This window comes from Staurois parvus, unplaced genomic scaffold (assembly GCF_062004578.1).
Source record: "Staurois parvus isolate SC_StPar_1 unplaced genomic scaffold, SC_StPar_1.0 ptg000340l, whole genome shotgun sequence".
NCBI lineage: Eukaryota > Metazoa > Chordata > Amphibia > Anura > Ranidae > Staurois > Staurois parvus.
In genome coordinates, this window is record NW_028318136.1 from 1 (window position 1) to 117,333 (window position 117,333).

The following is a 117,333-nucleotide window of genomic DNA, read 5'->3' on the forward strand; positions in this document are numbered from 1 at the left end:
TTAAAGCAAGCCGACGATCCCCACAGGATGGATCGGATCTGTGGATTGGGGAGCATAAATGATTGCACTCCGATCCATTATGCTTAATCCGCAGATCCGTGGAGCATGTCTGGTGTCACCCCGTGCAATAAGTTTCACCCGGTGCGGCGCACCCCCCCCCCCCCACCTGCCTAGGGACTCCCCTGGTTGCAACCATAAAGATATACCCTGAGGCACACTGTTCTGCCCCACATTCATGTATTTTTTAGGTCTTACATTCAACTGCGTGAGGTTATCATTTTTATTTTAGTAAGCTGACATCTGGTGGGGGATTTGGGCCACTGCAACTTGCTTACTAATGTGATTTTGATATCTTCTTCTGTTCTCTCCTCCTGTTTAGTGCTAGTTGGGTTAGTCCCCCCCCCCAGCCCCCCACACACATACACTTCTTCCATGTTGCCTCAGTCACCGTTAGTTATTCACACAGACAGGGTTTAGGAAAGTCGATATTGTCCTTTTACACGTCAAAAGACTGGAAAAACATCTTCTATACAGCATTTAGCTGAAGTAAAATTGTGTTGGCTTCAACCTCTTATTGAAGAGTTAGGCTGCCTGTGGAAAGTGGCAAGTCAGCAGGTGACCATGCTGTCTAGACAGACTGGGTCTAAGGAGATATGTAATGCATAATGCAGCATTTGAAACAGAACACACATTCCTAGTGGCGTATTTAGGTTTTGTGCTGCCCTAGGCAACACAAAAATCCTTCCCCCCCTTGCCCACAGAGAAAACCTGACACTGACCAACAACACCCTTGACCCCCCCCCCCCCCCCCCAAGAGAGGCTTCCACTACCACCTCCCCCATACACCAGCAAACCACCCCACGCTGGTGCTAGAGAGAAAGGCATTCACCTTCACAGCTCCTGACATCCCTGGGTATGAGAGTCAGGCTTTGCATACACCTGCTCCTCATGCTGCGTGTGTCCCTTCTTCTGTCCCTTCTTCTAGGTGGCAGTGCTGCCCCCCTGAAAAATGCAGCCCTAGGCAAATGCCTTGTTTGCCTTGTGGTAAATACACCCCAGCACATTCTCCCAATACAGACTACAAGGGGCTGTGTCCATACGCATTGCGCAGGCACGGTCCATTGTTTTTGCCATCAGAATGCCTGAGAAATGACGTGCTGGAGTATATGTAGACAGGAAGTGGCTGTTAAGAGGCTGCAGGACATCAGTAATACTGAAATGCAACAAAGGATGAAAACGTAGTTGAAAACAGGATTTTATAAAAGAACAATAACACAGTGTCCCTATCACATGATCATGATCACAGGAGTGGTGGAGACGTATGGAATGCATTTACTGTCACAGTGAAAAATAAGTGTTTTCCAAATTTTCCAGGAAGCACAAGTCCTTCCGAGTGTAAGAGATCTGCCTTGACATTCAAAACGTCCGCACTTCCCATAGGAAGGAAACATGACTTCCTGTACGACGTGGAGTCTTTCTTGAATTCTCGCCTTAAAATGCTCAGTCCACAAACCAATATCCCACCCCTGAAGATGTTATTTGTTTTTACATAACTGGGCATTCAAAAATATATAACATAAAACTTAGATACAATAAATACAAATAAATCATGAAAATAAATAATGTGAAATAAAAGTCCTTAACCGCTTCCCGCTGCCCTATAGCAGATACACTGCTACAATGCAGCGGGGGGTGAGCAAAATCACGTACAGATACAGGATTTTGCATTTCCGGATAGGGGGCGCGTGCGAGCACTACCCGCGCCACTGTTCGCGGCCACGGCTGTCAATCACCGGGTCCTGGTCGGTGATTATCCATGGCACCCGGTGATTACCGAGGATCTCCAATGGGGAGAAGGGCTGCTTTGTTTACTAACAGTTCTCCTCCCTGTCGGCTCGGGCACACTGCTCTGGATGGCTGAGCACAGCACAGCCATTCAGAGCAGTGTGCTTACAGTGAAGCACCAACATACTGCCCCCCAGTAAAACACTCCCTGCACACAGTTAACCCATGATTACTGCCAGGCGGAAGTGCTAACCATTTAGCCACTGTGCTGCCCAATAATATCAGTGTGTCTGCTTTTAAACCAATAAACGGAACCCCCCCCAAAAAAAAAATAAAAACTTTGCATAACCACTAAATAAAGAGCAGATTTTTTTTGATCTCCAGGAAATCCTCCTTTGGCTGCATCTGCACTGCTTGGGTTACCTGCACTTTTATGTTTAGGGGACCTGGCACAGCTTTTACATTTACCCAGTCCTCTGCTCATGCAGGTCCTCTGACATCATAAAGACCAGTGCAGGGACCATAGCCCCTCTTGGACATGAGGACACAGAAAGTCCACTGCCGGAGGATCAGGTAAATAAATTACTTTTCCTGTCCCTAGACCAGAACAAGCAATTAACCCTTGCACCTTTATACCCGCAAATGTGTTACCAGCCCCAACAAGACATGCATGGCCAGTCTGCTTTGGCTATTAAGAAATTCGTCCCTGTCAGTACTCCCAACAACCAAACACATCGTTCATAGGCGCCTCACTGTACATATATACTAATGCATTTCCAGGAAAGCCTTGATATACTCTCCATTTTGATGCAGAGAAGAGCTGTGAACAGGCTTTTATTGCCTCGGCCTGGCTCATTTCCAAGAGCCCCACATCAGACTAATAGTCAATACAGGAAACAGGAAGATCAATGATTATCCAGGAAGAAAGACGCAACCTCTGACCCTTCCAAAGCCGGTACTTTTTTGGTGCTTCCCAGAATCGTATGTCATCATACAAGAGACAGAGGCTATTTTTATTCCTCCACATCCTGCTCATGAGGTTTGACAGGTGCAATGCGCAACTCAGTGTAAAGTAAGAAACTTTAATGCAGTAGTATGTCTCCTCTGCATTAAAAAGCCTGCCATGCTTTATTTTTTCTAAAGTTCCACTTTAATGTATATCAAAACCCAAGAACAAAACAAATATGTAACATATTGCACCTTACAAGTCCTTAGACTGGGATAGCTGCATTAGTTTTCTGTTTTCGTGTTAGGTATGTTAACTGGCGGTACAGAAAACTTTCAGTTGATCCACCTGGACCAAAAGAACCAATGACACTTTGTGGTTCAGCCGCCAGCATCCTAGCTACCAGCTTAGAACTGCTCCCCTGGATAGACAGAGCAACACTACTGAGCTGCAGAGAGGATAAAGAGCCCCACCACCACCTCCTGAGTCAGTTGCCTCTTTAGCATGATTCTGCTCATTAGATTATGTTTTTTTTTTAAACAAAATTAACAAAACAGACAGCAAAAAAGTAGGATAAAACATTCAAAGTATCAGTACACAAATAATGATCCAATATAAAAAAGTAAAAAAACAAAAACAAATATAAAAAGCATAAAGTAAACCAAATACCCATAAACATATCCCCCTGTTTAAAAAACACCCCCTCAAAAAAAAAAGATTTCTTTTGCAATCCAATTTCATCACAGCAGTGCAGTAAGTGGAATTAAAGTTGGACTCCAAGAAACTAAAAAATCCACCCTTGTAGTGGTGCTTCCCCCCATGCTGCAAGGGTTAAATTTATTCCATCCTCCCTTGCACCCCCAGCAGCCGGAACCCGCTTCTATGCTCCAGTGCTAAAGGCTGGCCCTGTGTGTCCTCACTTACAATGCATTGTACGTGATGATTGCCAGGAAGAGTGCCATAGAGAAGAGGCTTCAGGGTACTGGTCTCATGGATGGAAGAAGAAGTCATTTTCACTGGTAGCATTGACAAACATTGACCACTTAAAGTGGCAGTAAACCCTTCTGGAACACTCGTACCTACAGGTAAGCTTTTAATAAAGCTTACCTGTTTACAAGGACTTTCTCCTAAATGTGTACTGTTTAGGATATAGTCATTGTTTCTGCAGCCAATGATGTCACCAGTGCATGTGCTTTGAAGGGATGGTATGGGTATGAGCTCTGTACCGTAGGTGTGACTCCTGTGCGAATGCACAGGAGTGACGTCATCACGGCTTGGCTATTCAAATGGCCAGAGCCAGTGAACCTGGAAGGAAGACTGGGTGAAGATGGAAGCCCAGTCAGCGATGACAGCAATCCACTAGAGGGCTTCATTTTAAGGTAATTATTTCAAAATGTGCTAGTATGAGATGCATACTAACATATTATGCCATTACCTTGCAGGGGGATTTATTGTTTAATAAAACTTTAATACAGTTTATCAATTGAAGTGTTGGGGAAGACCCACTGCAAAGTTTGTTCAGTTCCCAGGAGTTCAGCTAAGAGTTTTGGTGATTTCTTCGCAAAATCAACTTTTCTGGAATCACTCCATTCATTCTCTTGATGCCCATCAATGACAACTTACTTGCAGCTTTGTGTGATGTTGCAGTCAAAGCCGTCATATAAGCAGTACTTGTTGTTGCACTTTTTGTCACAAACTCCATCTCGGAACTTTCTCTGGCATTCTGCTTCAGGGCATTGCTTCCAGGGCCCCTGTGGAGGAGAAGAAGTGGATCCCACAGACTGCTGACACTGGGGGCCGGTGTAATCACGATGGCAAACACAGCGAGGAAGCCCTTCCATTCCTTGTATACACTTCCCACCATTATGACAGGTGTAGGTTTTGCAAGACAATATGACCTCACTACACGTGGGACCTGAAAAATCCTAAACCATGAAAGAGAGATATTGAATAACAATCCCAAATAAAAAGAAAAAAAATCAACAGTTTAATTTTTGAGGCTTGGAATTATTATCTGCACAGGAAGTACTTGGTGTTATTCATGCCTAAGGGCTTAGAGAGCAACCATTGTTAGCCAGGGTTTTGTGGAGCCCTAGGGTTCCTCCAGTAGTTACTAGAAGTTCCTTGAGCTGTAGCTGTCTGACCTCCTTTCTAATGGTGCCTACATAGTTTGGGGGCCAACGCCACAGCTGCCAAACACCAATAATATTTTTAGTTGTCTGTAAGGATGGCATTCTGACCACCACTTTAGGGGGAGCATTCTTCTCAGTGGCCACCAAAGCAAGGGACATTTTTCCCGCTGACCCTGATGAATAAAATTTAGCAGGCATTCCCCAAGACTTGAACATTATCTCAAAGGTTCTTCTAGGATAAAAAGGTTCAGAAAAACTGCTGTAAAAGATACTCTGATAAAGACTGGAACTTCAGATTTCTGTTGGAGCAATAATTTCTCTAGAGCAGTGGTGGTCAACTTACTTTATGTAAGGGGCATCGAATGCGGACCCTGAGGAGCCACCAGGAAAGGAGCCATCCCAGTGTGAGTCCTGAAGGCAGCCACTAACCCACCAAGCTTACAGGAGAGGACTGAGTGAGTAATCCTACACCCCCTGGGCCAGATAAGGGGAGAGGGCAGTCAGGTGGAAAACCCAACTAGCTCCTCATCTGGGGCTGCTTTGCTAAATTGCAGTTTCTGGGTTCTCTTGCCCAGGGATTCCCTCAGGCAGCTGGGTGAAGAGGAGGCTTCATCTGGAGTCTGAGGTGGTACATCAGAAGGGCTGGAAAGCTCTTCAAAAGGAGATACTTTCATTCTTTGTCCACATCTGTACACAGTTGCTAAGGAGTTTGTCCTCAAGTTTCTACAGTTCCTTGGGCATCCCATACATCCCTCAACCCCAACCAAGTTCAGTATCTCTTAATAAAACTACAAAAAACAAACTCAAGGATTGTTTAACGTCTCCAGAGTGCAAGTGTGAAAGAAAATGCGTGTTGCCTGGGTGTGCAGGACTACAGGAGGACCCAAAAATGCAGCAACTCCTAAGGAGGTAGTGTACAGGGCTTACAACCACTTTAATAACCCACTGGATTTTCAAGTTATTTGGACACTATTAAAACATGTATATACAATATTGGAGCACAATTTTGGAGATCTATTTAACTGCTTTTACTTTGGGCGGGTGGCAGCTACATGCAAAGCGATGTACAGGTACGTTGCCCTGGCTGTACTAATAAGGGGGGGGGGGGGCGCTGTGCTCCCCACCTGTGACTACTGTGTCCACCAAACACAGCGGAATGAAGATCTCAGTGAATGGGACCCAGTAATCATGTTATCGCTATGCACTGTTAGCAAAGCTGATTCATAACAGTTCTGCTTCTCTTCCTGGTGAGCTGTGATTGGCCCAGAGCTGTTACATGATACATGGGGCCAATCACAGCACCCTGTGCCATGTGGCCAGCTTCAGCCAATCACAGATCACTATTATTCTGAACCGTCATAAACTTAACTCATTCATGACAGTTCAAAGCAAGCTTTGCATTGCAGGAGCAATCATTTTTATTGCTCCTGCAAAGCAAAGTGTATAAAAAACAAAAAAAAATCCCTTATCACCTACCCCCCCCCCCCAGAGTAGTACAATGTTACTATGGTAAATAATAAAAACTGTAAAACAAAAAATAAAATACAAAATACCATTTTGAAGATTAAAAAAAAAAGTTTTTAGGGATTTTTTTAACGACTTGCTGACCGCCTGCCCTCATTGTGCGGGCGAGCAGCAGCTTTGGGCAAAGCAACGTAACCTTATGCCGCTTTATATTTCAGGGTGTGAGCGGATCTGCCCACCCTGCTGCCCCCCGTGTTGGTCCAGGGAGAGAAGAATGAACACTGCATTGTGAGTAAAAGCACTATATTTTATACGCACATGTTAGATTAGCACAGTTAATCCTTTGACTGTCCCTATTAACCCTTTGATCACCTCATCACCCAGCCAGTGCCATTAGTACAGTGTCAGTATATAAAAGTTTTTACTGATCATTGTATTACTGTCACTAGTGACATCAGATAGTGTCAGGGTCTGTAAGTGCCCCGCCCAGCCAGGGTCAGTTAGCATAAGATTGCCTGCACACTATCGCACTATAGGTCGCTGATCACCCCCATTACTAGTAGAGTGTTTGTACAGATTAATATATTGATCACAAACAGAACTATACTAGTGCCTCCTTTGTATAGTGTCCCCAAAAACGCAGTGTTAGAAGGATCAGCCCCGTTCACTGCCAGCTGCCAGCACTAGTTTTTAGCCCCTCCGCTATTTTTCATGGAAGATTTATATCAATTGATTGTGGGCCAAAACAATTTATACGCACAACAAAACATCGCCGCTCACCAAAATTCAGCTCTTGCCAGACAATTCGCATCACGGTTTCTGAATTTAAAACTTTTTTGGGCCTAACCCTCAACATGGGTATTACAAAAAAAAATTAATTGCAGTCCCAATTCATCATATGCCCGTGTTCTCTGCTGTTACTTACAGTATATGCCCAACAAGGACTAGCAACATACTGGTATGCAGTGAAGTGGTTATAGTGGGATGATGTCTGCAGCTACAGGCATCCTGGAGGTCAGCTTTCATGTAAAAGTAATCCTAGCGGCTAATTAGCCATTGGATCATTTTTACAAGAGTGGAAGGGGACTCCCCCCACCATCTTCCACGTTTTTTTTTGGGTTCTTCCATCCCACAGAGGAATCTGAGAAGGCAGCCGGCAGTTCCGCTGGCTGACAATAGAGCTGATAAAAAAACAGAATGGCTCCAATCATCTCTATGGTCTAAGAAACCAGAAGCTACGAGTATTTTATCATTTCCATTTTGCCAGATAATAACAGCACCATTTTTAAATTGGGAAAACATCTGATATATATATATATATATATATATATATATATTTATATATATATATATATATATATATATATATATATATACAGTTGCAAGAAAAAGTATGTGAACCCCTTGGGATTACGTGGAGTTTTGCATGAATTGGGTATAAAATGTGCTCTGAACGTCATCTAAGTCACAACAATAGAAGAACACAGTCTGCTGAACATAATACTACACAAACATTAGATGTTGCCATGGTTTAACTGCACATAACATGTAAACATTCACAGTGCAGGGAGGAAAAAGTATGTGAGGCCCTAGCCTAATGACTTCTCCCAGAGCTAATTGGAGCCAGGAGTGAGCCAACCTTGACTCCAATCAGTGGGATGATATTGGATGTGTTGCTGACAGCTGTCCTGCCCTTAAAAAACACACACCTGTTTTGGGTTTACTGGTTTCAAGAAGCACTGTCTGATGTGAACCATGCCTCGCAGAAAAGAGCTCTCAGAAGACCTACGATCAAGAATTGTTGACTTGCATGAAGCTGGAAAGGGTTACAAAAGTATCTCCAAAAGCCTTGATGTTCATGTGTCCACGGTAAGACAGACCGTCTACAAATGGAGAAAGTTTAGGACAGTTGCTACTCTCCCTAGGCGTGGTCGTCCTGTAAAAATGACTGCAAGAGCCAGCTCAGAATGCTGCATGAGGTAAAGAAGAATCCCAGAGTGTCAGCTAAAGACCTACAGAAATCTCTGGCACATGCTAACATTTTTGTTGACACATCTACAATAAGGAAAACATTAAACAAGAATGGAGTACATGGGAGGACACCACGGAGGAAGCCATTGCTGTCCAAAAAGAATATTGCAGCACGTTTGAAGTTTGCAAAAGAGCACCTGGATGTTCCACAGCACTACTGGCAAAATATACTGTGGACAGATGAAACCAAGATTGAGTTGTTTGGGAAGAACACACAACACTATGTGTGGAGAAAAAAAGGCACAGCACACCAACATCAAAACTTCATCCCCACTGTAAAACATGGCGGAGGGAGCATCATGGTTTGGGGCTGCTTTGCTGCCTCAGGGCCTGGACGGATTGTTGTCATTGATGGGAAAATTAATTCCAGAGTATATCAAGACATTTTGCAGGAAAACGTACGACCATCTGTCCGCCAACTGAAGCTCCGCAGAGGATGGGTGATGCAACAGGACAATGACCCAAAGCATACAAGTCATTCAACAAAACAATGGCTGCAACAGCACAGAATACACCTTCTGGAGGGGCCCAGTCAGAGTCCTGACCTCAACCCAATTGAAATGCTGTGGCATGACCTTAAGAGAACGATTCACACCAGACATCCCAAGAATATTGCTACACTGAAACAGTTTTGTGAAGAGGAGTGGTCCAAAATGGCTCCAGATCGTTGTGCAGGTCTGATCTGCAACTACAGGAAACGTTTGGTTAAGGTTATTGCTGCAAAAGGAGGCTCAACCAGTTATTAAGTCCAAAGGTTCACATACTTTTTCCTCCCTGCACTGTGAATGTTTACATGTTATGTGCAATTAAACCATGGCAACATCTAATATTTGTGTAGTATTATGTTCAGCAGACTGTGTTCTTCTATTGTTGTGACTTAGATGACGTTCAGAGCACATTTTATGCCCAATTCATGCAAAACTCCACGTAATCCCAAGGGGTTCACATACTTTTTCTTGCAACTGTATATATATAATGTTTAGGGTTCAAAGTAATTTTCTAGCAAAAAAAATGTTTTTTTCATGTAAACAAAAAGTGTTAGAAAAGGCTTGTTCTTCAAGTGGTTAGAAAAGTGGGTGATGTGTGGCAGAAGCTTCTTATGTTGGCCCTATAATACCAGGATAGTAGAAGCACCCCCCCCCCAAATGACCCCTTTTTGGAAAATAGACACTCCAAGGTATTTGCTAAGATTGAGTATTTTGCAGATCTCATTTGTTGCCACAAGTTTTTGGAAAATGAAGAAAGAAAATAAAAATGTATTTTTTATTTTTCAAAAATTAAATCAGAAAAATACTCAGCATGCCTCTTATCAAATTCATTGGGGTGTCTACTTTCCAAAAAGTGGTCAATTTGGGGGGTGTTTGTACTATCCTGGCATTATTGGGCCTCTGAAACTGTGATAGGTAGTAAGGAAGTGATATGAAGAAATATGCCCTTTTAAAGCTTGAAAGTGGTCATTGGATTTTGGGGGCCTGTATGTGGATAGGCTGCCAAAAAGTCTCTCACATGGTATCCCTATACTCAGAAGTAGCAGAATTTTGGGGTGTAATTTCATACATATAAATGGCATACTTGAGCAATATATCATTTAATGACAACTTTGTGTAAAAAAAAAATTTTTTTAAAAATTGTCATTTTCAAAAATTTTGTTCCAAAAAATAAAATTTTCCAAGGACTCAACATGCCACTCAGCTAATTCCTTGGGGTGTGTACTTTCCAAAAAAGGGTAATTGGGGGAGGGGGGGTTGTACTGCCCTGGCAGTCTTTTGGCCTACATTCTGGCCTAAATTTACGGCTAACTTTGAGCTTACTGGATATTTTTTATAACCAAAAGTAAAAAATATATATTTTTTTGGGTTCAGCATTGCATGACCGTGCAGTTACCAATTGAAATAGCGTAGCGCTGAATAGCAAAAAATGACCTGGTCAGGGAGGGGGGTAAATCTTCCGGAGGGCAAGTGGTCCATCATGTTGCTGACACTGTTTATTTTGGAAGAACCTACACTAGGGGTGTTTGATATATTAATTTATTACTTCCCATTATGTTTATATATTTATTATGTAATAATTTGCCCTTGATTTGATCGACAATTTTTGAGAGCATTTCACTTTTTAATTTGATTGTGGTTTGGATGATTTATTTATTTGTGATGTTATTTATTTATGGTTTATTTGATTAGGAATAATTAAAAGCTGAGAAAGGTATTCTATTGGTCCTAAAAAGCTTAGTCTGTTAAACAGATGTGAGCTGGTGTTCCCTGTACACCCTGGTCTGAGATCCCACATCAGCACCGATCAGAGAAAACAGATTGCACATAAAACAAAAATAACTCACCAATTTCCTATGATTACCGGAGGATGAACTTCAATAATAACAAGTAATGACAAGTGATTATTCAGACTTATTATGACTAATTGGAGATAATTACCTGTGGGCAGCCGCAGGTGAATCCCAGTGTGGTGTTAACAGCCAGAGCACAGGTTCCGCCATTAGCGCAAGGGCTATTATCACAGTAATTGATGATGTGCTCACATCTATGACCTGAGGAGAAGGCAGGGAACATTTATTGTATAAAGAGGTATTACTGGCAAATAGAGGAGATTAAATAGCAGAAGAATTATGGGTAAGCAAAATATTTAGATAAGAGGTGAGGAAAAATAGAAAAGCATTTTATTATAAACTTGCTGGCTGGAGGAGAGGAGAGAAAAGAGGAGAGGAGAGAGGATATGACGGGGAGGGGAGAGGAGATGAGAGGAGGGGAGGGGAGGAGAGGAGAGGAGAGAAAAGAGAAGAGGAGAGGGGATATGATGAGAGGAAGGGGGGGGGGGGGAGGAGAGAAGAGGAGAGGAAAGGAGAGGAGAGAAAAGAGAAGAGGAGAGGGGATATGATGAGGAGGGGAGAGGAGAGGAGATATGAGAGGGAAGGGAGGGGAGGAGAGGAGAGAAAAGAGGAGGAGAGAAAATAGAAGAGGAGAGGGGATATGATGGGGAGGGGAGAGGAGAGGAGGGGATGGGGGAAGAGATGAGTGAGGAGCATAGAGAGAGTGGATGAGAGAAGGAGAGGGGAGGAAAGAAGAGAGGGGATTGGTTGAAGAGGGAAGGGAGGGGATTCAAGAAGAGGGGGTAGGGGGAGAGAGGAGCGAAGAGTGAAGGAAGAGAAGGGAAGAGGAGAGGAGGAAAGAAGGGAGGAGAGGAGATGAAAGAAAAGAGGATAGAGGAGGGAAGGGCAGGGGGGAATATTACAGGAAAGGGTATAGGAGGAGAGGAAAGGGAAGAGAAGGATAGGGAAAGAGAGAAGAGCAGAGGGAAGAAAAATAGAGGAGAGGAAAGGAGGACAGGGCAAGAGGGGAGGAGAGGAGTGGGGAGAAGAGGGTAGAAAGGGGGTGAAGAAGGAGAGCAGAGGAGAGTAGAGTGGAGAGGACAGACAGGAGAGGAGAGAACAAAATAAAGAAGATGAGAGAATAGAAGTAGACAGAAGAAAAGGGAAATGTAGGAGATGGAAGGAGGGAGGAATGGGGAAGTGTGTAGAGAGGGGTGGAGGAATGGAAGAGGAGAGTACAAGGTTGGAGTGGATATCAGAGAGGCCCATGCTTTCAACCTGTGTAATGTGGATGGCACTGGCACTGAAAGCTGTTGCTGAGCTGCACGCAGGTATGTGTCCCTCGTGGGTCACAGGGGTTGAACAGACATTCGTTGACATCCCCTTCACAGCGCTCTCCCACATACCCTAGGGGGCAGAGGCAAGAGAAACCCCCAACTTCATCCATGCATGTGCCCCCATGGAAGCACCGAACTTTGGCTGTAGCGCAGTCATCTATATTAATTTCGCAGCGGGCTCCTAATACAGTAAAAAGAAAAATGTTAGAAACTGTTATAAACATTTTTTTTTCTGCTCCCTAAAGCTAAATAGTGTTATTCTACGTGTCCATGCACACTTCTTTAGGCTATTAGTGTTTTTTGAACTTCACCATCTAGGAGCAGCAAACAGATTGTTTTTTGGAGAATTTTGCAGCAGAAAAGGAACTAAATGCTCCTAAACACTACTAAAAAGCTCCTAACAGCTTTTTTTCTAGCTTTTTACTACATGTACTATAAAAACGCTAATAAAATGCTCTTAAGTTCAACTAAACCGATACTAAAAATACTAAAAAACGCCATTACCAGTATGGAGATACCAAAATGCTGGGAAAAATGCTGGATAAAAAAAAGCTGGTAATGACGTTTTTTTAGTAGCGTTATAATAGAGCTTAGGAGCGTTAGCATTTTATTAGCATTTTTAATGCATTTAAAGCTGTTAGGAGCCTTTTAGTAGCGTTTAGGAGCGTTTATCATTTTTTTGTGCTGGAAAATGCTCAAGAAAACTCTACAAAAACAATTTATTTGTTGCTCCTAGATGCTGAAGCTCAAAAAACACTAATAGCCTAAATGTGCATGGAGCCTACATCTTTTGTCATTGAAATGAGATAGTTAACATAACACAAGACTTTTCTATTCAGCAACATTTATTTCAGGACATTTTTATAGAAACACTACAATTACACAGTGGTAAGAACTCAAGATCTGCGTACTTATTCCAGCTTAGTGACTCAGAAACTAATGAAGATTTTGGATCACCATAACAGCCAGACAACCAGCATTTTCATAAAGGGGGGTCGGCTATGGCAGTTTGCATATTTCTTTCATTACAAGAAGAATAGGGCTGATGGGTACTGTAAATACAAAAGGGATAAAAGGCGCATGGTGTGGCAGTCCATGTATGTGTGATGAGTTCCAAATGGGCAGGGGTGAAGGTAGTCCAGCAGGCACTAAGGGCAAGCTGCGTAGGAGCGAAGCATAACTCTGCAGAAGGGAAACAAAGAAACACAGCGCCTCTAAGTGTGTACTGTGAAGGTATTTAATAGAAAGATAAGTAGTAACTCATATCTTAGAATTTAAAAACAGGCTCTTGGGTAAGAGGGTGATGAAAGAGCGTGCCTGGACTCATGTCGTCTGCACATGCTCAGAAACGCGTTGCATTTTTATGACGTCAGACGCCACATGTGCTGATCCCGGACATCTTGGAGACTCTGCCAGGCTCCACCATCCATGCTGCATATGCACAGCACCATCTGCTGGCAGACATCTTGGAGATTCCACCAGGCTTACCATCCATGTTGCACATGCACAGCACCACCTGCTGACGAACTCTCTGGATCAGACACACTACAGATGGTGCTGTGCATATGCAGCATGGATGGTGGAGCCTGGCAGAGTCTCCAAGATGTCTGGGATCAGCACATGTGGCGTCTGACGTCATAAAAATGCGACGCGTTTCTGAGCATGTGCAGACGAGATGAGTCCAGGCACGCTCTTTCATCAGCCTCTTACCCATGAGCCTGTTTTTAAATTCTAAGATGTGAGTTACTACTTATCTTTCTATTAAATACCTTCACAGTACACACTTAGAGGTGCTGTGTTTCTTTGTTTCCCTGATGGGTTACTGTTACTTCTTTTAACTATCCTAGATGTTGTGTGCCAAAAAAATGGCACCTAGACAGTATACAAATACTAATCAAGTGCAAAACATAAACTTAAGTATTTATAACTACATTCTTTACTATCCTTTTATACCTTTGCATACACAGAACACTAAATTAAATAAAACAAACTACCCTAAATAATAAAAAAAAAGAAACCCTTAATAATAGCAGGATGTACAGGCCCCCAAAAATCACTGGCCATTGAGGTCTCTGAAAGATGACGTTCTCCAAACTCTATCAATGATTAAACTTTGCTTCTTGGTGTACTGACCCTTTAACCGGCTAATGTGATACTTCTGAATGTCCTTACCTTGAGTTCCCGATGGGCACACACAATGATAGTTGCTCCCTTTGGGCACACACACCCCATTGTGGTAACAAGGCTGGGACAGACAAGGATCTTTCTCTTCACAGGTTGCCCCATAGTGGCCATGTAGGCACTGTACAAAAATGTTTTTGATATTGTGAGTACAGCAGATGAAATATATCAGAACTAAATGTTGTATTAATCAATTGCCCATAAAATCAAGAATAGTCTCCCACCTGGCAAGAGGGTGACCCAGAAATGTCCCGGCAGCGGCCACCATTCTTACAAGGGTTTGAGTGGCATGGGTCAAATTTCTCCTGGCAATGAGTGCCAGAGTAACCCGGGAAACATCGACATACATAAGATGTCCCTAAATCCACGCAGTTTCCATGTTTGTTACAGAGTGTGTCAGGATCCACTCCTACAAAGGTTCGGTAAAAAGAAACATAGAAATTGTAGAACTTAAGACAAGCAAAAGTGAATTAACTTGATAGATTGTAATCACAAACTCTTATGAAAAGATAACTGTACTGTTACCCACAGAAGCTTTAATCTACTAAACTGGCCTTTGGGAATAATGTAACAGTACTACTGGTCATTTTTATGCAAAATTATCTTTCTCATTTACACTCTATCTTTAGGACATTAATGTATCCTGTGAAAGAGATTTTGACCCATAATTCACTTTATGACCAAGAAGTTTGGAGGTGCCCCTCCAAACTATTGAGTCCAGGTGTTTCCATTGAAGGATACTTGTAATACTATAGCATACAAAGACATTTTAAACAATTGTGTGCTTCCAGCTTTGTGATAACAGTTTAGGAAAAGCTGTTTTCTTTCCAGCTCCATAAAGACATGGTTTTATGAGTTTGGTGTGGAGGAACTCAAGAGACCTGCACCAAGCCCTGTCCTCAACCCTACTGAACACCTATAGGATGAACTGAATTGCTACTGCAACCAGGTCTTCTCGTCAAACATCAGTACTGATTGACTTCACAAATGTTCTTTAGGCTGAATGGGCAAAACGCCTTACAAACAAACATCTTGTGGAAAGTCTTCCTAGAAGTGTGGAGGTTGTTATAGTTGCCAAAGGGGACCATCTCCATATTTGGAATGTGATATCCAACAAACTCATAAAGGTGCAATAGCCAAGAGTCCAAAAACTCTCATAAAAGGTACAGCAATGGTATTTTTTTATTAAAAAGTAAAATTCTGTGCTTAGTGCAAAATTTAATTAAAAACAAAATAATACAAAATTTAATTAATCACAAAATAATACATTCTCACAGCAGCGCTCAATCACTCCAAAGTAAAGATGCTTAAATCTTATTTGACAATATTGTTGTGATGTGCCTTTAAATCCACAGACAAAGTGAAAGCAAAAACATGAATATCACATAAATAATACAAATTAAGTGAGAATAATTTGAAATAAAATTTTGTCAACACGTTCTGTGAAATTTGTATCATAAATTTAAGTCCCATAAAGTCCATCCTAGTAAGATGTTCCACAGTGAGTTTCACCACCATCACCAAACAAAGCCTCTTACCAATCAGAAAACCCTAAATTATACTGTAGGTGGTCTTAAGAGTTCTTAAATACGTGGTATCTGCTGTAGCCAATACATTCAGGAAGAAAGGGACCACAGGGCACACCAATAAGGAGTATCAGTTGAATCACCTCTTTCGCTCCACAGTGGTTAGCCCAACAAGAGAAACAGATGAGAACTTCCCATAGTGCAAAACCACTTGCTTTATTATTATATATACTACATATCTACTCACAATCTGTTTGCATGTAAAAATACATCAAAAACTGTACAGCCCTACAAGTTATGGCTCCAGTATGCGTAATGATGTCAGCACAGGCTTCGCCCTGGTACATTTCATCCCAATGGACACTCTTCTCACTTAATTTTGTATTATTTATTTGATATTTATGTGTTTGCATTCACTTTATTTGTGGATTTAAAGGCACAGCGAAACAATATTTCAAAATGGTCTTTTTTGATTGGAAGCAAAACTGGAGCAATAGGCAGACAGATTTATCCTATTTTAAATTCTATCTTACACAACAAAAATGAAACTTGGAATCAATCTAGTTAGTATAAGAAGTACAAACAATTTTATTGTGTGCATAGAAAACAAAGAAAGTATCATAGTTGGTACCTCTTGAGGCTGTGGCCTTGCAGGTCAGAAGAGGGGTTTCACAGTGACTTCCAACCCATCCGAAGGCACACTGACACCGATATCTTGTCCCCGTTTGAGAACATATTCCTTTATTTTGACATGGTCTGCGAGCACAGAAATCTATGATGTCCTATAGGGACGTTAAATAGAGAGGTAAAGCCATGAAGCCTAGTGATCTTGCCATAGCATAGTTTTTTGCTTCAGTATTCTAACTAGAACAAAAATCTAATTTGTTGCAACATACAAAACTGAAGGTTGCCAATGATAATGTATCTTAGTTTGCATTGTGCAGCCCTTTTGCTGTTTCTATATATGTCACAGGACTCTGTTGCTAACTAAACATCTAACTTTACAAATCACAAGCTTAAAATCACTCATGTTCACATCCGTTTACCCACATATCCAGTAACCTACCAGACATATTTTGAGAACATAAAATCTAAACAGATACGTTTTCAAGAAACCCAGCACTTCAAAGCTAGAGTGCTTACCACTCAACCACCATGCTACATAAGAGAATGAAAAAAGGGGGAAAAAAACTGTGCTACAACCCAGACAATACAATATGTGAATAAATGTGTGAAAAAAATATATTCTGAAACAATAGTGAAACAATTAGTGAACTGCTGCTACTCTTTCCCTGAACACCAGAAAATACAAAATATATTTAAAAATGAGTGCGCTGTACACTAGATAATCATAAACAATAATCAATCAAATAAATACTGCTACATAAAAATGTGCATAAATTAATTGAAATTATATAAGTTCACATTCATATATTAACTAATTAAAACTCCCAAATCCAATAACACAGTGCTGTGTGCTAAAGAAATCCTCCAACAGAAAGTGCATAGGTGTCCACAAAAGAAAAAATCAGTCTCTTACCAGACACTTTGATCCCCGATCAAGAGATCAAATGAGCAGATGGTGTTCAGATCCCACACACTGACACCCTAGTTAGCTGTATCAGGGAAATAAATAGGAGATGAATTACAAATGCAGGTTCACTTGAACTAATCCATCAGACAGCTCTCCACATCATGCAAGGAAAGGTTTAAAACAGAAGAAGAAAACTTCGTAGTGCGACCTGATAAACCAGCAAAGAATTTATTACAGTATTGCACTTACATAGATAAGGTTCATAAAGGCAGTGTTAAACATTTAAAATTCCCGCGGTGTCAGACCACCAACCAGAACGACGTGACATCGCAGAAAGCGGAGCATTCTTCTTCTGTTTTAAACCTTTCCTTGCATGATGTGGAGAGCTGTCTGATGTGATGGATTCGTTCAAGTGAACCTGCAGTTGTCCATTCATCTCCTATTCATCTCCCTGATACCGCTAACTAGGGAGTCAGTGTGGGATCTGAACACCATCTGCTCGTTTGATCTCTTGATTGGAGATCAAAGTGTCTGGTAAAAGGCTGATTTTTTCTTTTGTGTCAAGCATTTGTGCACACCTATGCACTTTCCATTTGAGGATTTCTTTAGCACACAGCACTGTTATTGGATTTGGGACTTTTAATTATTTGATATATGAATGTGGACTTTTTTCATTTCAATTAATCTATACACATTTTTTATGTAGCAGTATTTATTTGCTTGTTTATTGTTTATGATTATTTAGTGTACAGCGCAGTCATTTTTTATATACATAAAGAGAATATCCCAAGACATTAATGTGATAATATAATTTGCCCTCACCTCACAGGCGCCCCCTGTGTACAATTCAGGACAGGAGCAGATGTATCCACCAGGAACTTCATGGCAAGTACCCCCATTCTTGCACGAATCTGTTGTACAGTAAGTCATCTGGTCTTGGCATTGCCTTCCTGTGAATGTGTCTGGGCAGACACAGGAGTAAGAGGCAATGCCATCCACACAGGTGCCACCGTTTAGACAGGAGCTATAAAAGAAACAGAGTTAATGAATTGCTTATTGTTCATGTTTTTACTTTTTTATTTCGCTCATTTAAGTTGCTTATTCAAAATTGTATTGTATTCAGGGTCATGTAATTAATTGCATTCATTCTTTGTATTTTTTGCCTATTTGATTACTGTGTACTGTTGCTTTATTTTTTTCACTTTTTTTTACTGTTTTTCTGTTTTTGATGAGACTAGTAAATGGTAATTTTTTGGCATAAGAATTGGTCCAGGATAGTTAGAAGTACAGTTGTGTCCAAAATTATTCAACCCCCACTGAAATTGAGTGTTTTGGCCAGTTTGACATTGCTTTTGATCATTCAGTCATCTTGCTTACATTTACATTAAAGAGGCACTTGTAGGTCAGACAAATATAACATAACAGTTATAATGAAATAACCACAAATGTCTTTTCTGTGCTCACAGCATTATCAGTTTTATTCAACCCCCAAGTGACATTCAATCTTAGTACTTAGTACAGCATCCTTTTACAGTTATAACAGCTTTTAAACGTGAAGCATAGCTTGACACAAGTGTCTTGCAGCGATCTACGGGTATCTTCGCCCATTCTTCATGGGCAAAGGCCTCCAGTTCAGTCACATTCTTAGGCTTGCGCACTGCAACTGCTTTCTTTAAGTCCCACCAGAGGTTCTCAATCGGATTTAAGTCTGGTGACTGCGATGGCCACTCCAAAATGTTCCAGCCTTTCCTCTGCAACCATGCTCTAGTGGACTTGGAGGTATGCTTGGGATCATTGTCCTGTTGAAAGGTCCAACGTCTCCCAAGCCTCAGGTGTGTGACGGACTGCATCACGTTTCCATCCAATATCTCCTGGTACTGAAGAGAATTCATGGTACCTTGCACACGCTGAAGCTTCCCTGTACCTGCAGAAGCAAAACAGCCCCAAAGCATGATTGACCCTCCACCATGCTTCACAGTAGGCAAGGTGTTCTTTTCATCATAGGCCTTGTTCTTCCTCCTCCAAACATAGCGTTGATCCATGGGCCCAAACAGTTCTAATTTTGTTTCATCAGTCCACAGAACACTATCCCACAACTTTTGTGGTTTGTCCACATGGCTTTTGGCATACTGCAGTCGACTCTTCTTATTCTTTGGAGACAGCAAGGGGGTACGCCTGGGAGTTCTGGCACGGAGGCCTTCATTACGCAGTGTGCGTCTTATTGTCTGGGCTGAAACTTCTGTACCCACATCTGACAAATCTTTTCTCAGTTCCTCAGCAGTCACACGGGGACTTCTCTCCACTCTACGCTTCAGGTAGCGCACAGCAGTCGAAGTCAGCATCTTCTTTCTGCCACGACCAGGTAGCGTTTCAACAGTGCCCTTTGCCTTGAATTTGCGAATGATGCTTCCTAAGGTGTCTCTTGGTATGTTTAACATCTTTGCAATCTTCTTATAGCCATTGCCCTTCCTGTGAAGAGAAATCACCTCTTCTCTTGTCTTCCTGGACCATTCTCTTGCCTTCACCATGTTTGTAACCACACCAGTAAATGTCTAGAAGGAGCTGAGTATCACAGTCATTTTAAAGCTGCCTAATTGGTGCTTATTATGCTTGATTGCTGCTCGGTGACATCCACAGGTGTTTTCAATACCTGATGGAAAGCACCTGTATGAACCTCTGTTCTTCAGAGTGGTAGTCTTTAAGGGGTTGAATAATTGTGGCAATGAAGAAACCACATAAGAACCATTTACTACTGTATTACATAAACAATTGATGTCATTTTAGTTGCATTTGGGTAGTTACAACGTCCTTGTAGGATTTGATTCTGAATACAATTCCAAATGTACACTATAGTCCCTAAACCCCTTTACAGCATTGGGGGTTGAATAATTTTGGACACAACTGTATCTATAATTTCAGTCATTGCAATCTTAATTATCCTCCAAAACCTAATTTATGAAAGTGGTAAAGGCTGAAGGTTTTTTACCTTCATTTATTCTAAAAAACCTTCAGTATGCAGTGCCTCCTCAGTCCCCCCTAATACTTACTTGAGCCTGATCTCGATCCAGCATCGTGCACAAGAGCAGTGGCTCTCCTGGCTCTCGCCGTCCTCATTGGCACAGAGACAGCTGTCAGTCATAGTCAGTGAGGAGGATGTGGGAGGCGGGGCTGAGCCCCACTCTGCGAGTCTTACGGACACACAGAGCAGCTTAGGAGCAAGCCCACAAAAGTGTCCCCATAGCAAGCAGCTTCCTATGGGGGCACTCCACAGGAGGGAGGAGCCAGAAGCGCTGTCGGGGGACCCAAGAAGAGGAGGATCAGGGCTGCTCTGTGCAAAACCATTGCACAGAGCAGGTAAGTAGAACATGTTTGTTATCGAAAAAAAAAATTGCACCTTTAATATCACTTTAAGCTTTCTCTTTTGGATTCAATGCATTTCACCAAAATGGTGAAATTTTATCATGGAAAACTCCTGATTTTTTACAGAAATTATGAGGAAAGGAAAACTCTCAATTTTGCTTAGCCCATACACACAGTATTAGTGTGAAAATCAAAATTTTTTTCTACTCTGATTTAAATATTATGTATTATTTATATTCTTTTTCTTGTTATAGTCCTGCGCCCTTCATGGCAGTTTGTCTTAATGGTGTTAAAATATAAAAATTCTCTTTAAATAAAATAAAAAAAAAAAGGAAAATCTACCTTGTGAGACCTAAGACATATGAGACAATTTTAATCTCTACTGCAAAAAAAAGTTACAAGCAAAAGGCTAAAGTCATGTATAACATTCTTTCTTGAGGCATACACATTTCAGTTGGGCTTTTCTGACAGCCTTGTGTTTCCAACTCTTCTGACAATTAAGATTAAGGGTTGTATTTATAAAAAAAAAATGCAGAGCTATTCGCCCTGTGAAACTGCATTACATTTGTTCTGTGTCATCTGGTAAAAATTATTATTATTAGGCTATATCCCCCCAGCTCAAATGTATTGTAATATATGTTTTTATATGTAGAATAGAATCAGTAAATAAGTATTTTATTGTTTTTGTTTTAGAAATTTTAGTTTGTGATGTGCATTGCCCTTCCATGAGCATCTTACTGCAAAGGCTATATATTACAAATTGGGGTGGTTGCCATCTTTTTGTATAGCTTGATCACATATTTTCATGTGGGGACACATTTGATACCTCCAGCTGCTATTGTGCTCTTGCTGGGTGTCCAATGTGTCCCTGTGCCTTTCTGAGAACCGCCAAACATATATTTTTTGAAAGATGCCCTAGAGCAGTGGTCGGCAAGCCACGGCTCGCGAGCCACATGCGGCTCTTTACACGTTTTAATGCGGCTCTTGTGTGCCGGGCGCCCGCTCCCCTCCTTCCTCTTGGGCGGCAGGGACTCTGCAGCGTGATCCAAAAAAAAAAACAGCCAGGGCAGCGCGCTCAAATGCAATGATTGGCCAGTCTCGCTGCCACTCACATCCTGATAGCCAGTGATTGGCTGTCAGGATGTGTGTAGGCGGGGCAGCGTGACAAACGTGAGAGGAGCTAGGCTCCTCTCACAGTCCGCCCTGAAGACTGGAACGGCGAGGGAACACGGCGAGAGGAACGCGCGAAGCAAAGGTAAGTGAATTGACACAGGAGGGACTTGGCTTACTACTTGCTACTTACTTACTACTACTATATGAGGGATGAATTAATATGGGGGATGAATTACTATGGGGAATGAATTACTATATGGGGGATGAATTACTATAGGAGGGATGAATTAATATGGGGGATGAATTACTATAGGGGTAATGAATTACTATGGGGGATGAATTACTATATGGGGGATGAATTACTATAGGGGGGATGAATTACTATAGGGGGGATGAATTACTATAGGGGGGATGAATTACTATATGGGGGATGAATTACTATGGGGGATGAATTACTATGGGGGATGAATTACTATATGGGGGATGAATTACTATGGGGGGATGAATTACTATATGGGGGATGAATTACTATGGGGGATGAATTACTATATGGGGGATGAATTACTATATGGGGGATGAATTACTATAGGGGGGATGAATTACTATGGGGGATGAATTACTATATGGGGGATGAATTACTATAGGGGGGATGAATTACTATGGGGGGGATGAATTACTATGGGGGGGATGAATTACTATATGGGGGATGAATTACTATATGGGGGATGAATTACTATGGGGCATGAATTACTATATGGGGGATGAATTACTATGGGGGATGAATTACTATATGGGGGATGAATTACTATATGGGGGATGAATTACTGTATGGGGGATGAATTACTGTATGGGGGATGAATTACTATGGGGGATGAATTACTATAGGGGGGATGAATTACTATGGGGGATGAATTACTATATGGGGGGTGAATTACTATATGGGGGATGAATTACTATGGGGGATGAATTACTATATGGGGGATGAATTGCTATATGGGGGATGAATTACTATAAAAACTTATTGAAACTAAAAACAGTGTACCATCCTATGTATTTTCAGTTTTAAAAATGTGGCTCTCAAAATAAATTTCAATCGTGGTTTTGGCGAGTTTTGGCTCAGTTGAAAAAAAAGGTTGCCCACCACTGCCCTAGAGAATACATTGGTGGTTTTTGCATGTTTTTATGGTACATGGTATTTCCACAGCGGTTTTTCAAATGCAATTTTTGGGAAAAAATACATTTTTTTGAATTTTATTGCAAAAAAACACAATACATAACCACATTTTTTGTAAAATATAAAAAATGCAGTGCACATAGATACCAAACATGTCATGCTTTAACCCCTTCACGCCTAAGGGTAAAACAAATCTTAATGCCTAAGCACAATTTTGAAACGTTTACATGTGTTATTAAAACCGTACATATCATCACAACTACTTTGTACATCCAGGTGAATTATACCTTGTTTTTTTTCAGGACAAATTGGGCTTTCAGTTGGTGGTAAATGGTAATGGATATCTCCTGATTTGTTTTATTATCAAAAGAAAACTGGCCCAAAATAATTTTAAAAAAATCATTTTTTTATTTAGCTGTGTGTTTCTTGTTACTACCATAACCTTCCACCAAAGAACAATCCAAAATAAATTCTCCAGCTCTTGACGATCGCAGCGATACCATATATGTGTATGTTATTTGTTGTTTGTACCCGTAGTACAGCCCAGAAATAATAGTGCGCATTTTGTTTTTGTCTTTTTTTACCTAAAACACACTAACACCAATTTTTTTTTTAAATCCTGACCTTTGACCCTGACCTTTTGACCCTGACCCAAACACTAACCCTAGCACTGAACTAGATCAAACCTTGATCTAGGTATTTTTTCTTTATTTTTTAATATTTCTTTATTTATCTTTCTTTTTTTTTTTTTTGGCAAACAATTTTATTCTCTCTATGCCAGGAGTTAGAGAGATACAATGTATCTCTCTCCTCCATTCATAGAGAGAGAAAAAAAAAAATATGGGGGCCAGGCTGTACAGTGACTGATCACTGTGATAGCCAATCAGAGGCTATCACAGGTATCATGTGACCCGGAATCAGTAGTCCCGGGTCCCGATCATTAGAACGGGACCTGGTGCTCTCAGTGACATCGCGGAGTGCTCCCAGCACAATGACAGGTACGCAAATATGCGGCCCCACAGAAAAAAGCCCAGTTCTGTGAGGCCGCATATTTGTGTTACGTCGGCGTCAAGGGGTTAAAGGTGTGCTCACCCATGTTTGGTGACAAACAGCGTCAACTTTACTATTCATAGGCGACGTATTAAAAGTCTTTACAGGTTACCAATTTAGATTTACAGAGGAGGGCTAGTGCTAGAATTACTGTCCATGATCTGACAATCACGGCAATACCTCACCTGTGTGGGATGGTCATTATTTGCCTGTGTGACCGACACGTGCACTTGCCTTTGCATGTCAGCACAGGGGGTGTAGGCACTATAATTTTTTTTAATTATTCATTTTTTTTAGTTTTCATTTTTGCACTGTTACTTACATTTTTTTAAATCACTTTTATTCCTGTCAGAAGGAATGTAAACATCCCCCGTGACATCAATAGATACGTGACAGGTATTTTTATGGAGGAATCTGGGATCTATGAGACCCCAAATTCCTCCTCTGCACTTGAAAGCATTCAAAACATCAAGATCATTGTTTTTGAATGCTTTCAGATTTTTAAAAATGGCGCCAAAAGTTTCCAAGTATACCAGAAGTGATGTCAGGTCATTGCTTCCGGCTTACAATAAAGGAGAGCTGATCAAAGCCGATTCCGAATTTGTTCCACTGTCCGGCCAGCTGGCAGACGCCAGTGGGATGGGAGATCCAGAGAAAGCGGCAGGTGGCGCAGTGGGGGGGGGTGGGGGGGGGTGGGACAAGTTTCAGGCCAGTAGCATAACTGGAAACTTCAGGAGCCCGGTGCAAGAAACCATAAAGGGCCCCCCTGACCGCTGGCCAGGGCCTCCCCACAGTGACGGAACACCAGGGACCAGCCACATGTGTGACCCTGCCACTGGTGTCAGTAGTTTTTTATTTCAATGTTATCATTTTTATCCATTTCATTTATTTATTTATTTTACTATTTTCTTTTTTACATTTTAAGAGCCCTGTTTGGGGGCATTGGCGATATATCAGGGGTCTAAAGAGACCTCTAAGCAGCAGGGAGCAAAGGGGACAGTGTGAGTACAGCAGCACACTTTGGGATCTACAAGGGGAAAGCCACAATGTAGCGAGCTTTCTAAAGACAACACAGAGCTAAATCCTATGTCCTGGATTCGGGAAATCTTCTGAGAAGCCAGGAAGACTGGTGGTGCAGCCAATATACTGTAATGCAATAGGGCGTGCACACCTATGCATATATTTTGAAGCCACCAGAGAACAGTACTTCTGGCTGCTTGAGTCCCCTTACCTGTTAGTACAGTCTTGGATGTTAACCTCACACTCTGTTCCTTCATACCCTTTGGCACAGTCACAGGTATAGGAGTCGCCAAGGTTCTTGCATAATCCGCCATTTTGGCAAGGTGAACTTGCACAGCTGTCTACATGCCTCTCACACAGCATTCCTGTGTATCCAGAGGGACAGATGCAGGTGAACAAGTCAGGCAGACTGAGGCACGTACCTCCATTCTGGCAACTATCTAAGGAGAAAATGAGAAAATGAAACATAAAGTGTTAGGAAAAACATCAGGTCTATGGTAAAAAAAAAAATAAAATAAATATTTTGTATTGCTTCTGTATGGCCCATGGCAACCAATCAGATCAACTGTCATATTTCAGCAAAGCCGAGAAAGTGGAAGGCAGCATTTGACTGGTTGCTAGAGACCAGTGCCGCACAAGGACTTCTGGGCAAACCACCTGGCAGGCAGTGATCTAATGCAGATCCACAGTGAGGTCCGGTGTACCCCAAGGCACAGACACAGCTGTATGCTCCAGGAATGTTAACACAACTTGCCCCGTTCTTGCAGGGGTCATCGGAACATTCATCGACATCTTCTTCACAGTGTGGACCTGCAGGAAACAAGAGTACAAATAACGGGTCTAAAAAGGAGAAATATGAATAAAGGGAAACTAGAAGCATAGAAACATAGAAGAGTGATGGCAGAAAAAAGACTAAGTCATCCATTGAGTCTGCCCTATTTTTTTAAATTTATACATGTTTTTGTTTGTTTGCTATTTTAAACTTTTGGGTTTTGAGTCAGGTTTATTGTTTTATTATTATATTATTATGCAGGATTTATATAGCACCAACAATGCGAACAGCGCTTTACAGTGTGAGGGCAAACAATACAGTTACAATACAATTCAATACAGGAGGAGCCCGAGGGCCCTGCTCATTAAAGCTTACAATCTAAAAGGGGAGGGTCAAATGATACAAAAGGTAATAACTTTGGGGGATGAGCCAATGGAGAAAATACATGTACAGTTGTTAGGTGGAGTCAGAATAGACTTCTCTGAAAAGAAATGTTTTCAAGGATCGCCTAAAAGTGGACAGAATAGGAGATAGTCGAACAGATTGGGGTAGGAAATTCCATAGGATGGGAGAAGCTTGGGAACTAGAGAGGAGGAGGTCTTGGTAAGAACGAAGAGAGCGATTTGGTTGGTACTTTGAGACTAGGTTAGTGATGTAGCCGGGAGGCCGAATTGTGGATGGCTTTGTAAGTTGTTAGTATTTTGACTTTAATTTGGTGGGTAAGTGGCAGCCAATGCAGGGATTGGCAGGGATTGGCAGAGAAGGGTGGTAGACACTGAAAGGTTGGTAAGGTGGATGAGCTTGACAGCAGCATTCATGATGGACTGGAGGGTGGATAGCTTATGTAAAGGTAGTTCAAGGGGGGAGTTGCAATAGTCGAGGCGAGAGATAGTCTGGGAGTGAATTAGGAGCTTTGCAGTATCATTGGTTAGGAAGGGGCGTATTTTGGAGATGTTGTGGAGGATGAGACAGCAAGCTTTGGAAAGTGATTGGATGTGGGGTCGAAAGGAGAGTTCAGAGTCCAGGATTACACCATTAAGTTTGGTTGTAATATAGTTCTCAGCAGTTGTTTTACATTTTTTTTCATATAAAACATATGGAGAGAGGAAAGGGAGGAGAAGGATTTACAACTTTGACTCATTATTCTGTGTGAGGAAAATTTAAAGCCCAAGCTTAGTGCAAAAAAAGCTTCTATGAATGGAACTCGATCTGTAATTAGAGGATGGAGGGATGATTGTGAAATTTGCCTCCTCCATTCATAGATTATGCTTCATTTATTGAAGAGATAGTACAGCCTCTATAAATTGAGGAGGGGGCAGAAAGGGCAGGCATAGTTGGGCACTCATGCCTGGCTCTATTAACCTGTTGCCTCACAGAACGATTGGAAAGGGGAGGGGATCAGAGGAGGAAGATTTCTACTAAACTAGGAGACAGCAGAACAAAGGACACAACATACTGATAGTAAGCAATGATCTTTTTTCTAATTCTTTTTTTTACTAAACTTAGGCTTTAACCTTGAGCTACTGAGATCTGTAAACAACCAGCTCTTTTCATCAACGGGGCTAAGAAGAAACTAGAAACACGTGAAAAAGGAGCCAAAAGCTTTAACTGCTTGCTGAAAAATAAGAATACATAAGGACCCTGCTAAAAAATTTTTGTGCTAATATGGAGCGGTTAAAACCAGTGTTTTTCAACCTTTTTTCAGTCATGGAACCCTTTAAAATTATGGACAGTCTGAAGGCACCCTTTAAACTTCTGCATAATCTCGAGGCACCACATTCTAAAATGTAAAAAACTATTCTAGTAGTTTTATATAATGCAGCAACATCCACACATGTAGGACACCCAACATTGGAGGTGATTTATTCTTCCAAAGCAAATTTACCTTTGCACACTGGTACTGACTAGTCATCCAGTGTTTCTCCCTGAGTTTTTCTCCCTAATGTGACTCCAGTGCTGATAGAGTGGAGCAGTGGAGGAGCAAACAAGAATGGTCTGCAGACACCACACACCCTCCTTATCAACTGGCTGCTAGGACATTGGCAGCTAGAAGGTCATAAAAGTGCCCAATGAAAACCTGTGGCTTTGTGTATTAAAAGGCAGGCTTGATCCACCTGCTGGCTTGTATACAATTTTTGGTCAATTTTTAGGCATTTTGCCGAGGCACCCCCAAAAAAGCCTGAAGACACCTTGGTTGAAAAATGTCGGGTTAAACTATAACTAAACAAAGTATCCCTTTATTTCTAGAAGTGTCTAATTGTGTTCATAGTGCTGATTGCTTTGTACCATTGTGGTGGAGCTCCAGTAGTCTGTTTCATAGAGGTTGGCATTAGATATGAATGAAATTGAGGGTTTTAATTTTTTGAGGAATATCAGTTTTATTGAAACTCTTGGTGAAGTACTTTGGAATCTATCAGAGTCAATGGGTTTTGCGACGAAATGAAAGTAGAACTAAAGTCTTCTGGGTGAGGGTGGGCTCCTGTCATAATGTTATTATTATTATACAGCATTTATATAGCGCCAATAGTTTGCTCAGCGCTTTATAATATAACAGGAGACAATACAGCAACAATACAGTTCAATATAAGAGGGATAGGAGGCCCTGCTCCTTGGAGCTTACAATCTAAGAGGGAGGGGCTAGTGGTACAAAAGGTAATAACTTCGGGGGATGGACTGGTAGGAGGAATAGAAGATTCCAATATTATCTGACGGCAGGATAGGCTGCCCTGAAGAGATAGGTTTCAGAGATGGCCTAAAAGTGAGCAGAGTAGGCGATAGTCTGATAAATTGGGGTAGAGAGTTCCAGAGGATGGGGGAAGCTCTGGAGAAGTCCTGGAGACTAGCATGGGAGGAGACAAGGGAGCTAGAGAGCAGGAGGTCATGCGAGGAGCGGAGAGTACGGTTTGGGTGATATTTGGAGACAAGATTGGTGATGTAATTTTGGGCAGAGTTATAAATGGCTTTATATGTCCTGAGCTACTAGCCAGGCCTTAAGAGTTACTCGCCACCAACAAACACACACAAACAGAGACACCTGTACACACACACACAGACATGTACATACACATACACACAGAAACATGTACACATACGCACAGAGACATGTACACACACACATACAGACACATGTATATACACACAGGCACATACAAACACTTATACACACAGATACATGTACATACACAGAAATACACACGCACAGACACATGTACATACATACACAGACAAATGTAAATACAGACACGTACACACATACACAGACACATGTACACACAGACACATGTACGTACATACACACAAACACACACACGTACATACACACAGGCACATGTACACACACACACACACACACATGTACACACACCTGCATGTACAGTACATGCATACACAGACACACACATGTACACGTACACCCCCCCCCCATAAAAAGTTGCAGTACTTCGTTGTTCACTCACAGAGCCGGGTACTGCACTCTAGGGGGAGGCAGAGAGCACAGCACACACTCCTTCCTTTGCTTTCACTGCGCTCAGCTATTGAGCAGTCTGACAGCTCCCAGTGCCAATGACAGATACGGCCTGAGCTCCGAGCCTGCTCAGCAAGACGGCCCTGGGGGACACACTCGCCCCCACCATAATTTCCACTCGCCATTGTCGAGCAGGCGAGTGGAAATTTCAAGCCCTGTTATGTGTGATTGTTAATGTTTTGAATTTTATTCGTTGGGCAATGGGAAGCCAGTGGAGGGATTGGCAGTAAGGGATGGCAGATATGGATCGGTTGGTAAGGTGGAAGAGTCTGGCAGCAGCATTCATGATAGACTGAAGAGGGGATAGCCTGCGATGAGGTAGGCCAATGAGGAGGGAGTTACAATAGTCAAGGTGAGAGATAACAAGGGAGTGAATAAGTTGCTTAGTGGTTTCAGAGGTTAAGAACGGGCGTATCTTGGAGATATTACGGAGGTGAAGTCTACAAGATAATGTGCAGAGTATGTACAGAATAGGCAAATATTTGAATGCGCTTAATCGGGGGAACAGGTTCACTTTAAAAAGGTTGTCTAATGTTTAGTCCTTTCCATAAAAAAAAGGAAATCCATACAAATTCACTATACATTTCTTTACAAAATAAGGCAGAATATGACTTACCCTGCCATTCTGGGAGACAGAGGCATGATGGATCAGTGATGTTCGGATTCTCATGACAGGTGCCTCCATTAAAACAGGTCTCAGGAGAACACAACTGAATGGCAAATTCACAATTTAACCCTACAGCCAAATAAAAGTAACATTTTTGTACACACATTAATAAAACAGTAAAGCAGAAAAAAGGACTGCACACTGATGACATCACTGAGATTAAAACCAATATTACTCCAGTTATATGTATATGCTCTTAGGCAGGGCTTTTTTCTCAGAGAGAAGGTGCAGGAACTCCCCCCTTCTGAGTCAACCTTTCCTCCACCTCCTCCCCACCTCCCAGTACTGTCCCTTTTGGAGAATACACATAATGATACCAAGTGGTGCAAAATAATTTGTATGGAATTTGTTAATAACAAGAAAATCAGTATAGTATATCCCTTGCAGCCAGAAACCCCCTAGCAATAATAGATCCCCACAGCAACATTAGATCCCCCAGCAACAATGGATTCCCCACACACCAATAGACCCCCCAGCAACAATGGACCCCACCCCAGCAACAATAGATCCCCCCCGCCAACAATACACCCTATCCCAGCAATAATAGACTCCCCCAGCAACAATAGACCCCCCAGCAGCAATAGATTTCCCAAAGAACTCTAGACCCCCCACCCAACAACAATAGACACCCCCCCAGCAACAAAAGACCCCCCACACAAGAATAGACCCCATACACAGCAACAATGGACCCCCCCCAACAAAAATGCCACCTCAGCAACAAAACATCCATCCCAGCAACATTAGACCCCACAGGAGCAACAAACTGGGAATCTGTACTGCGAAATATATGGAGGCTGCCATCGCTGATCTCCTTCCAAAAAATACAGGTTGCCTGGCTACAATACTTTCTGAGTCACTTTCTTACTGATAACACATAGCTCCTGAACCATATGCCTGTAGTGGGTTTGTCCCTACAGATGTACTGAGCCAACTGGATAAAAGTCCAGGAAACTAGAATTTTAAGAGAAGTGCAAGAATGGAAAATAACAAACATTTACATTTGATGCTGCAGCTGTCCCCTGTCGGCCCTACACCGAGAACTGAGCAATCAAAGACTGCTGATTGCTCAGTTCTCTGGTCCACTCTGAGCAGAGAGTGGTGACTGTCAGTCACTGCTCTGTGCTCTGCTCCTCCCGCACCCACTAAAGAACGGGGCTGTGGATGAAGTAAGAATGGCATGCTCAGGGCTTTTCTTCAGCGGGAAAGTGAGGGAACGCAGTTCCGGCACCTCCAGCACTGAATGTATATAATGGTAAGGGATACTGGGGTGTGCAGGAGGGTCTATTGATGCTGGCTCCTAAGGGATCTATGGTTGCTGGAGGAGATAAATTGTTGCATGGGGGTAGGGCAGCACAGTGGCTAAATGGTTTGCCCTCCTGCCTGGCAGTTTGCATGTTTTCCCTGTCTTTGCCTGGGTTTCCTCCGGGTACTCTGGTTTCCTCCCACACTCCAAAGACATTCTGATAGGTTAATTGGATCTTATTCTAGTATGTATATGTAAGAATGTGAGTTAGGAACCTCAGATTGCACAACCCTTGAGCGTTAGGGACGTGATGTGAATGTACAATATATATGTAAAGTGCTGCGTAAATTGACGGCACTATACAAGTACCTGAAATAATATTGTTGCTGGGGGCTCTGTTGTTGCTGGTGGGGAATCTATGGTTGCTGGGAGAGATCTACTGTTTGAGGGAGGGTCTGTTGTTTCTGGCTGCTGGAGGGTTTATTGGTGCTGGCTTCTGGAAGATCTGTTGTTGCTCCCAGGGGTTTTGTTGTTGAGGTGGATCTATTGTTGCTAGAGAGATCTATTGTTGCCAGGTGGGTCTATTTTTGGCTACAAGGGATCTATGTCAGTGCTTTTCTTGTTATTAACAAATTCCATACAAATTACTTAGCACCATAAAATTATACTTAGTTTTGTTTTCTCTAAAAGGGGGGCAGTGCTGGAAGGTGGGTAGGGGGTGGAGACAAAGGGTGACTCAAAAGTCAGGAGTTCCTGCACCTATTCTCTGAGAAGAAAAGCCCTGGGCATGCTCAGTCTCTCAGCAGCACAATGAAAGTCTGAGCCAGCTGCTAGTCAGGCATCTGGGTGGATCCTGACATTATTGTCGTGATCCCTGCTTAGCCTGTACAGGCTCTGTGACATCAGCTGACAGCTGGCTTTAGCCCGCTGTCAGCTCTGGGTCACAGGACTGCAGAAATAAGTGCACTTGTGTGACCCATAGAAGAAGTATGGCCAAAAGAGCTTTGGCCTTATCTCTCTTTTAAAAAGTAGAAGTCAGCAATGGACAGCTTTCTTTAAACCATCCAAAGGTAGGATAACTTCTGTCTCTTATGAAGCATCTATGATGACCTTGATAGTATGGTTCATCATTCAAAGAACATATGCATCAGTAGACCTGCTTTTCTCTAACGTTTGAACTGTTGGGACATTTGGTGAATAGGTTGTGGAAAGTCTTCTAAACTAGAAGACAGCAAAACAAAGGACACATAATACTGATAGTAAGCAATTTTAATTGTGCTGATTTTTTTTTTTTACTAAACGTAGGCTTTAACCTTGAGCTATTGGGATCTGTAAACAACCAGCTTTTTTTCTCATCAATAGGGCTAACAATTTATAAAAGATGCAAAGTCACAAAATAATTAATAACTCAATATAAATGAAACATCATTTTTAGCATCACTTTCTGTATACAACAAAAAAATTAATAGAAGACAGTGACCCCAAATGACCCCTTACATTGGTATTCTGTTGGAAAATTCTCACTTTTTGTATTGGTGATCAGTATATGTGGGAAATCAAATCATCACTGCCCACTGCTCAAAGAACTGTTAACAGCCTCAGGAGGAAGGTTTGAGAAAGCTGACTATCATTAGCTCATCAGTCTGTTGGGCTACCCACAAACAATTAATATTTGGGTACCTGTAAATCCTGCTTGGCACGAGCAGTTATATCCACCCAGGTGAGGATGGCATATTCCCCCGTTCTCACAATGAACAGTGGCGCACTCATTAATGGGGGTATCACAAGATGACCCCACCCATCCTACATCACAGACACATTGAGAACTGCAAGAGAAGAGAACCAAAACAATGGCATTGAGGATGGATCATAGCTCATCATAACACAGGAATTTAAAGTGTTACTAAACCCATGACCCTGCATTCACTATATCTGGTCTCTCACAGTACAATAATATTTTTAACAAAATGCAATTCTTTGAGTAAATATAAACTGCTAAATACCTTTTCTCATTAGCAGGTATAGCAGTCTTTTGACTTCTTTCAGTGTCCAGCTGAGCACTGGTTAAATATGTAGGAGGAGTTTTCATTCTCTCCTGATTGTCTTATGAGGCTGCATAACCCCTGACCCTCTATCTGGACAGTGCTGATTGGCCCTGTGCTGATCACATACACCCTCCCAAAGAAAAAAAAAACTCTCTAGCAATACACACAAAACTGAGCATGTGCAGAGTGAATCCTAGGGCTCTGTGCTATACCCAGATGGATTGAGGACAGTAGAAGGGGGGGATTAGAGAGGACAGGTTCAAACAGCATTTTTACATTATGCGGAGGGTTAACCTCTTAGGTTCCACAGTGAGTATAACAAGCATGCATTACTGCATATACAGACTGATTTTACTGTTGTGGGTTTAGTAACACTTTGTTTGAAAACAGTCAAACCCCAAAATTAATAATTGTTCATCTGATGTGCATGATTTGGTTCATTCCAGGCAATCTTGTTATTATTGCCTTTGAAGTAATACCCTGGTGTACCGTGAATGTCAGACTGGAATATTGTTGGTCAATAAATCAACTATATTGTACAGTAGGTTAAAAAATAATATGCGGTATGTTGACAATTTACACAATAATACACAAAATCTATAAATTGATTGTATCAGATTCATGATATCGATGTTAGAATAAAATAAAAAATATTTTTAAATGTTTTACATGTATTGGGGGCCCACTTAGAGTCAAGGTCTACCAATAGTGGATCACTTGTAGGTTTAATGGGCGATGCAATAGTGTTGGTCTCATTTCTGTATCAAACAGAAACATGGCCACCACATGTCCTTCACTAATTACCTAAGCCAAGGACTCTTACCCACTACTGCATGGTATTTTACTATGGCATATAACATAAAGGGGTTGATATACAGTGTAAAACAATGGGGTGGCTTTTCTGCAGTCATACTAGTGAATAAAAAATCCCACCCCCTTAGACCCCTTTCACACAGGTGTCCTGTATGTCTGTTTTTCATTTGTCCCTTTACAGATGAAAAACGGACACCCATGTATTTCTATGGACTAGCAAATGTAAATAGATGATCATCTGTTTACATCCGTTAACATCCTATTTTCTTAACAGAAGAAAACCCTATTTTTCTTCCGTTAAAAAAAAAAAAGGAACGGATGACAAATGGATGTAAACAGACAAAAATGGATGTAAACAGATGAAAAACGGATGTGAACGGACAACAACACGGATGTAAACAGACAAAAATGGATGTAAACAGATGACAAACGGATGTAAATGGATGAAAAACAGATTTAAATGAACAAGAACAGATGTAAACAGATGAAAAACATGAAAAACAGACAGAAAATGGACGTAAACTGATGAAAAACGGATGTAAACTGATGGAAAACAGATTTAAATGGACAAGAACAGATGTAAACAGATGAAAAACGTGAAAAACAGAAAAAATGGATGTAAACTGATGAAAAAACGGATGTAAACTGATGAAAAATGGATATAAACTGATCCGTTTTTCTTGGAAAAAACATGACTGACCTGATGAAAAAAACAGAACGTGGAAGGGGCCTTACTGATCTACACACCTGGATCAGTGGGGTAAACCTTACAGTGTCCAACTGAGATCAATGATCTTTACCTGCTTTCTGTTATAAATGGGCCCCATATAGTTTTTGCTGTTTATAAATAAATGCAAGAATGGGAAAAATTCTAAAATGTTAATTGTAATTACATGACTGTTTAAAACGGATTTAAATACATATGGTAAATAAATCATTTATCAGTTCGATTTCTATTTTAGGATATAATATTCACAAGAATAAAAGAACTTCCCTCTTTGTTGGACCTGGAGCTGAAAATAAAAATCTTTGTCAATATGGAACAATCCTTCATTGAATTCCACTTTTGATCCTGTAACACTCCGGCCTCACCTGTTGTCCTGGATCTGACTGCTGCCATGAAGGCACGTTGTATTGATGAAGGTGGTATTCTCCAAGGTACAGAGGGGAAGGACTGTTCCTGGTGGGCAGTAACACTGAAACCCATCATCCAAGTCTTGGCAGGTGCCTCCATTCTGGCATGGTCTGGACCTGCACTGGTTAATGTCTATTTCACAATGGGTGCCTGAAAAGAAAATGTAATTCACTGAGAAGAGAATTAAGACATCAGTCGCTAAGGGGTTTATTTACTAAAGCTGGAGAGTCCAAAATCAGACTCCCTTCTGCATAGAAACCAATCAGCTTCCAGGTTTCATTGCCAAAGCTTCATTGAACAAGCTGAGGTTAGAAGCTGATTGGTTTCTATGCAGAAGGGAGTCTGATTTTGGACTCTCCAGCTTTAGTAAATAAACCCCTAAATGTCAGGGGCGGACTGACAACTCATGGGGCCCCCGGGCAATAGGGAATCATGAGGCCCCTGTGTCCTTGCCCAAACTCAAAAAAGCCTATGAAAAAGGTACCAGGGGCATCTCATGGGGCCCCCTTCTGACCCTGGGCCCTCAGGCATTGCCCAAGTTTCCAAATGGTCAGTCCGCCCCTGTGTTCAACTATGGTAAGGGTAATGATTAAAGGCTACAAAAAAGAAGCTGCAAGCATAAAATAGGATCCTTGAAGATGGAGAGTGGGGGGGAAGGGTCCTGTAAATATGTCACATTTACCAGCCCCTTTCTTTTCTAAATAAATACAATGAATGATTGGTACTGATCATTCACTGTGTTCATTAATAAATGAAGCATAGTAAACTGTTCTCTTTTTTGGGGGGGGGGGGCTGTCAGGTTAGCTGCATGGGGCCCCCTGGTTTTTAACAGCATCCCTGATTGTATGTAAACCCTAACAATGAACTTCACTTATTTGTAACTTTCTGGTTTGTTAAATACGATTTGTTATGTCTGTTTGATATGTATTACCAAAAACCTGTTGATCTTGCCAGAAAGTTTGTTATCCCACAAATCTCAGAAAATCATGAGTTATCCCAAAGTTCTCCTAGTTCTCATCTTGGACTACAGAATAATGCACCTTTATGCTGTGGAGATCTGAGAGTGGGAGTGGTTTAGTAGTGAAGAATAGTTTACAAAAGGCAACTGGGCAGAGCTGACACCACTTTGTGTGTTGTCAACCCACAACTGGATATAACAGCTGAGCGTATTTCTGGCAGATCATCAAGTAATATGTTGTACTTGCTGGGTGTTCAAAAGGGCAAAAGCACAGGGAAAAGTGCATGTACTGCAGACAGGTACTGCATATGTTTTTTTTTTTATTTTGCATTGGCTTTACATTGGATCCAAAAATGTATTCTTAACCATTGCACTTATACTTAAATTACTGATCTTCTTATCGCAAGACACCCTTACAACACATGGACTGTCCGGTTGATAGAGAACAACAAACTCATTGCAGTTTCCAACTATATGAACAATGGTCCTGTTAGAATAAGACTTTGGGATCTATTCCTAGGCTTCAAGCCTCATACATGAGCTCAGGAGCTGTTTTTTTCTTCTTCATGGAAACAAAGGTATACTATCTTCATCACAATAATATTAGAATTTAGAAAAGCTGACGTGCTCCACTGGTGTGAGTGTTAATTTTAAGTTCACTTTTCCATGATCCTTACACAATCTGGCCAATTTGTGCCTGGATTGAGTGACAACTATATCTTCTTAGGAACTATACTGCCTGTACCAACATCCCCAATTGACCAGTATGGGAGGAAATACCAATTTTCCAGGTAGGGTTTTCCAGTTATCTACTCAATGTATAAACATATATACATAGTTGAAAGGAACAAGTGTATTTACGTACTGATTCTTCTCAACAGAAATAATTAGGCAGCTGGATGTTCCAACAATCATGAAAAGCAAAAGCCAATAAAAAGGACAAGTAGAATAGAAGCCTCTATTGATATGAAATCCAGTCAATATACAACATATACCTTACATTAATATTTGCTTGTGTTACCTGAATACCCAGGGTCACAAAAACACTGGAATGAGTTCACCAGGTCAATGCAATGTCCATTAATGCATGGGTCGCTGCTGCACTCATTAATATTCATGTCACACGTGGCACCTGTGGAAGCAACGGAATGTAATATTGTTACAATTTATGTGTTTAATAAAATTAAAGAAATATGATAAATAATTTTATACTATTTAACATTACTAGTAAAAAAGAGAACCTATGGGAACAAAATCTTTCCATATATTGTGCTTTTTGTTTTTTGCGCTGTCAGTTTTTTCTTTTTGTGAAAAAAAAACCATAAAAAACAATAAGGCTAACAAGGGACTTTTTGTTGGCATACACTCATCGGCCACTTTATTAGGTCCACCTGTTCAATTGCTTGGTAACACAAATTTCTAATCAGCCAATAACATGGCAGTAACTCAATGCATTTAGGCATATGGATGTGAAGACAACTTTCTGAAGTTCAAACTGAGCATCAGAATGGGGAAGAAAAGGGATTTAAGCAACTTTGAACATGGCATGGTTGTTGATGCCAGACGGGCTGGTCTAAGAATTTCAAAAACTGCTGATCTACTGGGATTTTCATGCATTAACCATCTCTAGGGTTTACAGAGAATGGTCAGAAAAAGAAAAAATATCCAGTGAGTGGAAGTTGTGTGGACAAAAATGCCTTTTTGATTTCAGAGGTCAGAGGAGAATGGGCAGACTGGTTTCGAGATGATAGAAAGGCAACAGTAACTCATGTCAATATGGACCAAAATCTCTGAGGAATGTTTCCGACACCTTGTTGAATCTATGCCACAAAGAATTAAGGCAGTTCTGAAGGCAAAAGAGGGTCCAACCAGTACTGGCAAGGTGTACCTAATAAAGTGGCCGGTGAGCATACAAACAGGTCCAGGATAGTATAAAAGAGCCATATAAAACCAATTGCACCTGTGGCAGTGCGGTACCCTGCCAGGGTCTAAATGAGAATTATAACCCAGGATTCTCATCCAGGCAGGTTGAGGGGCTCCAGGGGGTTTGCCTAATGCAGAGGAAACTGGATTTTCAGTTCCTCATGGTTTTCTAAAATCTGCAGCCCTGGGTCCAGGGTTTGTGAACAGCCAGCACACTGATTACACAGGTGTGTGCAGGCCTTTTTGTTGAGGCCTTACCATGGTTCTGGGCTCCATTCCGGCAGACAGGAGGTCATTGCCCAGGACTCAGGAGAGCTCCATCAAGGAGAGGTGGGAGCCAGGCAGCAAGGGGCTGCTAGCTATGTGCCTGAAAGAACCGTTTAGAAAAGAGTCTTCAGGAGACAGACATGAGCCTATAGTGGAAGGCCAGAGCAGCAGGATTGTATGTATAAGGCAGGAGGCTAAAATCTGTGTTTGGAAGAGTGAAATGCTGAATACTCCTGTGAGGGAAATCTATGGTTTGGATTTACGGAACTTTCTTCTAAATAAAAATGGGCAAGAATGGCCCTTAAAAAACAAGAAAGTGAGTGGCAGTGTACTTTAAAGCTCTACCCTTGATGCTAGTTCTAACACACCTTTAAAACCATGAAAAACCACCTTTTCACTGAAAATGTAGGGAAAGGAAAAGTCTTAATTTTGCTCATCCTGAGTTTTAAAGCAGACATTTACACTTTGGTCATCATTGCACTCTTCCTCTCCTCTGCAATGTAAAATGTAGACATTTTTGTTCAGTTCTTCTCAACCCCTGGATGCCATTTTCATCTGGGCAAGTGAGTAGAATTTATGGAAAGGAGCTAGGTATTCATTCCTTCCAATTACTGGCTCTTGTGACTCGGCTGTATTTCTGCTGGGAACCTAAAAAGCTTTGCAATGCGCAAACTGTGGGAGTCCTGGGGACTTGCTGTGAATCGATTATTGTTGGTAAACCCAAACTTCATTCCTACTCAAGAATAATATTTCAGCTGTGGGATGTTTCAACATCCATACATTCATGGGCATTTTATGACATGAAAAATCTACAGGCTTGGTAATAACCATGGTCAACCAACAAAGCAAATGACAATATAGGAGCAGCAGAATATTGTCCTCCAGTAAGTTCATTCCCACTGGTAAGAAATCCAGTAAAGATACAACATATACATTTTTTCATGTTACCTGAATATCCAGGATCGCAAAAACATTGGAATGAGTTCACCAGGTCAATGCAATGTCCATAAACACAGGGGTCACTGCTACATCCATTAATGTTGGTGTCACACGTGGTACCTGTGGCAACAACAGAATATAATATTGTTGCAATTTACTTGATGAATAAAATAGAAGAAACCAAGGTATAATTTTATACAATCTAAAATTACTGGTCAATAGGAAAACCAAACAAAGCTGTTTAGACAGCTTACAGGTTGCATTGACAATGGCAAAGACAAGTTCTTCCAGACCTCATGAATAGCAATATGCATTTAAATTAAACTTTATATTTGCAATTGAACAGAGTCTAACATTTAGGATACAACACAATTGATGCAAAACTATGGGATCTTCAGCATCCAGGAAGTTTAATAGTTCATATTAGATTGTAATCTGTTATGAGCAGATTCATTAGAATGGACTCCGTGCCCTGGGACACGCAGGGAAGAAGTCCCTGCACTTCTTTGGAAACCGCAGCCCGCACGGGAACCTCGGTTCCCAGTGCAGTTGCAATTTCCAGTGCGGGTGGCGTGCCATTAGAATTAATGGCACCCACCCGTGGCTCCACATTCTTCTGTGTGGGTGGTGCGGTTGCACAGATTTTTGTGTGGATCTGCAGCGGCACCATCCGCACATATGTGAACCTAGCCTTACAGTTACTGTATTGTAACTGCACTGTCTCCTTTTATATCGTAAAGCGCTGAATAAACTTTTGGCACTATATAAATCCTGTAAAATCATATAGCGGTCATTTCAAAGGTGCCTTGATATGTTCTGCATATCTGTGCATACTTAGAAGGCTATTAATATTCCCCTGTCACCAGAAAAAGTTCTTCCTGCCCACAATCTGTATATTAACATTTCTCAGCACAATGCCTCTTGCCAAGGACACATAAAATAATTCTCCGCTATGGCAGCTAGCAGCCAATACTTTGAGCAGCTGCCGGCTCTCAATCCTGACTGTCAATGACAGTCACACTAATGACCAGGAACCAACCAGGATAGGTTCCTGATCATAGTGTCTACATGCAGGCTGGTGGCTCTACTGACAAAAATGACAAAATGTATGTATACTAATTATTTAGATGTGCAACTTATTTGCTGAATTATTTTAAAGTTAACTGACGCATGATGAGGCTGGAAACTTTGGCCTCAGCATCTAGGCATCATGGAACTCTGATCACAAATTGGGTAAAAAGCAGAACACCATCAACCAAAGCCAATGATCAAATATAGTGTCAGGTGTTTCAAATCCCTAAAAATAGCAGACATTTCTAATAACATTCATACCATCCTAAAAATATATGATTGATACACTAATAAGTTATACTGTATATCAGTTACAATGTTATATATCTGTTACCTATGTAATAACATATATAATAAATAGCCGTATGTAATGCCCACTAGGTGGGGCTAGTGTAAGGTAAATTTATTTTTGGCTCATGGTAGTGAGTGAGCGTGAAATTTTGTGGGTTCAGTTTGAGGGCATGCTGGTTGACTCAGCAGGTTGGGACATTATCACCTCCACCTGGATCTGGAGGTCCATGGAAGCTTTTAAAAGCCAGTAGGCGGCAGGTTGGAGACCTAAATTTGCATATTCATGGAGTCTGACCAATCCCAGGCTAAGAGGCCCTGGTAGTGTAAGGCCTATAAATATGACAGATCCATGCTACCAGGGGATTTGGGTGGAAGATGGATTGCTGAGAGGTGTTGCAGTGTAGCCTGGGAGGGAGCCCCAGAGGAGGCGAGCTCTGCTTCCAGGCTGGAGGCTGGAAGCTGAGGAAAAGCTGAAAGAGGGAGCGTCACAGCCCTGCTGTCTACTGGGGAAGGACAGCCTGCAAAGCTTGGAGAGGAACCAGCCCAGCTACAAACACTTGAAAGCAGTTCTATCCACAGCTGCAGGACAAGGACAGTGTGCGTACCTCTACACCCCCAGGGCCTAGAAGGGAGAGGTCTGCTGGATGCAAGTTATGGAAAGTCTTCAGGGGAGAGTTCATAGCTTACCCAATCCCCTGTCCTGGGATCAGATACCGTAGCGAGGTGGGCTGGTATTCTGTGCACCAAGGGGGCCAAGAGCTCCTACACATTGTCACGCTACTAGAAACCCACTCAGGGAACACCAAGCTGCCAGAAGGGGATTACTTTACTAAGGACTATAATGGTAACAGCGGGAACGCACTCAAGTGTCTGTCATTTTTTTACTAAGTGTGCTAGAGCAGGAAACATCCTCATTCTGCTTCTTCAAATTGGGCGTCCCAAACCCCTTTACCCTATCCAAGTTTAACCCCTGAATAAAAACAACAAAAAAACAGCTCAAGGACTGTTTACTGACTCTGAGGGCACAAGTGTGGAAAATACATGTTGCCTGGCTGTGCAGAGCATAGGGGGGCCCAAACCAAATCCAGCAGCCCTTACGAGGGTAGTGCTACATGTCTATGTATACATTTATATGGATAAACATACCTGAATAGCCAGGATCACAAAGACACTGGAATGAATTCACAAGGTCAATGCAATGTCCATTAATACATGGGTCACTGCTGCACTCATTAATATTTGTGTCACATGTGGCACCTGTAGAAACAACGGAACATAATATTGTTACAATTTACATAACTGATAAAAAGAAGAAACAGAATGTATAATCTTAGATCTTCTAATAACCCCGAGTAAGACCAGGTTTACACTGTCGCACAGGAATCACAACACATTCCTGTGCAAGTCACCTGTGATTCTGTGCTCTGTGATTTGAGCCATTCCTTTTGTATGGTTAAAATCATACCACATTCGCACCAAAATGGTTCCGGACCCTTGTTTTTGGCCGCAGCTGAATCGGATTGCATGGGTGTTCACACCCGTGTGATCCAATTTCAGGCAATTGCACTGTGTTTTGTGAGCTGCTTCAGGGTGTTGCTAACTTAACATTGATCCCTGCAACAGATCACATGAACACTGCTCGATTTCAATGTGGTGCTGGAAAAGCACAGGATTTGCTGCATTTCCTTCATCACATACAGTTGCAAGAAAAAAGTATGTGAACCCCTTGGGATTACGTGGACTTTTGCATGAATTGGGCATAAAATGTGCTCTGAACATCATCTAAGTCACAACAATAGAAGAACACAGTCTGCTGAACATAATACTACACAAACATTAGATGTTGCCATGGTTTAATTGCACATAACATGTAAACATTCACAGTGCAGGGAGGAAAAAGTATGTGAGGCCCTAGCTTAATGACTTCTCCCAGAGCTAATTGGAGCCAGGAGTGAGCCAACCTTGACTCCAATCAGTGTGATGATATTGGATGTGTTGCTGACAGCTGTCCTGCCCTTAAAAAACACACACCTGTTTTGGGTTTACTGGTTTCCAGAAGCACTGTCTGATGTGAACCATGCCTTGCAGAAAAGAGCTCTCAGAAGACCTACAATCAAGAATTGTTGACTTGCATGAAGCTGGAAAGGGTTGCAAAAGTATCTCCAAAAGCCTTGATGTTCATGTGTCCATGGTAAGACAGACTGTCTACAAATGGAGAGAGTTTAGCACTGTTGCTACTCTCCCTCGGCGTGGTTGTCCTGTAAAAATGACTGCAAGAGCACAGCGCAGAATGCTGCATGAGGTAAAGAAGAATCCCAGAGTGTCAGCTAAAGACCTACAGAAATCTCTGGCACATGCTAACATTTTTGTTGACACATCTACAATAAGGAAAACATTAAACAAGAATGGAGTACATGGGAGGACACCACGGAGGAAGCCATTGCTGTCCAAAAAGAATATTGCAGCACATTTGAAGTTTGCAAAAGAGCACCTGGATGTTCCACAGCACTACTGGCAAAATATACTGTGGACAGATGAAACCAAGATTGAGTTGTTTGGGAAGAGCACACAACACTATGTGTGGAGAAAAAAAGGCACAGCACACCAACATCAAAACCTCATCCCCACTGTAAAACATGGCGGAGAGAGCATCATGGTTTGGGGCTGCTTTGCTGCCTCAGGGCCTGGATGGATTGTTGTCATTGATGGGAAAATGAATTCCAGATTTTATCAAGACATTTTGCAGGAAAACGTACGACCATCTGTCCGCCAACTGAAGCTCCGCAGAGGATGGGTGATGCAACAGGACAATGACCCAAAGCATACAAGTAATTCAACAAAACAATGGCTGCAACAGCACAGAATACGCCTTCTGGAGTGGCCCAGTCAGAGTCCTGACCTCAACCCGATTGAAATGCTGTGGCATGACCTTAAGAGAGCGATTCACACCAGACATCCCAAGAATATTGCTACACTGAAACAGTTTTGTGAAGAGGAGTGGCCCAAAATTACTCCAGATCGTTGTGCAGGTCTGATCTGCAACTACAGGAAACGTTTGGTTGAGGTTATTGCTGCCAAAGGAGGGTCAACAAGTTATTAAGTCCAAAGGTTCACATACTTTTTCCTCCCTGCACTGTGAATGTTTACATGTTATGTGCAATTAAACCATGGCAACATCTAATGTTTGTGTAGTATTATGTTCAGCAGACTGTGTTCTTCTATTGTTGTGACTTAGATGATGTTCAGAGCACATTTTATGCCCAATTCATGCAAAACTCTACGTAATACCAAGGGGTTCACATACTTTTTCTTGCAACTGTACATGTGACCGTAGACTAAAGGAGAGAAGGTATAGAGGGATGTGACAGAGAACGATCATAGAGAGGTAGAGTTGATAGAAAAGAATGATAGTGACCAGAGAGGGAAATGGCGGTAGACAGAAGGGAAGGAGAATGATTCAGAGAGGAGCATGGCAGGGGGGAGAATGTTCAGGATGCAGAGCATGCATTGATAGAACAGAAAGGTCTATATACACTCACCGGCCTCTTTATTAGGTATACCTGTTCAGTTGCTTGGTAACACAAATCTCTAATTAGCCTATCACATGGGAGCAACTCAATGCATTTATACATCTAGACTTGGTGAAGACAACTTGCTGAACTTCAAACCAAGCATCAGAATGGGGAAGTAAGGGGATTTAAATGACTTTGAGCATGGCATGGTCGGTGGTGCCAGACAGGCTGGTCTGAGTATTTCAAAAACTTCTGATCTATTGGGATTTTCACACACAAGCATCTTTTGGGTTTACATAGAATGGTCCGAAAAAGAGAAAATATCCAGTGAGCAGCAGTTGTGTGAACGAAAATGCCTTGTTGATGTCAGCTGAACAACTGAGCAGACCTAACGAGTAGAACACAGCAGCACTGAATACAGTGCGCAGGTTTTGTTTTTACCCAACAACAATCACAACCACACTGACTACAGTGTGACAACTAAATTTACCTATCAAAACACAAACTAAATCTGTCTGTCTGTCTGTCTGTCTGTCTGTCTGTCTGTCTGTCTGTCTGTCTGTCTGTCTGTCTGTCTATCTATCTATCTATCTATCATTATTATACAGGATTTATATAGTGCCAACAGTTTGCGCAGCGCTTTACAATATAAGGGAGACAGTACAATTACAATACATTTCAGTACAAAAGGAATAGGAGGGCCCTGCTCGTGGAGCTTACAATCTAAACCTAGCACCTATCTAGGAGGGTGCTACACAGGTATGCCATTAAAAGAAGATTCTTATTCAAAACCCTAACAGTGTTTTTTATTGTACTAGGGATGCTGGAAAGCCTTGGCAATTGTATCATAAAGGTAAACTAACCCACATGGAAGAAAAATATATTTGAAATATATTTTAAAAATATTCTTCCCAAATATATTGACATATATTTGAAATGCTATAATTTTGGCCATATTCTATATATATATATATATATATATATATATATATATATATATACTGCATGTTGAAATGCGTTTTTATCATAAAATATATGAAACATATTTTTAAAAATACATTTCAAAGATACTGTTTGTCTTTAAAAACGCAAATCTACATTTTTGGAATGCATTTACAAATATATGTAAAAATATATGTTAAAATGACTTTATATGTGTTAAAAAAAATCTGAAGAATTGTGCTGCCACGCAGCTTTACTGTTTAGCAGTTGTTATTTACATGTTATGTTATAATGTTATTTGGTATCATCCACACACCCCTGCTGTTTCTGACTAGTTGGTTGCTTCCACCTTCATTTCCTGTTGTAACACCATTTTAGTTTAGTGGTTATCAAGATGCTGTAGAGCAGCGGTTCTCAACCTGGGGGTCGCGACCCCTTTGGGGGTCGAACGACCATTTCCCAGGGGTCGCCTAAGACCATCGGAAAACATATTTCCGATGGTCTTAGGAACCGAGACACCGCTCCTGTCTCCGGCGATGTGTGGGCGGGATGATATGCTGCCCCTGTCACCGCCTCCTCGCCGCTGATTGGCCACCGGAACTGTAGCTCAGGAGAGGCACACAGGCGGCCAATCACCGGCGAGGAGGTGGAGCTTGGAGAGGAGGAGCCGAGCGGCAGCGCGCGGAGATCGAAGAAGATCGAGGGAGCTGCAGGAACGAGTGAAGAGAGAGGCCAGAGAAGGAAGACAGCTGACAGGTAAGTGCAAATTTTGCTGCTGCAGCCAGGTATGCAGGTTGTAGATGGGAGAGGGAGAGAGAGAGCGAGCCCAGGCTGGAGCAGGAGTCAGCAAGGTAAGTATCATTGGTGTCAGTGGAAGGGATAGTGCCCCATCATTTGTGTCACTAATACCAACGATGGGGCACTATTCCTCCCCCCACTGACACCAACGATGGGGCACTATTCCTCCCCCCACTGACACCAACGATGGGGCACTATTCCTCCCCCCACTGACACCAACGATGAGACGCTATTCCTCCCCCCACTGACACCAACGATGGGGCACTATTCCTTCCCCCACTGACACCAACGATGGGGCACTATTCCTCCCCTCACTGACACCAACGATGGGGCACTATTCCTCCCCCTACTGACACCAACGATGGGGCACTATTCCTCCCCCCACTGACACCAACGATGGGGCACTATTCCTCCCCCCACTGACACCAACGATGGGGCACTATTCCTCCCCTCACTGACACCAACGATGGGGCACTATTCCTCCCCCCACTGACACCAACGATGGGGCACTATTCCTCCCCTCACTGACACCAACGATGGGGCACTATTCCTCCCCCCACTGACACCAACGATGGGGCACTATTCCTCCCCCCACTGACACCAACGATGGGGCACTATTCCTCCCCCCACTGACACCAACGATGGGGCACTATTCCTCCCACTGACACCCACAATGGGGCACTATTCCTCCCACTGACGCCAATGATGGAGCGCTATTCCTCCCACTGATACCAATGATGGGGCACTATTCCTCCCACTGATACTAATGATGGGGCACTATTCCTCCCACTGACACCAACGATGGGGCACTATTCCTCCCACTGACACCCACAATGGGGCACTATTCCTCCCACTGACACCAATGATGGAGCGCTATTCCTCCCACTGATACCAATGATGGGGCACTATTCCTCCCACTGATACTAATGATGGGGCACTATTCCTCCCACTGACACCAATGATGGGGCACTATTCCTCCCACTGATACCAATGATGGGGCACTATTCCTCCCACTGACACCAATGATGGGGCACTATTCCTCCCACTGACACCAATGATGGGGCACTATTCCTCCCACTGACACCAATGATGGGGCACTATTCCTCCCACTGACACCAATGAGGGGGCACTATTCCTCCCACTGATACCAATGATGGGGCACTATTCCTCCCACTGATACCAATGATGGGGCACTATTCCCCCCACTGATACCAATGATGGGGCACTATTCCCCCCACTGACACCAATGATGGGACACTATTCCTCCCACTGACACCAATGATGGGACACTATTCCTCCCACTGACACCAATGATGGGGCACTATTCCTCCCACTGATACCAATGATGGGGCACTATTCCCCCCACTGATACCAATGATGGGGCACTATTCCCCCCACTGACACCAATGATGGGACACTATTCCTCCCACTGACACCAATGATGGGGCACTATTCCCCCCACTGACACCAATGATGGGGCACTATTCCTCCCACTGACACTAATGATGGGGCACTATTCCTCCCACTGACACTAATGATGGGGCACTATTCCTCCCACTGACACCAATGATGGGGCACTGTTCCTCCCACTGACACCAATGATGGGGCACTATTCCTCCCACTGACACCAATGATGGGGCACTATTCCTCCCACGGATACCAATGATGGGACACTATTCCTCCCACTGACACCAATGATGGGGCACTATTCCCCCCACTGACACCAATGATGGGGCACTATTCCTCCCACTGACACTAATGATGGGGTACTATTCCTCCCACTGATACCAATGATGGGGCACTGTTCCTCCCACTGACACCAATGATGGGGCACTATTCCTCCCACTGACACCAATGATGGGGCACTATTCCTCCCACTGACACCAATGATGGGACACTATTCCTCCCACTGACACCAATGATGGGACACTATTCCTCCCACTGACTTCAATGATGGGACACTATTCCTCCCACTGACACCAATGATGGGACACTATTCATCCCACTGACATCAGTGATGGGGCACTATTCATCCCACTGACATCAGTGATGGGGCGCTAGTCCTCCCACTGCAAAATTACAGTTATGAAGTAGCAACGAAAATAATTTTATGGTTGGGGGTCACCACAACATGAGGAACTGTATTAAGGGGTCGCGGCATTAGAAAGGTTGAGAACCACTGCTGTAGAGTGAGGAGGCTATGTGACAGCACTGGAAATTTACCTATGAAAACACCTTTATGTTCATACCTTTGTTACCTTGAAGCATAAAGAAGCATTGGAAAATACCTCTGAAGTTGTTATTCATTGAGTAAACTATCTGTTAAGGCGATCATTCAACTTGCTGCACACATTCTGACAGACTGGGTCTAAACGAATCTCGCCACAAGTACAACCGATGCCAAGACAGAACAGTAAATTTCCAAGTAAATCTCCATGAGAATTCATCACACAGCCATCTCTGCAGCTTCAGAACTGTAACCATTCTCCTGTATGAAGAACAGTAATCTTGTCTGTGCACTAAGTGAAGCATCCAGTGTGAGCCAGGCTGCTGCTCTAGCTGCCTCATTGATACAAATATTCAGCTCCCTAGCTCAGCCTGCTTGCAAATAAAAGCAACTACCTACAGAACTGAGCTTCTGCAGATTTCCAACAAGACATTAAAACTACAGCACTTGTCATTATGTCTGTCAGAGATCCCACTGATGAGTCACCTGCATGTAATCAAGATAAAACCGACACCATGCTGCATTCTGCCCGTCCTGTTAGAGCCCCTCATCCATCTTTGAAGGCAAGGGAGGCTTATGATGCAAGTAAGGAAGAGACATACAGTAACCTGACTGCATTATGGGAGAAAACTTTAAGTTGTATAACAGCCAGTAATGAAACTAGCAACAATTCTGAGCAATTGAACACTGCCCTCTCAAGGGTTAAGAAGGCATTTGAGAATTATAAAAGACTTTCTGAAAAGTACTCTTCCCTTTTGTCACATTCCAATGTAGAGGAAGCTTCATTAGAATTAAAGAACTTTATTGCTACTGACAAGCAGAGACATATCACTTATATTGAAGCAAAGACACAGATAGAGGGTAGATTAGCACAACTACATGAAACTACATCCTGTATATCTGCTTCTTCCAGACACTCAGGAAAATCAAATAGATCTGCCCGCTCATATCATAAATCATCTTCTAAGTCATTGCGGTCCTGCTCTGTAAGGTCAACATTGAGCGACCAAATACTCAAAGCTCGCCAAAAGGTTGCAGTAGCCCAGGTTCAAGCCACCTGTTCTGAAAGAGAAGCAGCCTTCAAGGCAGAAGCTAAATGCAAGGAAGCAGAAGCTAAATGCAAGGAAGCAGCCTTCGAAGCAGAAGCTAAATGCAAGGTAGCAGCCTTCGAAGCAGAAGCTAAAAGCAAGGAAGCAGCCTTCAAGGCAGAAGCTAAACGAATACAAGCAGAATCAGAGGCCCAGCTAGAAATCCTTCAGAAGATAGAGAAAAGGAAGTAGCCTTAGCAGAATTATCCGTCTTGGAACAAGCCCTTTTAGAAGAAGAAGGAGCATATTGTCCCAGCTTGGCTGCTTGTCAAGACCCTGTTGAAAGGACCCTACAGTTTGTCTTAACCCAGAACCACGATGATACAGTTCCACCTACAGTTGGAGATTCTTCCCATAATCATCCAGCAAGTCAATCAGAAGGCAACATGTCATCAAAGCAAGCTGACCAACCAGACGCACCTTCCAACAGAGACACTCCACAACTACCGTGTGCCACAAAATTAAGTGTACCAACCTATCCAGCTCATGTGCCACCACAACCATATGTGAACAGAGATTACAAGGGCACAACAGAAGACTACAGAGTGAACTCTATACCTCCTGTAATACAGTTAACTTCAACCTCAAACGCACAGAGATCTTCAGACACCAGACCCTTACCTGGATTGAACCCATCTGCAATACCTTTCTCTCCACCTATCAGCCATCATCAGATACCAACCATGATTCAAGATGGTGCACCATCAGTATCACCTGTGGATGTAAAAACTGAAAGGGTTGATATTGCAGAGTTCAGCAAGTACATGATTCGGCGAGAGTTAATTACTACTGGACTGTCTAGATTCGACGATCACCCAGAGAACTATAGGAGTTGGAGATCTACATTTAAGGCGGTAACCAAGAACTTGGACATTGAACCTCAAGCAGAACTTGACTTACTAATAAGGTGGTTGGGGCGTCAATCTTCAGAACAAGTAAAGAGACTTAAATCCGTCTACATTTATAACTTTGAAGCAGGCCTCAACGCTGCCTGGGAACGTCTGGAACAAGACTATGGGAGCCCTGAAGTCATTGAATCTGCCTTATTCCAGAGACTAAAAGACTTTCCTAAGATTTCTGTTAAGGACAATCATAGGCTTAGAGAGTTAGGTGACCTCCTTCATGAACTTGAAATTGCTAAGTCAGATCCTAGTTTGCCAGGTCTCAGCTATTTAGACACTGCTCAGGGCGTAAATCCTATTGTAGCAAAGTTGCCTAGTCATCTCCAGGGAAAGTGGACTAGCGTAGGATCAAGGTATAAATATGAACACCATGTTTCTTTTCCCCCCTTTTCCTATTTTGCAGAGTTCGTCAGGAAGATCGCAAGAACCAAGAATGACCCAAGCTTCCTATATCCAGATACAACCATCTTTCCTTCAACTACTTCAAAGGGTATTGCCACCAACAGTAAATTCAGGGACTTAAGGCATCCTATTGCCGTGAGGAAGACCGCTATCACATCCAACGTCTTGTCTACAGGCACTAAATTACAAGATACCAAGGCAAGCAATCTTGATCAACAGTGTCCCATTCATAATGCGCCACATTCTCTCTCCAAATGTCGTGCATTTAAGGACAAGCCTATTGAAGAACGCAAGACATTTCTCAAAGAACATAATATCTGTTTCAAGTGTTATGCATCTTCTGATCATTTCGCTAGAGACTGTAAGATCGCCATCAGATGTTCCCTGTGCAACAGTGCGAGGCATGTGGACGCACTCCATGCAGACCTGTTCAAAAGGAAACCTTCACCCGGCAGCAACCCCAAGACCACCTCAGATGATGGCGGGGAGAGAACTGAGCAACATGCCAACCCCGTAACCACAAGATGTACAGAGGTGTGTGGAGAAGGGCTTCATAGCAAGTCTTGCAGCAAGATATGTCTTGTAAGGGTTTTTCCTGAAGGATGTCCACAAAATGCCATAAAAATGTATGCCATACTCGACGATCAGAGCAATCGCTCGTTGGCAAGTACAGAATTCTTCGACTTATTCAACATTCGTGGAGAGGCCTGGTCCTATACCCTGCAGACATGCGCAGGAAGGGTCAATACTTCTGGAAGAAGAGCCCATGGCTTCATAGTAGCATCAGAATATGAGAACATAGAGTTTCCTCTTCCTACTCTAATTGAATGTGATCAATTACCGAACAACAGAGAAGAGATCCCCACACCTGAGGTTGCACGTCATCACCCTCATTTGAGCCACATTGCTAAATGCATTCCTACACTTAGCAAGGATGCGAAGATCTTGATTCTTCTAGGGAGAGACATTCCTAGAGTTCATAAAATAAGAGAGTTATGTAACGGTCCAGATGATGCTCCTTATGCCCAGAAACTTGATCTTGGATGGGTGATAATAGGAGAAGTTTGTTTAGATCGATCTCACAAGCTCTTGGATGTAGCTTCTTACAAAACTAATGTGGAGGGATCCTACACCTATCGATCGATGAAATGTCCATTGCACTATTATGTGAAAGAAAGACTTGATTTCAATCCTGAAGTTCCATATCAAGCACTCCAAGGCATTACTTGCAAGCTCACTTCTCACAAGGATCTTGGTGATGCAGTGTACCAGACTACTTGTGATGACAACAAGATTGCTCCTTCGGTCGAAGACAAGGAGTTCATCAAGATTATGAATGAAGAGTTCTTCAAGGACAACTCCAACAGTTGGGTAGCTCCATTACCCTTTCGTGTACCAAGGCTTACTCTCCCTAACAATCGAGAACAAGCTTTAGCCAGATTTGCTGCACTTAAGAGAACTCTACGCAACAAACCTGAGATGCAAGATCACTTTCTAGCATTCATGCAGAAGATTCTAGATAACCATCATGCCGAGCCAGCACCAGACCTTGTAGAAGGCGAAGAATGCTGGTACCTTCCATCCTTTGGAGTCTACCATCCTCGTAAACCGGAGCAAATCAGAATCGTCTTCGACTCAAGCGCTCAGTTCAAGGGAACTTCTTTAAACAACGTTCTTCTAACAGGTCCAAATCTAACAAACAACCTTGTAGGAGTGTTGATACGGTTCAGGAAGGAACCCATTGCCGTGACAGCTGACATCCAACAGATGTTCCACTGTTTCGTAGTCAAAGAAGACCACAGAAATTATCTCAGATTCTTGTGGCACCGCAACAATGACATTAATGATCAGGTGATAGATTATCGCATGAGAGTCCATGTCTTTGGCAATAGTCCATCTCCTGCCGTGGCAATTTATGGACTGAGAAGAACAGCACAGGAAGGTGAAAAGGAATTTGGATTTGCCACCAGGCAATTCATTGAGAGAGATTTCTATGTAGATGATGGTCTGAAATCCTTCCCAACACCTGAAGAAGCCATCAATCTGATAAAAGGAACTCAACAGCTCCTGTTGACTGCTAACTTAAGGCTTCATAAGATCGCATCTAATAGCAGTGAAGTAATGAAGGCTTTTAATCCAGAAGATCATGCTAAAGATTTGAAGGATTTGGATTTGGGAGTAGATGCCCTACCCACGCAAAGGAGTCTTGGTCTTCTCTGGAATGTAACTTCAGATGCATTCACCTTTCAGGTCTCTGACACCAAGAAGCCATTCACCAGACGAGGAATCCTGTCAACTGTCAATAGCCTTTACGATCCCCTAGGCTTCGTGACTCCAGTTACCGTCCAAGGGAGATCCATACTTCGTCAGCTTACTGAGAGTGTGACAGATTGGGATGCCCCTCTGCCAGCAGACCTACTACCTAAATGGGAAAAATGGAGAGACTCCTTGAAAGTACTGGAAGAACTTAATATCCAACGCTGCTATTCACCTACTTCAACTTCAAGAAGTCAGAGGAAAGAGATTCATATCTTTTGTGATGCGTCCACTGAGGCTATAGCGGCTGTGGCTTATCTCAAGATCATAGATCCCTCCGGGAGATCCCATGTCGGGTTTCTTCTAGGAAGAGCCAAGTTAGCTCCAAAACCGGCTCACACTATTCCAAGATTAGAATTGTGTGGAGCAACCCTAGCTGTTGAAGTTGCAGAATTCCTGCAAAACGAAATGGACACTGAAATTGATCAGGTTAAGTACTACACTGACAGCAAGGTCGTACTTGGCTACATATGCAACAGTGTAAGAAGGTTCTATGTATATGTGGCTAACAGGGTAGAACGAATAAGGAAAATCAGTAGACCTGAACAATGGAACTATGTCCCGACTGGTTTGAATCCTGCTGACATTGCCACGAGGTCAGTGCCAGCAGTCGTCCTCACGCAAACCATTTGGTTTACAGGACCCAAGTTTTTAACAGACCAGTCTTCTACAAACTCAGAAGAAGATATCGATTTCTACCTGGTGGATCCAGACACTGATCAAGAAATCCGCCCTGAAGTTATAACATTGAGTTCTAACATCTGCTCAAGAAGAAACTTGGAGGTAAGACGTTTTGAACGTTTCTCTTCTTGGAAAAGATTGGTGAAGACTATAGCAAGACTGAGTCATATTGCACAGATTTTCTGCAAGTCCAACCAGACATCATCTTGTCATGAATGGCACACCTGCAAGGAGTCACCCAATCCGTTAGAGTATGAGAAGGCAGAGTTATTCATCATACGTCGTGTGCAAGAAGAAGTCTTTGCAGAAGAGATTAAGTGTTTGAGAGGCAATAGACCAGTCTCAAAGGGTAGCCCACTATTCAAACTGAACCCAATAATCGACAATGAAGGTATGCTTAGAGTTGGGGGACGACTGAATAAGTCAAGCCTGCTAAGAAGGGAACAGAACCCTTTGATAGTACCAAGAAACCACCATTTGGCAACCTTGATTATCCGGCATTACCATGAGAGAGTCAGACATCAAGGAAGACACTATACCGAAGGTGCCATCAGAGTTGCAGGGTTCTGGATAATTGGAGTGAAAAGACAAATAGCCACGATTATTCATAACTGTGTCAAATGTCAGAAGTTAAGAGGTAGACAGCAGTGTCAACAGATGGCTGACCTACCTGCAGACAGACTGAGTGAAGATGCACCCTTTGCATATGTTGGGATTGATGTGTTTGGACCATGGATAGTAACGGCTAGAAGAACTCGTGGTGGTGAAGTCAACAGCAAAAGATGGGCTGTAATGTTCACTTGCTTAAGTGTAAGAGCTGTACATATCGAAGTGATTGAGTCAATGGACACTTCAAGTTTTATCAACGCTCTAAGGAGATTTATTGCTCTAAGAGGTCCTGTGAAGTTGTTGAGATCAGATTGTGGAACTAATTTCATTGGTGCTTGCAGAGAGTTACAGATAGACCAACAACAAGTTGGAAATTATTTGAGTGATCAAGGCTGCGTATGGAAATTCAACCCACCACACTCTTCGCACATGGGCGGAGCATGGGAACGCATGATTGGGATGGCAAGGCGCATACTGGACTCAATGTTGCTTGACGTGAGTTCTTCACGCCTTACTCATGAGGTGCTCACCACATTCCTTGCTGAGGTTGCAGTAGTAATCAACTCAAGACCATTGACTGCCGTATCTACAGACCCAGAATTTCCGACTATCTTAACTCCAGCTACATTATTGAGCCAGAAGATTGGACAGATTCCAGCGCCAAAAGGTATTTTCGATGAAAAGGACATATATAAACGTCAGTGGAGATACGCACAATACCTTGCAGATCGTTTCTGGGACAGATGGAGGAAGGAATACCTCACTCTTCTCCAAGGACATAAAAAGTGGCAAACCCAGAAGCCCAACTTAAAGGAAGGGGACCTGGTCCTGCTAAAAGACCAGCAAACTAATCGGATCCAGTGGCCAGTTGGACTTATTACAAAAGCAATTGCCAGTGATGATGGAAGAGTCCGAAGTGTGGAAGTCAGGATCGTTAAGGACGGAGACTCAAAAACCTTCCTCAGACCAGTCACTGAGATTGTCCTAATTATGCCTGCTTCTAGTAATTCTGATTCAGTGTTATGTGAGGGAGTCACTTAAGACCTCTAATATAGCTAACTTGCAGATTTGAGAAGGTTAGATAGTATTTTACTGTATGCAATGTTAATAGTATTTTATAAGGAAGAAAATAATTGTGTAGTGGTATCTCTCGATACCAGACGGGGAGTGTGCTGCCACGCAGCTTTACTGTTTAGCAGTTGTTATTTACATGTTATGTTATAATGTTATTTGGTATCATCCACACACCCCTGCTGTTTCTGACTAGTTGGTTGCTTCCACCTTCATTTCCTGTTGTAACACCATTTTAGTTTAGTGGTTATCAAGATGCTGTAGAGTGAGGAGGCTATGTGACAGCACTGGAAATTTACCTATGAAAACACCTTTATGTTCATACCTTTGTTACCTTGAAGCATAAAGAAGCATTGGAAAATACCTCTGAAGTTGTTATTCATTGAGTAAACTATCTGTTAAGGCGATCATTCAACTTGCTGCACACATTCTGACAGACTGGGTCTAAACGAATCTCGCCACAAGTACAACCGATGCCAAGACAGAACAAGAATATTTTTAAAAAATATATATTTTTAAAAATATATTCTTCAGATTTTTTTAACATATAAAAAAGCCATTTTAACATATATTTTTACATATATTTGTAAATGTATTCCAAAAATGTAGATTTGTATTTTTAAAGACATATATATATTTATTTATTGAAATACATATTGAAATATATTGCATATGGTCAAAATTGTAGCATTTGAAATATATGTCAATATATTTGGGAAGAATAGGGAAGAATATTTTTAAATTATATTTCAAATATATTTTTTCTCCACATGGGAACCTTTTAAAGTGTATTTCTAGTGGGAAGGATTAGGACCTATGTCAGATTTGTATTCAGATCGGTGTCCCTGTTGGACTTACCCTTTCTATTGGTGCTGGTAACCATTATCACTGGTGCAAAAAGTGATAGGAAATTCAAAATTTGATAGCAGTCACTAAAATAGGAAGTGAGGGGGAATCTTCCAATGAGGCTTCCTGTTTCTGTGATAACTGTCAAAGTCAGGCATCCCTTTAACTCTGTAGAGATTTCCCCTCATTTCCTGTTGTGCCTCCTAGAAGGAAGTTAAAGGAAATATCCCCAATGGAACACAGACAGCAAGAAAATAAACGGACAATATTTTAAACCCCACCTCACTCTGAAAAGAATACACTTTATAGAAGTAGTAATCAGCAGGCCAGTTCAGCCACTGTCAGTATTCGTTGACACTGAGGTCTTCCTTAGGACTTTAAAAACAAGTTTCAGTTCTCCATTGATCCAAGCTGGGAGTGACTGAAAAACTGAGGTCCATGAAAATGCAAAACATCACTACATCACACCAGTGGGCAACATTTTTTAATTTAGTGATTAAGGAACTGGGTTTGTAGCTCCTCATGGGGAGAGGGCCATGGACTGGCCATGGCTTCCTGTTTTGTCAAGTAGATGGAAGGTGTGGAGATTTCCCCACACAGCAAATAATATAGTAAAGCATTGCCAGAAGTATGGGTATAGTAGACCTACAGAGATGAGGGATCAGTTACCTGTGATACCAGGCTCACACAAACACTGAAAGCCATTGAGTTGGTCTAGGCAGGTAGCACCATTATGGCATGGTTGACTAACGCACTCATCAATGTCTTCCTCACACAGCCGGCCTGTGAATCCACTTAAGCATTCACAGGTAAAAAAACCCAGGTGGTCTACACAGACGCCAGAATGGTGACAGGGCGAGCTGGAACATTCGTCCACATCGATTTCACATCTTCGGCCCTGAAAACCTGAGAAGGAGAAAAATTATAGATGGTATTAGCAAGAAGGTGTACAGATGTACGTCATGCACTGATTATAATGTATGGGCAAATATGAAGCTGATATCTACAGCTACCAATTACCAACTTTGCTGTTTTTGTTGAAGCAGTGGTCTCTCTAGTGACTCCATGCATGCCTGAGCAATCTGGGGTGAGTTTCCCAAAGCACTCAACATCAAGATTCCCATCAGTGGTGACCATTCACACCTGAGTGACGTATGGCATGAGGCTTGTAGCCCCAAAAAGTACATAAGCTTCATTGGGGCAGAGTCATGTGTTCTTAATAACTAGCTTTCCATTGGCTAAAACATAAAAATGCTCAAGCCTGAAAACGCCTGAAAAGCGCATGTACAAAAACACAAAAAAGCTCCAAGGTCACCTGAAAATGCTCACACTTGCCAGGAAATGCAGATACATATGTGCAAGTGCAGAACCATTATGGCCCTTGCTCGTACCCAGTTAAACTGGACTATTGGTGACACTGTATTTCACAGCACCAGGTGACACCAACCCTAGTGACAACACTGACAAAATACTCACCTGGGGGACAGGAACAGTGAAAATCATTTAACAGATCAGTGCAGTTTCCTCCGTTTACACAGGGAGAGCTTAAGCACTTGCTTACTTCCCGTTCACAAAAAACTCCTTCAAATCCTGCAGAAGAGAAACAATGAAAATTTTATCTATTATATATCTAAAGAAGTCATTTATTTAATAACCTAAAACATGCTCCCTGATTTATATTCCATGTACAGCTATTTCAGTAAAGTAAGGAAGGAAGTCCTGATTTCTTTATATGGGTCTATTATTATCACTAGATGGATCCCCAGCCAAAAGAAGGAGGTCCTGATTCCTTCACATAGATCTTTAATTATTACTAGAGGGATCACATCATTCCTCTATATAGATCTTTATATCACTAAAGGGATCGCCAGCAGGAGAATGGAGGTCCTCATTCCTCTATATAGATCTTTATATCACTAGAGAGATCACCAGCAGGAGGAAGATGGTCCTCATTCCTCTATATAGATCTTTAGTTATCACTAGAGAGATCACCAGCAGGAGGAAGGAGGTCCTCTTTCCTATATATAGATCTTTATATCACTAGAGAGATCACCAGCAGGAAGAAGGAGGTCCTGATTCTTTCACAAAGATCTTTATTTATCACTAGAGGGATCATCGGCAGAAGGAAGGAGGTCCTGATTTCTCTATATAGATCTTTAATTATCACTAGAGGGATCACTGGCAGGAGGAAGAAGGTCATCATTCCTCTATATACACACTCACCGGCCACTTTATTAGGTACACATTGCTAGGGTTGGAACCCATTTTGCCTGCAGAAAAAATTCAACAAGGTGTTGGAAACATTTCTCTGAGATTTTGGTCCATATTGACATGAGTTACTGTTGCCCTTCTATCATCTTGAACCAGTCTGGCCATTCTCCTCTGACCTCTGACATCAGCAAGGCGTTTTTGTCCACACAGCTGCCATTCACTGGATATTTTCTCTTTTTTGGACCATTCTCTGTAAACCCTAGAGATAGTTGTGCGTGAAATCCCAGTAGATCATCAGTTTTTGAAATACTCAGACCAGCCCGTCTGGCCCCAACAACCATGTCACGTTCATAGTCACTTAAATCCTTTTTCTTCCCCATTCTGATGCTCGGTTTGAACTTCAGCAAGTCATCTTCACCAGGTCTAGATACCTAAATGCATTGAGTTTCTACCATGTGATTGGCTGATTAGCAATTTGTGTTAACAAGCATTGGAACAGGTATAAAGTGGCCGGAGAGTGTAGATCTTTGTTATCACTGGAGGGATCACCAACAGGAAGAAGGTGGTTCTGATTTCTCTATATAGATTTTATGATCACTGGAGAGATAACAATCAGGAAAAAGAAGCTCCTGATTTATCTATATAGATCTTTATTATCACTGGAGGAATCACCAGCAGGAAGAAGAAGGTCCTGATTTCTCTACATAGATCTTTATTATCACTAGAGGGATCACCAGCAGGAAGAAGGAGATCATGATTTCTCTACATAGATCTTTATTATCACTGGAGGGATAACAATCAGGAAGAAGGAGATCCTGATTGCTCTATATAGATCTTTATTATCACTGGAGGGATATTATTGGTTTATTGGTGTCAGTGGGAGGAATAGTGCCCCATTGTTGGTGTCAGTGGCAAGAATTATGCTCCATTGTTGGTGTCAGTGGCAGGAATTTTGCCCCACTGTTAATGTCATTGGAAGAAATAGTGCCCCAAGGACCAGATAAAGGCAAGCAAAGGGCCACAGTTTGGAAACCGCTGCACTGGAAGGATCACCAGCAGAAAGAAGGAGATCCTGATTTCTCTATATAAATCTTTAGTTATCAGTAGAGGGATCTCCAGCAGGAGGAAGGAGGTCCTGATTTCTCTATATAAATCTTTAGTTATCAGTAGAGGGATCACCAGCAGAAGGAAGGAGGTCCTGATTTCTCTATATAAATCTTTAGTTATCACTAGAGGGATCTCCAGCAGGAGGAAGAAGGTCCTGTTTCTCTATATAGATCTTTAGTTATCACTAGAGGGATCCCCAGCAGGAGGAAAGAGGTCCTGATTTCTCTATATAAATCTTTAGTTATCAGTAGAGGGATCTCCAGCAGGAGGAAAGAGGTCCTGATTTCTCTATATAAATCTTTAGTTATCAGTAGAGGGATCTCCAGCAGGAGGAAGGAGGTCCTGATTTCTCTATATATATCTTTAGTTATCACTAGAGGGATCTCCAGCAGGAGGAAGGAGGTCCTGATTTCTCTATATTAATCTTTAGTTATCACTAGAGGGATCAGCAGCAGAAGGAAGGAGGTCCTGATTTCTCTATATATATCTTTAGTTATCACTAGAGGGATCACCAGCAGGAGGAATGAGGTCCTGATTTCTCTATATAAATATTTAGTTATCACTAGAGGGATCTCCAGCAGGAAGAAGGAGATCCTGATTTCTCTAGAACTGATGATCTGGGATTAATCTCTTAGAAAAGATATGGGACATTTTGTTCAACTTACATAAATGCTTCTGACATTCGTGCAACAAATGTTTTATAAATAGACCCCTACATGAATATAAACATGGGTAAATGCCAGGTCTATCCTCAGACAAAAAATGTTTAAAAAAAAAAGGCAGACTTTTTCTGCCGTCAGTCTTCTATGTTTTTATCACAAAGGTACTCTTATCCTTTAAGATCACTGTTTATGTAATCTTCTTTACCTGCCAATACCACAAATTACTTCCTGACGTCCTTACCGCTGGCAGAGATACAATATTACCGTTGCCAGAGACATTAGACCGGGAGACGGTTTATGAACTGTTCTTTGGTGTCTCAAACAAGCCAGACAATATCCTCTTCTAAAGAGCACCTAGCATCAGATATTAGTGTTCATGCTTCCATCTTCCTTTCTTCCAAGCAAGCCGGTTCCATTTTTGTGAGTTCCAGAAAAACAGCCCAGAGTTCTGTGAGTGCAACTGCTCAGTCAGTTTGTGTCTTTCTACTCTACTGTGCAGATCAGTACAATGCAGCACATAAAATCAATGAAACACGCCACTTGTGAGAATGAAAAAACAAGTAGAAGTTGCATATTGTTTCGGGAATCCTCCTTACCAGGCGCGCACTCACACTCGAAGCGACCCAACAAGTCGAGGCATGAGGCTCCATTGAGGCAGGGATTGGAGTGGCACTCATTCTGGTCCGTCTCACAGCGGGTGCCAGTATATCCGAGGGGGCAGCGGCACAGGAAGGACCCCACAGTGTTTACGCACTCTCCGTGGTGTTCACAAGGGGAGGGACCTGGCAAAAAAAGGACAAATTAGCAAAATTTGCAATTTGCTTTCATTGATATTACACTAAAGTGTCATTTAGCTTCTTCCTGCCAAGCCCTGTCCTCCCTTAAACTGGGCTATGAAACCAGGTCAGTAGGAAGGTCTCCGCAATCACATGACCATTGTGATTGACTGTCACAGTAATCACATGATCTGGAGCTGGTCGCACTGGCTCCCAATCATTACCCGATGTCAAATCCCAGTCTTTGACAAAGCAATCATTGTGCTGAGAGTGCCCAGTGAGCATGTTCCCAGCACAGAAATCTCAGCCGCCCATTGATGCACATGTGCAGCATATGGACATTGGCCCCACACATATACATTATGTGGGTGGCAAAAGGTTAAAGTGTTAGTAAAGGCCAACTATAATTGTTCTTAAAATGTTCCCTAACCCCGCATCACCTACCTATCCTGCATACTCTGTATAAAAAGGATCTGTGTACTTACCTTTTCATAATCCAGCCCTGATTGTAGCTGATTGTGATCCAATATAAATGAGCCCCTCCTAAGCATGCTCTAATTCATGTACCAGGTAAAGAAACTTCTTCCTGATCCTCTAAGGCAGGGGCCCCCAAACTACAGCCCATAGGCTAAATCTGTTTTTTATGATTTTATCTGTCCCGCAGGTTCTCATGTGTGGGGTAGCTATGATGAGAATTCTCCTGTAAGGGGCATTCTAATGTAAAGGGAACTCTGTTGTAAGGAAGACTCTGATGGGGAGTCTGATGTAAGAGGCTCTCTGATGGGGGCGCTGATATAAAGGAGAATTGTTATGAAGCCTCTGATGTAAGGGGGATTCGGTGTGAGAAAACAGTGGATAGACAGCTGAAATTACACACTGCAGAGCTCATTGAGAGCTGATTGGAGAGGACCCCCCCCTTCACACAGCACACAGGAACAGAGCTGAGGCTGTCAATCACAGGTTGTGTGCTGGAGCTCCCTCCCCGTCACCATTTTCCTCTTGGTGTCAGGAAAACTGGTCAGAAGTGACTCATGATGATAGCAGAGGAATAAAGCAGAAAACAGAAATTATACTTATTGTTCTAGATTGAGACAAGTACACACTAAAGAGAGATATGCTTTGTTCATATTTCAAGTCTGAGGTTTACAACCACTTTAGGGAAGAATAAATTCAGTTCATTAAATCTTTCCTCATAGCAGAGGTCCTCCATGACTTTTATTTTAGTTGCTCTTCTCTAGACTCTCTCTAGTTTTGCAATATCTTTGATGTGACTTCAGACAGCTGCTGAGCGCTCACCTAAATTGCATTCATTCAGGTCTTCGTAACAAGTGGTTCCGGTATAGCCTGGCTGGCAACGGCAAAAGATCCTGTGGGAAGAGGGATCCGTATCACATGTGGCCTCTGGGTGACACTGATTTTTCAGACATCCATCCTCCATGTGACACAGAAGACCTGGACATAGAGGGAATAGGAACTGTTAAAAAGTCTGCACTGTGGGTTACTCTACTTTATCCATAGTTTAATTTTTTCAAACTTTCGTTCACTTCTATCAGATGCTTGTTTCCTTTTGAGATGCCACCTACAATTCAAAAAGTTCAACTCAACTGTAAACAAGTTATAATCAGAATTTAAGATCAAAATATCAGTTTTCGTTTAATGTGGTAATTTAATTAATATTTCTTGGTAGGCACTAAAAAGACTAAAAAAAGTGTAAAAAAATCAAACACACAACTGTAGTAGGTAAACAGGTAAATGTCACTGATACAAACTTTAGTGCTCCGTCTGATCTGGGTACTGTACAGATGCAGACTCAGGAGTCTGTCTATGCTTCATATGTCTCCAATAAAAATCTAATTCAAACAAGCAAAGCACGAACATACCTGCAGACCGCCCATGCTGCTGCATTTCTCCCTTATAGGCTGAGTTGACTAAGAATGTAAGGGAAAAACACGTCAGTGGTGGGCAGTCCACAGGTGGGGATGGCAGCCTGTTCATGTTTTTTTGTTTGAATAAAGTTTTTATCGGCCAGGTGAGGCCACCGGTGTGTGGCAATTTGCTTGATTGGATGGATACTACAAACTTACATAGTTAATCTGGTTGAAAAAAGACACAAGTCTATCCAGTTCAACCAACATAAAAAAGCACACACATAGAAAACCTCTATATACACTATCCTATACCCACAGTTGATCCAGAGGAAGGCAAAAAAACCCAAAACAATAAAGCATGATCCAATTGCCTCCAGTGGGAGAAAAAAATCCTTCCTAATCCCCCAAGAGGTAATTGGATATTCCCTGGATCAACTTTACCTATAAATGTTAGTATCCAGTTATATTCTGTGTATGTAGGAAAAAATCCAGGACTTTTTTAAAACAATCTACTGAACTGGCCAGTACCAGTTCTGGAGGGAGCCTATTCCACATTTTCACAGCTCTTACTGTGATGAAGCCTTCCCATATTTGGAGATTAAATCTCTTTTCCTCCAAACATTAAGAATGCCCCCTTGTCCTCTGTGATGAGGTGAATATTTCTACACCGAGTTCACTATATGAACCACTGATGTATTTATACATGGAGATCATATCCCCCCTTATGTATTATACATGGAGATCATATCCCCCCTTATGTATTATACATGGAGATCATATCCCTCTTATGTATTATACATGGAGATCATATCCCCCCTTATGTATTATACATGTTGATCATATCCCCCCTTATGTATTATACATGGTGATCATATCCCCCCTTATGTATTATACATGGTGATCATATCCCCCCTTATGTATTTTTACATGGAGATCATATCCCCCCTTATGTATTATACATGGAGATCATATCCCCCCTTATGTATTATACATGGAGATCATATCCCCCTTATGTATTATACATGGAGATCATATCCCCCCTTATGTATTATACATGGTGATCATATCCCCCCTTATGTATTATACATGGTGATCATATCCCTCCTTATGTATTATACATGGAGATCATATCCCCCCTTATGTATTATACATGGAGATCATATCCCCCCCTTATGTATTATACATGGTGATCATATCCCCCTTATGTATTATACATGGTGATCATATCCCCCCTTATGTATTATACATGGTGATCATATCCCCCCTTATGTATTATACATGGAGATCATATCCCCCCTTATGTATTATACATGGAGATCATATCCCACTTATGTATTATACATAGAGATCATATCCCCCCTTATGTATTATACATGGTGATTATGTCCCCCCTTAATCTCCTCTTCTCAAGAGAGAATACATTCAGTTCTTCTAATCTTTCCTCATAGCTGAGCTCCTCCATGCCTTTTATCAGTTTGGTTGCCCTTCTCTGTACTTTCTCCAGTTCCCCAATATCCTTATGTGAATTGGTGCCCAAAACTGAACTGCATATTCCAGATGAGGGATTACTAATGATTTGTACCGGGGTAATATGATATCTCTCTCTCTGGAGTCTATAGCTTGTTTAATACAAGAGAGGATTTTGCTTGCTTTGGCTTATAGCTACAACTATATTGAAAATTAACAAAACTTTTCCAACACATCAAATTAATGCAACCTAAAAATGTTGCAGTCATGATCAAGATATTAATGTGACTGGAATAAAAAGAGTAAAATTGTTCTCTTTCTATTCCCTCAGCAGACTGAATATTATTCAGTCATACAAAATAGAGTGGTTTGGTAAAATTCTGCTTTATGGCCACTAGGGCTGGAGCTGATGATCATACGAAATACATATGCATAGCCATCCAGATAAGTTTCAAGCATTTACCAATCCTTCCTGGGGGGCACTGGCAGATATATGCCCCCACCTGGTCGATGCAGGTAGACCCCTCTGCACAGGTGGCTGTTGCACAGTCGTCAATGTTGTGTTCACAGTTGTCACCATCCCATCCATTAACGCACACACATTTGTATCCTCCGTACGAGTTCTGACAAGTCCCGCCATTTCTACATATGCCTGGAGTCTGGCATTCATCAATGTCCTTGGAACAAAGTCCTCCTAGCAGAGAAGAAGAGACAAGGAGAGTGGTTGAAGTAGGTATGTTGTAACATGTGGACCTAAGCATTCTTTTTTGCTGACCTCTAAGCCCATACCTCCTTAACCCAACTTTTATCCTGAACAAAACCCCTAAACTAAGTGTACACCTCCAGCCCAATTTTTTTTTTTTTTTAACATTTTTGTATAGAGCATGGACTGGTTTGGAGTTGTATTTCTGTCTTTGCCCCATTGGGTAAATTATATCACTGGGGCAGAAAGTGATAGGACATACAGCATTTACAGTTGCAAAGAAAGTAAATCATCCAGGCGGGACACCTGTGCTTGTAACTGTCTACAAGGAGATTTTCTAATTGGAAAACCTCTCCAACAGGACACAGACAGTGATAAAAACCTGCAAATCACACCATACAAACCTCTCCTTAACCAGTGGTCTCCAAACTTTCTAAACAAAGGACCAATTTACTGTCCTTCAGGCTTTTTGGGGCCAGACTGTAATCAATGGCAGTAGAAAATGCTCCAGGATCAGTGGCAGTAGACAATGTCCCATCATTGGTTTTAGTGGGAGTAAAAGTGCCCCATTGATGGTGTCGGTAGGAGAAATAGTGTCCTATCATTAGTACCAGTGGAAGGAAAGGTTCCCCATCGATGTTGTTATTGGGTGGAATAGTGCAATAGTTTGGGGATCACTGTTCTAGACCAATTTGCAGGGGTGGGTGCATAGCTAGACAGTGACATTGTGTAAATTCAGAATGCAGAAAAGAAGCAGCACACCAGCTTAAATTTCAATGTGACTGTTTATTGGAGTGCCATATCAACACAAAAACACAGTTTCAGGGGTATGTAGAGCTTCACTATCAAGGTAACAATTAGACAAAAGTCTACTTGAATTTTATTTGAGTAATAAAAACTAACCCTTCTCTTCTGTATACAAATTAAAAAAAAAAGGTTTTGGCTAGCAATACAAGTCTCACTTTACCCCCTAATCCTAAACCTTGAGGCTGGTCATAATCCCATTGGATACATTTCTCTTGGTGATAATTGTACTATTGTTTACATAAATGTTATCAAGGAGATAATAGCTCTGACAACATTTCCATGACAAAAGAGTCATTCTTCAAAACAAAACTATGCTGTACCATATCTACAAAAAACATTTTGGCACTTAAAGTATATGGCCAAAAGTAAATGGTGCCCCTCCAAATTATTGAGTAATAGGTGTTCCCAGTGAAAGGTCAAAGATTGCTTAGACAATTAAGCTTCCAGCTTTGAGATAACAGTTTAGGGAAGGCCCTTTTCTGTTCCAGCATGAGTGATTACAAAGCCACCTCCATAAAGACATTGTTTGATGAGTTTGTTGAGGAGGAAGTCAAGTGGCTTAGAGCCCTGACTTCAGCCCTAATTAACTCTCTTAAATGGAACTCTAAGACTGATTGCAAGCCAGGTCTTCTCATAGAACATTGGTTTCTGACTTCACAAATCTCTTTTTGTGCTTAATGGACACAAATTACCACAGTGACACACCAAAATTGTGGAAAGCCTTCCCAAAACAATGAAGGTTCTTGGGTTTGGAATGGGATGTCCAACAAGCTTGCACACTTTTGGCTATATAGTGTAGCGACAATGAACCAAGCTAGCAGTAATTAGTTACATTCAACTGGACTTCTGCTTTCAACATTTGAGCCAGTTGAATGTGATTAACTACTACTAGCTATGTCATAACCTGCATTTAGAAGAACATTCACAAATATACAATGCACCATGTTATTGGGGCTATAGAACCTGCCTCAAGTTCATGCTAAAAGAAGATTATTCAAGTTAAAGATGTATGCAAAAGACAAACTGACAATGCATATTACATGTAGGCAGACCCATTTTACCCACTATTCAGACGAGGAAACAGAAAGGTGCACAAAAGATTTAAGGTAGGATGTACATAAAGGGAAATAGGAGTGACTGAGTTTCTGGGCTCACCTTCCCATCCTGGGAGACATTTACATGCGTATTTTTCAAGTCCGTCTATGCAGGTTCCTCCATTTTGACATTTGTGGTTAATACAGTCATCAATGTTCTCCTCACACTCAGATCCAGTGTAACCTAAAGTACAACAAATACCATTATCAAAATGACACTATACCCTCTTAGTGGCTTCCAAACCTTTACTAAAAGTTACCTTCACCTCCCTATAAAGATCTAGCATTGATAAAGCCTTATAGAAGTCCCACACCTATCCCTAAACTTAATAGTCCTGTTCCCTTTGGAGCACAAAGGGACTTTGGGGTAGAAAGGGAAGCTCAAAATTAGGTGTTAAAGTTTTGGAGACTTCAAGACCAGAGGCACCTCTGGGTACACATATTAAAAGGTTGAGTGGTCACCATGATGATCACTTTGCATCAGATCTCATGTAGCACTACCCCCTTAGGAGTTGCTGAAGTTTTGGGCCCCCCTAAAGTCCTACACAGCAAGGCAACACATACTTCCACATTAACTTGCATCCAGGAGAGTAACCAATCATTGAGATTTGTTATGAAGTTTTATTAGGGGATTTGAACTGGGATGGGGTTAGGGAGGGGTGTGCGGGATGCCCCATGGAACTGTGAAACCGAGGACAACTTCCTGGAATTATATACAAGTTTTTACAGCAAAATCCTTATGGAGAGCTAGCCAGTGTCTCCGGTTGTACCACCCCAGTGCCTCACATTAAAAGAAGACAGTCCCAGGTAGTTGCTAATCTGGTTTCTCATCAGAGTGTTCCTTCCCCTATCTGGCCCTGGTGGTGCAGGTCTACCCTCTCAGTCCTTCTCCTGTGTTGCTGGTGGATCGGTGGCTGCTACCAGACTTTCTAGCTGGGCCACTCTGTCAGGGGCCGTTCAAATACCAAGCTTTCCTTCTTCCAAAGTTCCTGCCTGGAGGTGAGCCCCTCTTCCATCTGGGCTTCCTCCAGTCTCACTTGCTCATCTTCCACCTAAACTCTCCTCCAACTCTCTCCCCCTGCTGAGCAGGCTTGGTTACCCCTAAAGGCTGTCCTGGCCTCTTGCCAAGCCTCCTGTTGGGGATTTGACCAGGATCTTCTAAGAGTACAGACTAGCCACTCCTTACCTCTGCCCACTGCTTGTAGATCTTTCTCCAAAGTTCTAGTGCAGGGGGAAGTCTCAGAGAGCTAGTCTGCAGAGCCTCTCAGCTCTGACCTAAATTTTACCCTGCTAGCTATCACACCCAGGCTGCTGCTCAGCCCTCCTAGCTAAAAATTGAACTAGAGCTGCCCCTAGCTTACTAGGAGGGCACTACACTACGAATAATATTTTTACCTGAACAAAATTGTATAATGTCACATTTTGATGACAAAATAAATATTACATAGATTGAAAATGAGATAAATTATACAATTTCCCCAAAACTGTATAACGCATAGAATGTATCATGTCCATATCTCAAAGGAGACCCTGGACACTCAGAAGAAGATCTGGGACACATGCCCTGAGTGCTAGAGTCTAGCAATGACCCTGTTCATATTCCTCTTACTATCTTCTCCACTGATTGTTCCTTATTATTTAACCTGTAAGAATTTGCTGTCATCCCCCTGCCAAAGGATTTGAAATTCTGTACATTCATTTTTATGGTTTATACACCTAACCTGCAATTCATATCTAGCAAGAATTTCCTCATTCAGGATTGCAGCTCCTTATGTCACTCATTTTGGCAATGAACCAGCATCATTACCACAATCTAGTTAAGAGTATAGGTGGTTCAGAAAGCAGTAAGGATGAATCAGCAATCATTCTATCATAATAGATTTCATAGGTATAATATAGTAGTACAGTATAGTATATGTATCAAATACGGTAGGTACCTTAGCTACATATTTAGCTGTTTTTCCTTGAGTTTCTTGTCAGCAGAATTATAAAAAATGAAGACATAAAATCACATAAGGAATTAAAATAGTAAAAGTAATTTTAAGGCAAGTTATACATTTAAATAAAATGCTTTTTTAAATTATTTTTTTGGCTTTGATCAGGTGGAAGGATACTCATAAGTGTAAGAGATACACTTACCTGGTGGGCATGTACAATGGTATAAGTTGAGGTCTCTTTGATAGCATGTCCCTGCATTAAAGCAGCTGTGTATAGAGCACCGTCCTCTTCTCATCTCACAGTTGATGCCATCGTACATAGCTGGGCACAAACACAAGAAGGAACCTATGGTGTTCTTACACGTCCCACCATTTTTGCATACTCCAGCTTCCTGGCATTCATCCACATCCTTCTCACAAGCCTCTCCGCTGTAGCCACGCTGGCACTGGCACTCAAACCCCCCACGGGGACTCAAATCCTTGTTGACACATTTGCCTTTATTCATGCATCGGTTGGTGGTACAGTGGTCAATTAATTCACAGTGTTTGCCTAAGTGACAAGACAAAAAGGTTACCACTTCTCTTCTGCAATGTGAAATCTTCATGATATGATAGTTTTTACAGTGTATCTAAAGCAGAACATGGATAAGGTGGCGAGAGTTTAGCACACCTGTCAGGCTCTTACTGTTTTCTTTGTCTCCACTGGAGAGACACACTCTCACCATGACTGAAACTGAGGAAATATCCAAAATTTGACACTAAAACAGGAAGAGACATGAAATCATCCAATGGGGTCATTAGTTTTGGTGACAACTGCCTAAGAGGGGATTTCCCTCACTTTGGAGAGATTTCCTATTACTTCTAGGAAGTAAATTTCCCCAATGGGACACACATGACAAAAGTAAAAAACAGGGTTCAGGTCCATACCATTCTCTATCTCCCCATAAAAATGGTTTTGGAGTCTCAACCATACCCCGCTCTAAACAAAATAAATGGCTTGGGATGGGGCGGGGGTTTCTACCATACCCTACTCTATCCAAAATGAATGGCTTGGGGGTTTCAACCATACCCTATTCTATCGAAAGTGAATATCTTGTGGACTAAGCCACACCCCACTGTATCTAAAACAAATGGCTTGGGGGTTTCAATCATACTCCACTCTATCCAAAATGAATGGCTTGGTTTTTTTTTAATAATTCTTTACTTATGAAATTCACATACAGTAAGAGGTAACTAGGAGAAACATTCACCAGAATACAGAGAGAACCAGTACATACAACCAAACCAAGTTTGTGATAGGCACATGGAGTCCATAGAGGTTCATCGAGTTTGTATGTGAAAGTGAAGTATCATAAACAAATAACACGGCACATGAGAGGCAACAAAAAAGACAAAATCAAAGCATTGGATAATCACTTAAATAACCTCATAGGAAGAGGATGCTAGAGCATAGAGAGCTCAGGCCAACTGTATAATTACAAATATGTGTAAGGTAATGTAGAGAGAGCCAATCTGAAATAGCTAGTACCGTGCCAGTATCAAAAAAGCAAAATAAAATAGGGGAAGAGAGTAAGGAAGGGGGGGGACCCCGCTATAGAATACCGCAGAAACTGGAACTAAAAGTGAAGAGAAAGGAAAAGAAAGGGGAGAGCAGCGCACAGAGAGTTAAGTGAAAGAGGAAGGGAGCAGAAGAAGAAAAGGGGTAAAGTATGGGAAAAACTGAGCAAGAGCCCTAAAGATTTGCCTCCCCTCCCGGGGTGAGAAATCAAGGCAAGTAGAGACAAAACATCAGTGGGGATAAGTAAATTCGGTCAAGTAGGCCTCCGTAAATACAAAGTATTGCCATGGGTACTAGGTGTCCTGAAATATCTCCTCCTGGTTATACAGGGTGGCTGTAAGGTCCTCCATGTCCCTAAGCTCATTCACCTTCGAATACCATGATGAAAGGGTAGGGGGTGATTGTTTTTACACCGTAATGGTATACAAGCCTTGGCCGCGTTAAGCAGCTGAATGGCGAGAGAGGCCTTATAGTTTTTGATGGGTCTCCCTGAAAGATGCAACAGGCAGCCCACCGGATTATCATGCAGGTCTACAGCGGTAAGATATTTGATAATATCAGTCACTCCACGCCAAAAGGGCCAGATCCTAGGGCAATTCCAGAGGATATGGAGGAAAGAACCTCCATCTGCTCCACAGCACCAACACAGATCAGGAAAATGCAACAAAATACGGTGAATCTTAGATGGAATCTGGTACCACTGCGTGAGGAGCTTATAATTGGTCTCCTGAACTTTGGTGGCCAAAGAAAACTTATGGGCAAAGTGCAAGATCTTTTCCTGTTGTGACAATGTAAAGGAGACACCCAGGTTGGATTCCCATTTAGATATGAAAGGAGGAACAAAATCAGGTTCTGGGTGGATGAGAGAAGAGTAGATGATGGAGAGGCTATGGTGAATAGGTTCACCCTTGTGACAAAGAGCTTCAAAGGCAATCAACTTTTGAGAAATACCTGTAGTACGCAATAGGGAGCGTAAGTAGGAGCAGAGTTGAATACCTCTCCAGAAATTCAACGGGGGATCCATCAGACGAGCAAAATCATTAGCAGAAAGAGCCCCAGTAGGGGTGGGAAAGTCCACTGAATGGGAGTAGCTAGCAGTAGCAAGATGAGTGAATTGAGTGTCCTCCCATCCTGGAGAAAAATCAGGGTTACCCTGAATGGGAACCAAAGGGGAAGGTTCCACAGAGATAGACGTGTTGCGGAATGCTTTATGGGCATCTACAAGAGTGGCACCAAGAGTTGGGTGTGCAACCAGGTCAGGAGGCAAGGGACCTCACAGCCACAGCCACGGCCAACTTGGGGCCATGCCCCAGAGTCTTCCAACTCCATGGCCACCCAGTGCTTGATGTCCCCATGGCAGTGCCAATCAGCCAGACGTGCATGGTGAGCAGCTCTATAATAGGAGCAAATATCCGGAAGACCCACCCCTCTACATGTCTTAGGCGGGGCCAGGACACAGAAAGCCAACCGTGTCCCCCCATTAGACCACATAAAGGTGCAGAATAAGGCAGTAATCTTCTGAAAGAAGGACGTGGGAAGCCTGATGGGAAGGGCTTGTACTAGGGATAGTATACGTGGCAGTACTGTCATCTTTAGCGTACTACATCGACCAAACCATGTCAGTGTAAGGGATTGCCATCGGAGAAGGTCTTATTTAAGATGAATAAGCAGAGGGATGAAATTTGCCTCATAAAGGCGCACAGGGTCTGACGTGATATTAGTACCCAGGTACCTGATCGATTCTGAGGCCCAGCGGAGATAGAAAGAAAGGCGAAGGCGACTGAGGACTGTGGGTTCGGTGGAAATATTCAGTGCCGAAGACGCTACCATGAGATTGATTTTGAAGGAGACGCTACCACAGACCTGAAGTGCCTGCAAAAGGTTGGGCAGTGAGATAAAGGGGTCAGTAAGAAAAAAGATAAGATCATCCGCGAACGTGGCCACTTTATGTTCCCTTGATGGCTTACAGATACCATAAATGTTACAGTCTGCTTGGATCATACATAGAAGAGGTTCCAGCGTCAAAATAAAAATCAAAAAGGAAAGAGGGCATCCCTGTGTGTTCCTTTTTGATAGGAAAAAAGGCAGATCTAGTTTCATTAACTTTGATAGATGCTGAGGGTTGGGAGTATAAAGATGTAATCCAGCGAAACATAGATGTACCGATCCCAATATGGGCCAAAGTTGCGTGAATGAACTACCAGTTTACCTGGTCAAATGCCTTCTCAGCGTCAGTAGAAAGCAAAATAAGTGGAGTCGAAGCAGTTCTAGCAGCATGAATCATGTTAAGAATATGTACGGTGTTGTTCCGTGGTTCCCGAAGCAGAAGAAAGCCCACCTGGTCCCTGTGGATGAGGTTCGGGATGTGAGGCAACAGCCTTTCGACCAAGATTATCGCAAAGAGTTTCAATTCAGTATTCAAAAGTGTGATAGGGCGGTAGCTACCGCAATGTGATGGGTCTATATCTTCCTTTGGAATCAGAGAGATGTGGGCCCTGAGAGCATCCGGAGGTATAGGCTGTCCCTTCGCCACCACCATATGGGGGGAAAGTAGGTCAAAGAAGGTCTTATAATATAAGGCCGTCAGGCCATCTGGACCTGGAGCTTTCTTGGGTTTGGAGTGGGGCTTCCAACTCCTGGCAAGTGGAAGGGGGGAAGGGTGGGCATACCAGATGTGTATATATATATATATGAACATATCGCTTGTTGTATATCTCGAGGAATCTCCCGTGCACTGTCCAAGAAAATGCTGTACAGTTTCTGGAAAAACTTAAAAAAATTCCTTGTCCATAGAGTCCGAGGTGAAGAGTTTCTCTCCGGTGGTCGACTTAACATGAGATATATAGGCACGAGGGCGAGTGCTGCGAAGAGCTCGGGCCAGAAGAGTACCTAGTTTGTTGGAATACTCCTACATGGTGCTGTGGGACCAAGCCAATTTTTGCTTAACCTTGTGAAAGAGAAGGTATTCAAAATATCCTGATAGGTCACCCTGGCAATAGTGGCCTTATGAGCACCTTCCAGCCGTCGGAGTTGGGCCAATAAAGTGTCAATTTGAGAGGAGCGCTCTTTTTTAAGTTTAAGTTTAGCCGCAAGGCTTGGGGGTTTTAACCTTACCCTACTCTATCCAAAATGAATGGTTTGGGGGTTTCAACCAAAATCACGCTATCTTAAAGGAATAGTTTGGTGGTTTTAACCCTACCCTACGCTATCCAAAATGAATATCTAGTGGGTTTCAGCGACACCCCACTATATTCAAAACAAATGGCTTGGGGGTTTCAACCATACCTCACTCTATCCAAAATGAATAGCTTGGAGGTTTCAACCATACCCTATTATATCCAAAATGAATGGCTTGGGGGGTTTAACTATGCCATACTCTTTCCAAAATGAATGACTATGGATATACTTTGAACTAGAACTCTATGTGTATTTTGTTTATTATTTTTTAATTCTCCTCCCCTCCTGTTTAAACGAAAAACATTTCCAAATTCTACATACCCTCTCTAGCACCGTCCCCAGCTGCCTCCTGGGTCATCATTGAGGAAGTAAAGGAAGCTCTCATACCATTACCAGACTAGCTAGCTGACTGCAGATAACAGGTGTGCATAAGGTTTTAATTTAACAAAAAAGAAAAAAAAGACCAAGGGGAGGTTCTGGGGTGTGCTTGTCATACACACTCTGCATGGGCAAAGTCAGGCACAATTTCAGGCACCAAATGATCTAAAACTCAAAAGGGGTGGAGGGGGCATTCATTGAACTCAACTAAAAACTTTCAACAATGTATGAGTTCATATTTAAATATTTTAGAATCCATACAAAGAATTTATAAGCAGTTACTTAAAAAATGCATTGACGAAAACACATTTTCTTAGATGGGAAAAGATGAAGAACACAACTGGGAAGTAAGGACAGGCAATCTGTGCAGGGACAAATCGTAAGCCGCTATTGTGATCTTACAGGAATCTAGAACAATGTCCATACTCCAGTATCCTGTAAACCATGAGGATACCATGACTCAGCTTCGTAATATTACAGGAAAGTTGGGTGTAGCCAGTAATACTCATAAAATGAGCATGAATGACTACTACCGGTAGTACAACTAGGTTATGTAATATGCTACAGATAATTATATCAAGGTTCCTCAATGATCCAACATAGAACATAAAACCTTTTACATCCGTCACTGCTCCAACAGAGCTTACTAATCTCACGTGACTCAAGCAAAATTCAGGGCCAGCTTGATCAGACACCTATGAACCTACCAGCTTGTTTTAAAGAATTGTAGTTGGGTTAGCGCATACAAACCCCTGTGCTAATACTATCCACATCTGCAGGGCAAGAGTGCTAAACATTTGATCATCTTGCTACCCACATCTAAAGTGTTTCTATTTTCTATGTGTTCAAAGCTGATGATCCACCACATCCCCTAACCCGTGGCTCTTCCAAAAATGAAATGTTGTGTGTCCAACTTTTGCATTGGGGGGTCTTGGATTTAGGTCCCATTGTTAAATCTAACTGCATGGTTTGTATGTTTTTCCTTTGTTTGCATGGGTTTCCTTCAGGTGCTTAGGTTTCCCATGATAAAGATCTCTGATGGCAAAATGCACTGAATGGTGGAGCTTGGAACACACACGAAGAAACAATTACAGTACTTCTGTGTAGTTGGAGAACAATTATCTGTGTTGTGGGGAAGTCACACTTCTTTAACATGATGGTGGACTTAAATTGTGCCACAACTTCCGCAGTTGTGGAGCAGTCCTATTGACTTCAGTTTGCCTATTTGGCAAGTACAATGTCAACGAAACACAGTATGGTAAATTAAAAGCAAACTGGCTGTTCACTTTGCAAGGACATTTTTCCTTAACATAATGGAAGTGGTAAAATCCACTTCAGAAAGAACAGTCAATTACATGCAAACAAATAATAGTAGTTTTGCTTGCACATCATGGATGATGGAAGTCAGCAGAGCTTTCTCTCAATCAACAATCTAATGAAAAATTACCTTGTGATTTGCCCAAAGGCAGGATAGCACCTTCAGAGGCCAGGAGAAGGCTAGCATTTAACCTCAGGGCTAAAATAGGGGGACTGAGAAAGAATATTTGGCACCAGTCACTTTTGTTCATTTAAAGTTTTATTGCGGAATGGTTACGGAGATGAGGGTTAGGAGTCCCAGATACCGTGGCAGATCACTTACAGACTCTCCAGAATAAGATCAATGTCCAGATTTGCAGTGTCAGAACCTTAAAGCCAACCCGGCAACACTGTAAGCACGTTCCCAATTTTTTAGTGCGTCCTCCAAGTGAGTCAACAGGCCCTTCTGAGAGACCAGCATTCTTCCTGGCTTTCTCCAGCAGGGGACCTCCCTTAGGTCTCCTCCTTGGTACAGCTTCCTCAAGACCAGGTAGGCTATAAGGTCTAACAGCAGAGCCCCATCCAGCAGCACTTCCCTAGGCCTCCGGCCAGGGGAATAGAGCGAGGTCATAGCCTGTCCCATATATATATATATATATATATATATACTGTATGTCCTCCCCCAGCATGCACCATTGGCCTAAACCTCCTACTGGATTGGCTGAAAGAAATGTAAATATTCATAACTTTTGTTTGTGAAATCTCATACTATGACCAGTGATACCAGTAACATCTACTGATGACAGTGAGAAATCACAAGCCAACTTAAGCTTAGGGAAAAGGCAGATGAAAAACTAGTCAGAGCTAACTACAGTCCAGCCAAATACTAACTTGACATAGTAGCCCCTGTTTAGGACAAGGAGGCTATACTATACTGAAACAGGGACTAGTGTGAATGGTTCACCGTAAGATTTAGCAGCTTTCGTCTCATACTGAAACGTCTTACCTGTCCATCCAGGGCCACACGTACAGCGATACTCAGAGGATGACAATCGTTTACATGTGCCTCCATTGTGGCAAAGATGCGGTGAACATGGAGGGTCTAAAAACTGACAGCGGTCACCCTGGAAACCACTAAGGCAGCTAGAAGATAGAACAAAAATTCTAACTATACATAATACAAGCATATTGCAAATGTTTTACATTCTGTATAAGTGAATAAGAAGTCTTTCAGGTACACATTTTATATGTAGCCTAGACGGAGGCAAATGTAAGTTTAACAGGCTAACATTTGATATTGTTGGGTTTTTCTGTCATGCTGCCAATAGCTGGATCTGAGATTACACACAAGACTGAGCGACTTGACTACTCCTAGTAGAAGTGATGCCCTCTAGATCTTCAATCTGCAGGAGCAGTCAACAAGTGGAGAGTTAGTGCTGGGCTTGACTGGTACACTGTTCACTTCTCCCTGAGATTGACTAAAATAACCACACTGACAACAAAGATACTATTCAACTGTGTTGATACTTTATTATTTAAGTATCGGCCACAGCTTGATATCTATAAATGAGCAAGCAACCAATAAAACATTGGGACAGTGCTGGGAGGAAGCGGAGACCCGGGGCAGGCTGTTCGCCAGTAAGTCCCTGTACAGAGGGGAGAGCTCCCGGAGAAGCACTGAGTCTGAGGTCTATGATGATGGGACCAACACTTTCTTCTGGAGAGCTCACACATTAACAGTGCTATTCATCTTGACGTGCTCCTTGGTATATGTTACATTACTTGAAGAAACTCCCCAAGACACAGCCTATAATACAAAAAGATTCACAGCAGCAGTCTTTCAGTTCATCTATCATCCAGAGGAGGGAACCCATTCATCTAGGCTGTCCATTCGCTCTTAAGGAGATCTCTGAGCCCTGCTGTGCATTACTTCACCCAAGGCTGATGCTTTACCCCTGAGGGATGTATCACCTGCTGCCAGCCATTCGGGTTGATGGTCACTTATATGTGCATTCTTAATGCGCGGTCGGTGAGTGCGCATTTCTGCTATATGATTTTTTGGCATCAGTGTATCTCAAAAGAGGAAGCTTTTCATGATTCTGTACAAGATTTTATGAACATTTATTGAACTACATATTATTTATTTTTCGGCGCTGCACTATATTTTACAGTTTGTCTTGCGAGGTCATCGTGATTCCTTTGAGTGTTCTAGCTGCTGGTTTTATGAGCGCTCGCTTGAATTTTCTTATTTTAACCAATAAAACATATCTAACACCACATCCCTTGTAGCATTGCTTAGTGGCGTATCTCCACTTTTCTTCCTTAGCAGCAGCCAATTCTGCCACCAGCCATCCAGGTTAGGCTCAGGGGCTTACTTGGGCTTCCTGCTACCAATTCCACCACCTCTACCAACCACCTGCAACGGCACTTTTTTTTTTAAATTTATGTATGTATTCTTTTTTTTTAAATGTCATAAGCCAAGCCATAACAACAAAACCCAGGAACAAGAAAAAAACAAAAGTGGGGAGGGAGTATTTGGACTTCTTTCTTCGTGGAGAGGCGCCAACTGAGAGACCAGTATTTGAAAAAAGCAAAAGATAAGTGAGCGCTTGTGTGAATATATAATGAGCAGCAGCTGTACACCAAACAAAGGCACCGTATCAGACCTTCAATAGCATAAATGTGAAAGAGGAGGTGCAGCGCTATATAACTAGACACAATAATAAATAAACCACTAGTGATACACAATAGTGATAAACAGTGACTGAAATTAATACCGCCACTAGATGGTGGCCATAGAGTGAGGAGAGTGAAACAGTCCAATGAAGGAGTGCTCTTGAGATCCGGGACGATCTTCAAACGTCCTATATAAAGGACCAACAGGTGATAAAATATGAAGACTGCGCACTCACCAGATACGCAATCTTTATGCGCATTTGTGTAAAATATCACTGGACCTCCTGTATCCTCATCCTGGTCTGGTCAGATCTGGTCAGCATATCCCTCAAGGCCTGGTATCCACATAGATGTAGCTTTTCCGTAGATTTGGCCGGTTTTCACCAATGCTCAAATAAATAGAAAGGGCCACATAGTGTAATATCCTCAGGTGTCTTTATTAGAGGTACAGGATAGCAGGAAAACTGACAAGCAAAAGTATACTGACCAAATGAAAATCAAAGATGGCCGCCGGGGCCCCTCGTGGCGCCGGCGGTGAGGCGTCCGACCTGCTGTAGCTTTGCCTGACGCGTTTCGAGCAATGGCTCGTACTCATAGGGGTGCAGCTTACAGTGGTGGACGCAAAATGACAGTCTTTAAATACGAACGGTGGCGCATGCGCGGTACGTCATGCGCCATTTTCCCTATGTCGGATGTCCGCGCAACAGGCGCCATATTGTTGTAGTCCGACCCGATGGCGCATGCGCAAACGCCAGACATCGGGTACATAGAAGCAAACAGCTGAAATCAATGCTGTAAGCACCAGAAATGATTCGATTGAATACTAAGGACATCAGGGATAATGCATCTATAGATAATAAGCACCTGTGTAAAGTGATATAGCTATGGGCAAAAAACAAGATTGGATCTTAATTTAATAAATCCAAAATCTTATTATATCGCCCATACTTATCATAACAAAACAATTTTGGATAAATACATCCCAAATTTAAATAAAAATATATATACATGAAAATAAAATTAAAATTCATATAAAAAATCATGTAAAAACCTGGTGGTCATACATAAATATCGGCATATATATGATCTGCCAAGCGAAAAAATGTACATACATTATAAATACCCTACTGTGTGAAAATCACATCTAGGGCCAGTGATAATTCACTCAACCATGTATATACATTCGATGCAATTATAAAACATAACATATACCTATAGATCCGTGAGCCACAAGTACATGCTAAATATTAAAAATAATAAGAATGATAATATTATCTAAACAAGAATATCATCATAATGGAAAATAGAAACCCATAATTTTGAGGTAACATAAAATAAGTGCACTTATAGGAACAATGACAAAAAATTCATACATAAATGTACATATAGGATGATATCTAAATAGTCCTAATTAGCTGTTATCAATAAAACTATTGATATCTAATTCTATATTATGTCCCATGGGGCGCATACAGTCCATCTGGAATATCCATTTTGTTTCCATTTGTGAGACTGCTCTTTTTCTATTTATGCCCCTCCAATGGGCTTGTACTGTATCGATACCCACAAACTGTAATGAAGATGGGTCCCTATTGTGATGGGTCCTGTAATGCAGTGATAAAGAATGATCTTTAAAACCCTTTTTGATGTTGCTAACATGTTCACGGAGTCTATCCTTCAATTTTCTGATGGTGCGCCCAATGTACTGTTTTTTGCACGGGCATTGCAAAAGATACACGACATATTTACTATGACATGATATAAAGTTGTTGATCTTAAATGTCCTGCCAGTACTGGTTGATGTAAAACTCTCTACCCTCTTTTTCCTTTTGCTATTACAGGTGCATATAATACACTTGTTGCACGGGAAAAAACCGGTAGTGTTGTTCAAAAAGGAAATATTCCTAGGAGGATCTATAACATTCGGGGCTATGAAATTTCTCAGAGATTGTGCTCTTCTATAAGTAATCTCCGGTCTGTCAGGGAGGATTTTAGTTAACACTGGATCCGCCTTCAGAATTTTCCAGTTCTGATTAATGATTCTAGAAATGGTCTTGTATTGTCTGGAAAATGTGGTCACAAAGGGACAAATTTTTTGTGATTTTTGTAAAGTATTGTTAGCGAGTAAGGAATCCCTATCCATATTTGCTATCTCCTGCATAGTACGGTTAAGACATATCTCGTCATATCCCTTTTCCAAGAATCTGTTTTTTAGGACAGATGCCTGTGAGAAAAAGGTGTCAACCGAAGTACAGTTTCTTCTCAACCTCAAGAATTGACCTTTCGGTATGTTTGAGAGCCATAGTGGATGGTGACAACTACTAATGGGAATGTAACCGTTACGGTCTGTTCCTTTGAAAAAGGAAGAGGTTATAATGGTACCTTCTTGGTTTATTAATGTCAAATCTAGGAAATTCACGCTAGTTTTGCTATACTCAAAAGTTAGTTTGATATTTAGGGTGTTATTATTAAGGGTACCAAAAAAGTTGACTAATGTTTGTTCATCCCCTTTCCAAATAAGCAGTATATCATCAATATATCGCCTATAAAAGTATAATTCTGGCCAATCTCTGGCGTATATAACATCCTCCTCCCATCTCGCCATAAATAGATTTGCCAGGCTTGGGGCGAATTTCGCTCCCATAGCCACACCCCTCGTTTGTAAATAGAAGTTGCTATCATACCAGAAATAATTTCTAGTCATAGCAAAATCCAAAAGGGTAAGAATGAACTTTTTATGTGAGAGAGACAAAGTAGATTCATTGAGATAAAAGTCTACTGCTTGCATACCTTCTGTGTGATCAATACTCGTGTACAGAGAAGCTACGTCAGCTGTAACCAGAAATGTGTTATCATCCACATGAAGGCCTTGGATATCCTGTAACACTTGTTTCGTGTCTCGCAGATAAGATGGCGTTTTCCGTACTAGTGGTTGCAGGAAATAATCTATGTATTGTCCTGCTCTAGAACACAGAGATCCAATACCACTTATGATGGGTCTGCCGGGAGGATTATCCAAATTTTTATGTATTTTAGGGAGAATGTACATGACCGGTACTCTAGGGGCCGATGGACATAAAAACTCCTTCTCTCTCTTGTTTATAACATTATCCGAATATCCTTTAACTATGATATTTTTGAGAGATTTTTTATATGCAATCAAAGGGTTCTTTGGTAGATGGCAATATGTATCCACATCTCCAAGAATATTATATACTTCCTTATTGTAGCTATCCTTATTCATTAATACAACACCCCCTCCCTTATCTGCAGGCCTTATAACTAGGTCTTTCTGGTTAAGGAGGGAGTTAATAGCTTTGGAAGTCCCATGATGGTCTTTATAATTCCTTACCTTCACAGCAGCTAAATCTTTAAGTACTGTTTCTTTAAAAACATTAATATAGCTATGTGTTTGTGGGGGAGGATTGAATTGGATCTCTGTGTTCTAGAGCAGGACAATACATAGATTATTTCCTGCAACCACTAGTACGGAAAACGCCATCTTATCTGCGAGACACGAAACAAGTGTTACAGGATATCCAAGGCCTTCATGTGGATGATAACACATTTCTGGTTACAGCTGACGTAGCTTCTCTGTACACGAGTATTGATCACACAGAAGGTATGCAAGCAGTAGACTTTTATCTCAATGAATCTACTTTGTCTCTCTCACATAAAAAGTTCATTCTTACCCTTTTGGATTTTGCTATGACTAGAAATTATTTCTGGTATGATAGCAACTTCTATTTACAAACGAGGGGTGTGGCTATGGGAGCGAAATTCGCCCCAAGCCTGGCAAATCTATTTATGGCGAGATGGGAGGAGGATGTTATATACGCCAGAGATTGGCCAGAATTATACTTTTATAGGCGATATATTGATGATATACTGCTTATTTGGAAAGGGGATGAACAAACATTAGTCAACTTTTTTGGTACCCTTAATAATAACACCCTAAATATCAAACTAACTTTTGAGTATAGCAAAACTAGCGTGAATTTCCTAGATTTGACATTAATAAACCAAGAAGGTACCATTATAACCTCTTCCTTTTTCAAAGGAACAGACCGTAACGGTTACATTCCCATTAGTAGTTGTCACCATCCACTATGGCTCTCAAACATACCGAAAGGTCAATTCTTGAGGTTGAGAAGAAACTGTACTTCGGTTGACACCTTTTTCTCACAGGCATCTGTCCTAAAAAACAGATTCTTGGAAAAGGGATATGACGAGATATGTCTTAACCGTACTATGCAGGAGATAGCAAATATGGATAGGGATTCCTTACTCGCTAACAATACTTTACAAAAATCACAAAAAATTTGTCCCTTTGTGACCACATTTTCCAGACAATACAAGACCATTTCTAGAATCATTAATCAGAACTGGAAAATTCTGAAGGCGGATCCAGTGTTAACTAAAATCCTCCCTGACAGACCGGAGATTACTTATAGAAGAGCACAATCTCTGAGAAATTTCATAGCCCCGAATGTTATAGATCCTCCTAGGAATATTTCCTTTTTGAACAACACTACCGGTTTTTTCCCGTGCAACAAGTGTATTATATGCACCTGTAATAGCAAAAGGAAAAAGAGGGTAGAGAGTTTTACATCAACCAGTACTGGCAGGACATTTAAGATCAACAACTTTATATCATGTCATAGTAAATATGTCGTGTATCTTTTGCAATGCCCGTGCAAAAAACAGTACATTGGGCGCACCATCAGAAAATTGAAGGATAGACTCCGTGAACATGTTAGCAACATCAAAAAGGGTTTTAAAGATCATTCTTTATCACTGCATTACAGGACCCATCACAATAGGGACCCATCTTCATTACAGTTTGTGGGTATCGATACAGTACAAGCCCATTGGAGGGGCATAAATAGAAAAAGAGCAGTCTCACAAATGGAAACAAAATGGATATTCCAGATGGACTGTATGCGCCCCATGGGACATAATATAGAATTAGATATCAATAGTTTTATTGATAACAGCTAATTAGGACTATTTAGATATCATCCTATATGTACATTTATGTATGAATTTTTTGTCATTGTTCCTATAAGTGCACTTATTTTATGTTACCTCAAAATTATGGGTTTCTATTTTCCATTATGATGATATTCTTGTTTAGATAATATTATCATTCTTATTATTTTTAATATTTAGCATGTACTTGTGGCTCACGGATCTATAGGTATATGTTATGTTTTATAATTGCATCGAATGTATATACATGGTTGAGTGAATTATCACTGGCCCTAGATGTGATTTTCACACAGTAGGGTATTTATAATGTATGTACATTTTTTCGCTTGGCAGATCATATATATGCCGATATTTATGTATGACCACCAGGTTTTTACATGATTTTTTATATGAATTTTAATTTTATTTTCATGTATATATATTTTTATTTAAATTTGGGATGTATTTATCCAAAATTGTTTTGTTATGATAAGTATGGGCGATATAATAAGATTTTGGATTTATTAAATTAAGATCCAATCTTGTTTTTTGCCCATAGCTATATCACTTTACACAGGTGCTTATTATCTATAGATGCATTATCCCTGATGTCCTTAGTATTCAATCGAATCATTTCTGGTGCTTACAGCATTGATTTCAGCTGTTTGCTTCTATGTACCCGATGTCTGGCGTTTGCGCATGCGCCATCGGGTCGGACTACAACAATATGGCGCCTGTTGCGCGGACATCCGACATAGGGAAAATGGCGCATGACGTACCGCGCATGCGCCACCGTTCGTATTTAAAGACTGTCATTTTGCGTCCACCACTGTAAGCTGCACCCCTATGAGTACGAGCCATTGCTCGAAACGCGTCAGGCAAAGCTACAGCAGGTCGGACGCCTCACCGCCGGCGCCACGAGGGGCCCCGGCGGCCATCTTTGATTTTCATTTGGTCAGTATACTTTTGCTTGTCAGTTTTCCTGCTATCCTGTACCTCTAATAAAGACACCTGAGGATATTACACTATGTGGCCCTTTCTATTTATTTGAGCATTGGTGAAAACCGGCCAAATCTACGGAAAAGCTACATCTATGTGGATACCAGGCCTTGAGGGATATGCTGACCAGATCTGACCAGACCAGGATGAGGATACAGGAGGTCCAGTGATATTTTACACAAATGCGCATAAAGATTGCGTATCTGGTGAGTGCGCAGTCTTCATATTTTATCACCTGTTGGTCCTTTATATAGGACGTTTGAAGATCGTCCCGGATCTCAAGAGCACTCCTTCATTGGACTGTTTCACTCTCCTCACTCTATGGCCACCATCTAGTGGCGGTATTAATTTCAGTCACTGTTTATCACTATTGTGTATCACTAGTGGTTTATTTATTATTGTGTCTAGTTATATAGCGCTGCACCTCCTCTTTCACATTTTTGAGAGACCAGTATGTCACGGGACATAACGTGATGCAGGAGTCCCCTCCTTTTTCTTTCTCCTACCAATAATCTGCCACAATCCAAATCACGCCCCTTCACCATCCTGCCCTTCTGCCATCACTTAACCCATTTATAATCCTACATCCTAGTCCAAAGGGACCGTCCCCAGTCATGATGCCTGCTGTGTTTATAACACAGGGCATTGCTTTCTTACTGGACAGCCCGGCAGGCACTGTAAACACTGAAGAATAAAAGCACTTGTATTAAATGTTACATTGTTAATAAGGATTTTGTACAAATAATAAAACTAAGGATAAAAATGTACCTATTAAACATGTACAAAAAAAGGTATATTAGCCCCTTGCTGATGGCATCTGGTGGTCCTTTAGGTGGATCTTAAAGAGGATCTTCGGTCATTAAAAAAAAGTTGGAAACTACAAACACTGTAGCTGCTGTCTTTTAATAAAAGAACACTTACTTGTCCAGGTATCCAGCGCTGTCTTCACCCGAGTCAGTTCTTTGCCAGTCTTTGGGTCCCCAGCACCACTATGTTGACTTCGGGAAGCCAGCTGTGACTCCTGGCAGTTTTACAGCCAGCTTCCCACTGCTCATGCGTGAGCTGCGCTGCACCCTGTGAATGGTCCCGCAGTCTTCTGGCACCTGTGAAGTGTCCCAGGAGGCTGTGGGGGGGGGTTGGGAGAAGGGGATCACTTAGGCAATCCAAATGGTGGAAGTGAGTACCTGTCACAACTAGGTACCTGCTACCCCCCCCCAAAAAAAAAGTTTCCATTATTGTCAGAGGAGTGGGGGATTATTAGAAACAGTGTAACTTTCATTTTTATCTGAAGTTCAGATTTAACATCAAAAGGCAAAGGAAAAGTTCTTAATCTTGTGGTCACCAAGTGATTGGCTGTCACAGTGGCCACATGATCGGAAGCCTGTCCCACTGGGAACTATTAGTGACAGCTCAGGCAGTGTGCTGGGAGAATGCAGTGAGTACATTCTCAGCACACAACAGCGGAGCCCCATGGATACATATATATATACAGTTGCAAGAAAAAGTATGTGAACCCTTGGGATTACGTGGAGTTTTGCATGAATTGGGCATAAAATGTGCTCTGAACATCATCTAAGTCACAACAATATAAGAACACAGTCTGCTGAACATAATACTACACAAACATTAGATGTTGCTATGGTTTAATTGCACATAACATGTAAACATTCACAGTGCAGGGAGGAAAAAGTATGTGAACCTTTGGACTTAATAACTGGTTGACCCTCCTTTGGCAGCAATAACCTCAACCAAACGTTTCCTGTAGTTGCAGATCAGACCTGCACAATGATCTGGAGTAATTTTGGACCAATCCTCTTCACAAAACTGTTTCAGTGTAGCAATATTCTTGGGATGTCTGGTGTGAATCGCTCTCTTAAGGTCGTGCCACAGCATTTCAATCGTGTTGAGGTCAGGACTGTGACCAGAAGGCGTATTCTGTGCTGTTGCAGCCATTGTTTTGTTGAATTACTTGTATGCTTTGGGTCATTGTCCTGTTGCATCACCCATCCTCTGCGGAGCTTCAGTTGGCGGACAGATGGTCGTACGTTTTCCTGCAAAATGTCTTGATAAACTCTGGAATTCATTTTCCCATCAATGACAACAATCCGTCCAGGCCCTGAGGCAGCAAAGCAGCCCCAAACCATGATGCTCCCTCCGCCATGTTTTACAGTGGGGATGAGGTTTTGATGTTGGTGTGCTGTGCCTTTTTTTCTCCACACATAGTGTTGTGTGTTCTTCCCAAACAACTCAATCTTGGTTTCATCTGTCCACAGTATATTTTGCCAGTAGTGCTGTGGAACATCCAGGTGCTCTTTTGCAAACTTCAAACGTGCTGCAATATTCTTTTCGGACAGCAATGGCTTCCTCCGTGGTGTCCTCCCATGTACTCCATTCTTGTTTAATGTTTTCCTTATTGTAGATGTGTCAACAAAAATGTTAGCATGTGCAAGAGATTTCTGTAGGTCTTTAGCTGACACTCTGGGATTCTTCTTTACCTCATGCAGCATTCTGCGCTGTGCTCTTGCAGTAATTTTTACAGGACGACCACGCCTAGGGAGAGTAGCAACAGTGCTAAACTTTCTCCATTTGTAGACAGTCTGTCTTACCGTGGACACATGAACATCAAGGCTTTTGGTGATACTTTTGTAACCCTTTCCAGCTTCATGCAAGTCAACAATTCTTGATGGTAGGTCTTCTGAAAGCTCTTTTCTGCGAGGCATGGTTCACATCAGACAGTGCTTCTTGAAACCAGTAAACCCAAAACAGGTGTGTGTTTTTTAAGGGCAGGACAGCTGTCAGCAACACATCCAATATCATCACACTGATTGGAGTCAAGGTTGGCTCACTCCTGGCTCCAATTAGCTCTGGGAGAAGTCATTAAGCTAGGGCCTCACATACTTTTTTCTCCCTGCACTGTGAATGTTTACATGTTATGTGCAATTAAACCATGGCAACATCTAATGTTTGTGTAGTATTATGTTCAGCAGACTGTTCTTCTATTGCTGTGACTTAGATGACGTTCAGAGCACATTTTATGCCCAATTCATGCAAAACTCCACGTAATCCCAAGGGGTTCACATACTTTGTCTTGCAACTGTATATATAACAGCCCACCCACCGTGCTGCCATATAAATTTAATATGCTGGTGGGAATAAACTAAAATTGACCACAACTCCCTATACTTTTCCTGAAGCTGTTGAGGACACGGAGCGTGCTACACACACCCCAAAAACGTTATCAAACTGAACAGGCGGTGTGTAGCATGTCCAATTTTTCTGCCTTTATGCTGTGCCCACCTCACCCCTCCTAATTGCTGGCAATTTTAGGCTCTAAAACTGAAGCCAGAAGTTCAGCTCAAACAGCTGTCAAAAATGAACCATCTGCCTCAGTGTTTATGTTTACAGTAATTCTAAATGCTGCTACTTCTTTTTAACCACATGACCTCTGGAAGGTTTTACCCCTTTCATGACCAGGGCATTTTTTGTTTTTCACCACTGCACTACTTTAACTGGAAATTACTCGGTCATGCAACATGACTAATTATATACCTTTTTCACTCAAATAGAGCTTTCATTTGGTGGTATTTGATCACCACTGTTTTTTTTATTTTTTTATTATATAAACAAAAAAAGACCAAATATTTTGACAAAAAAAAAATCAATATTTTCAACTTTCTGTCATAAATCATATCCAATCAAACAAAAAAGAATCACATTTCTTCATAAATTTAGCCCAAAATGTATTCTGTTACATGTCTTTGGTAAAAAAAAAATCCCATTATGTCTATACTAATTGGTTTGTGTGAAAGTTATAGCATATTCAAACTATGGTATAGACACTGGAATTTACGCAGCTATGACACTATACTGATAATGGCGGTGATTAGCGACTTATGGTGGAACTGTGGGCTAAAATAGGGTGGCGGGCAATCTGGCGCTGACAGCCCTCACTGGGAGGTATACTAACTGTCTAACTGACACTGACATCAATAGTGACACTAATATAGTGATTACTGATAATACTGTACACTGTCACTGTACTAATGACACTGGCTGCGGAGGGGTTAACATCTAGGGGCAATGAAGGGTTGCCTTTGTGCCTAACAATGTTTAATGTGTGCTGCTTTTACAAACAGATCTGGCTGTTTTTTTCTCCCCGATTTGCCAGCCAGATCGTTGCTCCGTGTATAGAGTCTGTGCTGTGATTGGATACAACCGATCAGCAGGTCTCAGCCATAAATCATTGGCCAGGACCTGCTGACAAACTCCCGCTGCGTCCAACCACCAATCAACCTGTAAGCAAGCTGGCAATGTAGTTAATAATAAACATGTTCTACTTACCTGCTCTGTGCAATGGTACTCTCCTCACTGGTGCATTAGGCTCCTCCTCTTCTTTGTGCGCCACCAAAGGAAACTGCTTCCTATGGGGGCACACCTGTGGGCTGACTTCTGAGCTGGGCTGTGTGTGTCTATTGACACACACAGTATGCATCAGGACCGAGATTTGAACACATGACCTCTTCTCACTATCACTCGTTATTAACCTTGGCTTGTTCCTCAACTACACTTCTGTTTGATCCTAACCTGCAACCACTTGTTACTGACCTTTACCTTGTTTGCTGACTATGCTTCTGCTTGATCTCCACCTGCTATATCTACGACTGGACCCAAGCTCACTCATCTCCTAGTGGGGCTATCCTGAGGACTGTGACCTGGTACTATCACACAGCATAACCCATCTCCACCATCAGGAGCTCTGGTGAATAGTGCTTAGACCATGCAGGATGACGTACTTGTGTATTTATCCAGCTGGTTGGACTGTGGCCCCTCATCCCATCCCCTGCTCCCTCCTCACAGGATTTAATGACTTCTGCTGCTGCCTCTGTGCCTATGTGGAGAGGGAGTGAGAGCAGCGCTGGTTGCAGACAGGCACAGAGCCAGATCGATATATAATGTATAAAGCAAGGTTAGGGGGCAATACACTTACTGAGCATTTTTTATCCTAATGCAGTGAATACATTAAAAGAGAAGTATAGGATTTATTATTATGTTTTTTAATCATACTTACCTAAGTGGATGCAGCATTGGACCAATGCTGCATCTTTCCTCCGCCGGCTCTAAGACTGAGTGATCAGACACCACTGATCACTCAGTTCTCCCCACCGCTCTGAGCAGAGAGCGGTGACTTGTCAGTCTCCGGCTCTCTGCTCTGCCCCCCCCCAGTGCTCACTGGAGCACTGGGCCGAGAAGGGGGTGGGTTTGGCTGGCTCAGGCTCTCAGTAGATCGCTGAAAGGCTGGGCCAGGTGCCGGTCCAGACATCTGGGTGGATCCTGATTTTAAAGTCGAGATCTTTCTCCAGCATGGACTGGCTGAGTGACATCAGTCAACAGCAGGCTTCAGCCTTCTGATGGCTGAAAATGGATCACAGGGCTACAGGACGAACTGTACTCCTGTGCTCCAGAGGGCAAGTAGAGTAAAATGGACTTTGGTTGTATCTCTCCTTTAAGGTAAAAAATGTCTTGCTATGCAGAGCAATAAAAAGCAGTATGCTGGTGCTTACAGGGGAGAGATCTGTATTGGTTACAAACAGACCTCTCCCCTGTTAGTGTTCCTCGGCGACCGCCGGGTGCCGGTTGGGAATCTCTGGCTGGGACCCAGTGATTGACAGCTGTAGCCGCCAATGGCAGCGTGGGTATGGCGGGTAAGGTATATGTGATTTTGCGCAGCCCTGCCTCCCTGTAGCAGTAATTCTGCTATACAGCAGTCGGGAAGCAGTTAATACTTACTTAGTCCACCACTTTCTATTCTGACCTCCACCATACTGAAGAGATTTTGCTACTGAAGAACCTTCTACATCTAACACAATTCTAGTTCTGAAAGATTTTTGGTCTGTGGTTCCGTCAAAAGAAGGGGAGCAGGTTTCTGACACTCCAGGAAGAAGCAGAAGATTCTGGGGCAGTGAGCAGACTCTTCAATACAGGAAAGATCGGAACAGTAAGCAGCGCGACAAGTGAGTGTTAGAACACTTTTTTTCCATTCAGATTTTTTTTTTATTTTATCAGGAGCACTGATTCTCTCATTCCTGACATGACATGAAGTCTTATCATTACCAATATGTTAAAAGTTTGAAAAACCCGTTATGTTGGAGGGGTTGTGGGGAACTGAGCACAGTAGGTCACATTTGATGGGAATGTCACAAAATTCAAAAATATTGGGAAGAAGTACTTCACTTGACACAAGAAATTATAGGGATAAAAATATTAAAGGAGCCTGGGGTATGTCTCTTACATGGAACAGAGTTAACGGTTGAAAGGTATAAAAATTCTGGGCTATTACACTATCTGAATGCAGAAAAGGGTTTGATTACTAATTTCTGGATGGAACAGGAATCAGCAAGGATATCGGATTGGATCAAAAAGCTAGATTAGATATATAGGATGGAAGAAATATACCACATAGATGAGGATAAAGTGGAATGTTTTCGTGAGAAATGGAAAAAGTGGGAGGAGTTTAAAAAGGTTAAATTAATTGAAATTGTATAGAAAGAAAAATATATTATACCCTAGGAATCCAATAAGATAGAGAAAAGAGGCTGAGAGGTGGGGTTGGGGTAGGTAAGGTGTGGGATAGGGTGGGGGGATATGGGGAGTTTGTATTTTTTTTTGTATGTGGGGTGTAAATAATGGAATAAGTTATGTTGAAATTTTAACGGATGGAAGAGATAAAATGTAAAACTCAATAAAATATTATTGAAAAAAAAAAGTTTGAAAAACAGACAATTTTACCTGCAAATGTGAGTACCGTTTGCGAGCTTCACACACGTTCCTCCGTTAAGGCACGGATCCTGGGAACCTTCACAGTATAAAGCTGAGGGCGGGGATAGAATTAGTATTAAACATAACATAACCGCAAAACAAACTGATTAGGTAAATTAACTTTTTATATCTAAAATGCTCTTAAAAGGTTACCGCAACATTTCATAATCCTGATATATGCCTGATATACCATGTACTTGTATGAAAAAGTATCCTGTTCTCTTTGTATTGCTTCCTTTGTGTGAAATCCCTGGTGTTCCTGCCAGTCCCTCTGCGTTCCTATTAAAAACTGACCACACTGGCCATGAGAGCGCTACGTAGTCAGTTCCCTAGCTGTGCTGCCTGCTCTCCTCCAATGATCAGACTTGTCCTGACACCCCCCCCCCCTCCACTGTGTGCTGTTGTTTCTCCTCCTACAGCTCTCTTATTTCCTTATGTAGCTGAGAAGAGAGAGAATGTGATCACTTCTTAAAAAAAAGGAAAAAAGGTATTTAGAATGTCTTTTTTTATATATATAAACAAATGCTTTACCTTTAATTTCTGTTTTAAACTGAATGGGCTGTTTTACAAGGTGAGAGTTCACATATACTTTAACACCTTGTAAACAATAGATCTTCATGCACACGGGACGTTTTTACAGTGGCTGTTTTTGGCTTTTGACGTTTTTTTCTACAGCCAGTAAACTCCCCAGCATGTTATCCTATGTGTCCATGCACACATAGTCTGTAATCAATGTTTTTTGGGAGGGGCGTTTTTTGGCTGGAAAAACCCCCCAGAAATAGTGGGTTTCTAGAGGAGTTTTTTAGGCTGTAGAAACACTTTAACGCTGAAAAACGCTTGTAAATCGTGGGAAACCAGCGTTTTTGGACTTTTTTTGATAAAAAAAAATCTTTCTTTTTGGTTAAATAAAACTCTAAAAAACAGCAAACGTGAACAAATGCAAAAAAAAGCGGCAAAACGCTCATACAAAAATGCTAAAAAACGTTGAAATACTCACGTTTTTAACATGACTTTACACAGCTAATGTCACCAGCATTCGAGCAATGTGCATGGAGCCTTACATATGGATGTGGGGCAGCACAGCGGCTAAGTGGCTAGCACTCCCACCTAGCAGCACTAGGGTCGTGGAATCGAATCCCAACCATGGCACCACCGGCATGGAGTTTGTATTTCCTTCCACACTCCAAAGACATGCTGCTAGGTAAATTGGCCCTACTATGTGTATATATGAATGTGAGTTAGGGACCTTAGATTGTACACCCCTTGAGGGTTAGGGACTGACGTGAATGTACAATATATATGTAAATTGATGGTGCTATATAAGTACCTGTAACAATATGTAAACAAGGCTGAAGGTCCTATTTACTTTTTTGTAGTGCGTGGGTTGTGTTGCGGCAGCCCATTATACCATCAAACATACCAAAATTTGTAATGCAATGCACTACGGTCTATTACCATTCTATATGACAAACTACAAAACATGTGCATTGCCTTAGTGCAGGGGTTGCCAATCTTTCCTATAAAGGGCCACTTTACTATCCTGTAGACTTTAGGGGGGCCAGACTTTGTCCAGTGGGAGTAGAAATTGTCCCAGTGTCAGTGGATATAACCAGTGACCTATCATTGGTGTCTGTGGGAGGAAGAGTCCAAATCACTGCTTGCAGTTTGAGAAAAAGTGCATCGTATCAGTGAGAGAAATAGTGCTCATTTTTGGTGTCAGTAAAAGAAGGAATGCCCCATTGTTGGTGTCAGTGGGAGCAATAGTGCCCCAGGGCTGAATAATGGCAAGCAAAGGGCCATATTCAGCCGCAGTTTGGAGACCACTGCCTTGGGGTGCCATTTATGTAACGTGTGTAGCAGTAATGCACACGTTACCAGCGGCGGACTGACCATTCGAGCACTCGGGCACTGCCCGAGGGCCCGGGGTCAGTAGGGGGCCCCATGAAATGCCCCTGGTACCTTTTGTTATAGGGTTTTTTGAGTGTGGGCAAGGACACAGGGGCCCCATGGTCCCCTATTGCCCAGGGGCCCCATAAGTTGTCAGTCTGCCTCTGCACATTACTGCAATGCAAAGAAGTAAATAAGTCCTAAATTAGTACATGTGGCTTTGCTGTGCCTCAGTCTGCTGATCTTGATGTACGGGTTTGTACTTAACAGATGCTGAAATGTGTATCTTTGCAGTATTCCATGCTCATTGTCATTGTCTCAGTGTTACCCAAGACATTTAACATCTGTGTTTTCCTCCTTTTCTAACGGAAGGTTTTAATTAAAGAACAATTACAAAAGAGGATGCAGCATGCATTCTGCAGGATTTGCCTGTGTATAGCACAGAGAAGAACATTCCAACCATTCTTCTATGTTGATATTATATAAAGTAGAAAATGATTATTACAAGACAGTACAACAAATTTTGGGCTTGTTCATACGTGAGGATGAGAGGTGGTAAAACCACGATTTTACCGCCCCCAACTGCTACCCTCTTTAGATGCAGAGGAAGCAGGCAGGGGTGCACACGTGCTGTGGCTGTGATGCTTTCCTTTGTGGTGGTGGAATACCCCCAGCCAAGTGAATGATGCCCCCATGCAACTTCGTGCAATGTGTGTGGCTGCATCGCACTAGTGCAGTGATTAAGGGGTTAAATGCTCTCTGAAGAATGATCCCAACGTGGATCGCTCTTTATAGAGTAAAGCATCTGTGCACGAACCCTTCAAAAGTCTAAAATAGTTCTTCTATTGAATGCAAATCAAAATAATACAGTTTACTTTATGCTTTACATGGACTATGACTCTGGATATGCACACGTAACATGGGATGGTTCACAGGACCTTGTACATAAGAAAATCAATAACATTCTATAAGAGCATAAATACATGACACAACAAAAAGTAGGTTCAGTGATCCAAAGGCTGCTGTGTTTTTTAAAGCGTGACACCAAAATAACAAAAACTAATTGACAGTCAAAAAAATTCACCATCAATGTAACTCAGTGTCACCTTCATTTCATTTAGGAATTTCAAGGTCCTAATCTTACCCATTATTGATCAAACCATTCAGGATAGACCACATATTAGAGCAGGCTTTCTCATCCTTTTCAACACAGAGGAATCCTTAAAATAACTTTCTGGTCTCAGGGAGCCCCTGCTGAAAGTTACTATATCTACAACTCATAATACCATAGTGTGATGGTCAGTGGGTAGAATGCTCCTCACACTTGTAGACATTGGGGAGAATTACCACCTTACGGATATCTCAAAAGTTCAATGGTGTCAGTGGGAACTTATCTGAGAGGCAGAAATTGCTCATTGCTCAAGGAACCCCTAGCAACCTCTGGAGGAACCCTGATTGAGAAACCCTGGATCAGAGAAAGAAATCAATTGATCATGAATATTCCTTCATCTAAGACCTCTTAACCTCACCATAAGACTTGGAAACCATTATCCAACCATAAATACATTTAAATTATTGATACATTTCGGTAATATAACATTTAAAACAATGTCTTTTCTGGTGGCAAAACCCTCTTAACTTCCTCTGGGGGAAAACCAAGGGAATAGGCTACAATAGCTGAAACAACATTAAAATACTAGGAAAGATATTGAAAACCAGATACATCTAATCTTTTTATGACAGAATGATAAGGCCATACAAAACTGAACTCTAGAAAAGAAGCATCTAAACAGACCAAAATGACCTTTGGTTAGAAGGCCAGATTAAAGAAATTCAGGAAGTTTAGCGACAGGACAAACTAGAGAAATATGTAATGTAACCTTGTAAGAAGCTTTGCCTATCTGATCAGTTTTTGGTCTTAGAAAAATAAACACAAAGTCCCCAACAACTAAAAAGACTAAAGTAAAATGGACAACAAGGACATAGTAGATATTGTTATCTCACCAACCTTAGAAGCCCTTCCATAAGGAAAGAAAAACTGCATTAAAAGAAAACCATACCTCAGGGTACACTCAAGCCTAGTCTTAACAAGTAATCCCAAGGATTAGGATGCCAACTGCCTACCATCAACAACAGGCCTAGTACACCAAATACCTTTTAAAATTCATCAAACTTAATATGAACATGATACAAAGATTAGGTTTAGGAGGTAGAATAGGCTAATGCAATGTGCAGTAACATTATCAATATGGAAATCATAACAAAAAAATTAACAAAATTATACCACATGGACCAGGCATGAAAATATTCTTCTCAGGTTCTGGATTTTTTAAAATTTAAATGCAGTGAGTTCCAGATTAGGTCCCAGAGGAACCCTAGGCATGGCCAACCTTCAATATTTGCTTTCATGAACAATTTGTGAAACCTTTGCAAATGAGACAAATAATCCACAATATCATTGCAGATATCAGGAACATGTTTAGTCTTTGTGTCATATATTAAACTTCATTCCTTGCACTGCATTATTAAACCCAAATCTGAGCAATTTATCCACCAACAATTTACAGTGAATATCCTTATTACCTATGTGCAAACTAATTCTTTAATTTTTAACATGATGACCCCAAAAAACAACTGCAACTATAACCAAAAACAATTCCAAGAGCAGTAAATGGCACAAAATTTGCAAAAAAATCACACAATTTGGAAGCACACTGATCGCCTGACCAGAGAGCTTCAAAATCAATAGCCCCAGATGCATCGGTAAATAGACTTCAGATTTAAAATCAAATCCTCCTGGCAAACTGAACAACCTTTAAAAATTAACAAAACATCATCCTAAATCTACAAATAATTCTTAACAACACAGGACTAAAAAGAATAAGGGGTTTTGGAACCCTTAGCAGCTGTGACTAACTTGAGGGGAAAACTCTAGCAACTGGAACAACCCTGGCTGCAAAGGCAAAAGAGACCCAGGAGAGACTAAATATCTTTAGAGAAGATCTAGCAAATTTTTTTTAAAAGTTCTGTCCCCTATGAGACAAAGTATATGTAGGACTTTGTTCCATGTTGCTAGATGTTTCCTAACCCTAGTTATGAGGTCTAACCTGTCCTCCTCCCCTCCAGCCCATCCGACAACAGCTATGTAGAAGATGGCTGATTCATTGATTCATCTCAGTTCTAAGCACAGCCAAGAATAAGGAATGCAGAGAGAGAGGGGGTGTGGCAATAATACAGTTCAATGATAAAAAAAATCTATCAAAAAAGTGTTAAAAAAATGTAAATTGTGAAAAAAAAAAAGACTAAATAAATACTATACTATTAGCTAAAATAAAAATCTTAAGAGCAACCTCAACACCCTGCACACATGCAAATGTAATTGCGCCCATAGGACATGAATTTGGAGGGCAAACAACAATTCCAGGGCCATCATTCATGATTAACTCTAAATTAACAACCTTTAAAATCTTTTAAAGCTTCGTGCAATTTTGGGTACCATAGTTTTTCACCATTTCATGGGTGAGTGCAGTTTTAAGGCTTGACATGTTTGGTATCTATTTGCTCAATGCAACTCCATCTTTTAGATTTTACCATAAATTGGGTATTATATTGTGTTTGTGTGCAATAAAATTCATTTTAGTGTATTTTCTCCTGAAAGTGTAGATTTATATAGAGTTGCACAAATATTGTGCAATATAAGAACTTGAAACTGCCACCATTTTACCCTAGAGGACCTCTGCTTTCAGAAAATATTTTACTGTTTGAAGATTTCATTGATTTTCTAGCAAAAAATGCAGATTGTAACAATCCTTGAAAAATTGCTCTGGATGTGACGTGGTTAAAGGCTAACGCCGTCTTTTACGTGGTGCTAGATGGAGCCCCTCCACCCCCAAAACACATCGCTTCTTCCCATGACAGCATGCAGGGGTTCTTCACCCATGCAGCCGCTGTCACTTAATGCAGCTTTGCTGGACTCCACCTAATCCGTGAATGAATGAGCTACAAGTTCCGTCTGCCATCCCGGCAGATGGACTTGCAGTTCTCAATGGAATACAAGTATGGTGATCAGCAAACTCGTTTGTTCATTGACACTTCCTCCAGCTCTCTTACTGAAAGCTCGGTAGAGACATAAAACTGGAGGAAGAGTTTGCAGAACCCTGGCATTGAACCTGCCTGTAAGCTGTGGTTGGTACCCCTTTTGTGGGTGGTGCTGGTTTAGTCTTTTATAAACTAGAGCCAAGAGAGCCCAGAGAAAAAGGATACCTAATATATTGCCTTATACTGTAAGCTTGTAGCCTTAGAAAGTGAACCCTTTGGGGTAGGCCTGGGACAGGCTCCAGTGGGAAACCCACATATGGGGTCCTGCAGTGAGAGCAATGGAGAAGTTGTACGGCCATTCTTTGTTAATGTTGGCCTTGCACTGTGCAGAATAATTAATGTCAAGACAAAAAGGGGGAAAGGGAAAGGTGTGTTGACCAAAAACTGGTCAATATGCTTCTGCTACAGTAAAGCCGAGGACCAAGGGACGTATTTGTCTCATGTTTTTAATTGCGTGTATCATCTGATTAAGAACTTACAACTCTTTTTTTTTTTGGTTTGAGTCAAAATATTAGTTTTTATCACCAAAAACAAATGGATCTAGCTTTTTGCCAATTATTTCATGAAATGGCTTAGTTACAGTAACTGAAGTGTACGAACTTTAAAAACAAAAAAATTGATTCTTTTGGCGTTCCAAAATCTTTTGGTCCTCAAAGGGTGGCTAAACGTTTAGTCCTTTATAACCTAGATCCAGAAGAGCCCAAAAAGCAACAGGAAAAGGCTACCCCCAGTATATTGCCATATACAGTAAGCTTGCAGCCTTAGGAAGTGAACCCTTTGGGGAAGACCTGGAACAGACTCCAGTGGAGAACCCACCTATGGGATCCTACAGTGAGAAAAACGAAAGAGTCGGGTCGTTAATGTTGGACCTGCACTATACAGAATTATTGATGTCTGAGCAAAAATGGTGGAAGGGGAAAGGTGTGTTGACCAAGAACTGTTCATTATGCTAGGAAAAACATCTAGTCCTTCATAATCTAGAGCCAGAAGGACTAAACGTGTAGCCTTTTATTATACTGCCATGTAAACTTGTAGCTTTAGGAAGTGAACCCCTTCAGGTTAGGCTCCATTAGAGAACCCACCTATGCAGTCCTACAGTGAGAATAATTGAATGCTGGGGTGGTCATTCTTTGTTATTGTTGAATTTGCACTGTGCAGAATTATTGAGGCCAGGACAAAAACGGGAAAAAGGTGTGTTAACCAAGAAGTGTTCATTATACTCCTGCTACAGTAAAAACGTTAAAACTGCTACAGTAAAAATGTTAAAAGGCTGAATATGTGGACATTCCTTTTTCTAGAGGTGGGCTTTGGGCCTGGAGAATATGAATAACCAAAGATAGCAGAGTTTCTCTATGCTACAGGTGGGTACATACTCTATCTTGTTCCTGAGCAGGAGTATGGTGGGGAGGGCCCTTGACCAGCATGGTAGTTGCTGGAGGCAAATCAGGGCCCTGCTTACACTCCATCCAATGGTTCTGGTTGTGATGCTTTGCAGGCTCATATGCAAAAAAATTATAAATATAAATGTTTTGCTGTAAATAAATGAGCATTTATTTATTAATTTTTCCACAAAGTGGACTTTAACCACCTGCCAACTGCTACAGTGCGGGCTGGCTGTGCAGAATCACATATATATACGTGATTCTGCTGTTCCAGGTAGAGATTCTGCCTACCAAATCTGTCACTGGCTCCTTTACATGCCAGTCAGCGGGTCTCGGCCAATGATTCATGGCCTGGAACCCGCCAATTGTCAGAGAAAGTGACAGTGTTTGTAAACAACACAAATCTCTCTACTGACAGCGGGATGTGCCGGTTTTTGTCTCCCTGCAAAGCAGGGAGACAAAAACTGTCACATCCCTTTAGTAAAAACACCACATATTGCACACATTACACATAGTTAGGCACACAGGTAACCCTTTGATTGCCCCAGAGGTTAACCCCTTCCTGCCCAGTGTCATTAGTACAGTGGGCAGTGCACTGTATTAGCACTGATCTCTGTATTGGTGTCACTGGTGATGTCAGTGAGTGTCAGAATGCCCGACATACTATCACAGTCCTGCTATAAGTCGCTGTTTGCTGCCATAACTAGTATAAAAATAATTTCAAGTATATATACCATCGTTTGTTTGAAACATTTACATACATTTCATTTGGGTACAGCGCTGCATGAACGCATAATTGTCAGTTAAAGTATCGCAGTGTCCAATAGCAAAAAATGCTCTGGTCTTAAGGGGGGGTAAATCTTCCAGAGGGCAAATGGTAAAAAGCCTTTAAAACAAGCAGTCTGATGGATTTTTGGTTGCATTAAAGATATATGTCCAATATTTGTGAGATGTGGGGTGATGCACGTAGAAGTGGAAGCCGCTCACCAGACATTTCGGCAGAGGAATGTAAAGGGTGGAGATGTCACAATCTTCCTGTTGTTTTCCTGCTGTGTGTGGGAACACAATAAACAGAAATCTAGCACTTCTACAGAGAAGCCTAGCACACTATAATACCTGCCTAAAATACGTTATATAGAAAAAGTTGTTTCCAAGACAGACTTGCACAGCAATTATTATTCTGCAGCACAATGGAACAAACACAGATTTTAAGATAAGCGTTTGGAAGTGTCAAAGATAATTTTAGCTGCACATAATTGTGCACATGATTTCCTCTCTATATAACACGTTTTTGTAGAGGGAGCAGGTACAGTAAGGGCTCGTTCAGACTTGCAGTGCTCTCTGAAAAGTGATCCGTGTTCAGATCACTCTTCACAGGTGGTGTGGAGGCATTATATCGTCTCCTCGCCTTTTGATTTAACCCCTTGATTATTGATTGATTATTGTACTAACACACCAAAACCACGTGCATTGCATGCAGTTGCATAGCAGAGCGGCCCCATGCACTTGATAGGATTATGTTCTATGGGGGGAGTAGCGACAGAGGCTTTAACCACTTAAAGACTGCCCGCCTGCAATGTACTGCGGACAGGCCACAGCTGCAGGACCAGCGACGTACTTGTACGTCGCTGGGGCTGTATCAACACAATCTTCGTCTTAAGGGCAGAGGAGAGATCTAGAGTTGAATAGATCTCAGATTTCTCAAAAAAGAGTACCTGTCACTGTCTATTGCTGTCACAGGGGCAGGGGCGGACTGACAACTCATGGGGCCCCCGGGCAATAGGGGATCATGGGGCCCCTGTGTCCTCGCCCACACTCAAACCACACCCAAAAAAGCCTATGAAAGGTACCAGGGACATCTCATGGGGCCCCCTACTGACCCCGGGCCCTCGGGCAGTGCCCGAGTTCCCCAATGGTCAGTCCGCCCCTGCACAGGGGATATTTACACTGTGAGATGGGGAAAACAGCTCTCATTGTTTGAACACTGTTTGTGTGCAGTAAATTATGGTGTGGAGTAAATTGATGTTTTGACTGACATTCTGCAATTTAGCCACAAGATGTCACTGTTTTTCTAACACAGGCTTAGACTGCATAGATATTTGTATATTCATGAAGAGGTGGGTTTTCACACAGAGTTGGGGTTTTTAGCGAACAAGAAGAGAGACTGCAGCCATGTTTTGGACGAAGCTGAATGCAGGAGCCATGTTCTGGAGAATGCTGAATGAAGGGGCCGTGTGAGCTGCAGCTGGGTGAAGCTGATGAGATTGCTGCCAGGAAGCTGATGAGATTGCTGCCAGGAAGCTGATGAGAGCAGAGGAACAACGCAGCATACACTGCAATATCACAGGCCTGCTGGAGAGACATTTGTTCTGTTCAGAGTCACCAGCGGATGTAAAAGCAGACTCGGGCCGGTAAGATCGTGCACGCACCTCATTTCAGTGTTGGCGCCGATAGACTGCGACCAGGCCTATAGTTAGTTAGTTAGGGTCTCTGTTTGTGTTAGGTCACAAGTGTTGTTACTGATTATTGGAAGGACTCCACAACGTAAAGTGACATTTCACATTGGAGAGCTGATAAAATCCTACAAACTCAAGCCAGACTGGTGTTTTGCTCAGAAGGAATACTCAGGCACATGCTACAGGACCAGTTATGGGAGGGGGAATACTGTAGATTTGTGTAAGATTGTAAGCTGTTGTGCTGCACCGCAGGCTAGCCCATACCGTACACCCATACACTGATTCCTGCTCTTTTAGGGTAATAACAGGTAAGGTGTGGCAGCTTAGTTGTGCCCGCCAGTAGGTACATTACTACACTTTCTACCTTCATCCATAAGAAGGCGTCGTGCTGTGCAGCACAAGGGTCTCAGCCTTTGGGCTGGGTGTATGTAAATTTATTGCATGTTCCCAGCATTTGTGGTTGTGTTTATTTGCCACATCTAAGTAAAATTCTGTTGTGGCAAAAGCTGGTGTTGGGGTTGCTTTCCTCGTTCGTGACTTCACTGTATCCTGGAGAGCCCACCCCGGTACACGGCTTACAACACTCTCTGTCAAAACAATAAAAGTGGTAAAAAAAAAAAAAGAATGAAAGAGACAGTGTAAAAATGAAAAGAAAAAAAAAAAAAGCAAAATAAATAATTAAAAAAAATTCACACCCGCCCCTATCCCTGTGCTCACGTGCAAAGGTAAACGCAAGTGTCAGTCCCGTGTCGGTATGTAAATAAAGATTGCACCATGGATGTGAGGTATCACCACGAACGTCAATCATGAGCAGTAATTCTAGCACTAGATCTCCTGTGTAAATATAAATAGTAACCTGTAAAGGCTTTTAAAGTGTCGCCTATGGATATTAAAAATGTATGTGGTTTGTCGCCGTTGCACAGGTGTGTGCAATTTTAAATCAAGTCATGTTTGATATCTGTTTACTCGGTGTAATATTGTCTTTTATATTTTACCAAACAATTGGGCAATATATTGTGCTATTTTTTTGTGCATTAAAATTAAAAAAAGTGAATCAAAACAAAAAAAACATGTGTTTGCAAAATCACTACTCAAATACTGAGTGACATAAAAAAATTGCAACACCCACCATTTTATTCTCTCAGTATATCTGCTATAGGACGGCGGGAAAGTGGTTAATGAATTTTGCAGTTGCTCATATTAGCATAATGTGTATGCATGTATATAGCACAGTGGCTAAGTGGTTAGCACTTCCGCCTGGCAGTACGGTCATTGGTTCGAATCTCATCAAGGACACTACCTGCCTGGAGTTTGCGTGTTCTCCCTGTGCCTGTGTGGGTTTCCTCCCATCTTCCAAAGACATGCTGGACATCCTGTGTAAATTTACCCTAGTATATATATGGATGTGAGTTAGGGCCCTTAGATTGTACACTCCTTGGGGGCGGGGACTGATGGGAATGTACAATATATATGTAAAGTGCTGCGTAAATTGACGGCATTATATAAGTACCTGAAATAAATAAATGTACATGCGTTTTTACAGTATTCGTGTAGTTTTTAAAGGAATTATGATATATTAAGCACTGTGTGTACAAGGGAGTTGGGATTTATTGCACTTGATCTATTTATTTAATTGGCTTTATCATTAATTGTGTTTTATGCATTTACATGTGTTTGTCATTTTTAAATTGTATAATTTTTTTTGCACATTTATATTGAGTTACACATATTTTAGTTGTGCTGCACTTTCTTTATATTGATTTCTATTGGTGTCTGGCTGAATGATGGTGAGGAGCTGCAACGTAATATATATAGTTTTTGATGCACATTTGGGTTAGCGCAGAGTTTTTATCTTTTTGGTTTGTTCTATCCTTATTTAAAAGGTTCCCTCACCCAAAATGGCCACTGAAGTCTTTCAAGAGTTGGGTGTCCAGTCAAACTACTTTGCTCTCTCAGGGCACTGAATGAAGTCTCTAAGGGACCAATTGCTTTATAGGGCCCCCTCTTCCATTCAATAATGGAATTAGGCCACATGCAGGTGGGAAGGCTAAATGCACCTTCCTACACGCAGGTAGTTAGACAATATGGGCTAGTACTGTCCCCTGGATGAACATGTGAAAGCAGTCTAATGGATTGTTTTCTTAACCACTTGCCGTGTGCCCTATAGTAGAAGTACTGCTGCAGGGTGGCAAGGCTGTTCAAAATCACGTATATATACGTGATTTGCATCTCCGGGTGGGTCCTACCCACGCCGCTATTGGCGGCTGAGAATGTCAATCACCGGGTCCTGGCCGGTGATTCCCGGCCGGCACTCGATGATCGTCAGCAAAGCTGAGAGGGGAGAGACCTGTGACAGCACACGTCTCTCTCCTGTCAGCATGGACATGCTGCTTTGTATCTCTTTGCACAGCAGAGAGATACAAAGCAGCATGTTTTCCAAGTAAAACAGCACACAGTTAACCCTTTGATCGTCTCAGATGTTAACCCCGTCCTGCCCAGTGTGATTAGTACAGTGTCGTGCTTTTAATTAGCACTGATCATTGTATTAATTGTTACTGAGGATTTCAGTGGCAGTTAGTTCCCACCCAGTGACAGAATTCCCGCCACAGTCCCGCTATAAGTCGCTGATCGCCGCCATTACTAGTAAAAAAAAAAAATTCCAGTATATATACTACCATTTTAGATGCTATAACTTTCATGTAAACCAATAAATACACACTTATTGGGATTTGTTTTTTTATCAAAGACATGAACCAGAATACATTTTGGCCAAAATTTATGAAGAAATTAGATTTTTTTTAATTTTATTGGATATGTTTTATAGCAAAAAGTCAAAAATACTTGGGTTTTTTCAAAATGTTTTTGTTTATAATGCAAAAAATAAAAAAAGGAAGAGCTGATCAAATACCACTGAAAGAAAAAATGACACAAATTACATGAATTTCATTTGGGTGCAGCGTTGACCGTGCAATTGTCAGTTAAAGTAACACAGCGCCGTATCGCAAAAATGGCCTGGTCAGGAAGGGGGGTAAATCCTCTGGAGGGCAAGTGGTCAAATTATAGACTATTTTTTTCAAACATTAGTTCTGCATGAAGAATGGATATTTGGGTGACAGGTTTCTGTATATCACTTTGAAAGACTGTTACACAAGCATTAATCAGTTGTGGAAGGCAACCCATGGGTCTTCGCAGTACTTGCAAAAATGCCTTGGGCCTCATTCACATGGGCAGCCTAGGAGGGCGGTAATAATATGCTGTTGAGCCATACTTTTACTGCCTCCAACTGCCCAGCAAAAGAAGAACTTGCAGCCCCTCGGGGCTGTATACATGTGTGTTAACATGCCAGTGTTATACTTGCACATATTATGCATAAATTACTGCACTAAATCATAGAAGTTTCTGTATTTATTTTATGGCTTTGTACTCATCACTGTATTACTGATCTTTAGGTGTGTACATTGTTCCATAGTAAATAATGCACCTGTGCTCAGATCAGTAAAAAAAGTGTCGTTTTTTTATACTCCCTTATACAAGAGGCCTAACTATGTTATTTGGACAGAGCCGATGACAAGTCGTGGTCCAATGAACAAACTGTAGGCAGAAAGAGGACATGAGGGATTGAACCAGAAACAGTAGTGTCCCTTGCCTGGCTGTGCAGTGTAGTAGAGTTTGGGAATCAAAGGACTAGCTTAACAATAGTACAAATCCTTGGGCAAGTCAATCAGGAGCAATATTGGAATTTAAAATGGTTATAAACCTCAGACATGAAATATGAACAAAACACATCCCTCTATAGTGTGTACTTGTCTCGTTCCAGAGCACTGCATATGATTTCTGTCTGCTGCCTTGTTCCTCTGCTATCTGAATGAGTCACTTGTGACATGTTTCTTGAAACCAAACAATAAAAATGTGACAGTAGAGGGAGCTCCAGCACACAGCCTGAGATTGACAGCCTCAGCTCTGTTCTCGTATGCTGTGTGAAGGGGAGTGTGTCCCTTCCATCTAATTAGCTTTCACTGAGCTCTGCAGAGTACAACATCAGCTGCCAGCCACCTTCTTTCTGGAAGCTCAGACAAGCTGTATAAATTCTGCACTTTGAAAGGCTCTAGAGAAGAGAAGAATGCAGGTAAACAGGTACAACTTATGTATTGTAAGCTCGAAAGAGCAGGGCCCTCGATCCCCTCATGTTTTGCATTGTATTGGTATTGTTCTGTCACATGTTCTGTCCCCCTTTGTAATGTACAGCGCTGAGTGAACTATTGGCGCTTTATAAATACTGTATAATAATAATAATAATGTAGGAGGATTTGCTTCATCTCTGTGTATCACCTGAGCCCAGTCACTTCATTGAGTATATGTAAGGGTTTACAACTGTGGCAGCACCAAAATATTATAGAGTTCCCCTTAAGTTTTAACATTTCTAACAGCATCTGTTTGCAAACCAAGGTCATCAGCTCACTTCCCCCCTCCCTTATTTCCTGTGAAATAATGTGTTCCAGTCTGTAGCTGGCACCCTTATTTTCAGCTGAAGATACTATATCTAGCAAGGCCATATTCTGCACTGCTTAGAAAGTCTTTTAAATGTACAGAAAGTGAAAGAGCAAATATATGCACTGTGACTTAATTGCTGATATGTATACTCTGCAGAGTTGCTTTTTCAAGGCACTTAGCTTTGCAGACGTTAGTCTGTCTAGGTCACCAGCTGGTTAATAAAGCTTGTTTTCCTCAAGTTCATGTCTGGAGTTTTACCTGGAATTCCCAAACTTGCCATTACACAACCACTTTAAACCAGGCAATAAATAGAAAACTACAAATGCTGAGTAGATTGTTTCACTGTTGGTCCCCCTTCCAGTCTTTGTATTTTTTTTACCTTGTTTTCTGCGAGACCCACTGATGCTTAGGCTCCATGCACACGGGGCGTTTTAATAATGCTGGTAACATTAGCTATATAAAGTCACGTTAAAACTTGAGTTTTTCAGCGTTTTTGCATTAGCGTTTTTCGCTTTTGCGTTTTATGGCATTTTTTAACAAAAAAAATCTTTTTTTTGCTCAAAAAGAGTACAAAAATGCAGATTTACTGCGTTTTACAAGCGTTTTGCTGCGTTTTTCAGTGTTAGAGCGTTTTTACAGCTAAAAAACTCCTCTAGAAACCCACTAGTTCTGGGGGCTTTTTTCCAGCCAAAAAATGCCCCTGCCAAAAATCGTTGATTACAGTCTATGTGTGCATGGACACATATGATAACATGCTGGTGGGGTTTACTGGCTGTAGAAAAAAACGTCAAAAGCCAAAAACAGCCACTGTAATAACGTCCAGTGTGCATGAGGACTCATAGGAGAGCTTTTTGACTCTTTTGGTCGCATTAGGTCCCAAGCCCCACCCCACTCCCTAGAAGCCATGGTTTCCATACTGATGATGGTACCAGGGGCGGACCGACAACTCATGGGGCCCCCGCGCAATAGGGGATCATGGGGCCCCTGTGTCCTTGCCCAAACTCAAAAAAGCCTATGAAAAAGGTACCAGGGGCATCTCATGGGGCCCCCTACTGACCCCGGGCCCTCGGGCAGTGCCCGAGTTTCCAAATGGTCAGTCCGCCCCTGGATGGCACAGAAGCCTTAAACAGCTTTATGCACTTTGGAATAAACAGCTCTATATTTTTGGGCTATATTTGGACTATATACCAGCCGTTCATCTGGCTGATGGGGTCTAAAGCAATGATTTGCATGGCTCTGCGCACCTTCCCAAAATAGTGAATCATTCTCTTATTTGTGGGATATGTGATAAAACGAGCCTCAAGGTAGAATCTAGTGTACCACATTGGGGTTTATTTGCTAAAACTGGAGAGTGCAAAATCTGGTGCACCTCTGCATAGAAACCAATTAGCTTCCAGGTTTTATTGTCAAAGATTCACTGAACAAGTCAGAAGCCGATTGGCTGCCATGCACAGCTGCACCAGATTTTGCACTCTCCAGTTTTAGCTAATCAACCCCAATGTGGTACACTAGATTCTATCTTGATGGAAAACTAAAGCCATGAAGCATTCATTCAGATGCGATTTTGAAGGGTTTACATTGAAGTCTATGGGACAAGCCACATGAAAGTCAGACCAAAGTAGTGCAGGGACTACTTTCAAGTTGCTGCAAATTGAAATCGCAGAGATATGAATGGTACCTTGACCATTTGGGAACTCGGGCACTGCCCGAGGGCCCGGGGTCATTAGGGGGCCCCATGAGATGCCCCTGGTACCTTTCATAGGCTTTTTTGGCTGTGGTTTGAGTGTGGGCGAGGACACAGGGGCCCCATGTTCCCTATTGCCCGGGGGCCCCATGAGTTGTCAGTCCGCCCCTGATGGTACTCATTGGGAAACATGGGTTGCGACTTGTCATGCGACATGGACTCCAAAGTCGCATGGCAAGTTGCACCAGTGTGAATGGGCTCTAAGCGTACCATTCATCCCTCTTTTGGGGAATCTGTCCCAGGAAGTGGGTGTCCCTGGCACTGCCGCCTAGGGGCTACTGCAAGAACTACCAATCTCAGTGCCGCAGGAGACTGACATGTAAAAGATTGAACAAATGCTGCAGCAGCCAGTGATGGAGCACATGGCATCAGAGTTAACTTTTTACTGTGCAAAAAAAAAATATATTTTTTTTACAAAAATGGCTTAAAATGTTGTCAGCTATGCTGAGTATTAGTTTAGTGATCTGTTTTCTCCAGTGTGGTCCAGGTTGCACAAATGTCTCAGGCTGCACTCTGCCCTCCTCTCTCATTACACCTTCTGTGCTATTACTTCCTTCTGTCACTGCTCAGGACTGACGGATTCTATTTCTGGACTGACTCACTGTGGTGCACCTGCATCCTGCCCGGCTCTGCTGTACTCATCATTCCCTCTCTGTATATATCCTATCCAACGCCTGTTATTCTGAATTCACTGGCTTACTGAATAACTCGGGGCAAGCATGCAGCTAGTGAAGACAGAGGAAATCCATTGGCAGCGCTTCAATCGTGTGCCATTGCTAGTTACAGGATGCTATTGCACACTACTTGTGTATCTTACTCCATACGGAGACATTTGTTCCATCTGTTCAGCTACACCTAGAGATTCATTGCTGGCTATTTTACAGGGATGATAAGCCTGACAGACAGCCATCTAACATTTCCAGAAGGTTTTCCCATCAGCTGCTGAACTAGTGTTGAGTGTTCTCAATACAGAGTTTAAAGCGGAGCTTCACCCAAAATGGGAAGTTCTGTTTAAATGCATTGTCCCCCGCTTCCTGTTAAGGATTGGCACCTTTGAGGAGCGGGTACCCGAATTTGACTCCTACTTCCGCTGCGATCGCCTAAGGCACAGGTATCAAACTGATGGCCCTCTAGCTGTTGCCAACCTGCAAGTCCCATGAGGCATTGCAAGATTGACAGTTACAAGTATCACTCCCAAAGGTAGAGGCATGATGGGACTTGTAGTTCTGCAACAGCTGGAGGGCCACTAGTTTGACACCCCTGGAAGGCGATCAGAAGCAGAAGTTGTCCTCCCTCCCCGTAGTCTTCTGGGACACGTGACAGGTTCCAGAAGACTAGGGGGCCATTCACAAAGCGCAGCACTTCTCACGCATGCACAGTGGGCACCCGGCTATGAAGCCGCAAACTCTCACAGCCGGGTGCCCACATTGAAGATGCCGGTGCAAGGGAGAGAAGATAGCTGGTGAAACCAGCGGTGGTGAGGACACCGCTGGACCGAGAGACGGGTGAGTGTCTGTATTTTAAAAGTCAGCAGCTACAGTTTTTGTAGCTGCTGACTTTTATTTTTTTTTAAATCAACTGTAACTCTGCTTTAAACTTTCAATTTGAATTCTTACCAGTGGATACTGGTCATTTAAAGTGTTACTAAACCCACAACAGTAAAATCAGTCTGTATATGTAGTAAAGCATGCTTGTTATACTTACTGTGGAACCTAAGGGGTTAATCCTCTGCATGGTGTAAAAATGCTGTTTGATCCTGTCTTCTCTGATCCTCCCCTTCTTCCAGTGTCCTCCTCTTATCTCCTGATAAGACATATCGTGTGGAGACACTCTGCACATGCTCAGTTTGGTGTGTATTGCTAGAGAGGTTTTCTTTTTTTTCCCTTGGGAGAGTGCATGTCACCAGCACAAGGCCAATCAGCACTGTCCAGACAGAGGGTCAGGGGTTCTGCACTCCTCCTACAAGCTTTAAAGTGTTAGCCCCCGGACCCTGCATTCACTATATCCGGTCTCCCACAGCACACAGAACACGGAAATGCAATTATTTTAGTGCACCCTACATCACAGACACATTGAGAACTGCAAGAGAAGAGAACCAAAAAATGGCATTGAGGATGGATCACAGCTCATCATAACACAGGAATGTAAAGTGTTACTAAACCCATGACCCTGCATTCACCATATCTGGTCTCTCACAGTACACAAAACATGGAAGTGCAATTATTTTAATAAATATAAACTGCTAAATACCTTTTCTCATCAGCAGTATATGGCAGTCTTGTGGCTTCTATCAGTGTCCAGCAGAGAACTTGTTAAATCTTGTAGGAGGAGTTTTCTCTCTAGCAATACACACCAAACTGAGCATGTGCAGAATGGCTACGGATTCAGTCTGTCGTATGAGGAGATAAGACGTGAACATTTGAACAAGAGGAGGAGCAGAGAAGACAGGATCAAATGGCCTTTTTACACAATGCGGATTAACCCCTTAGGTTCCACAGTGAGTATAACAAGCATGCTTCACTGCATATACAGACTGATTTTACTGTTGTGGGTTTAGTAACACTTTAACCAGTGCTCTGCTGGACACTGACAGAAGTCACAAGACTGCTCTAACTGCTGATGGAAAAAGGTATTTAGCAGTTTATATTTACTAAAATAATTACATTTCCATGTTGGGTGTACTGTGGGAGACCAGATATAGTGAATGCAGGGTCTGGGAGACCAGATATAGTAAATGCAGGGACCGGGGAGACCAGATATAGTGAATGCAGGGTCCGGGGAGACCAGATATAGTGAATGCGGGGTCCGGGAGACCAGATATAGTGAATGCGGGGAATGGGGAGACCAGATATAGTGAATGCGGGGAATGGGGAGACCAGATATAGTGAATGCGGGGTCCGGGGAGACCAGATATAGTGAATGCGGGGTCCGGGGAGACCAGATATAGTGAATGCGGGGTCCGGGAGACCAGATATAGTGAATGCGGGGAATGGGGAGACCAGATTTAGTGAATGCGGGGAATGGGGAGACCAGATATAGTGAATGCGGGGTCCGGGGAGACCAGATATAGTGAATGCGGGGTCCGGGGAGACCAGATATAGTGAATGCGGGGTCCGGGGAGACCAGATATAGTGAATGCGGGGTCCGGGGAGACCAGATATAGTGAATGCGGGGTCCGGGGAGACCAGATATAGTGAATGCAGGGTCCGGGGAGACCAGATATAGTGAATGCAGGGTCCGGGGAGACCAGATATAGTGAATGCAGGGTCCAGGGTTTAGTAACACTTTAAAGCCTTGATGGAAGAGACAATGTACAGTCCCTGAAATGCACTGGCTATAGCATCTGTCATATGTCTGGAGTGAAACCTCTCGAACTCTCATTCACACAGCCGTAAATATTTTACTGATGTTATCACATATCCTACATAATTATCAGCAAAATGCTTATGTATAGAAATGTTTAAACGCATAAAGACACATGCGTACTTAATGATAATTTATTTTTCCCTTTGCTTAGACTGTATGTGCTTACAAACGCGTATATATGCGTTTACATGCGTAAGCGTGTTCTTAGATGCAGATTTTTGGATTCTTTGTTCCGGATCTGAAAGCAGCTCATGTTTACTCACCTGTGTGAATGGCTCCATTAAAAACAATGTAGCTGTGTTCAAATCTGCATTTAAAAAACACTTGTATATGTGTTTGTTTGTTTTTCCGGTCATGTGAACGAAGCCTAGAACTTGGTGTGGAACTTCGATTTTCACACTCACACATTTCTACAGTCTCAGGCCCCTGTTCCAGTTCCTCGGTTGATCACATTTATTTGCTATTCGTTGTGATGCATTGACAGCTCATTGACAGTATAATGAATGAGCTGCCCTAGCACAATACACACAAACATATTCATCAATGCATGGCAATGGATCGCTATTTAGTGTGAATGGGCCGTAAGAGCAAAGGCTACATGGCAGAAGGGGGTCACTTACATGCCTATTCTAACCTGCCAATTCTAATCTGGAATACAGGCATCTGCCTATGGGCTCCCGCACAGTAATAGTCTGTGCTTTCAGGAAAGTTCTAAGGATCACCAGGTAAACCTTGCTTAGACATGGGATGAGTGGCAAATGGGTGACAATCCCACCCATTTAGGCCAAAATATATTCCGCTACATGTATTTGCTAAAAAAAAAAATCCTAATACACGTGAATTAATTGTTTTATATGAAAGTTATAGAGTTTACAAATGGAGGTACAGATACTTTTAGCGAGACTGCAGCAGACATTCTGACACTGGGGGGGGAACTAACTTGGGGTCAGTGACACCAATACAGTGATCAGTGCTAAAAAAAAAAAGCACTGACACTGCACTAATTGCACCGGGCAGGAGGGGGTTAACATCTGGGGCGATCAAAAGGTTAACTGTGTGCTGTGTGTCTTTTACTAGGGGGTGGGGGGTGTGTGTCCTTCACTGTAAGCACACTGATCGGGATGACTGTTCTGTGCACAGCCATCCCGAGCAGTGTGCTCGAACTGACAGGGAGGAAGATTGTTTGTGAACAAAACAATCTTCCTCCCCGTCGGAGATGCTCGGTAATCACCAGCGGGTAATTACCGGCCGGTACCCGACGATTGACATCCGCGGCCACGAATGGAAGTGCGGGTAGGGATCACGCGTGCCCCCTACCCGGAGATGCAAAATCACATATATATATGTGATTTTTGTGCACAGGTGCCGCCCTGTAGCAGTATATCTGCTATAGGGACCGCCCTTAAGCAGTTAACAGCCATCAAAGCTTGTTAATACCTGTTGTAAGTGCTTTAAAATACATGTGTATCTACTGCCCCTTACTGTCTGAATCAGTAAATGCCTGTAAATATATTACGTAGCCACTTCCTGTCTCTGGGTTGTTGGCTGTGAAACCCCAGAAGCATGACGTGGAGAAAGAGACAGAAATCTCAGCCTCATGACTTGTCCATGCTGCTAAACCCCAAGCCAGAAGGGACTATTAAGCAAGAATTCCTACAATCTAATTGTTTAACTGCAGCTGCTGAGTCAATATCTTAATTATTGTGGCAAAGAATCTCTGCCCTGTCCTTGTTAATATTTCACATGCACAGAGCCGGATAGCTAGGTCTGTGCTACTGTACTTGTGGGGATCACCATCCAGTATGTTGGTATGTGAACCGGTTTACTGCAATATACCTGTAGTTTATATGCAGTTCCTGTTATTCTAGTTAACACTTTCCCTTCTAGTCTGAGACTCTATAGCTGGTTTTAGCTTAGAGCTCAATAACCACCATAGGCTAGAGCCAGGCTAGGCTTCTAGCTGCCATGTCGGGATCATAGACTTAGAAGTCCAGTTGCATGTCAGATTAGAAACTATTTGAGAGGGACTAAAAGCACAGAGTAGATAGGCTGACTGAGCTCCAGTGCCACACTACAGTTTCCACCAGTGAGATGCTCCATTCCAGGCTGGTTGGACAACAGTTGGAGGCTCTCCCCAAGATGACAAATCTTGCCTTTAGGTCTCTGACAAAAAGACAGATGCCGGATCATCCTCAGGAGACCCTGCAACTGAACTTTGCTGCAACATTTATCTGGAGGTATCTCTATAAATAACAAATTGCAATTTAAAAAGCCACAGATGTGGGAAATTAACCTTTAATCGCCATTTGGCCTGTGTGTGTCACCTTGTGTGTCTGTACCAAGGCCAAACATTCCAGGCAATATGAACTTTTGCTCATGGCCATTTGGGTGATTTCTGTTATCATTATGTTTTAAAATGGAACCAAACGTGATAATAAAGGCCTTTATATGTTCACTATATCTAAATAAAAGACAGGTTTTTGGCATGATCAGTCATACTTTCAATATCAATGGCAAAATTTCATATCTGCAGGATATGCAAATTTTTGAGTGTATATATATATATATATATATATATATATATATATATATACACACACACACACCTACATACATACACACACACACACCTATTCACATACACCTATCAAGAGTAGTGACGCTGTGCACCTGCTAAAAACGGACACACACCGAGGACAGTAAACCATCACTTGCTATATACAGATTATGGCAAGAGCATCATTCCCACCCATAACAGCTCAGGATCAGATTCTGTGAACATTTTGTATTATAGAGATGGAACAGTCCATAATTTTGCATGTATGGAATGGTACTAAACTGATGAACATAACTCTGTATCCCATATATAGCAAATCTCCCCTCCCATCACTTCAAAGGCTTGTTTCACATCTGTGCGATTTTTATTGTGTTTGCCAAAGCACAACGCATGACGATCCATTTAACATTGTTTCTATGGGGCCTATTTACATCTATGCCTTTTCCTGCAATGTGTTTTTGGAAAGGGTGAAGGAACTTCTTTAGGTGCAGGGTTCAGCTCCATAGAAGTCAACAGAAGAGCACAAAAAAGGTATGTATGTGTTTTTGACACATTTTTAGTAAGGTTTAAATACCAGATTACTACAAAAAAAACCACATGAAGCATGAAACCGTATCAAAAACGCATCTGAAAATGTACAAAAATGCACACACACGAAAAAAAAAAAACGCAAGAAGCAACACACACAAACACAGGTGTGATCCTAGCCTAAATGAACCAAAATCAAATCATGGATTGTTCGCCACGGGTTACCATACCTTTCCTTCTGAAGCTGGACATCAGAACATTTTTGCCTTGGCATGTCTGGCAGTTCACTTTTAATGATGGCCAACATATGCAACCCATATGCAGCTATTTTATACGTCTTCTGGGCTGATTAACAAAAACTGGAGCAGATGTCAACTGTACCCAGACAGATCCTTTATGTGGGAGGTGATGGGTTGCATAAGACAAGGCACCATTTTTAATTTTTTTTGTGCATCAAGGCAAAGGATGGCATTTCCTAAGCTCACCACACAAGTTACAATCTGATTGTACAATCTCCTTTAGACCTACTAACAAGTATGTCATACAAGATTGGATACAAATTGATTGGATATTTTACATTTGGTCATCACATTACATAGTTTTGGTAAATCTAAGGTTGATTGTACAGAGGTTGTATGGTCAAGCTGTAAGGTGTATGGTGAGCCTTAGTCACCGATCTGACTTCTGAAAGCTGTGGGTTACCATCTTTTACCAGTTATCCTTTCTCTAGGGACCCATAAGAAGAGTGCATGGCTGTTCCCACACAAAACCATCAGTCTTACCTTGGCACAGCGGCAGAGGGACGAAGAATAAAAACATCCATTGGATGCCCATGACAGCTGGGTAGTAAATCCTGAGCGCTCACCAGTTTGCGGGCACCTCTGTGCATTTCCCACCCCCACACAGCTCCATCCCCATCACACAGTCAGAGAATGAGTGAGGTCACAGCCGGGGAAGTGCCCCCCCATCCTATATCGTTGTAGGACAAACTGCACCCTATCCACTTCCTGACTGCAGACAATAGGGAGAGCCTGAGAACCGACCGGGCAGGAGTGGGGGGTGGAGAGTGAAGGGAAATATTACACAGCTACAGATCCAAAATATGAGAAGAGACTGGACCAGACTGAAAGATTTTAGGATGTAATATACATACCCTCTGCGCCTTCGCAGATCAGCGATCTGTAGCTCCTCCCATTACGCCAGAATGTTATCAGTAGGTTAGGGATGACCAGATTGCAGCACTCCATCTTTGGAGGAACTAAATGTCCCAACAAATCTGTACAACATCCAGATCCTATATAAACTGTAGGGACCTACTTACTAAAGGAGGTTTTTTTTTGCTTTGGCTCATGTTCAATTCAAACACCCCGACAGGATCAGGGGAAATTTACAGGAAATCTGCTCGAAAACTGTACTGAACACAGGACAGAAAAGGCATTTCTTCTTTAGTAATTCATCAATAGCTTTGTTTCCCACAGAAAAAAAATAACTCAATATGACAATATACTGTATGTACCATGCATTCAGAAAATATTCAGACCCCCTTCACTTTTTTCCAATTTTGTTATTTCGCAGCCTGATACTACAATTGTTTAAAGTGGAACTGCACTGCATCTGGGTACCACAAACTAAAAATGCTATATAATTAATTTTTAATATTTAAAGCAAACTCCTCCACCCATCCATATCTCCATACTTTATTTAGCTGAGAAATCATTTTGAAAAACACCTCCTGGCCTTTCTGGCAGATGATTCATGAAGCAGTTACTTCCGGGAATCCATCTGTTCTTAGCTCAGGCATTGGCTGTGCTGAGAACCCTCCCTCCCCTCCTGAAGACTCCTGGGATGTATGACATAATTTGCCTAGGCATGGAAACCAGGAAGCAATGGAAGGAATGCAAAAAAAAGAAAAAGGTTAAAATATGTAAATATGATATACTTTCCTATCTATTTAATAATGCAAGCAGTATAATGATTATAATTAGTTCATGTTGATTGCCAAAGTAAAGTTCAGCTTAAATTTTCCCCCCCATTACTCTGCATTCAATACCCCATAATAATAAAGTGAAAACAGAATTTTAGAAAAATTTACAAATTTATGAAAAAAGGAAAAACTGAATTATGTGTTTTGCACTGAGATGCGTCCGTCTAACCACTCTGCCATAAAGCCCAGACTGGTGGAGGGCTGTAGTTCCTTCTGGAACTTTGTCACATTTCCCCAAGGGATCTCTGGAGCTTAGTCAGAGTGACCATAGGGTTCTTGGTCATCTCTTTTAAAAAGGCCCTTCTCCCCCAATTGCTCAGCTTGGCCTGGTGTCCAGCTCTTGGAAGAGTCCTGGTTGTGCCAAACGTCTTCCATTTGAGAATTATGGAGACCACTGTGATCTTGGCAACCTTCAATGCAGCAAAGTTTTTGTAGCCTTCCCCAGATCTGTAGTTTCCAATAATCCTGTCTCTGAGCTCTGCAGGCAGTTCTTCATAGGTTTTGCTCTGACACAGTATGCATTGTCAGCTGTGAGGCCTTTTATAGAGAGGTGTGTGATGGACTGGCCAAGCATGTCTCCAAACCTAAACCTTATTGAGCAACTGTGGGGCATCCTCAAACAGAAGGTGGAGGAGCGCAAGGTCTCTAACATCCAGCAGCTCCGTGTTGTCATCATGGAGGAGTGGAAGAGGACTCCAGTGGCAACCTGTGAAGCTCTGGTGAACGCCATGCCCAAGAGGCTTAAGGCAGTGCTGGAAAATAATGGTGGCCACACAAAATATTGACACTTTTGGGCCCAGTTTGGACATTTTCACTTAGGGGTGTACTCACTTTTGTTGCCGGCGGGTTAGACATTAATGGCTGTGTTGAGTCATTTTGAGGGGACAGCAAATTTACATGTTATACAAGCTGTACACTCACTACGTCACATTGTAGCAAAGTGTCATTTCTTCAGTGTTGTCACATGAAAAGATAGAATAAAATATTTACAAAAATGTGAGGGATGTACTCACTTCTGTGAGATATTGTATATAAAAAGGCATCAGTCTATTCTGGCATCAGCCAGACCAAGTCACCACTGGCTGCTTCTTTGTCTTGGAGAAACCTGCCTGCAACACTGACTCCATTTCCACCTTGGGTGTTCCCACGCCTCATATTTTATTCCTTATAGTATAAAAATTTGTTTAAAGGGCATCTACACCCAAAACAACTGTAATGTATTGCAGCTTACAAATTCTCAGATGTGGTGGCTACACTAGTTTTCTTTTTTAGGCTTTTTCCCCTCGGTTTTCACCTGGTGATCTGGTCAGTAACACAATAACTGTCTTAGGGTGTCTCCATTCTGGATGTAGGAGCAACTGTGACATCTTTGGACAGCAGCATTGTCAATCTGGAAAGAGGGGAGTGTCAGATGTACTGGCAGATTTAGATGGACTTGACTAACAGATTAACAAATCTTTTTTTCATTGGGGGATAAAAGTTTTACATAAATTCACAAAAGCTGACCATTGTAAGCACCCCTGTCAGTGGTAAAGCAGACCTTTCCCATGTGTTACCAAAATTCACATTAGTATGCATCTCTGCATGGTGATGTGAAGTCATCTAAAACAGTTTTTTCTTAATTTACTTAACTTGCTTGTGTCCACTTCCTTGTTTCCATGAAAGCCTCATGACGGAGCCCCGGCCCCTCTGGGAAAGCAGCTTCATCAGTGCCTTAAGGGTGATCTTGTACCTCATCTGCAAGATCTCAAAGTATTGTTGTACTCGTGTGTTGCAAGTCATGTGGCTCATCTTGCGCATGCGCTGTACAGTGTTGCATCAATCTATTTAAAAAACAAAGCTGTCCGCCGAAACATGTGGGAGATGAGCCGCATGACTTCATGAGCTCCATCTCATGCATGTGCCAAAACTATATTGAAATCACTTTGCCCTACCTTACAAGATGTAGCAGCTTTCCTAAGGCTTATACTCTGCTACTAAGATGTGTTAAAACAGTGGTCTCCAAACTGCAGCCCTTTATTTGTCCCTTAGGGGACTATTCCATCCACTAACACCAACTAGAGGGCACAATGACTCCCTCTGACACCAACGAAGAGACATAATTCCACCTGCTGACATTAGCGATAGATCACAATTCCTCTCAATGATACCAACAATGTGACAATTCCTTTCATTAACACCAACGATGAAGCACTATTCCTCCCAATGACACCAACAGTGGGGCACAATTCCTTCCATTGACACCAACAATGGGGCAGTATTCCTCCCAATGACACCAAATATGGGACATTTGTTTAATCCCACTGATGCCATGACATTTTCT

General features: G+C 42.0%; 1 protein-coding gene across 1 annotated transcript; it reads right to left on the reverse strand.

The window, feature by feature from the left end:
• Nucleotides 1-4,354: 4,354 nt before the first annotated feature.
• Nucleotides 4,355-113,942, reverse strand: LOC149456933 (uncharacterized; the record flags this gene model as incomplete). Its single annotated transcript, XM_089684221.1, has 25 exons — nucleotides 113,809-113,942; nucleotides 90,488-90,569; nucleotides 76,062-76,198; nucleotides 68,849-69,196; nucleotides 66,771-66,893; nucleotides 64,569-64,799; nucleotides 62,067-62,222; nucleotides 60,591-60,776; nucleotides 57,491-57,604; nucleotides 56,684-56,920; nucleotides 41,767-41,877; nucleotides 39,268-39,378; nucleotides 37,151-37,261; nucleotides 35,129-35,321; nucleotides 32,859-33,004; nucleotides 29,885-30,004; nucleotides 25,631-25,783; nucleotides 25,185-25,413; nucleotides 18,079-18,280; nucleotides 16,354-16,504; nucleotides 14,421-14,605; nucleotides 14,188-14,317; nucleotides 11,957-12,196; nucleotides 10,788-10,900; nucleotides 4,355-4,656 (listed from the first exon to the last, which is right to left on the reverse strand). Coding segments are annotated over exons 1-25 (4,163 nt in total), but the record flags the coding sequence as incomplete, so codon positions are not given.
• Between the last annotated feature and the right edge of the window lie 3,391 nt (nucleotides 113,943-117,333).